The sequence below is a fragment of the Amphiprion ocellaris genome, chromosome 20 (genome assembly GCF_022539595.1).
Source record: "Amphiprion ocellaris isolate individual 3 ecotype Okinawa chromosome 20, ASM2253959v1, whole genome shotgun sequence".
Lineage (NCBI taxonomy): Eukaryota > Metazoa > Chordata > Actinopteri > Pomacentridae > Amphiprion > Amphiprion ocellaris.
Genome location: NC_072785.1, coordinates 30,678,041 through 30,819,874, shown reverse-complemented (window position 1 = coordinate 30,819,874; position 141,834 = coordinate 30,678,041). Strand labels below are relative to the sequence as shown.

At 40.4% G+C, this 141,834-nt stretch overlaps 8 protein-coding genes and 1 long non-coding RNA gene across 22 annotated transcripts in view; 5 read left to right on the top strand and 4 right to left on the bottom strand.

Annotated features, from left to right (window-relative positions):
- rcor1 (REST corepressor 1) overlaps nt 1-1,332 on the top strand; it is an 8,595-nt gene extending 7,263 nt beyond the window's left edge. The window contains exon 13 of the mRNA XM_023282110.3: nt 905-1,332. Coding sequence (XP_023137878.2) covers nt 905-949 — 45 coding nt within the window. The 3' untranslated portion in view covers nt 950-1,332. The remainder of the gene's footprint in view (nt 1-904) is intronic.
- Nucleotides 1,333-3,978: 2,646 nt separating this feature from the next.
- Nucleotides 3,979-24,751, top strand: traf3 (TNF receptor-associated factor 3). The gene is made up of 14 exons (XM_023282125.3): nt 3,979-4,275; nt 12,671-12,833; nt 12,935-13,100; nt 14,743-14,794; nt 14,896-15,000; nt 15,097-15,261; nt 16,539-16,619; nt 16,712-16,786; nt 16,913-17,005; nt 18,232-18,372; nt 20,016-20,193; nt 21,590-21,933; nt 22,218-22,409; nt 23,025-24,751. Exons 2-14 carry the CDS (start codon nt 12,674-12,676, stop codon nt 23,058-23,060), a joined length of 1,788 nt encoding a protein of 595 aa, XP_023137893.1. The 5' UTR covers nt 3,979-4,275; nt 12,671-12,673; the 3' UTR covers nt 23,061-24,751.
- An 11,943-nt stretch (nt 24,752-36,694) lies between these two features.
- LOC111585864 (zinc finger protein 665-like) lies at nt 36,695-55,493 on the bottom strand. 2 transcript variants are annotated; one of them, XM_023295484.3, is made up of 7 exons: nt 55,218-55,493; nt 54,016-54,117; nt 51,374-52,489; nt 47,142-50,562; nt 45,940-46,041; nt 44,351-45,373; nt 36,695-43,492 (listed from the first exon to the last, which is right to left on the bottom strand). In XM_023295484.3, exons 2-4 carry the CDS (start codon nt 54,031-54,033, stop codon nt 50,449-50,451), a joined length of 1,248 nt encoding a protein of 415 aa, XP_023151252.2. In that variant the 5' UTR covers nt 54,034-54,117; nt 55,218-55,493; the 3' UTR covers nt 36,695-43,492; nt 44,351-45,373; nt 45,940-46,041; nt 47,142-50,448. The 2 variants fall into 2 exon arrangements, with proteins under 2 accessions (XP_023151252.2, XP_023151253.2); XM_023295485.3 differs by having other exon boundaries at nt 47,142-50,559.
- Nucleotides 55,494-57,445: 1,952 nt separating this feature from the next.
- On the bottom strand, nt 57,446-64,821 carry LOC111585863 (zinc finger protein OZF-like). 2 transcript variants are annotated; one of them, XM_055006130.1, is made up of 5 exons: nt 64,544-64,821; nt 62,509-62,610; nt 59,456-60,655; nt 58,404-58,646; nt 57,446-58,217 (listed from the first exon to the last, which is right to left on the bottom strand). In XM_055006130.1, exons 2-5 carry the CDS (start codon nt 62,524-62,526, stop codon nt 58,215-58,217), a joined length of 1,464 nt encoding a protein of 487 aa, XP_054862105.1. In that variant the 5' UTR covers nt 62,527-62,610; nt 64,544-64,821; the 3' UTR covers nt 57,446-58,214. The 2 variants fall into 2 exon arrangements, with proteins under 2 accessions (XP_054862105.1, XP_035797507.2); XM_035941614.2 differs by having other exon boundaries at nt 58,472-58,646; nt 64,544-64,820.
- A 410-nt stretch (nt 64,822-65,231) lies between these two features.
- On the bottom strand, nt 65,232-77,220 carry LOC111585871 (gastrula zinc finger protein XlCGF26.1-like). The gene is made up of 4 exons (XM_055006128.1): nt 76,962-77,220; nt 74,436-74,537; nt 70,209-71,906; nt 65,232-69,398 (listed from the first exon to the last, which is right to left on the bottom strand). Exons 2-4 carry the CDS (start codon nt 74,451-74,453, stop codon nt 69,285-69,287), a joined length of 1,830 nt encoding a protein of 609 aa, XP_054862103.1. The 5' UTR covers nt 74,454-74,537; nt 76,962-77,220; the 3' UTR covers nt 65,232-69,284.
- Nucleotides 77,221-78,393: 1,173 nt separating this feature from the next.
- On the top strand, nt 78,394-101,246 carry LOC111585868 (zinc finger protein 665-like). 11 transcript variants are annotated; one of them, XM_055005884.1, is made up of 7 exons: nt 90,903-91,150; nt 93,272-93,373; nt 96,639-96,880; nt 97,044-97,200; nt 97,716-97,793; nt 98,180-99,379; nt 100,193-101,246. In XM_055005884.1, exons 4-7 carry the CDS (start codon nt 97,156-97,158, stop codon nt 100,304-100,306), a joined length of 1,437 nt encoding a protein of 478 aa, XP_054861859.1. In that variant the 5' UTR covers nt 90,903-91,150; nt 93,272-93,373; nt 96,639-96,880; nt 97,044-97,155; the 3' UTR covers nt 100,307-101,246. The 11 variants fall into 11 exon arrangements, with proteins under 11 accessions (XP_054861865.1, XP_035797503.1, XP_035797504.1 ...); XM_055005885.1 differs by having other exon boundaries at nt 90,904-91,150; nt 100,196-101,246; XM_023295496.3 differs by lacking the exons at nt 90,903-91,150; nt 93,272-93,373 and adding an exon at nt 81,554-81,636.
- A 614-nt stretch (nt 101,247-101,860) lies between these two features.
- Nucleotides 101,861-141,220, top strand: LOC111585866 (oocyte zinc finger protein XlCOF6-like). Its single transcript, XM_055005882.1, has 4 exons — nt 101,861-101,962; nt 125,038-126,912; nt 127,662-127,904; nt 139,780-141,220. The coding sequence occupies exons 2-4, from the start codon at nt 125,104-125,106 to the stop codon at nt 139,888-139,890; spliced, it is 2,163 nt and encodes a 720-aa protein (XP_054861857.1). The 5' UTR covers nt 101,861-101,962; nt 125,038-125,103; the 3' UTR covers nt 139,891-141,220.
- Nucleotides 105,030-105,930, bottom strand: LOC129347759 (uncharacterized). The gene is made up of 2 exons (XR_008600011.1): nt 105,723-105,930; nt 105,030-105,472 (listed from the first exon to the last, which is right to left on the bottom strand). It is a non-coding gene; the product is annotated as an uncharacterized LOC129347759 (long non-coding RNA).
- On the top strand, nt 107,654-115,233 carry LOC111585872 (zinc finger protein OZF-like). 2 transcript variants are annotated; one of them, XM_055005891.1, is made up of 4 exons: nt 107,654-107,929; nt 109,050-109,151; nt 109,994-111,106; nt 111,926-115,233. In XM_055005891.1, the coding sequence occupies exons 2-4, from the start codon at nt 109,134-109,136 to the stop codon at nt 112,037-112,039; spliced, it is 1,245 nt and encodes a 414-aa protein (XP_054861866.1). In that variant the 5' UTR covers nt 107,654-107,929; nt 109,050-109,133; the 3' UTR covers nt 112,040-115,233. The 2 variants fall into 2 exon arrangements, with proteins under 2 accessions (XP_054861866.1, XP_035797510.1); XM_035941617.2 differs by having other exon boundaries at nt 107,656-107,929; nt 111,929-115,233.
- Nucleotides 141,221-141,834: the final 614 nt, after the last annotated feature.

Here is a 141,834-nt window from a genome sequence, read left to right as displayed (position 1 = left end):
ATATAAACCTAACTGTAACCATAACTAAACTATATGTACATTAATTGACTGTTTTGACAAACTAACCTGAATAAGCAAACTAAAATAAATAACTACCCAAGCTAGCTAACCACACTAAACTAGCTTAACTTGTTGCTAAATTAACTGACTTACCTAAACTAACTTAGCTTAGCAAACAAACTAAACTAGCTATAAGTACATTTACAAAAGTAGCTAAATGAAGTAAACTAAAGCTAAACTAATCTAACTAAAGCAACTTTACTCGCCAATCTAACCTAATTAAAAGAACTAAGTTACCTTAACCTGACAAACTTACCTGACTTTCCTTTAGTAATAAACCAACCTAAGTGAACTATCTTAACTTGACAAACTGACTTGACTGAACCAAATTACCTGCTAAACTAATCTAACTTGCTTAACCTGTGAATCCAGCTGACTTACTTGAAAAAATAAGTTAACTTTTCTAAATTAACTAACCTGATAAAGCTAACCAAACTTATTAAACCAAATTAACTTGGCAAACTAACCAACCTGACTAAACTATAATAAATTAATTTGCAAAAGTAGCTAAATTAAGTAAACTAAAGCTAAACTAATCAAACTAAAGTAACTTTGCTTTCCAAACTAACCTAATTAAAATAACTAAACTAACTTAACCTGTCAGACTTACTTAACTAACCTAATTAAGCCAAACTAACTAACCTACCTTAACTTTTGTAATGAACCAACCTGAATGAACCAAATCAACTTTCCAAACTGACCTAACTTGCCTAACAAACTAATCATCTAGTTATCTAAATGAACTAATCTGACTAACCTAACCAGACTTATTAAACTAACTGAACTAGCTTAAAGTGGTTAACTAGTTGGACCTGAGCTGGTTTGTTACTGTGTTTTCTTTCAGGACTCGTCCTCACCTGTGGACGCTGAGAAGCCGCTGCCCTCCTGAGACTTCAGACTCCGCCCCCTGATATGTGCCCCGCCCCTGCCTCAAGCCCCGCCCTTCTGGGTTCTATGATGTAATTTGTTTTATTATTATGTGATTTTATTTTATTTCTGTCTATCAGCCGGGCTTCTGTCCATCACCGATCAGGTTTGTGTCATGAACTATCACCTATCGTTGCTGCTCTTCTGGACCAATCAGGAGTCAGACCTGACCTGTCAATCGAAGGGGGAGGAGCCTGTTTTTGCTTTTATTCTTTATTTGTTATGAATTCCTTTTTCTTTGCATCCTGTCTGCGTGTGTGTGTGTGTGTGTGTGTGTGTGTGTGTGTGTGTGTGTGTGTGTGTGTGTGTGTGTGTGTGTGTGTGTGTGTGTGTGTGTGTGTGTGTGTGTGTGTGTGTGTGTGTGTGTAGAACTGAAGCAGCCATGTTGGATGATGTCGCTCAGGTAGGGGCGTGTCCTGTCCTGATGACATCGTTTTTTTCTGAATTTTATGAACTTTTTAGAGGAAAGACAATAAAACCAAAGTTCATCAGCAAAAAAACGTGTCACTCCTGATTCATAAGCATTCGCTGTGAGGTCAGAGGTCAGGTTTCCGTGGTTACAGAAGGGTCAGGTGATCAGCCGACATTTTGAAGTTTTAAAAAACTTAATATTTTGTAAAATCCAGCAAATTTTGCTGGATTTTGGTTGATTTTTTTGTGAATATTCTTAAACATTTTTAACATTTTTTTTCCACCAAAAAGTGTTCAAAGATTTCCCAAAAATGTTGAAAATGTGGACATCCGAAGTGTCACTGTGAAAATATTTTTTCCCCACATTATCAAACTTTAAAATGGGTCAATTTTGACCCACAGGAGGACATGAGGGTTAATAAAACTGACTGACTGAGCACAGGCGTGTTCTGCATGTGTACGTTCTGCATGGATACCAGATCACATGACCTAAATATGTAGCAGGCGGCGGGAGTTCATGGGACTCAGAAACACCCCCACAAATTAATCAGTTGTTCCTCTTATCATTTCTGATGGAAAAATCCTGATAAGTCCTCAGTGGTGGATTTGTAGTACGATCACAATCATGTGATCGTTGACAGGCAGCTGACGTAGTGTTCACTTGTTGTCATGGTTACAGTGAAGCTGTGCCTCTATCTCGCAATGATACAGAAATCTTTAACTAATCCATGGATCCAGACTATAAGCTGCATCACTGCCAAAATCTTATCACTTGGTCCTTGTGTCGTTTCTGTATGTAATGTTGTATTGTTGTAATGTTGTTAAGAGACAGACGGACAAACGTACGCCGATCGTCACATAACTCTGCCGTGTTCCTTGGCAGAGTAATAAGAATTTTTACATTTTCATCCTGAGAACTTCTTTAGTCTGATTTACATTCCTTCCCCCACTATTGTGAGCTATGGAGGGACTAGCGCCTCCTGCTGGTCCTGTCCTGCCCCTGCAGTTTTCTCATAAAATAAATTAAAATGTTCCTTTAATAATACTGCAGTGGTAAATCTGCAGTGGTACAGCAGCAGCAAAGGGGGTAGTGCAGAAAATGCAGGAAACATCAGCAGGGACAGAAGTTGAGAATTAACTGTAGCTAAAAGTCTACATGCAACACATTGGATTCATGAACTGTACTGAAGCTATGTTAATTGCATTGTCCCTATTAAATAAAAACAATTTTTTTAAAAAAATTAAAAACTACAAAAGTAAACAATAAATATACATTGGTACTCAACATACTAAAACACAATATAACTGTAGTAGGGTTGAATGCATTGATGCTACTCATTAGATAATGCACAGTTTGTCTATATTTACAAAAATATTATATATATGGCACAGATTTTCCATGTATATAAAGTATTGATTTATACAGATTCTACTTTTTTCAAAAAAAAGATTGACATTGCAGAAAGTCTTGTGGAAAATCTCGATAGATCACAGGTTAAAATGCACTGATGCTGCACCAGAGTGTGAAACGTAGCAGTTAAAGTGGTTAAACAGCGCCCTCTAGTGGTTCTGTTCTGTCCCCTGCAGTCTCTAGTGAAATATGAGGGATTTTGATGAAAGAAATATATTATTTTGAATCCCACGGAGGGGAGATTTGCAATATTACAGCAGTAAAATTATAAGGAATTTCAGAAAAATTTAAAATAAACAAGATTTTTTCTGAGTGTAGTAAATACTGATATTGCAGAGTTTTATTGTGGAAAATACTGCACAGGTTTAATTGTACTGATGTTGCATCGGAGTATAAACATAAAATATGTCAGTCAAATAAACAGCGCTCCCAGTGGTTATGTTCTGTCTTTGCATTCTCGAGTTAAATTTGATACATTTTGGTGAAAGAAATTATTATTGTTTCAATCCCACAGTGAGGAAATTTTGCAATATGACAAGTAAAAATAAACAGATATATTAATAAATATTTAGTATAATCATAGAAAATATAACGAAGATATTTTGTGTGTGGTAAATATTGATTTTGCAGAGTTTTCTTGTGGAAAATACTCCTAATTTGACTGTACTGATGTAAATACAGCAGTCAAACCAACAGCGCCCCCAGTGGTCATAGTAGGTTCCTGCATTCTCTAGTAAATCTTGATAAATTTTGCTGAAATAAATCCTTATTTTTTTTAATACCACAGTGGGGAAATTTACAATATTTTAACAGCAAAAATATTTGGAACTACTGTAAAAACTGAAAATAAACAAAAATATGAGTAATTGTTTAATTTAATAATACAAAATATAACTAAGATGTTTTTGTGCGTAATAAATATATATTTTGCACATTTTTTTTTGAAATACCACAGTAGGTAAATTTCCAATATTTTGCCAGCAAAAATATCTGGAACTACAGTAAAAACTGAAAATAAACAAAAATATGATTAAATATTTAGTATAATAATGCAATATAATAGATTTTTTGTGTGGTTAGTAAATATTGATTTTGCAGAGTTTTCTTGTGTAAAATCCTCTCCGGTCCCCGCGGCCTCCGGTCAGCAGCGCCCCCCGGTGGTGCGCTTCTCTCTCCGGGCAGCTGGGGGATTTCCTGGGCGGAAGCAGCGGAGGGGGTTTCCAGTGTGATCAGCCCAGTCCTCCCCGCTGGATCTCGGAGTCTGGATCCCACTGAACTTCTCTCTCCGTGGACTGACAGAACCGACGAAACCCGGAGAACCCTGAGCCCGAACCGGACCATGAGGAGTCCGCCTGAGGCCCGGACGCTCCACGGCAGCGGCAGGTCGACGGTTTGAATCCCGGAGAGAGTCCGCCGAGCCGAGGAGCCGCTGAGCCGCCGAGCTGTGGCCTGCGGAGGAGATTCATGTGAGTCCCGCAGCAGAACATGAGCAGAACCTCAGCAGAACCTCAGCAGAACCTCAGTAGCAGCATGTTAGCCGTCTGTTAGCGGTTTGTAGCAGCAAAATACTGGAGATGCTACAGCTAGCAGTGTGTCGTTGTGTGTGTGCGCCTGTCTGTGTGTGTCTGTGTGTGTTCGTTCGTGTGTGTGCGCGTGTGTGAATTAAATCGATCTTTATTGAACAAACAACAGACAAAACGCGAAGCTAACGCAGCTAGCTAGCAGCAGCCGTTAGCATTAGCTGTGTTTACATCCGCTACAACCGGATCGATAAAGCCGAACGATAACCTGATCAGTAACGTGAAAACGGCCGTTAAAGCGGAGACACACAAACGTTTAAAAAAAAAAAAAAAAGACTACAGTCAGACCTGAAGAGTCGAACCCAGAGACGAAAATGAAGCAAGAACAACTGAAACCTGATTCAAATCTAAGGCGAAATAATTCAGTCTGATCCTCAAAACATAAATATTTAAATCGGTTTGACGCTTAGTTTGTTTTTGTTTACCTCATTTGCTGTTTTACTGCCAACACTGATGTTATTATTAGAATCTGTGCTTGATTTACTTACAAAATCAAAGATAACATCAGTGTTTCGGAGTAAAATCCTTGATTCAGGTTCATTTTTGTCTCACAGTCGGAGCAGGAGGATGGACTCGCATCATTTACTACGTTAAAAGTATAAATATGTCACTGTACTGCAAGACTAGTGGAGTAAAAATACTGGATTCAAAGTGTTACTGCAGTAAAAGTACTGTCTTAAGAAGTAAAACTCAAAGTCCTGGACAGTTTAAAGTGAAAGTGTTGCTAATTTAACAATGAGCCATGCTGAGTTTGATTTATTGAACTTCTGGTGAAACGCAGATTCACTAAAGTTGGTTTCTGGATTTTTGCGTCGTTTACAGGTGAAATCCCAAATGACCTCCCTCGGGTAATTTACAGGAAACGGCTGAAGATTTTAGGAAGTGATGAGGCAGGTTTCCAGGAAAATACAGAACAAAGTAACCAGAGAAGCTCCGGTTAGAGTTGATTATATTTAACAGGGAACTAATGTCGTCACCGCTGATTAACGTCGATGTTGAAATGTGGAAAAAAAAGCACGGTAGACGGTTAGTGGACTGACGGAAGATAATCAGCATTCTGGATAAATCTTTAGTTAACCAATCGTCTGGTAGAACGACGTTACCCAGAATCCCCCAGCGGAGGACCAGCGGCTGGAAAAAGATGGAGCCTGGAGGTTGTTTTGTAGAAGATAACAGCAGCTGGAATCATTTTGAATCCGCAGTCTCATGTTTAATCCAGAATCTTTTTGTCATTCGAGCTTCAGTTCAGGATCAAACAATGTTTTAAACTCAAACCTTCTCCGTGTCGTTCTTCCTGACCGGGTTCTTCTGGTTCCAGGAGGTGGTTCAGTCTGGTAAACCCGTCTGAAGTGTTTCTTTGAGGTCTGGTTCTCAACTTCTTGTCTGACCAATTTTCCTACAAGAAGCTGTCACTGACGAACCTCCTGATGAACTTCTCTAGTAAGAGAAGTTCAGTTGATCGTCTCTTTCAAGATATGTCCAGTTGATACCTACTGACGCTCCTACGATCAACTGGACGCTCTTACGATTCCTACCAAAGCTCCTTTGATTACCCTGACCTGGATGACTGAGAGTCTACACAGATCTTGGAGGTGTTCTAATTGAGGTTGTTTTGTCCGTGTTGTCCTTCCTGACCAGGTTCTTCTGGTTCCAGGAGGTGGTTCAGTCTGGTAAACACATCTGAGGAGTTTCTTTGTGGTCTTTGAACTGCTCTGGTTCTGAACTTTCTGTCTGATCAGTTTTCCTACCAGGAGCTGTTACTGAAGAACCTCCACCATCGTAGAAGTCTCAACTGAACTTTTCTAGTAAGAGAAATCCAGTTCATCATAGGAGCTTCAGCAGGAATCGACTGGACTTCTCTTGTAAGAGATGTCCAGCCGATTCCTGAAGTTCCTCTGATTCCTACTGAAGCTCCTATGCTTACCCTGACTTGGATGACTGAGAATGTACACAGACAGCCTCCACCATGTTTGGTTCAGTTTTAGACCCGGGTTGACCCAGAACTCTACAGAGGTCATAAACCCCCTCTGGTCCTGAAATGGCTCTTAAACATCGATGCAGGCGGGATGACCGGAACCAACCTGCTGCCACCAAGTCCAGACGAGATGACAAACAGATGATGGAACAAAATAAGAAAAACATGACTTCATACTTTGGCTGTTTTTTGGTCAACTGCAGCTCTGAACTGTCTCAGCTCTAAATGAAGCTAGACTTTCTTCTTCGCTGCTTATCCGTGGCTTGCTTGAATCTTCTGCACATGCCCAGTAGGAGCAGAGTTACCTGTTGATGACATCAAATAGATTTTTGCCGGTTCTTCGTCTCTTTGCGGCAGAAGAAGACTGAGCAGAGTGGGGCTTCTTTCTGTTTTCACTATGACTACAGAAACTCTTCTGTTTCCGGCGTTATCGTACAACTGGGATGGAGTACTTCGTCATAATGCAAAATAAGCTTCCATTTGTCTGATCTCAGTGGTTCAAACTTGAAAATTGTTCAAAATGCTGTCAGGATATTGGATTAGAATGTGCTGGAAAAACATGAAAAATCCAACGGGATTTAGTTGGACATGCTGATGTCTTTAGTATTAGACATACTACATTAAATCAGTTTCTGGCATACAGTATAGTATGGTAGTGTCAGTACAAGAACAAATGCAGTATTTGTATTTGTTTTACCCACACCGAACAGGTGATCAGGTGTGCCGCTGGTCTCTGAAGGTTCAGGTTAGTTTGTGTTTATTCTGATCGGCTCTGCTGGACAAGCAGAAAGACGTTTTTCAGACACCAGTCAAACTATCGTTTCCTCTTCCTTCAAACACACTGACAGCAGTTTGTCTGCACACTTTGAATTCCTCCGAGAGCGTACGAAAACGTCCTTTTGTTTCGTCTTCAGTCATGTCTGTGAAACCTGAACATACCTTCACATGTTCGATGTCACTTGACCTGCCGAGGCCGAAGTGAAATGGCTTCAGGTGAACTTTCACTCTGACTGAAGAGAAGAGTCAAAGCAGAAGTTCAGAGAATCTGTGGGGTTTTTTTCTGACAGATGGTGGAACAATTCTCATGTCGTCCTCTGGGTGAGACGTTCCAAACATTCTTCAAAAATGTTTTCAGCAAGCATTTAAAAGCCCAGATATCTGACTTTAATGTGTTTCATAGTTTTTTTTAGAGCTTGAAAGTGAAACGGTGACAGAGCTTCATCCCCAGAGTCTCACTGATGGAGAGCTAGCATAGCAAAGATTAGCTGAGCTTAGTGATTATTTGTTATTTGGGACCCAATAATAAGTTCTGTACAAAATTTTGGCTGAATTTTGAATCTTTTGTATGTTTTCAGACGTGTAATTTTTTTTTTTGTAATTTCACTCTCAAAACAACAATTTATGTAGGAAGTCATTTTCAGGGTTCAATATCTCCAGAAATGAAACTTCCACAGCCTTGTAATTTGATCACAATACAGACAGAATAGATTTCAATATATTAAAATAATTTAATGGCTCCAACAGAGTTTAATTTTTTTATTTTTGGTTCTGGAAAATGGAAACAAAGTGCAGAATTTTCAAATGCGGATGATATTGGCGACCTAGCGTAGCTTAGTTTAGTGAATAGACAAAGAATTACTACATTTCTCTGAGTCAGTATGAGCTGATATCATGTTTAATAGCATTTGTTAATAATTAGATTTATTGTTATGTTCCTGTATAAGTCCAGATCTGCCTGATGGGAGGAAATCACTGTAACTTCAGGTGTTGCTATGGCAGCAGTAGTCTTTTTATCACAGCTGTCTCCTTTGCTTCAAGTGTATGAACTCACCTGTTCTGGTTGATGAAGATGAAACAGACCTGTGTTGTCATGATTAGGGATATTAATGATAAACACTTTATCGATTAATTGCTGGTAATATTTTCACTGATTGGAAATATATTAACCGATGCTAGAAAAAAGAAGATGGCCATGCATGTTAGAAACGTGCATAAGTCGACGTAAGTCGATTCTCACCGCAAGTCGGAAGTCACACTCTCCTATGCGTTAGCGAATGTAGCACAATCCAATGTGGCGTACATCCGGTGGATGAAAACACAGTCGTGTTCCTCTTATAGCGCCGCGTGACGACATATTAGTCCACTCCACTCGCCAACTAGTTCCACATCAACCAGTTCTGATGAAACGGCGTAGGTCGAGGACGTCATAAACTGAGGACCCCCTGTATTGACTGTAGTACCTGGGGGAGGAGCTTATCCCTCCTGTTCTCCTCGGGTCGTTCTGACTCCAAATAAAACCTTTTGCTGTCCTATTCTTTTTTGTAAACAAGGCCTGTTTGGCCCTAAATTCCAAAATGAAGGGAAAAATTTATGGTAATGGGTTGGACTGAAGTAAGACTAAAGGTGTAACATAGATCTGATTTACAATTTATACTATATGCTTTAACCCCTTGACACCTATTGTCGCAATTTCATAACATACCACTTTCATTCAGACTGCAGCCTGAATGCATATTCGATACGTACCTCCGAACCTTTTGCAAGCGCTGGTTTCTGGTAGGACTGGTCGGAGTGGGACCTAATTATTATATATCTGTTATTATTTTTATATATCTGTTCTATGTGTAATAGATAAATTAACATCCATCCATCCATTATCTATACACCTCTTAATCCTCACTAGGGTCATGGGGGGGCTGGAGTCTATCCCAGCTGACTCAGGTGAAGGCAGGGGACACCCTAGACAGGTCACCAGTCTGTCACAGGGCTACATACAGAGACAAACAATCACTCTCACATTCACACCTACGGGCAATTTAGAATGATCAATTAACCTCAGCATATTTTTGGACTGTGGGAGGAAGCCGGAGTACCCGGAGAAAACCCACGCATGCACAGAGATAAATTAACAATCTCCACTTATTTTAGCATCAGCTGGAAAGCAAAACGTTTTTTTTTTTTTTTTTATTTAATTAAAATGAATTCAGGCGTCAAGGGGTTAAATAACAGTCAACCAAGGTGGGGTCATTTGTCATTCACCAGTCGAGGAGCACCTGTATTACATGTTTGTTATTAGAACAAGCTGCATCAGTGTAAGGAATAATGCATGCTGTACACAGTTAGTGTTTTGGATTAATCAGTCATCGATTAACAATGCTAGGGATTGTTGCTGAAGTTAACCGATAAAAGTACAAGGTGATCCATGATAGAAAATGTATATTAGCAGTAATACTGGTGGAGGATCTTAAATACTGTAGTAACCAGAGGAGGTGATCATGTAGGCAGAAAGCACTGCAGGAGTTTAACATGACAACAAAGACATCTACATGCCAGAGCTCACCAGTTCAACCTATTATAGCAGCTTATATTAAATGTTTATTATGATACGAAGCTGCATCAGCATGAGGAATAGCACATGCTGTATAGAGAAGATGTTATTGATTAATGATTAACAGTGCTGGGGATTGTTGATTTGAAAAAGCTGCATTCTTAGCTGATCTACCATCAGACTGTAATCATGCTGGTACTCTGTGTCTCCAGCAGTCTGTCGTCTGGCGATCATGTGATTTTTCATGTTTAATGCTGGCAATATTCTGCTGCTAAACTGAAGGATCTTTGACCTCCTGAGCTCTTGAACGCACCGTCAGCGTGTGAGCTGCGAGGCCTTCAGGGTCTGAGCTGTGGCGCCCCCTGCTGGCTGCACCGTTTGGCCTTCAGCAGCTTGTGAGTTGAGGAAAATCCCCTCTGCTGCTGCTGCGAACCGACTCGTTCCAGTTTCTCTTTCTGCAAACTGCCGGTCATGATTTCAGTCGTCTCTGAATCAGCTCCTCTGACCACACCGGAGCCCTCAACGTCTCGTCATGCACAACAGTTCCTCCGTGAGTTCGTGTTCGGCAGGTCTCTTTATCGGTGAGTCCTGATTAATCGGACGTTTTTGCTCTTTCTTAACTGGAAATTGTTTATTGCTTTGTTTTGTTTGTTTTTGTTTTTTTTTTACAGAGGTTTAAATCTTTTCTATCTGACATTCAGTGAGTGATTTGTTGCTTTACAGTTTGTAAATTTCAGTCTTCACACCTGGCTGGTTAGAATTAGGGTCAGCAGAGTTCTCACAAAGATAGAAGTACAGATATGGTTTTGTGCGTGTGTGTGTGTGTGTGTGTGTGTGTGTGTGTGTGTGTGTGTGTGTGTGTGTGTGTGTGTGTGTGTGTGTGTGTGTGTGTGTGTGTGTGTGTGTGTGTGTGTGTGTGTGTGTGTGTGTGTGTTAATGATGCATTGAATGGAAAAGCCCCGAGCATCCCCACAGCTGAGCGCTGACGGGAAGTGACACGTTTCTGTGTTTCTGTGTTTGTGTCGGTGTAGAGGTCACATCTGTGTGTGTTTTAAAGGTCACCTGGGTCAGTTTGTGCCGTTCCAGAGAGCGTTGTTGCTGCACAGTTTACTCCTTTATAGTTTGGGACACAAAATTAAGTTCTGTAGCATGTTTTAGCTGAGTTTTGAGAATTTGATGCGTTTTCATGGGAAAACTTTGTCTTCAGCATCTCCATAAAGAAAACTCCCACAGTCATGATACTTCCCGAGGACACGGTCAGAATAGATTCCAGCAGATCCAAATGAACAGTTGGATCCAGCAGAGGCCAAATTTTTATTTATTGGCCCTTGAAAAAGTGCATGTTTTTCAAAGAAAAGTGGTATTGTGTCCCCAGTAAGTTTCTAAGTGTATATATATGGATGGATCAATATTTCCTTCTGAAAATACAGTCTTTGGTCGTCCAAAAGACGACATATATATCTATCTGTATATATATATATATATATATATATATATATATATATATATATATATATATATATATATATATATATATATATATATATATATGTTTTTATATATATATATATATATGTATATATATATATATATGTGTGTGTGTGTGTGTATACAATGTTTCGTCTAGGATTTTTGTCAGCAGTGGCGACAGGCTCTCCAGGGAGCTGTGACGCATAAACAAATGACACTTGACTGCAGATTTTACAACAACAACCTATTTATTGAATGGCCAGTTAAAAACGGCTTTTTAAAGGCTGAATGAAAAAAAAAACTATTTTAACAAGCTCATCTGAAAATGCAGTCAGCAGTTACATCATGGTGTGTAGATATTAGCTTAATGCTGTCAATAGTTTACTCACTTTAGAAGCACTGAGTTGGTACCAGGCCCAAGTAACTGAAGCTACCGATGCGCTACGTAAGGATAGCTGCCATCGATATTTTGTGAATGTCTATTTAACTTGTAAAATATATCATGAGTTATCTTAAGCTAATAACTTTTCTCCAGTAAGTCGCTGACCTATTTTCCAAGACTTAACTCCTCTGACTCTCTGACCTGCTGCCTGGATGCTTGATGTGACGTCACTTTCAAGGCCGCGCTCTCACGACTAATTAACGTCGTATCAACCTGACCTATAAAAGAGTAGAAACTGAGCAAGATAATTATCTGTAGTTTACCTTAGTACTCGCGAGAACCCGACACAGTGCAGAACTCTGCTGTGAAGGTGGAGACATGCGGCGGTGGAGTATTTATGACATTAAAAAATAAAGAAAGAAATTTGAAGCAGTGGCGGCTAGGATTTAGGAATGGCGGCCCGCCGCTGCTGAATGAATGTAGAGGAAACACTATATATATGGATGATCCATATTTCCTACTAAAAATACAATCTTTGGTTGACATTTCACCAACTTTTGAAGCTCTAACAGTGATTTCAGACATTTTCTTTGCAATTTTTGGACAAATTTTAAGTCAAAATATCTAAAAACTGGAACCTTGTCTTATAATTTTTGCCACACATCAGATTCTACTGATGTTAGAGCCTGAAAAGTTGGCAAAATGTCAACCAGACTACATTTTTAATAGAAATATGGATCCATCCATATATAAACACTTACAGGAACTTACTGGAGACACAAAATCACTCACTTTTTTGCACATCTTACCAATTTCAAGAGCCAATAATTAAAAAAAAGGTCTCTCCTGTATCGATTGACTCATTTGGATCTGATAGAAACTGTTCTGTCTCTGTCTTCACCAAATCTCTTGGCAGTGGAAGTTTTATTTCTGGACATAATAAACCCTGAAAATAGCTTCCCAGGTTACCTTGGAACAAAAATCCCAGGGTCTGAAAACAAATGAAATTCTTGTAATTGACTCTGTCAGTTATAAGCCACGCCCCTCTGCTGGACATCACTGAGCATGTGCAGATGAAAGTCAGACGCTTGAAGAGTCTCTTGTTTGTCTCGTTGCCTGTCCTCAGGTCATGTCAGCGGGGAGGAGTGCTGACGGGAGGGAGGTGCAGATTCCCCTCCAGCAGGTGGCGCCCTCCCTTATCCCGCCCCTCTCAGCAGCCCCTCCCATCACCCCGCCCTCTCACCGCCCAGCCAATCCCTGGCCTCTGATCGAGTCCGCAGCCCAACAAGGTAAACGCCCCAAACACGTGTCAGAGTAAAGAGTCTGTCATCGCGGCGCCGATCCTGCAGGTGTTCAGGTGACTGACCACAGGTGTCCTCGTTCTGCCCAGGTGTGCCTGCAGGTTTCCTGCCTCTGCATGGAGGATTCAGAGATCATTTTGTAGAAACTCCAGAAGCCAAATACTGCTGCGAGGCCTGCAGGCTGGTCCTGTGTCAGCCCCGGCAGACCGAGTGTGGCCACCGCTTCTGTCAGAGCTGCATCAACGACATCCTCAGGTGAGTCGCAGGCACACAGACGACTCAGTGAGCGAGTCTTCTGCTGCACATAAGACGCTTCATCTCTTACTGCTTCCTTGTGATGGGTGGTATTACAGGGTTTCTGCAGGGCATTAAAAAGCATTAATAGTCATTAAATTGATTTTGTGAAAATTAAGGCCTTAAATGGCATTAAAAATCATTAAATTTGATTCTCAGTGGCATTAAAAATTCCTTCTGACATTTTCAAGAAAAATAGTTGATAGTAATAATATGTAATTATAGACTGTGATTCATCAGATATGTGCATCTGTGTAAACATGCCGAAGCATTGCTGTAATTGTTCTGGCCGGTCAGTACCAGCAGGCTGGACCAGGTGCAGGAGAGCTTGGAAATGGGGAAATGCAAATTCCAGCAAAAACGGCTTGAAAACGTGGAATTCAGAGAATGACTGCAGCCTATTGGTGGTCAGGGGTGGTTCTGGATTCAGAAATAGTGAAATGTAGGGACAGTTTTCATATAAAAGTCATATTTACAAAAAAAATCAAACCCGTGTAATTAAAGTTTTTACAGTCTAGCATTAAAATGGCATTAAAAAGCATTAAATTTGACTGGCTGATTTCTGCAGAAAGCCTGTATTAAGCTACTCTCAGACTGAATGAACCTACTGTGAGCCTCACCTGTGTGGGGCAGCTGCCAGCACTTTCTCTCTACAGTTTACCTTTAATAATGGCTATCAGTAATACAGTATTTGATTTTATTTTTTTCATTATAAATCAGGAGATTTTCATTTACCCTCATCCAGAGTGGGAGACAGAGAAATGAAATAAACTCTGCCTTCACCTTCTGCTAACTTATTAAATTTTATTTACATCGCTCCAATTCACACATCAGTCGCCTCAGAGCTCTTCACAGAGCGAAGACACGACCTTACAGTGTTATACTGCAGATGGAAACCCAATGATTCTCTCAGTGAAGTGAAGTGGTTGGCAGAGTATTATTATAGCCGGCGTGGTTTCTCTGCTCTGACCGTATAGCACCTATGTAGCCTTTCTTGAGTGTTGTACAGATTCTGGCCCTGAGACTGTAGTGAAATGTGTCGCTTATGTAATGTTACTGGTACGATGCTACTATCAGATGTTTTTACTGTCGGTTTTTGGTCAAAAAACTGTGACCAAAAGGCTTCATACTGAAGCTCTCCAGCTGCTGCAGTGACTTTTAGGTTGTCGCTGTGATTTTTATCAAATCATATTCACTTATTTAGCACGTTCTAAACAGCTGGAGTTGACCAAAGTGCTGTATTTGTTATTAAACATGCAGCACCAAAATAATGTGCAAAACATCATGGCAGGATAAAACTAGTAAAATCTGAATTTAAAATAACATTTAATAAAATACTAAAACACACAAAACAGGATTGCAGCTGGTGAGATCAATTTCTGAAAGCCAATGAAAACATGTTCGTCTTGAGGTTTTTCTTGAAAATATCAGTGGAAGAGGCATATCTGACTGAAAAAGGAAGGCTGTTTGTAGACTGCTGTGTGTCTAGTACTCCCAGTATGTAAATCAGAAGATGGAGGATGCAGTTCTTCCTCCGAGCAGCAGGTGTCGCCATGTTTATGATCAGCAAAAATCTCTAACTTTATGTTTTCTTCTCCTGCAGCCATCAGAACCCGATGTGTCCAGCTGACAGGGAGCCTCTGTTTAAAGACAAGGTGGGCAGGAAGTGACGTCACAGAGGACATCAATATTGATCATTATTGATTATTGAGCAGTTATCAATGATCTTTCTGTGTTTTTTTTTAATTTGTTTCAGATCTTCAGAGACGTTTGCTGCCATCGGGAGATCATGGCGCTGAAGGTTTACTGTCGCAGCGAAGCAAACGGCTGTCAGGAGCAGATGAGTCTGCAGCAGATACCTGTGAGTGCTGATACACTCTTACCATGGCAACAGAGAGTCCTGCTGTGTAAGTGACATCACTGGAAAACACCACCTGTCTCACCTGTGTCTCTGCAGGACCACCTGAACGTGTGTCCGTTCTTTGAGGTTCCCTGTCCGCTCGGTAAATGTAAGGAGCGAATGATGAGAAAGGAGATTCCCGACCACCTGAGCTGGAAGTGTAAACACAGAGAGACCACCTGCGAGTTCTGCGCTACCAAGATGCCCTTGACTGACCTGCAGGTAACCTTTGACACCACTGCTAACATCACTGCTGACTGACCAACAGGTAGAAAAACACCTGAGTTTACTAGTAGCGGAGGACTAGCATCTGAGTTAACAGGAATGGCCCTTGTGTCAAGGGTAATCGAGCTCCCATCCAGTAAGGACTATTGCCAGAGCTAAAAGGACTTGCATCAGGTAAGACCACTAGCGTTGAGGGTAGGAGGACTAGCATCAGGGATGATAGGACTTGTCTAAGTGGTAACAGGACTAGCATTAGAGGTAAGACAACTACATCCAAACGTCTGAGGACTAGGGACAGAGGTTATAGGACAAGCATCAAGAGTAATGGAATTAACATCAGACGTAAGAAGACTAATGTCATGGTAAAAGGATTAGTTTCAGAGTTTGGACTATTAGCGTCATGGGTAATTGGACTATCATAAGACCTAAGAGGACTAATATCAGAGGTAAGTAGACTAGTTTCAGAGTTTGGAACATTAGCGTTAGAGGTAATAGGACAAGCATCAGAATTATTATGACTACTTTTGGAGGTCTAATTACTTGTGTCAAAGGTAAGCGGACTAGTTTCAGAGTTTGGAAGACTAGCATAATTTGTAAGAGGACTAGTGTCAGAGGTAATAAGACTAGTTTCAAAGGTTAAGGACTCGCATCGGAGGTAATAGGAGTAACACTAGACGTTACACAATTATCATGAGGGCCAAGAGGACTAGTTTCAGAGCTAGTAGGATTAGCATTAGGAAGAAGAGGGGTAGTGTTAGGGATAGGAGGACTGGTGTCAGAATTTGGGAGACTAATGTAAGAGGTAAGACAACTAGTATCAGGGGTAAGAGGACTGGTGTCAAAAGTAACAGGACTATTGTCATGGATAAGAGGACAAAAGTCAGAGGTCTGAGGACTAGCTTTAGAGGTATGAAGGTATAAAGACAAGACTAGTTTCAGAGGTGATTGGACTAGCAACTTGTGACTACCCTAAGAAGTCTGAAGACTGGCGTCAGTGGTTAGAGCACTACTGTCTGGGGTGTGAAGACTAGATGATGTTTGCTGAGCTCTAGATGACCACTAGGACAGATCCTACAGCCTGGTTGAGTTTTGGGGGAGAATGTTTACATCTCGGAGGTCTTTGCTGTTCAGAGACTGAACCATTTCAGAGGACTGACCTGAGAACAGGAAACAGACTTCGACTGATGTTGACGCTGAATTGGAGCTGCTGAGTTTGTGTGTGTCAGTAAAATTTCATTACTGAGTTACGAAGTTTTCCCCCAAATTGTTTTCAGAAACACAAAGAGACAGTTTGTCCAGCGTTTCCAGTGTCGTGTCCCAACCACTGTTCGTTCTCCTCCCTGCCCCGGAGCGAGGTACTGTCCCGAATACTGCTCATGATTCAGTAACATCACACTGTTAGTATTGATTTTATCGCCTTATCAAATTGATTGAGTTGTTGTTTCAGCTGTCGAGCCACCAGCACGACTGTCCCAAAGCTCAGGTCAGCTGTCAGTTCCACCGCTATGGCTGCACATTCAAGGTGACTCCTCACATCCTCTGCTCATTCTCCTCAGTGCACATCTACTAATGTGTACATGCTACGTGTACTGCTTATGCACTGCTGTGTTTATGTCATGCTGCATGTACTTTCTGTGCTGCGTTTTAGGGTTTGAACCAGGACATGAGGCAACATGAGTCCACCTTCGCAGCTGAACACCTGAGAATGATGGCCAATAGGAACTGCTCGTTAGAGAACAAGGTAACCACAGGATCATTCCTCACAACATCACATATTTAGAAGAATTTCTGCTTAAGCATCTCTGATTTTTCAATTCAATTCAATTGTATTTATATAGTGCCAATTACAGTCAAATTGTCTCAAGACGCTTTACAGAACCCATATGCCTGACCCCTAGAGCAAGCCAAATTTGCCTGAAAATTTTCTGGCACAAGATATGGATATTAATAAAGATATTTATTAAATTTTAGCTTGATATATGAAATACTTTCTTAGATACTGATTTTAAAAACTGCCCGTCAACCCACTTTAAACACATTTTTCCTCACATTTAAATTTGAGTGTATTTGAACAACAAAATCTCATGAATTATTAAAGATACAAATTTCCCTTTTATTTCTTATTATGTCATTGATTCAGAATATGTAATAATGACAAGTAATCTCTGATTATAGGTGAGTTGAAATGTGAAGAAAATTTTAAAGTATATTTATGCAAACTGTTGAAAAGTTCACATTTAAGCACCTTTTCCCATAAGTATATGAATTCATGAAGTATTCTGTTGCTTTAGCCTACAAAATGTGGTCAGAAAGCATAAAATGTGTCCATATTATCTCAGAATATTTTGTTTTAATGGTAGAACTTGTCATACTTCGTAAATCAGTTATGAAAATTGAATAAAAATTACTTTTTTAAATTTCATTTTTGTGACCAAGTATTTGATATTTAAAGAAATTCTATGTTTAGTTTTGTATTATTGTGACCTGCAGCTACATGTGGTTCAGAAAATATCATAGCTGACTTCTGCATGATCAGTAGTTTTGTTGATGAGCTCAAAGATGGAACTTTTCATGACTTTTCTTTTTTACCGTATTTCAACTCACTTGTAATCAGAGATTTTTGGATCTACTGCTTCGATGTTGTAGATTGTGAATCAATGATATGATGAGAAATAACAGTGAAATTTTCAGGTTTTTATCCTTAACAGTTCCTCAGATATTGTTGTTCAAACAGCCTCAAATTTCAGTGTGTTAAAAAACCTGCTGAAGTTCCACAGATTACATACTACATTTCAGCAGTTTATGGTGAAAAAGTTTAAAGTTAATCAGAGATGGTGGAGCAGAAGGAACCTGATGGAATAAACCCATAGCAACCAGACGGATTCAAACACAGCATCGTACCAAAGCGATGCGGTTAATGTTTGAAGGTCTGGTGTGAGTTTTCCTGAGTGAAGTTTGTGTTTCCAGATGGAGGATGTGAAAGGTGAGCTGATGGAGAGGTACAAGGTGCTTCCTGCTCTCAGCAGCCGACTGTCCGAACTGGAGAACCAGAACGAGGAGCTGCGAGAAAAGAACCGGCAGATGGAGCAGAAACTGGCCACCATGCAGGTACTGTGGATTAAAGTTACATTAAATGTGGAAAAGAGTTCCACATGCACCATTTAAACAATCGTAAACAGTCTCACAGCCTCTTTGTTCTCCATACATGCAGTACCGTGAACAAGTATTTGCCCCCCCTCCAGAAATCCTCTAATTTTGCATATTTGTCATACTTAAATGTTCCAGAAGATCAAACTAATATTTATATTTGTTGAATATTAGACAGAGATAACCCACAAAACACAAAATGCCATTTTTAAATTGTGGTTTAATGAACAATTGTTGGAAGCCTGTGAAAAAGTAATTGCCCCCCTGAACAACAACTGCAGTTAAAGGTTTGTTCCAGCTTGTGATCATCTTTTCCATCACCATGGATGAATGTCGGTCCACTCTTCTCTGCAGAATAGTTTGAATTCAGTCACATCATCAACTTCCCTCAGGATTAATAAAGTATCCATCCATCCATCCATCCATCCATCCATCCATCCATCCATCCATCCATCCATCCATCCACCCATCCACGGTTTAGGAGAATTAACTGCGATTACTTTTCCACATTATTCAATTCAATTCAATTTTCAATTCAATTTTATTTATATAGCACCAATTACAGTCAAATTGTCTGGAGACGCTTTACAGAACCCATATGCCTGAACCCCAGAGCAGCCAAAAGGTGACAGTGGCAGGAAAACACCCTTTTAACAGGGAAAAAAAACCTGGAGCAGAACCCGGCTCTAATGTGGGGGAACCATCTGCTGCTGGCCGGGCGGGTTGAGAAGGACAGAAGAAGTAGAGAGGTAGAGATAGAGGTATAGATAGAGGGGTAGAGATGGAGGGGAAGAGGGATAGAGGTAGAGGGATAGAGGTAGAGAGGTGGGGGGTTCACATAGGGTGAGATGGGCTGGACAGCATTTTTCCTTCAAAAAATCTTAAATCATTATCTTAAGAACTGCATTTTGTGTTTTCTTAGGTTAACTTTGTCTTGTTTTAAAATTAATTGGATGAGTTGGAACATTTAAACATTGTAAATATGCAGAAGTAGGAGATTTCTGTAGGGGGGCAAATACTTTACAATACTGTGTTTCATTTCTTCCCCTCAGAACACAAGATATCTAAGATCATAAATGGGGACAGTAACAAAAACTGAATTGAACTCAAAATGGATTATGAATTAAAATTGGTCTTCTTAAAGGTGCACTTTTTGTCCCAACTGCCACTCACTGAATCTAGTAAAAGGATAGAACAACTAAAATTGTGACCCAAAACACAACTAATGTGGGAGTTACTAGTTTTGTTAAGGGTTGTTTGAAAAAAGAAAAGGAATGAACCTCTTGTTTCAGACAAACTCAGACTCAGATTCCCAAAGAAAGTCTGCTGATGATGTTGAACCTTCCCCAACTGAGATGACAGTCAAAACCCTTTATATCGTCTCCCAGCCAGGCTGATCCCCAACAGCTGAGTTCTACTATACAGGTGCAGCTGACCTACCTGATGAGCTGTGACCAGGTTCTTGTTCAAGAAGAAAGAAAACAGCTTTTCATATCTGTCCATGACTACTGACTGATCTGACTCTGTATGAAGGTGCTTCTAAACCTTCAGGTCCATCGCTTCCTCCTTCCGTCCCAAACAGTCGTTCTCATCTCTTCCCACAGAAACTAATGAGCTCTCACTCAGAGAAGCTGCTGGAGGTGGAGCTGGAGCTTCGTTCCCTCCGTCTGCTCAGAGACGAGGTGGAGAACCTGCGAGGAACCCTGGAGAACGTCCGGACGAGGCTCAGCGCCCTGGAACAAGGAGGACGCAGCGGAAGTGGATCCACGACACACACTCTGGGTCAGAACTCACAGCTCAGAACTCTTAAATGATAAAACCAACACAGTGAACTCTAAGCTGCTTTCCTATCAGTGCGTTCTAAATAGCAAGTCTTTCTTCACCATGTCAGACACTCGGAGGTTATGTGTCCGCAGGGACGCTTTTCTTGCATTTTTTTTTTACAAAAAAAGTTCAGCGAAAAGTATTTCTGAAAGAATTTGACTTCATTTTAGATGGCTGGTTTATGCGTTTTACCAAAGTTTTGTTAGAGGTCAGACCTCTGCTCCCCGCGCCGAATTTGCATAAAGTAGAAATCAAGACTACTTGATGCAACTGAGCTGTAGTCAACTCAGGGGAGACGCGCCGCAACATCGAAAAACACCACTACCAGCATGAAACACAGTGCTTTTCAAAAAGACAATGAGATGCGGCATCTTGTTAGAAAGATGTGGAATATCATCATTGTTCCATAAGTTGACAAAGCAGCACTTCAGGTTAAAACTCCAAACCCAAGTAGCTATTTCTGGTCCAAGTTGTGTAACATTAGTGGGAGCAGAACCTGAAACTCTGAACACATGGGAGTTATTTCATCCCGGATCGTCAGTGACCTTCTGCTCAAGCGTCCCTGATCTGCTTGAAACATTTTTTAATCATAAACTATAGATATTTAAAACAACATCAGTGAAATTTTAATTTCTCAACCATTTTCAGAGATATTTTTTTAAAATTTCTGCGGTGATCCACTCAGCAGGTTTTTTCTTACATTAAAACTTGAGGCTGTTTGAACAACGATATCTCTGAAACCTTTATCGATTGAAAACCTGATATTTTCTCAGTTATTTCTTATCCTGTCAATTATTCAGAATTTACAATGTTGGACAAGTAGATCGAATAATCTCTGATTATGGGTGAAGTGAAACATGAAGAACATTTTTAGCCATCATGAAAAGTCCTATCTTTGAGCTCATGTTAATGCAGAAGTCAACTAGTGATATTTACCAAACCAAATGTATCTTATTGTCACAATAATACAAAACTAAACAAGTAGAATACTTGGAATCTGAAATACTTGGTCACAAAAATAGGAAAATAATAATTTTGATAAAATTTTTATAATCGATTGAGCAGGTTTGACCAGTTGCAACAACTTTTCCTGAGATTTTGTCATTCAAACAGCCTCAGGTTTAAATGTGCAACAAAAACCTGTTGAAAATTTATCTTCATAAAAATCCACATTTTCTGCCATAAAAATTCAGGCAAATCAGAGATGGTGGAGCAGAAATCTTTTAATAATATGTGACGATATGTAATAAATGAACAATACGTAGAAGAACTGATCACTATCAGATGATCAACAGAAGAGGTGTAGAGATACTGATCAGTAATCAATAACTGATGAATTCCTGCCTCTTTGCAGCCTCCCTGGAGAATCAGCTCAGTCGCCACGACGACATGCTGAGCGTCCACGAGATCCGATTGGCCGACATGGACCTGCGCTTCCAGGTGCTGGAGACGGCGAGCTACAACGGGACTCTAATCTGGAAGATCCGCGACTACAAGAGACGGAAACAGGACGCCGTGGCGGCCAAGACGCTGTCGCTGTACTCGCAGCCGTTTTACACCGGATACTTCGGCTACAAGATGTGCGCTCGAGTTTACCTGAATGGAGACGGGATGGGCAAGGGCACGCACCTGTCGCTGTTCTTTGTGGTGATGAGGGGCGAGTACGACGCCCTGCTGCCCTGGCCCTTCAAACAGAAGGTACTGCTTTACCTTTACCTGCCTGTTGTACTGAGGGCTGCAGCTATCCATTACTTTAGTCATCGAGTGTACATATATAATATAGTGCAGGGGTATTGTGCATATATAGTATAGGGTTAGGGTTAGTACAGTACCGGTTATTACAACTGTATTCATTTAGTCTCCAGAAATTTTAGTAATGGAATTACTGGAGGAATGGTTTCAGCCCTAGTCGTAGGTGAGTTTCCTGCAGAAACACGGAGCTTTGTGATGTTGAGGAGCTGATCTGTCCGTCTGTCTGTCAGGTGACTCTGATGCTGATGGACCAGGGCTCCTCCAGGAAACACCTGGGCGACGCCTTCAAGCCTGATCCCAACAGCAGCAGCTTCAGACGTCCCAGCGCAGAGATGAACATCGCCTCCGGCTGTCCTCTGTTTGTGTCTCAGAGCGTCCTGGAGGCCGGCAGCTACATCAAAGATGACACCATCTTCATCAAGGTGAGGCCGCTTGAGTCAGAACCAGCGGAGCTCCTCACCATCAGCTGATTCATTATAAACAATAACTTTACTATAATTAGTGAAGCAAAGTTCTACTTTCAGACTGTGAATATTTCCAGAGTTCCAGGTCCTTGAAGTCCATAAAGGAGAACATCCCCTGGAGAAAGTTCTAGAGTAGAACTACTGACAACTTGTCAGTAGGTCTACTCTAGAACTTTCTCCAGGGGATGTTCTCCTTTCCTGCTTCCAGTCTTGAAGTTTAGTCTCATTGAGAACAGTCCAGGTCCTTCAAGTCCATATAGGTGGATCCAGATCTATCACTTTTTAATGGACTTTTTCCATCATGTCTGAGCCTCACAACTTCATCAGTCCAGCAGATGGACACATGATATTCAGGAGGAGAAACACATCTAAGTTCCGGTAAAAACTTATCATTAATGAAGTTACTGCAGATGAAGGATCAGCTGACTGTGAGGAGGTTCGGGGGAACTTTTCTCAGCAGTATCTCTTTAAAAAGGTTGATTCTCAGTCTTTGTTTTTTTGAGTCATTCTGGACTCGTGAAGTCATTCTGAAGGCATTTAACCGTTCTTTGTGTTGACTGGTCTGTTTGTCAGGTTACCGTGGATACCTCTGACCTTCCTGACCCGTGATGTCATGATCATGCTGACCTCTGACCTCAGCTGGTCTGAGAATAGCTTGCCAGTCCACGTCCAGCAGAGCAAAGGATGATGGGAAGGATCAGTGATGGTGGAGGCTCGTCTGGCTGAAGCGACGGCGACACAACAGTAGAAGAGCAGACTGACGGGAAGCAGCCAATCAGAGTGAACTTTACCAAGACCGGAGGGTGCATCATCATCCGATTGGCTGGTGGACTACAGAACTCTGTGTGTGTGTGCGTGCATGTGTGAGTGTGTGTGAATGGATCAGTGTTGCTATGATGTCACCATAGTGACATCACTCAGAGCCAACATGGCCGCCACAGTGAGGACGTTGTTGCTGCTCATTACTGATGCTGTGCATCGAGCTTTACTTACTGTTTATTACCCGTTTACCGAGGCATGCTGGGAATTCCACCACAGCCACAGAGGAGCTCAGAAGACCAGTACAGACCATTACAGACCACCAGGACCCAGTAAAAACCAGTAAAGAGCAGTATGACTTAAAACCAGTCAAATCCAGTTGAAACCATTTCTAGAGACAACAAAGTGAACCTGTTAAAGAACCCAGTAGACACCACACAAGACCAGCCTGTTCCAGTATAAACCAGTAGAGACCAGTAAGACACAGAACAAACCACACAAGACCAGCTAGATTCTGTACAAACTACACAATACCAGCTAAACCAGTTTACACCAGTGAAAGCTAGTTAGACACAAGATGAACCAGTAAGGAGCAGTTATACCTACTGTAAACCATTAGAAACCATATAAGAGTGGTACAGATCAGTAACATTCAGCAGAAACAGTTTTCAGAAGAATCAGCTGAAGTAAAGTGACAGTTGATGGGTTATCAGTTCCCACCGATTATTGATTGTGTTTGTGAAGTTTAACGTGACTCTGTTTGTGTCATTTGTCAGGAGAATCTGCTGTTCCAAAGCCAGCCTTCACTGTTTGTGTTAACTCAGTCAACGAGTTCAACTAGTTCCTGTCACACTGACTAGCTTCTGCCAGGTTAACTAGTTTCTGTCAGACTGACTAGTTTCACTCCCAATAACTTGTTTATGTGAGACTAACTAGTTTCTGTCAACCAGATTAACTAGCTTAGTCTGACTAGTTTCTGTCAGGCTAGCTAGTTTATATGAGAGTAACTGGTTTCAAACTGGTTAGTGGTAGTAAACTATAGTTAATAATTTACTAGCAGCTGTAAGTCCTCATGCTAAACTGTTGGGTTAGGTAAGATTAAGTTGGTTGGTTGACTTTTAAACAGGTCAGAAATGACCAGAGTAGTTTAGCACCAGTTTGTGGTGTTAACCTGTTTAACAGCTAGTTAACGTTGACTATTTGAAGTGACAGTTTGACAGTCCATCCTCAGACTGGATCACAGTTGAGCCTGATAAAGGAGTTTTCTGTGTTTAAGTGAAGGACTAGTTAAGGCTTGAAAGGTGACCATTGACCACTGACAGGAAGGCTGCAAGTCTCCCGGTTAACGGACCTGATGTCCTGACGTGAACAAATCCAGACGAAACAGACGTAGAGAGACAGAACCAGCAGCACAGCACAGTCCAGTCCAGCTCCTCTGTGGCCTCGGTGAGTTTTTCAGTGTTGACACAATTTGTCCGACTCGTTCGATTCATTTGCACAGTTTGAATGTTTCAATGTACAAATAAAAAACTGACAGAAAACATTGTTTTAGTTTATTTTCCAAGAACAGAAAGGTTCCCCTTAATTTGCACATGTAAAGTTTTACTGTCAATATTTCCAGAGTTCCAGGTCCTTGAAGTCCATAGAGGTGGGTCCAGATTTATCACTTTTTAATGGACTTTTTCCATCATTTCTGAGCCTCAGAACTTCATCAGTACAGCAGATAGAACCATGACACTTAAGGTAAAAAAAAATGGCACCGGATCAGTTTTACATCCATCCAGATGTCACAGTGTGAACGCTGAATCTGTTTTTTGTTATTTTTTAAACTAACTTTAAGCATCAGTATTATAGGATGTATCAGACTGAACAGTTTAATTTATGTGACACAGAGTCATGGAAACAATCATTGGTACCCTGGATGTGTGTCTGTGGATAATCCACACACATTCGCTGCTCGGATCCGAACTATGACATTTTGGTGATGCTTCGGATGACATACTAAATTATGACATTTTTGCAAGATTTCAGACGACATACTAAACTATGATATTTTAGTGATTTTTTTTGGACGACATACTAAATGTTGCTGCGTGACTCTACATGACCACAATGTACATTGTACAAGTTCAAAATGAATTCAGATGTCTGACAATGCCACCCTGGGAATTTCACCCAGAGAATTATTCTCCTTTAACACTTTGAAGCACACAAGTTCGTTTACTCTTGAGGCTTGAGACGTGGTTCCAAATTAAAACAACTTATTACAACTTTAAAAAAAAAAAACATTAAAACAGATTAACACCAGTCACACTAGGGGCCAAAGGAAAAGAAACAAAAGAAATCTAATCAGTTGCTGGCCGCCAGGTAGATGGGGCCAGTGAAGGTGAAGGAAGTACCCCAAAATAATATAAAAACACCCCAAGCACATGTGACATACACTCTGGATGTGAACCAATTCCCAGGGACCACAGCACACAGGAGGAGGGGGACGCCACCACCCGGACACCAGCACCACCACCACCAGCTGTCAGCAACTGAGAAGGAAACAAAAACAAATTACTGGGGGAAAAGAGCAATTAATCCCATTAATTATACCAATGAAACAAAATATACTAAATGGGAGGGGTTCAAGTTAGACTATATAAATCATACAAAACACTAAATGCTCCAAACAAACAAAATAAACAGAAACAATAAATCAATTAAAAAAAATAATCCAAATCAAACAATATATTTCTCAATCATACAATAAAATGAAACTCGTTGGTGCATGCGGGACATATATGCAGAGCACAACCAATGATTAGAACTCAGTCTGCAGTCGGCAAAGCAGAGGTTCACACAGCAGAGACAAAGCTGCAGGAGACAAAGAAGCCGCCGGAGACAAAGCGGCAGGAGACAAAACAGAAGCGGCCCCAGTTTGGCTGACATCAGCAGAACGCACGAGCACCCAGGCCTGCTGTCAGTTGCGGTAAGTACACACACACACACACACACACACACACACACGAGGAAGGAGGACGAGCGTCCATGCAGCCCGGCACGTTTCCACATGCAGCCAGGAGCGGGTGACGTGCACACACACACGCACACACACACAATCACGAAGTGCTCCAAACGGGGACACCAGTGCCTCTGTCGCGCGGAAGTGACGCAGCTGTGAGCAGAGGAAGAAGAAGGGGAGGGACCGCAGCTGAAATACTCGGTCCCTCTTCAGTGATGGGTCACCAGACACACACATTAATGCTGCCACATAAACTATGACGTTTTGGTGACATTTCGGACGATGTACTAAACTAGGAAATTTTACAAAACTATGATTTTTTTTGCAAGATTTCGGACAACAAACTAAACTATGACGTTTTGGTAACGTTTTGGAAGACATGCTAAAATATGACTTTTTAAAAGATTTTGGATGACATACGAAACTATGACGTTTTTTGTCAATTTTCAGACGACATACTATATACTATGGTGGTTTTTTTGCGCCAAAATTCATGATGATTTTTTTTTCAAAGAAAACCTTTCTGGAGTGTTTTTCACAGCCTCCTTTACATTATTTCATCATATGGCACGTTTTTACAACATGTTTGAAAAATGGCATTTTTTTTCGACATAGTATAGTAAGGCGTTTTTTTTGCGCCAAAATTCATGATGATTTTTTTTTCAAAGAAAACCTTTCTGGAGTGTTTTCACAGCCTCCTTTACACTATTTCATCATATGGCACGTTTTTACAACATGTTGAAAAATGGCATTTTTTTTCGACATAGTATAGTAAGGCGTTTTTTTTGCGCCAAAATTCATGATGATGTTTTTTTTCAAAGAAAACCTTTCTGGAGTGTTTTTCACGGCCTCCTTTACAGTATTTCATCATATGGCACGTTTTTACAACATGTTTGAAAAATGGCTTTTTTTTCGACATAGTATAGTAAGGTGTTTTTTTTTTTTGCGCCAAAATTCATGATGATTTTTTTTTCAAAGAAAACCTTTCTGGAGTGTTTTTCATGGCCTCCTTTACATTATTTCATCATATGGCATGTTTTTACAACATGTTTGAAAAATGGCATTTTTTTCGACATAGTATAGTAAGGCGTTTTTTTTGCGCCAAAATTCATGATGATTTTCTTTTCAAAGAAAACCTTTCTGGAGTGTTTTTCACGGCTTCCTTTACATTATTTCATCATATGGCACGTTTTTACAACATGTTTGAAAAATGGCATTTTTTTTCGACATAGTATAGTAAGGCGTTTTTTTTGCGCCAAAATTCATGATGATTTTTTTTTCAAAGAAAACCTTTCTGGAGTGTTTTCACAGCCTCCTTTACACTATTTCATCATATGGCACGTTTTTACAACATGTTGAAAAATGGCATTTTTTTTTCGACATAGTATAGTAAGGCGTTTTTTTTGCGCCAAAATTCATGATGATGTTTTTTTCAAAGAAAACCTTTCTGGAGTGTTTTTCACGGCCTCCTTTACAGTATTTCATCATATGGCACGTTTTTACAACATGTTTGAAAAATGGCTTTTTTTTCGACATAGTATAGTAAGGTGTTTTTTTTTTTGCGCCAAAATTCATGATGATTTTTTTTTTCAAAGAAAACCTTTCTGGAGTGTTTTTCATGGCCTCCTTTACATTATTTCATCATATGGCATGTTTTTACAACATGTTTGAAAAATGCATTTTTTTCGACATAGTATAGTAAGGCGTTTTTTTTGCGCCAAAATTCATGATGATTTTCTTTTCAAAGAAAACCTTTCTGGAGTGTTTTTCACGGCTTCCTTTACATTATTTCATCATATGGCACGTTTTTACAACATGTTTGAAAAATGGCATTTTTTTCGACATAGTATAGTAAGGCGTTTTTTTTGCGCCAAAATTCATGATGATTTTTTTTTCAAAGAAAACCTTTCTGGAGTGTTTTTCATGGCCTCCTTTACATTATTTCATCATATGGCACGTTTTTACAACATGTTTGAAAAATGGCTTTTTTTTTCGACATAGTATAGTAAGGCGTTTTTTTTGCGCCAAAATTCATGATGATTTTTTTTTCAAAGAAAACCTTTCTGGAGTGTTTTCACAGCCTCCTTTACACTATTTCATCATATGGCACGTTTTTACAACATGTTGAAAAATCGCGGGTTTTTTTCGACATAGTATAGTAAGGCGTTTTTTTTGCGCCAAAATTCATGATGATGTTTTTTTCAAAGAAAACCTTTCTGGAGTGTTTTTCACGGCCTCCTTTACATTATTTCATCATATGGCACGTTTTTACAACATGTTTGAAAAATGGCTTTTTTTTTCAACATAGTATAGTAAGGCCTTTTTTTTTTGCGCCAAAATTCATGATGATTTTTTTTTCACAGAAAACCTTTCTGGAGTGTTTTTCACGGCTTCCTTTACATTATTTCATCATATGGCACGTTTTTACAACATGTTTGAAAAATGGCTTTTTTTTCGACATAGTATAGTAAGGCGTTTTTTTTGCGCCAAAATTCATGATGATTTTTTTTCAAAGAAAACCTTTCTGGAGTGTTTTTCACGGCCTCCTTTACATTATTTCATCATATGGCACGTTTTTACAACATGTTTGAAAAATGGCTTTTTTTTCGACATAGTATAGTAAGGCTTTTTTTTGCGCCAAAATTCATGATGATTTTTTTTTCAAAGAAAACCTTTCTGGAGTGTTTTTCACGAGCCTCCTTTAACTATTTCATCATATGGCACTTTTTACAACATGTTGAAAAATCGCGGGTTTTTTCGACATAGTATAATAAGGCGTTTTTTTTGCGCTAAATTCATGAAGAGTTGTTTTTTTTCAAAGAAAACCTTTCTGGAGTGTTTTTCACGCCCTCCTTTACATTATTTCATCATATGGCACGTTTTTACAACATGTTTTAAAAATGGCTTTTTTTTTCAACATAGTATAGTAAGGCGTTTTTTTTTTTGCGCCAAAATTCATGATGATTTTTTTTTCAAAGAAAACCTTTCTGGAGTGTTTTTCATGGCCTCCTTTACATTATTTCATCATACGGCACGTTTTTACAACATGTTTGAAAAATGGCTTTTTTTTTCAACATAGTATAGTAAGGCCTTTTTTTTTTGCGCCAAAATTCATGATGATTTTTTTTCAAAGAAAACCTTTCTGGAGTGTTTTTCACGGCCTCCTTTACATTATTTCATCATACGGCACGTTTTTACAACATGTTGAAAAATCGCATTTTTTTTCCGACATAGTATACTATGGCGTTTTTTTTGCGCCAAAATTCATGATGATGTTTTTTTCAAAGAAAACCTTTCTGGAGTGTTTTTCATGGCCTCCTTTACATTATTTCATCATATGGCACGTTTTTACAACATGTTTGAAAAATGGCTTTTTTTTTCACATAGTATAGTAAGGCGTTTTTTTTTTTGCGCCAAAATTCATGATGATGTTTTTTTCAAAGAAAACCTTTCTGGAGTGTTTTTCACGGCTTCCTTTACATTATTTCATCATATGGCACGTTTTTACAACATGTTTGAAAAATGGCATTTTTTTCGACATAGTATAGTAAGGCGTTTTTTTTGCGCCAAAATTCATGATGATTTTCTTTTCAAAGAAAACCTTTCTGGAGTGTTTTTCACGGCTTCCTTTACATTATTTCATCATATGGCACGTTTTTACAACATGTTTGAAAAATGGCTTTTTTTTTCAACATAGTATAGTAAGGCCTTTTTTTTTTGCGCCAAAATTCATGATGATGTTTTTTTCAAAGAAAACCTTTCTGGAGTGTTTTTCATGGCCTCCTTTACATTATTTCATCATACGGCACGTTTTTACAACATGTTTGAAAAATGGCTTTTTTTTTTCAACATAGTATAGTAAGGCGTTTTTTTTTTTGCGCCAAAATTCATGATGATGTTTTTTTCAAAGAAAACCTTTCTGGAGTGTTTTTCACGGCTTCCTTTACATTATTTCATCATATGGCACGTTTTTACAACATGTTTGAAAAATGGCATTTTTTTCGACATAGTATAGTAAGGCGTTTTTTTTGCGCCAAAATTCATGATGATTTTCTTTTCAAAGAAAACCTTTCTGGAGTGTTTTTCACGGCTTCCTTTACATTATTTCATCATATGGCACGTTTTTACAACATGTTTGAAAAATGGCTTTTTTTTTCGACATAGTATAGTAAGGCGTTTTTTTTGCGCCAAAATTCATGATGATTTTTTTTCAAAGAAAACCTTTCTGGAGTGTTTTTCACGGCCTCCTTTACATTATTTCATCATATGGCACGTTTTTACAACATGTTTGAAAAATGGCTTTTTTTTTCGACATAGTATAGTAAGGCGTTTTTTTTGCGCCAAAATTCATGATGATTTTTTTTTCAAAGAAAACCTTTCTGGAGTGTTTTCACAGCCTCCTTTACACTATTTCATCATATGGCACGTTTTTACAACATGTTGAAAAATTGCGGGTTTTTTTCGACATAGTATAGTAAGGCGTTTTTTTTGCGCCAAAATTCATGATGATGTTTTTTTCAAAGAAAACCTTTCTGGAGTGTTTTTCATGGCCTCCTTTACATTATTTCATCATACGGCACGTTTTTACAACATGTTTGAAAAATGGCTTTTTTTTTTCAACATAGTATAGTAAGGCGTTTTTTTTTTTGCGCCAAAATTCATGATGATGTTTTTTTCAAAGAAAACCTTTCTGGAGTGTTTTTCACGGCTTCCTTTACATTATTTCATCATATGGCACGTTTTTACAACATGTTTGAAAAATGGCATTTTTTTCGACATAGTATAGTAAGGCGTTTTTTTTGCGCCAAAATTCATGATGATTTTCTTTTCAAAGAAAACCTTTCTGGAGTGTTTTTCACGGCTTCCTTTACATTATTTCATCATATGGCACGTTTTTACAACATGTTTGAAAAATGGCTTTTTTTTTCGACATAGTATAGTAAGGCGTTTTTTTTGCGCCAAAATTCATGATGATTTTTTTTCAAAGAAAACCTTTCTGGAGTGTTTTTCACGGCCTCCTTTACATTATTTCATCATATGGCACGTTTTTACAACATGTTTGAAAAATGGCTTTTTTTTTCGACATAGTATAGTAAGGCGTTTTTTTTGCGCCAAAATTCATGATGATTTTTTTTTCAAAGAAAACCTTTCTGGAGTGTTTTCACAGCCTCCTTTACACTATTTCATCATATGGCACGTTTTTACAACATGTTGAAAAATTGCGGGTTTTTTTCGACATAGTATAGTAAGGCGTTTTTTTTGCGCCAAAATTCATGATGATGTTTTTTTCAAAGAAAACCTTTCTGGAGTGTTTTTCACGGCCTCCTTTACATTATTTCATCATATGGCACGTTTTTACAACATGTTTGAAAAATGGCTTTTTTTTTCAACATAGTATAGTAAGGCCTTTTTTTTTGCGCCAAAATTCATGATGATTTTTTTTTCAAAGAAAACCTTTCTGGAGTGTTTTTCATGGCCTCCTTTACATTATTTCATCATACGGCACGTTTTTACAACATGTTGAAAAATCGCATTTTTTTTCCGACATAGTATACTATGGCGTTTTTTTTGCGCCAAAATTCATGATGATGTTTTTTTCAAAGAAAACCTTTCTGGAGTGTTTTTCATGGCCTCCTTTACATTATTTCATCATACGGCACGTTTTTACAACATGTTGAAAAATCGCATTTTTTTTCCGACATAGTATACTATGGCGTTTTTTTTGCGCCAAAATTCATGATGATTTTCTTTTCAAAGAAAGCCTTTCTGGAGTGTTTTCACAGCCTCCTTTACATTATTTCATCATATGGCACGTTTTTACAACATGTTGAAAAATCTAATTTTTTTCGACATAGTATAGTAAGGCGTTTTTTTTTTGCGCCAAAATTCATGATGTTTTTTTTTCAAAGAAAACCTTTCTGGAGTGTTTTTCATGGCCTCCTTTACATTATTTCATCATATGGCACGTTTTTACAACATGTTTGAAAAATGGCATTTTTTTCGACATAGTATAGTAAGGCGTTTTTTTTGCGCCAAAATTCATGATGATGTTTTTTTTTTAAAGAAAACCTTTCTGGAGTGTTTTTCACGGCCTCCTTTACACTATTTCATCATATGGCACGTTTTTACAACATGTTGAAAAATCACATTTTTTTTCGGAACGTCAATTTTTGGACGACATAGTAAACTATGACGTTTTTGTCAATTTTCGGACGAAAACTAAACTATGTCGTTTTGGTGACATTTCGGACGACATACTAAACAATGACATTTTTGTGATGTTTTGGACAACATACTAAACTATGACGTTTTGGTTATATTTTCGACAACATATTAAACTACGAAGTTTTTACATGATTTTGGACGTCATACTAAACTATGACATTTTTGCAAGATTTCGGACGACATACTAAACTATGACATGTCGTATATTGTAAAAATAAGTCAAAGGAAAGAGACATACATTGTAGAAATGTAGTAATTGTGGGCTGACTGATTTACTGATTATCAGTATTTTTATTTTTTACTGATAATTTTACCGGTAATAAATACATTTAAAAATGGCGCTACTTTGGCTCTGAACCTTTATCTACCTGTGGTCGCTCTGTCTTCTGGAGTGATTTGATTGGTTATATGTCACGAATAAAACTTCTTTAACTTAACATCTGTAAACAAAACAAAAACGTATCAACAAAGTTTTCTGTTAGAGTTTGTGTTCTTCTAAGTTTGACTCCAAGATTTTAAATACTTTCATTTACTGCAAATGAATATCTACTCCAAATGTCTCACTAATAATCATTATCAGCCTTAAAAACCCACAAAACACCCCTTTATACTCGACCACACTTAGTACAGTCCGGTTCCCCCTTCTATAAATCTGCTTGGAATCTTCCACTTCCTGTTTGTCAAAGTGGCCTTCTACCTGGACAGGTTTTGTTGGAGCTCATGCAACAAACATTTTGGGTAACTGCACTTTAATATGGATGGATGACACTGAATTAGAGTCTGTTTTAATGAGACTGAGTTAAGATGTGTAGCTCTGTCATTAAATAGGAAATTATTTCTCAGAATTCACAGAGGAAAGTCTGAAATGTTTGCTAGGTTAGCATCCCACATGTTCTTTGGCTCAGCTAAAGCTAACTCTCTCCAACTTCTGGATCTCTTGAGTTGCTTGTTGTTAAAATATCTTGCTAGAGGTGCTGAAGCTCAGAAAGTCTGAGATGTTTGTTCAAAATAAGCTCATTCTCAAGTCTTATCTGAACTGTCCTCTTTTGTTTGAACTTTCCCTAAACTTAGGAGTTAATGACAGAGCAGCACATCCAGACTCAGTCTCATTTATGTAGAGATTAAACTTCAGTGTCATTCATTGATGTTAAAGTGCAGTTTTTCAAATGTTTGTTGCACATGCTCCCGACCAAACCAGTCCAGGTGGAAGACGATGTGAAGAGAAAGTTCTAGAGGATGAATATCACACATTTACGTTGGAAATAAATGTCCTTTAATTAGACATTGTCATGGAAAAGTTGGATTTCCCTTTAATGATGTTCAAATCTTTGTTGAGTGTTTTGTTGATGTTGGTTTCTAAATGTTTTCTGACACTCGGCCCCAAAGATTAAAACCTTTTACGGCTCACAAGCTGCAACAATTCACACATTATCAACTATCTTTCTGACTAAACTAAGATAAAAAGTGAAAAACTGCCTGATTCCTGCATCATGAATGTAAATCTTTTTGGTTTTTATGACAGTAAACTGAATATTTTATAAACCAAAACAAGAAATGAATTACTGGAGAAAACAATCAACAGATTAATGGACAAAGAAAATGTGTTTTCCAACACATATGGCTGAATTACTCCAATATTACAAGATACATACAATTTTAATTCAATTTTATTGATATAATGCCAATTACAGGTCAAATTGTCTCAAGACTTCATTTTTATATTTTTTTGTCACATTTAAAATATGACAAAGTAAGAAATTTAAACCTCTTGACTAATCCAATTTATTATTTAGTTTTTAAGAGACTAATTGACAATTAAAACTTTCTCCACTAAAACTAATAAACATGAGGTCAAGTCGAAGGAACAGTTTGAAATACTGCAGTCCCACGACGACAAGAATAAAGTTTCTCAACAAAAACTAACTCTGCTGGTGGATTCCATTAAAGTCCTAATAAATGATAATAAAGTGTGATACTAAAGGTTTGTGGTGCTAAAAATGTCAAAGTAAAGATATCAAGTTGAACATCTGGATGGAGGTTGATAAAAGTTGACCTCCCTTCATTTCTCTGGAGCGACTCCATGGATTTTATGGATGGTGGTTAAAGACCTGCTCTTCTAATCGTCTTCTTTCTAGTCGCTGTAAAAAGTCAGTCCATCCTGGCCGACTTCAACACCTCTTCATGACAACTTGTTCTGCCTCCGACCTGGTGGAAACTCCAGAAACTCGGGAAAACCTGTCGAGACTTGAAGAACTCGTGGAGACTCGAAGAACTCGTGGAGGGGGAAGGTGTGGTGGGTGGTGGTGGGAGGTGGGGGAGTAGAGGGGGGAGGCCGCCACCCACCTCCCCGCCTACTCTCCGCCCTGACTCCACCCAGACTCCACCTTGGCTCCACCCATGTGGTCACTTCAGGAACTACGATGCCAAAGGGACGACGAATTTATTTCTTTGTATCTGATCTATAGCTCAGTGAGTTAAGGACTTGCCTATGGAGCTGCAGGTCGCTGGTTCAAGACCAGACACTGCTTAAGTTTTATCAAAATCCTGACAAAGACAAAGAATGAAAACTACCAGTGGCGGGTCTTGAACCTGCGACCCTCCGCTTGGTAGTCCTCTTCTTATCCTCCTGAGCTACTCGCTCAGATACTAATTCTTTCTTTTTTTGCGCATTTATCATCTATGTTTTGTCGTTTTCAAGTGTTTTTTTTTACTCGAGTCTCGACTCGACCATTTTTCTCAGGAGGTTGGGCTTCAGCCTTTGTTCTGGAGGGTGGAACCCTCAGTTCCAAGACTTTCCAAAGCCTCCAGACCTCCCGAGTCCTCAGGACCTGAGCTTTCACACAGTCTGAGGGCTGAAATTTTCTAAGTCCCACAGTAGTTCTCTGTTAGATTGAACTGTCAGACAGCCCAAGGACTGATATCTTCTAAGTTCCTGAGTAGTTCTCTGTTAGTTTGAACCTTCAGACAGTCTGAGGACTGAAATCTTCAAAGTTTCTCAGTACTTCTCTGTTAGTTTGAACCTTCAGACAGTCTGAGGACTGAAGTTTTAAAGGTTTCTCAGTACTTCTCTGTTAGTTTGAACTTTCTGGTTAACAGAAGCCTTAAAACTTGTGACCATGAGTCTTGATTTCACATTTAGATCATCCATCTGAGTTCTTCTCAGACCTTCACCTGTGGGTTTTTTAGAAATCCTCAACAAACTCTGATTTTCTTCACTGAACAGTAAAGTTTGTGGAGATCAGAAGGTAACATTAGTTTGATCAATGCCTTCAACTACTAGTAGACTTTATCTGGAAAGCAGTTTTCTGAAATGAGTTCTTAGTAAATCTGTCCACAATCAAACCAAGAACATAGAAAGAGGAAATGTTTGAAGAAACAACTTGTTTTCATTTCAGACTAGAAAACACTAAGACCTTTATTTGTTTTTGCTCTTTTTGATCCTTTCATTGTCTCTTCTGTTTAATTTGATCTTCTAAAGTCTAACTGGTGTCTTTTCAAATGTTTTGTCTTTAGTTTGATTCTTCTTAAATGTTTAGTTTTGCTCTTTTCTCACCTTTTATTCTTTTCTAATGTCTGATTTGATTTTGAAATGTTTTGTCTATTTAACGTTTAATTGTTGTTTTTTCAAATGTTTTATCGGCTTGCTTGAAAAATGTCCATTTCTTTCCCAATATTTAATTTTTCAATTAAATCTTTAAGGTTTTTCTTTTTTAATGTTTTACCACCTTTCAATGTTTAATTTTCTTTTTAAATGTTTCATTGTATTTTCTGTTTAATTCCTATTTAAAGTTTTATTGTCTTTAAGATTTAATTTTCTAATTAAACATTACATTTTTTTGAATAAATGTTTTGTCTTTTTAAAGGTTTAATAATCTAATTAAATGTTTAATATTCTTCGTGTTTAATTATATTTTTTTAAATGTTTACTCATCTAAAATATTTCATCTTTAATGCTTAATATTTTTCTTTGAAACATTTAGTTTAATTTCATAATTACGTTTTGTATCTTCAGTTTAATTATCTAATTACATATTTTGTCTGTTTAATATCATTTAATTGTATTTGTTTAATTTTCTTTTTAAAAGTTTTATTATATTAAATGTTTTTTTCCTTTGATTTAATTACTTTTTTAAATATACTTTATTTCTTTAATCTTTTTTTCTGTCAAGATTTTAACCCCAACCTTAAAAATGAAATAAACCCTTAAATCACAATGAAAATACTTCTATTGTCACAATCATGAGTTAGTCAGTTATTCAGTTTATCAATTCAACTTTATTTGTTTAGCACCTTTCACACAGATTACAAAACTAAACAAGCAAAGAGAAAAAACTGCTAAAACTATGATTAAAACTCAAAAATATGTTTTAACAAAAGATTTAACATGGTAATAAAATGTGTTGTGTCCAGGGGATGGAGGGAGTTTATTGAGGTCTTCTTGGGCTCACATGGGAAATCATTTAAAATATAAACTTGATATTCAGTCTAAGGAAACTGCAGAGCAACAGAAGAACCAACAATATCTCCTGTTTTCTCCTTTAATGAGTCGACTCTTCTTGTGCTTTCAGACTAAAGAACTACAGACTCTTCACAACCTGCTCAAACTCTTGGTACAGGACCTCACCACACGGGTCAAGAAGGTTTCTGTCTCATTTCTACTCTGAAGCTCACCTTCTCCTGCTCAAACTGCTGACAAATGTTTCTGCTGCTCTAAAGTCTGCTCTCCAGAACTTCCTAAAAACTCTCAAAGTCTCTTCTGCTGCAGGTTGCTTTGTAGAACTGTTCCAGAAAACCTCACTAAACCACATGGAGGAGCCTCAAGATAGTCGTCCAAATGAAACCATACAAAAACCAAACTAGCACAACCCAAACGCTAAAGTCTCCTGCAGCCTACCAGAGAACCTCTGAGAACAGAGAATCAGGACAGGAACTCTTACCTTCTGGACAACCAACGCTGGTTCTCAAACAAGAATACAGAATGTGTCTGACCAAAAACCTCTGAAGACTCACTACAGCCAAGATAAAGACACAACTCAGCTGTATCAAATCCACTAATCACTGCACACATTAGCACCATGTGCTAACTGTGGCTAAAGAACCACATTTACCAAGACAACTATCCAGTACAAAGCCCTAAAACACACCAATAAACACATTAAAGACGATTTTACTGCTGGAAGCTGCAAGCCAACGCCTAAAGAACAAACTGAAGCAATGGAGCCAAACCCAGTTCAGTGGTGAACAGAAGCAGAGGAAATGTTTGTCTGCAGCTAAATAAAGCAGGAAGACACTGAGCTGCTCAGGTGTTCCTGATAACACCAAGCAGCCACCTGGACAGCCAATAGGAACACAGCTTCCTGGAAGTCCAGAGGGCTGGGTTAGTGAAGGAAATTTAGTTTAAAGTTGAAGCAGAAAGTTAACAAAGAAAGTTGAAAACCACCTTCTGATACCTGAAATCTCTGAGTTTTCACACAAAGAACACCTGAACATGTCAAACTGGTTCCATAGTAGAACCATCATTGTAAAAACGTCATAGTATGGTGTGTTGCTCAAAAAACATTAGGACCCGGCTGTCTAGGGTTGCCGAGGAGCAACACAAAAACAGGACAAACGCTGGTTTCCAGGGGGTTAGGAGGCTGTTTATTTGAAAGAGGAAGTTTACAACAACACAACATGTGAGCAGAAAAATCCCAAAGTCTGCCTTTAGTTCAACTGAAAATATTAGTTTTTGTCTTTTTTATTGACCAAACTTTTCAGGAAGTAGATGAAGAATAATTAAAGCTCTCATGTAGAAGTCCAACTTATTTTGGATCCTTGTGGAGAGTTTAATCTTAGAGTTTGTAAAGCTGTTGAGTTTTTAGAGTCACATGGTTTGTTTTGACATTTAATAACCGAGTCCTGAAATAAAATTACAGTTGTGAATTTCTATCATTTCGTCTGGACTAAACAAATAACAGCAGCATAAATCTCAATAATACTTTAATACTTTTTAATACTTAAAAATACTTACTTGGACTATTAAAGAAATTCTGTTCACACTAACCCTAACCCTTGTAGAAAATACTAATACATTCCCAGACATCTGAGAAGACAGGGCACTTTCCACAGATGAGGCTGCACTATTAGTTGTCAGAGTTGTGTCTTTTATGACAATGTGTTTGATTTGTAGATATCTAAAAAACTCACTCTTGTGTAGGCCGTATCGCTGCTGTAACTGCTGAAAGGAGAGCAAAGTCTGGCCAGTAAACAAGTCTCCCAGCTTTGTTAGCCCACAGGTGAGCCAAGTTCTGAATCCTTGGTCTAGGCAGCCTGGCAGGAAGTCCAGGCCACCCAAAACAGGAGCAAGAGGAGATGTTGGGTGGACACGACCCTCTATGATGCCAATGCATCTCCAAGCTTTAACTGTGCTTAAAGTGATGACATTAATACAGAGCTTCTTAATCACATCAGAATTACTCACAAAGAAAAGGTTAAACAGAAGACACTGGGACTGAGAGGATTCTACATCAAGCCAAATGGAGGCTGGATCTTGTTTCACCTGTAGGTGCGCTGCTAGCTGATATAGTCTCACATTAGGAACACCTAAACCACCATCACAACCAGTCATTTGGAGTTGTGTCATCTTGAGTCTGGGTTTCCTTTTGCTCCAGATAAAACCACTTCACCAGCCTTCCAGCACCTTAATAATCCTGTTTGATAAAATAAAAGGGGATCATTTGCAATGGGCACAGCAATCTTGGCAGAATGTTCATTTTAATAAGAGCAATTCTGCCCAGTCAGGAGAGGAGTAAAGGGGCCCAGCAATCCAAATCAGCCTTTATGGCAGGGGTCACTAACTGGCGGACCGCGGTCCTGATCTGGACCCAGACGCCGTCTTCTATGGACCGGACAAGTAATCAGTAAATTGTAACAGGATTTTAAATTTGACCGGTTGCTTCTGTTTGACCGGCACAGCTTTCCCAGTGTTTATGGCATTAGTTAGCAGCTCAGGAAACACACAGACCAATTACGTACGAGTTCAGCCATCCCACGTGACGCTACTGAGCCAATGAAGTCTCTGCATTGCAGCTGCTAAACATCACAGCTCTGCATTCAGAAAACAGTTGAGAGATGAGAGACAGACAAAAAAGGAAAATGAATAAAGCGACACCGAGAGGGAAATAGTCCTGCACATGCTGACCATGTTTGGCTCAACATACAGCTGGAGGCACCTTTCTCAACTATGAACATAACAAACATGACAAAACTGAATATGGTTCCAGACTGACCAATGAGCTCCAAATGTGTTTGAGAACGACCCTGACACCATTCAGACCACAATTCAAAATACACAATTCAAAAAGTAGTGGCAGGGCAACTGCAGCTCAGTTCTCCCATTAAGCAGCAGGGATATAAGGGGAGTAACAAGACAGGGAAAAAAAATGTAAAAGTGTACAATTGTTTACATTTTTTGAGATGTAGGTATTGTTAAAGATGTATATAAGCTGGTTTGGGTTGTTCAGTCATTATTTTTTCAAGTTCTACACTTAATTTTAAGATGTACAGTTATATCAAAAGTCATTTGTTAGTAAATGTTGTCAAAATGTTTTTGAACCGTACTGAATTTATTTGATTTGATGGTCAGCTATTGATTACATGCACAGGCTAATAAAACGTCTAGGTTACATCATCATATATCGCACTAATTGAAGTTAGACTTTATGATGTTCCGGACCTTTGCTTTAATGCATTTTCTCTGACTGGACCACTTTGAATTTTAGTTGAACACCCCCTGGTGTCTAAAAGTGAATGAAAGTTAGATTTATACATCTGCTCATATGTAGGTGTGATATACACTCCCAAGTAGGTGAAACCAGAGGGGGACCAGTGAAAAGGAAAAGGCTCTGCCATAATCAGGACTGGCATCGACATTCCCAGTGGCATAGCCTTGGATTTTCCTAGGTTGAGTTTGTATCCAGAAAAGGCGCCGAATGAGGAGATCAATTTAGTCAGACACAGAATAGATATTTCAGGACGAGACAGGAACATCCAAACGTCATCTGCATATAATGGAATTTTGTGCTCCCTCCCACCAACCAAATCAGCCTGTTTTAGCAAGATTAGCCAGAAATTTGCCAGGTTTATCCCCAAACTCATAGAGCCTTTGTCTAGTGAATTTAAGGGAGAGTCAGAGTCCTGAGTCAAAAGAGTATTCAATGCGGTGCATGTGGCAGTCAGCTCCTTCATTAAATTTGGACTTGGGGTTGAAACATGAAGTTTCTCTAACTCAGCTAGTGTGGACCCACGATGTTTACATTGTTCATTTCTCTGACGCCTTTTGGATGTTGTAAATGAAATGATGAGGCCCCGAGAAAAAGCTTTGCATGTTTCCCAAAGAACAGAGGGCTTATCTGTAGATAGGGAACTCAGAGTAAAAAATCCTGAATTCAGCGGTAAAGTATGAGGTGAATTTTCCATCTTTAAGAAGGGATGTTTGAAACATCCAGCACCTAGACAAAACCCTGTCCTCAGAAAGAGAGTAGACCAAATACAGAGGGGCTTGGTCAGATAGAATGACACTGCCAATAGTACATGACCAAGCCAAGAACATTTTTGATGAGGGGATAAAGAAATAATCAATTCTTGTATCACTTTTGTGGGGGGCAGAAAAAGACATAAATTCTAGATTAGTGGGGTGGAGTTCCCGCCAAACATCGGAATCCCCAATATCATGTCATATGGAATTTAGCACTCTAGCTTGCCTAGAGGGGGGAGATGTACCTGGTGGGAGTAAATCCAGCAAAGGGTTAAAATGACAGTTCCCTCCCACAAAGCAATCATCAGATGACAGTTCAGAAAATGTAGCAAATGCCTTTGTATGAAAGTCGGGGAGTAGCCAGGTGAGGGATCTGAATGCAAGTTTTTTACTGCTCAGAATAACCACATCCCTGCCAGAAGAATAGGAAGCTGCAAAAACCTGTCCTACCCAGCCTCTCTGCAACTTAGTAACATCCTTGTCCTCTAAATGAGTCTCCTGTAGAAAAGCAATAGAAACATCTTCTTTTTTAAGATATGACATGATCGCTAACCTCTTGGCTGGTTTTCGAAGGCCCCGAATGTTCCAGCAGCACAGTATTTAGACTGGACATGTAAACTGTTGTTCATAATGAAGAGATAATCAACCCAGGCCCCAGTCAAAGCTCCCGTCCTGCGTGATGGACATGCCACACCAGCGTACACCTTGAATATTACCTGTACATATCCTGAGCTAAACACGAAAACTAGAAAGAACAAATATAGCAAATGCTGTGTGTGAAATAAAAAACAGACCAAGGGTCTTTCCACAAAGAAACAGGGACTGTTTACCATACAAACAACTTTCAGTACCACAACAGTGAAAAGGCAGAAAACAAACATATCTCAAGCAGCCGCGCCACTCACCAGAGATGTCCACAATGTTCAAATGTTCAAACCGGCATCAAGAGAACTGAGCCAGACTTACTGGCGTGAATGACAGAGAAAAAAAGAGAAAAAGGGAAAAACTGCCACGGTTGTGGTGTGTCAGGGGTGAAGCAACCTGTGTGAAGACCGTGGTGTGATATCATCCAGGTAGGGAGTCTATGTGATCTTGTACTTGCCCTGGGTTGGTGAATCTCTTTCTGGAGTCTCCGTGGGTCACCTGCAGAGTGGTGGGGAATAGAATGGTATAAGGTATCCCACACTCCCGCAGCTGCTGTTTCACTGCATCGTACGCCTTGCATCTCTTCATCACCGCCGAGGAGAAATCACTGAACAATGACAGCCTGGATCTGCTGTAAATTAAGCTGCCATCTTGACTGGGTCTGCACACTGCTGCCATCATCCTCTGTTTGTCTCAATGTGTGGAACTGCAGCAGCAGCGATCTCGGGCATTTGTTCGGTTCTGGTTTAGGTGCGAGGGAGCAGTGAGCTCTTTCGAGCTAAATACGCCCAGCTTTGGTGGTCAGCTTCAGGACATGGGTCAGACACGTCTCAAAGAAATCCGCCGGTTGCCCCTTCTCTGTGCCTCTGTGGGTGAGTGGCCGTCTTGTAAACAGAGGGTTGTTGGTTCGATCCTGGCCTGGAGAACTCATGTCCAAGTGTCCCTGAGCAAGACACCAAACCCCTAACTGCTCCTGATGGGTTGTGGTTAGTGCCTAGCATAGCAGCTTCCGCCATCAGTGTGTGAACGTGTGTGTGAATGGGTGAATGTGATGTATAATGTAAAGTGCTTTGGGTATCGTTTCAGGTATAGTAAAGCACTATATAAATACAGACCATTTACCATCTTCTGCCAGGCCAATGACCTGAATATTTAAGCGTCTGCTGTAGTTCTCCACCGTATCCAACCTCTCTGTCAAAGCACTGACCTGCTTTTTCAGCTCAGCAATCCGGGGCTCGTGTACAGTGGCGGTATTTTTGACAGCTAGCAGCCTAGCCTCTGATTCGTCGAGCCGATTACCAGCAGACTGGAGCTCCGCACCATGTTTGTTAATAGTTACGGCCAGAGGGCGAAGTTTTTCATCAATCATTTTCATGTTAGTTGTCATGAGACTGAGAGCCTTAGCAAGAGCTGGATCCAGTCTGTCGGAGATGTCAGAATCAGCCTGGTCACCATGTTGACGGCCCTCTTCGGGTTTCAGAGAGTGCGTCCTTCTTGTCTTGATCTGCTCAGGTTCTTCCCATATTATCAAAGGACTGTGGCAAAAAGTATTCTAAGGACATAACATGCAACGTTCAAAATAAAAATAACTCCCATGTATGGTTGAAAACAGGATAAATGAGTTTATATAGCCAAGTGGCGCAGAGCTCAGGCCAAAACGCTGTGATCACCTCGCCGCCATCAAGTGACCCTGACTTCATGAACTTTTACTGAAACCGACATGGGGAAACCTTCTTGGCAGGGGTTCAGTTTGTGTCCAGTGTGCATCTGCTGGTGTCATTGTAGGGTTCCTTGTTGGTTGGATGTTGGTCCAGACTGGTCACAACAGCACTGTTCACCGTTGGCAGAGTGCTGACAAGTCTGAGAGTTTTGTCCATCTGTGCTGCTCTGCTTGGAAAACAAACACACAAACACAGAGAAAGTCATGGTTTCCTGCAGCATTGAAGAATGGATGCTTTACCTGAAATAGAGAACACCTCTACTGACATCTGAAGACATTTTTGCCCGTTTTAACGTTCGGTTGTCTGAGCTTCCAGGAAGATTAACACTCAAATAGAAAGAGAAGGGCTACACAGGTTTAAACTGGGGATGTCCCGATAAAGTACTTTTGGCTCATGAGCCAAAGTGAGACATTAAATATTTAGTATCCGCTGATATCATATCCCTCTATAATACAAACATCAGCTATTGTGAATGAGCTGTAGTACCTAGTTGCACCACAAGGTGGAGCTTATTACCAGATCCTCAAGACTGTTCTGGGTTGGAAAGCACAGAGTATTGTTGAACCATATCCAGTCAAGGAGCACCGTGACAGAGACTTATAAGTCTCACTGACATGATGCCAAGCAACTGATGATTTAAGCTGAGTTCATATTGGAGAAACATCCAACATCCCAGCAGAATATTTAACACTGATGTGATGTCTTTTCACCTTTAAGGGTTGAGAAAAAATTTGTGCTGATGCTGATCACATCAGAATTCCTAATCTTACTTACATCAACCGAGATTAACACATTCACAGCCATGGACAATTTAGAATTACCAATTGACCTCAGCATATTTTTGGACTGTGGGAGGAAGCAAGAGCACCTGGAGAAAACCCACGCATGCACAGGGGGAACATCCAAACCAGGGATCTTCTAGCTACAAGGCAAAAGTGCTAACCACCAAGCCACTGTGCAGCCCAATATCCAAAATATCCAATGCAGAATTGTGTGTACGCTGTACCTGACACCTGTCTTTACATACCTCACTGTGACTGAAAGTTCTCTTTCTAGTGTGGATCTGTTGGTGTTGTTTCAGGGAACCCGAAGTTGTAAAAGTCTTATTACACTCATCACATCTGTATGGTCTCTCCCCAGTGTGGACACGTTGGTGAGTTTTTAGGTTGGCAATGTAGTTGAAGCCTGTTCCACACTGGTCACAGTGGTACGGTTTAATCCCAGTGTGGGTAACTTCATGGGCTTTTAACTGTGCGAACTGGACAAATGGTTTGCCACAGTGATCACATATGTACACATTAAGTCCAGTGTGGATGCGTTGGTGAGATTTTAGGCTCTGTTGGTGCTTGAAAGTTTTTTCACAGGAGTCACAGTGGTACAGTTTTCTACCAGAGTGGGGACATTGATGGATCAATAACTGCTCATTTGGAGTAAATGTTTTCACACACTGATCACAGCTGAATGGTTCACCTCCGCTGTGGACGAGTTGATGAGTTTTTAAAGTACTCTTGTAAGTAAAAGTCTTTTCACACTGATTACAGCTGAATGGTCTCACTCCACTGTGGGTGACTTGATGGGCTTTTAAATGATGCACCTGAGTAAAAGTCTTTCCACACTGATCACAACTGAATGGTTTAACTCCACTGTGAATGAGTTGATGGATTTTTAGGGCACTCCTCCGAAAAAAAGTCTTCCCACACTGAACACAGCTGAATGGTCTCACTCCACTGTGGGAGAGTTGATGGTCTTTTAAATGATGCAACCGAGTAAAGGTCTTCCCACACTGATCACAGCTGAATGGTCTAATTCCACTGTGAAGGAGTTTATGTGCTGTTAAATTACTCTTGTCAGTAAAAGTCTTCTCACACTGATCACAACTGAACCGTTTGTCCACAGTGTGAATACGTTTGTGAATTCTTAGATTGGTTTGTGTGATAAAAGTCTTGCCACATTGCTCACAACTGAGTGATTCATCTCTGTTTGTTGTTGTTGGGGAACCGTCGTTATCCTCAGAGTTCTGACGTCTCACTCCATTGCTGTTTTCATGTTTCTGTAGCAAAAGACAAAAATACAAACAGAGGCGGTGAATGAAATGGAATCACAAAAAAATGAAACCTAAAAGTCTCAATTACATGTAGTTGGATGTGAGGTTGAAACAAGATCAGGAATCTGCAGACATGTTAGCAGCTCTGTGATTAGAGACATATAAATGTGACGGCATGCTAACACACTCACAATGTCACCAAAAATTTGCATTGGTTGACAATTTTCAAAGTTCTGCATTTTAGTTATGACATATCAGGACAGTAAAATTTGTCAAATACCATGAAATACAAAGGAGAGCTGGGACTTCACCACCAGGATCTCTTGATCCCCAGACCTTTCATGAAGTTACATTATTGGATCAATGTACAACATGTAAAGCATACAACACTGACGTCCAGAGTCAGGTCATGCTGGCAGTAGGGTCATTCCAGATGTCCCTCTCACCACCAGAACTTTCCAGTATCTCCTGGGAGATCAGATGTTGGTCAACCCATCTGACCAACTGGAGCAACTTTAGACATTTTAAATAATAAATTAATGATAATAATATTACAGTGATATGTTTCTCACTTCTTGTGAAGAATCCATGTTTCCTCCGTTGTTGAACTCAGACAAAAAGTCTGACAACGTTCCTCTGCTCCTCCGTCAGACCCTCCTCCTCCTGCCAATCACCTGTCACATCAAACACATCTTAATTAGGATACCACTCTATACGCAAGTGTCAAAGTGTCCTAGATGTCATCAGCCAACACAGACGACAGATTTCTACTCAATGCAATTTCACCTCAAACTGATACAAATGAACATAAACTGATAAAATAAGGAACATAGACAGAAAACAGGCATGGAAAAAGAGAATAAAGAGAATATAAAGATGCTACTGCAGCTGATTCAAGACAGGAATGCTGGTAGAAAACTGTTCATGCTGGAAGTTAGTGAATGTATTTTACTGCTCAGTGACCCTCAATAAAGCCACTTATTTCTAATGTGACAGCTGTACATCAGAGCTCTGAAACTTGAAACTTCATTTATGTACACCTGATATTCAACAAGAGCATTGAGGTCTGTTACTGTCCCATAATGAAGGAGACGTGGAAATCTATTTTCTTTCTTGGACCAAATAAAAGTGGAATTAATGTTCCTGACTGAATATTCTCTCAGATAAATACCAACAGAATAATCCATTTTCTAATCTGTCTTCTACCAACTGCAGTACCAGCAGTGGAAACAGACTGGGCAGCAAATCAGGAACAAGGATAAAAACATACTGATGCTTTCTCTCAGTCACCAACTGAAAGCATGTAGGTTCCCATGGCAACACAAACCAGACAGTGTGTGATTCTGGAACTGCACGGCTTCATTCAGTGGGATTACTAACGTACAGCTCAACAGGTTGGAAGATAAAATCTCAGCTGAGAATCTGGATCGCTCAGAGAGAATCATCAGGAGAAGAATGAAGGAAAAGGAGACGCTTCTGACAGCCGACTAAAATCTAAACTCTGAACAGAACCTCCTCTGGAGCAGCTTAGCTGTGAAACATCAGTTAGTTTAGGAGAACCACCTCAGTTCACTGAGAAAATGATCATTTTAGATTAAATCTCAAAGAGGCTTTAATGGAAATGAAGCTGATCAGTCTGTGAGCTCAAAGTCTTTAGTTCTGATTGAACTGACCTCAGTTCACACACAAAGAAAAACACCAAACCGTCAATTGCTTGGAAAGATTTCACGAAGCTGTGTCTGAAAATGTAGAAAGGTTGTGAGTGTGAACCTACCAGAAGATGTGTGAGAAGTTCACGTCCCTCCAGATGCCGGAGAAGACCTCGAAGCGGACGGACTGTGTTTGCTGGAAGCGGCTCAGCAGCAGCTCGCAGTCCGTCTTCACCTGTTTCCTGCACAAATCCACGTCGCTGCTGCTCAAACTCAACCTCACAGACTTTAAGCTGCTTCTGTCGACGGACACATGTTCGACTCTTCACCAGGTTCAACAGGAAACGGCTCCCGGAGAGGAAACTAACTGCCCTGGTACGACCGTCGAGGGTTTAGTGCGTCATCAGCCGCCGACGTCTCCATCAACCAATGGGCTCGAAATGAGCCGCACATGCGCAGAAACGATCATTGCACAACAACAAACTGGACTCCAAGAGATAATTTCTGCTCCATCATCTCTGACTGGCCTGAAATCTACGATACAATGAAATATTAATATTTATAAAAATATTTCTAAAATAAAAACACACTGATGTATTGAGACGTTTCTGTGTTTAAAATAATTCAATAAATTTAATAAATACACGGAAACCGAGTGTCTGCAGGTTTTGTCCTTCATTCAAATTTGAGGCTGTTTGAACAACAATAACTCAGGAACTATTAAAGATAAAAACCTGAAACTTTCACTCTTATTTCTCATCACGTCATTGATTCAGAATCTACATTACTGAAGATTAACAAAGAATCTCAAACCTTTTATTTATTCTCGAAAGGACATTGAGGTTTCCCTCATTTCCAATGCTGTCGAGATTACGGACACTTTAAAACCGCAGCACAATAGAACAAGTACAGAATAATCACTGTGAACAATAATCTCATCAGCGATAAGGTAGATAAAATAAAATCAGGTGAAACAGTTGCAATGTGAAAGACAATGGTTAGAAATCAAAGTTCTGACCTCTGAAAGAGAAGGAAGAACATGAATTTTTAGAGTTTTGGAGGATGTTTCATGAGCTTGGAGCATGAGAAGAAAAATTTGTTCTACCAAGTTCAGTACGTGTTCAAGGAAGTAACAGATCAGTAGAGCGAGTTGTATAGCTACCAGCATTCCACTCTAACAAGGTTGAGATGTCAGGTGGTAATTTTCCAACCAGGGCCTTAAAGATATATAAAAGGCAATGTTTGTTGCGCCTCTCTTCCAGAGAAAGCCAACCAGCCTTCTGATACAGAACACAATGATGAGTTCTGTACCCATCACCAGTAATAAAGCTAAGAGCAGAGTGATAAACACCATCCAAAGGCTTTAGAACTGAAGCTGCAGCATGTCTGTAAATCACATCACCATAATCAATGACAGATAACAGCTTCAACAACTCTTCTCCTACAGAATAAAGGAAAGCTGGATTTGTTTCTGTACAAAAAAACGATCTTTTGTCGCATTTTAGTGACAAGGTTGTTTGCGTGGCATTTGAATGTTAAATCCTCATCTATCCATACACCAAGATATTAATATTCAGTGACTCTTCCAATTCTAGAGCCTTCTACAGTAACCAAATTCAAAGTTTCATCGTTAATACTTCTGGCTCTGGAGAACAGCATGTACTTTGTTTTTGTTACGTTTAAAAGAAGTTTATGATTGAAAAGAGATTTTTGAAGCTGATTAAAAGCAAGTTGCACATTGTTGACAGCGAGCTGTACAGAATCTGCAATACAGTAAACAATGGTGTCGTCTGTGTATTTTTGTTCATAACTGACAGAGCAGATATGACAAGTTGTACAATATTGTAGATTCTGAACAAATGTCATGACATCTGAGATGTTGTTCAAACAGCCTCAAAGTTAAATGTACAAAAAAACTGCTGAAAGTGGACCAAAGGACAGTTGTTTTATGTTAAATGTTGAGGAAAGCATTTGATACATTGAGCTAAAACTTTATAGATACCAGTTAAAATATCCAAAGTATATGATAAAAAAGGACCAGTGGAGGTGGATTTAAATGAAACACCAGAAGTAAAATTTAATGAATATTCATTTAAAACAATCAAACAAGACAAAATTTAACAGTATATAAGCCACAATTTCATTTGAAAAAAAAAACAATGCAAGTTCATGGTGATGAAACTCAAACCAGGATTTTCAGTCTGCTCACTACAGCAGCAAAGTATAAAGAGAAAGTCAAACCAAAGAACCTTCTTCAGGTGTCTTCAGAGTCTCCACATGTCTTCTGGTGAACTCTAGTCCTGATTTAATGTGAACTTTTTCCAACAGAGTCTTTCTCTTTGTCTCCATAAAGCTTTGAGTGGTGAAGAACAGACAACAGTTGTTGGATGAACAGTCTCTAACATCTCAGCTGCTGAAGCTGGAACTCCTTCAGAGGAGTCATAGGTGTCTTGGTGGCCTCCCTCATTAGTCTCTTATTTCTTCAATCTCTCAGTTTTTGAGGACGTCCTGCTCTAGTCAGATTTACTCATGTTCATTATTCCTTCCATTTCTTAATGATGGATTTAACTGGACTCCAAGAAAGATTTAGTGAAATGGATTTTTTCTTGTATCCTGACTGATGTTTTTCAGGAACCTTTTCTCAGAGTTTCTTGGAGTGTTCTTTAGTCTCCATGGTGTATTTATATCCAGGAGTATTGATCCACCAGTGACTGAACCTTCCAGACACAGGAGTCTTTATGCTACAACCACTGAGAAACATTCAACGCACTCAGATGATCTTTATTTTACTGTGACTTCTAGCACCACCTGGCTGCTCCTGTGTTGAATTAGCTGAGTCACATCACAGATGGGGATCCATCTGAAGACACTCTTTCATTCTACATCCATCCATCATCTATACACCGCTCAATCCTCATCAGGGTTGCAGGTGGGTTGGAGTCTATCCCAGCTGACTTAAGGTGAAGGCAGGGGACACCTGGACAGGTGACAGTCTGTCACAGGGCTACATAGAGAGACAAACAACCACACTTGCATTCACACTGATGGACAATTTGGAATCACCAATTAAGCTCAACATGTTTTTGGACTGTGAGAAGAAGCCAGAATACCTGGAGAAAACCCCTGCATGCACAGGGACAACATGCAAACTTGATGTGAACCGGCGATCTTCTAGCTGCAAGGCGAAAGTGCAAACCACCAAGCCACTGTGCAGCCCTCATTCCACATGATATGTCTACAAAAACTATATTATTTTGTGGAGATCTGGTTTCACTTTGAAACGAAAGTGTATTCTTTGCAAATTATTTTCAAAACAGCCAGATTACAATCACCATGAATCATGTGGGAGACTTCATGAACTTTCACTGAACCTGGCATGGAGAAATCTTCTTGGCAGAGGTTCAGTTTGTGTCCAGTGTGCATCTGCTGGTGTCATTGTAGGGTTCCTTGTTGGTTGGATGTTGGTCCAGACTGGTCACAACAGCACTGTTCACCATTGGCAGAGTGCTGACAAGTCTGAGAGTTTTGTCCATCTGTGCTGCTCTGCTTGGAAAACAAAACACACAAACATGGAGAAAGTCAAGATTTCCTGCAGCATTGAAGAAGTGATGCCTAACCTGAAATAGAGAACACCTCTACTGACATCTGAAGACACTTTAACCTGTTGTGATTTAACATTCAGCTGTCTGAGCTTCCAGGAAGATAAAAACTCATATAGAAAGAGAAGAGCTGCAGGAGTTTAAACAAGGGATGTCCCTATAAAGTACTTTTGGCTCATGATTCAAGGTGAGTCATTAAATACTTAGTATCTGCTGATATCACATCTCTCTATAATACACACATCAGCTATTGTAGATGAGCTGCAGTACCACGTTGCACCACAAGGTGGAGCTTCTTACTAGATCCTCAAGACTGTTCTGTGTTGGAAAGCACAGAGTATTGTGGAACCTTAGCTTATAAAGGAGCACCATGACAGAGATTTATATGAAGCTCACTGACATGAGACCAGCAAGCAACTGATGATTTAAGCTGGGTTTATATTGAATAAACATCCAACATCCCAGCAGAATATTTAACACTGATGTGATGTCTTTTCACTTTTATGTGTTGAGAACAAGTTTGTGCTGATGCTGATCACATCAGAATTTCTAATCTTACCTACATCCCCAAAATAACCTGGACTAGATTTCTGTTTCAAAACAAGTACAGGTTAGACTGAACGACAGCTGATGATGTGTTTACAGAATTCAACTGACCACAGTTGTTCAAAACAATTTGACACTAAATTTCACAAAATGTCCCAATTATTCAATGCAGAATTGTGTGTACATTGTCACTGAGACCAGTCTTTACATACCTCACTGTGACGTTGATTGAATGTTCTCTTCCTGGTGTGGATCTTTTTTTGATGTTGTTTCAGGGAACTTGAAGTTGTAAAAGTTTTATTACACTCATCACATCTGTATGGTCTCTCCCCAGTGTGGACACGTTGGTGAACTTTTAGGTTGGTAATGTAGTTGAAAGCTTTCCCACACTGGTCACAGTGGTACGGTTTAACCCCAGTGTGGATCACTTCATGGGCTTTTAACTGTGTATAGTGGACAAATGGTTTGCCACAGTGATCACATATGTACACATCATGTCCAGTGTGGATGCGTTGGTGATATTTTAGGCTCCGTTGGTGCTTGAAAGTTTTTTCACAGGAGTCACAGTGGTACAGCTTTCTACCAGAGTGGGGACATTGATGGATCAATAACTGCTCATTTGGAGTAAATGTTTTCACACACTGATCACAGCTGAATGGTTGACCTCTGCTGAGGTTGGGCTGATGGGCTTTTAAATGACTCATCCGAGCAAAAGTCTTCCCACACTGACCACTGATGAATGGTTCAACTCCACTGTGAATGAGTTGATGGTTTGTTAAGCCACCTTTATGAGTAAAACTCTTCCCACACTGATCACAACTGAATGGCTTAAATCCACTGTGAATGAGTTGATGGTTTTTTAAATGATGCACCTGAGTAAATGTCTTCCCACACTGATCACAACTGAATGGTCTAATTCCACTGTGAATGAGTAGATGTTTTGTTAAGCCACCTTTATGAGTAAAAGTCTTCCCACACTGATCACAGCTGAATGGCTTAACACCACTGTGGGAGAGTTGATGGTATTTTAAATGATGCACCTGAGTAAAACTCTTCCCACACTGATCACAGCTGAATGGTTTGACTCCACTGTGAATGAGCTGATGTCTTGTTAAATTACTCTTGTAAGTAAAAGTCTTCCCACACTGGTCACAGCTGAACGGTTTCCCCACAGTGTGACTACGTTGGTGACTTCTCAGCTTCGTTGCTGTGATAAAAGTCTTGCCACATTGCTCACAACTGAGGGACTCATCTCTGTTTGTTGTTGTTGGGGAACCGTTGTCCTCCTCAGAGTTCTGACGTCTGACTCCATTGCTGTTTTTTCGTTTCTGTAGCAACAGACAAAGATACAAACACAGGCAGTGACTGGAATGCAGTGATGAAAAACTGTAACCTAAAAGTCTCAATTACATGCAGCTGGACATGAGGTTGAAACAAGACCAGGAATCTGCAGACATGTTAGCAGCTCTGTGATTACAAACATAGAAATGTGTCGGCATGCTAACACACTCACAATATCAACAAAAAAAATGTCACTGGTCGACAGTTTTCAACTCTCTACACAGTAGTCTAAGAATATTGGGTAGTAACATTTGTCAGTCACCATGAAATGCAAAGTAGAGCTGGGACTGCTGAGACTGTACAATCAGGATCTGTTGATTCTTGTCACGTAAACAGTCCAGTACAATGCCTGCATTACTGCCTCCCCTGTATGTGGCATGAGTTATTTCCCCATCACTCAAGACACTTAAACTCCTTTACTTGAGAATGAAACTCATCCCAATCCAGAGCAAGCATTCTCTTGGTGTTCGGACATCCATGCTGTATCGTGCATATATTGTATATGCATATATTATATATGCACGGTACAGCGCAGATGTCTGTTGGTGTTCCGCACTCCACTGGCACGGCTATTTCTGTTGCACAGGGCACTCACTTCCGCTTTTCATGCCATAATGTGCTCAGACGATTAATTGATTCATCGATAGTTGCAGCCCTAGTGTATTGCAAGTATAATTCATCACGATCAAAGTAGATTCAATTCAATTGTTTTAGTTATATAGCGCCAACTACAAATCAAATTGTCTCGAGACGCTTTACAGAACCCATATGCCTGACCCCCAGAGCAGCCCCAAGGCGACAGTGGTAAGAAAAACACCCTTTTAACAGGGAAAAAAACCTTGACCAGAACCCGGCTCTAATGTGGGGGAACCCATCTGCTGCTGGCAGGTAACAAAAACTGGTGCTGAGCAAGCACAGACTCTTTGCTGAGCCAGAGCTAAGAACCGAGTACATCATGGGCTGGGGGCGGGGTTATCATTACTAGTGATTAATGATGAAGATGCAGAACCGCCATTTGTAAAACAACAGCTGAGCAAGTGATATTAGTCGTGGTTAGTTTTTTTAGGTTTAGGAAACCAAAAACATGGATGCTGAATGCAAGCAGCAGCAGTCTGAGGAGACTCAGTGCTTCCTGGCAATGTGATCTTCAGCTGAAATTCAGGCGAAGTTAGAGTGACTTTCTTGAACCAAGCCAGTGTTTGAGAAGATCCAGTGGGAGATGGCTGCAGCTGGATATGAGTGGAGCATCAATCAACTCCTCAATAAACTGAAAAACCTCAAAAAGGACTACAGGGACCAGAAAAAGGAGCTGGAACACAGCAGCTGTGTTCCCAGATCCCCATTGTGACCATGCTGCATTCTGTTATATCCTCAGTAGAGCTGCTTCTGCAGAGCTACATCTCTCCAGACAACATTATCTGGCTTTGGTCAACCCATCTGACCAACTGGAGCAACTTTAGACATTTTAAATAATAAATTAATGATAATAATATTACAGTGATATGTTTCTCACTTCTTGTGAAGAATCCATGTTTCCTCCGTTGTTGAACTCAGACAAAAAGTCTGACAACGTTCCTCTGCTCCTCCGTCAGACCCTCCTCCTCCTGCCAATCACCTGTCACATCAAACACATCTTAATTAGGATACCACTCTATACGCAAGTGTCAAAGTGTCCTAGATGTCATCAGCCAACACAGACGACAGATTTCTACTCAATGCAATTTCACCTCAAACTGATACAAATGAACATAAACTGATAAAATAAGGAACATAGACAGAAAACAGGCATGGAAAAAGAGAATAAAGAGAATATAAAGATGCTACTGCAGCTGATTCAAGACAGAAATGCTGGTAGAAAACTGTTCATGCTGGAAGTTAGTGAATGTATTTTACTGCTCAGTGACCCTCAATAAAGCCACTTATTTCTAATGTGACAGCTGTACATCAGAGCTCTGAAACTTGAAACTTCATTTATGTACACCTGATATTCAACAAGAGCATTGAGGTCTGTTACTGTCCCATAATGAAGGAGACGTGGAAATCTATTTTCTTTCTTGGACCAAATAAAAGTGGAATTAATGTTCCTGACTGAATATTCTCTCAGATAAATACCAACAGAATAATCCATTTTCTAATCTGTCTTCTACCAACTGCAGTACCAGCAGTGGAAACAGACTGGGCAGCAAATCAGGAACAAGGATAAAAACATACTGATGCTTTCTCTCAGTCACCAACTGAAAGCATGTAGGTTCCCATGGCAACACAAACCAGACAGTGTGTGATTCTGGAACTGCACGGCTTCATTCAGTGGGATTACTAACGTACAGCTCAACAGGTTGGAAGATAAAATCTCAGCTGAGAATCTGGATCGCTCAGAGAGAATCATCAGGAGAAGAATGAAGGAAAAGGAGACGCTTCTGACAGCCGACTAAAATCTAAACTCTGAACAGAACCTCCTCTGGAGCAGCTTAGCTGTGAAACATCAGTTAGTTTAGGAGAACCACCTCAGTTCACTGAGAAAATGATCATTTTAGATTAAATCTCAAAGAGGCTTTAATGGAAATGAAGCTGATCAGTCTGTGAGCTCAAAGTCTTTAGTTCTGATTGAACTGACCTCAGTTCACACACAAAGAAAAACACCAAACCGTCAATTGCTTGGAAAGATTTCACGAAGCTGTGTCTGAAAATGTAGAAAGGTTGTGAGTGTGAACCTACCAGAAGATGTGTGAGAAGTTCACGTCCCTCCAGATGCCGGAGAAGACCTCGAAGCGGACGGACTGTGTTTGCTGGAAGCGGCTCAGCAGCAGCTCGCAGTCCGTCTTCACCTGTTTCCTGCACAAATCCACGTCGCTGCTGCTCAAACTCAACCTCACAGACTTTAAGCTGCTTCTGTCGACGGACACATGTTCGACTCTTCACCAGGTTCAACAGGAAACGGCTCCCGGAGAGGAAACTAACTGCCCTGGTACGACCGTCGAGGGTTTAGTGCGTCATCAGCGGCCGACGTCTCCGTGAACCCGCGCGAAATGAGCCGCACATGCGCAGAAACGATCACTGCACAGCGCCAGTGATTAGAACAGTTTACTTAGAATTCAAACGATTTATTCAAGAAGCATTCCACTTTCATTTTGCCCCAGTACGTTTGTCTTCACAGGCTGCACTTTCAGGACTCCACACAAAGTTCTACTTCATGTACTACCTAAGATATTAAAGGTTTCATTCATCCAAATACTACAAGTGCATAACTTGGTTGCTGAGACTTGCATTTGTACAAATTGTGTAATTATCACGTAAAATAATAATGGGATCACACACTCCTGATCGAAATCTTTAAAAATTTAACAATTGCAAGAAATTGCATTTTGCAGTGTTGGATCTTCAGAAGGTTCTAAGAAGTGCTTCAAAATGCAAAAAGAAGAAATGGGATTGAGAAAGGAAAAAATTGAGTGAGGAATTTATTGAAAACAGCAATTCAACTGAAATAGGCTGTTCATCAGCTGATCAAAAGTTTAAGATCTCAGCTGAAAAAAACAACTGAAAACCCTATCACAACAGAAATAAACGTGTCAAAAAAGGGCTCAGTAATGAGGAGCTCCACCGTTCTTGCTGATCACTTCAATAATTCCTTTAGGCGTGTTTGATGTGAGTGTTTCCAGGAGGCTGGTGGGAACGTTACTCCATGTAGAGAAGATGGCTTCAGGAAGGGCATCCACTGTCTGGAACTGATGTCCATTGTTGTAAATTTCCCTTGCCATCCATCCCCAAATGTTCTCAATTGGATTTAGATCAGGGGAACATGCAGGAACATGCTCCTGAAGTCCATGATGATCTCCTTTGTCTTTGAGGTGTTTAGTGACAGGTTATTTACTGAACACCAGGTTATGAGTTTCTGGACCTCCTCTCTGTAGGCTGTCTCGTCACCTTTTGAGATCAGACCGACCACTGTGGTGTCGTCAGCAAATTTGACGATGATGTTGTTTCTATGAGCCGGTCTGCAGTCATAGGTGTAGAGACAGTACAGGAGGAGGCTCAGCACAAAGCCCTGTGGTGTACCGGTACTCGGTGTGCGGGTGGAGGAAAGGTGGAGACCAAGTCTCACAGACTGGGTTCTGTTGGTTAAGAAGTCCTTAATCCAGCTGCATGTGAGAGACGGGAGGCCCAGGGTGTCCACTTTGTTTATCAGGATGTCTGGTATGATTTAAACTGGAACCAGTTCAGACATCTGCAACTTTATTAACATCATTAAAACTGTACAACTATTAGCATGAAACATTCACACTGAAGGTTGTTGCTGCTTAATGTAGTGACAGACAGAGATCATTTCATGCTTCTATCATCTGATGAAGTATGAATTAATATGCTTGCTGTAGTTTATCATCATCATCTGGAACTGGACTGATAAAAATCTGGCTATGACTGAATTAAACAAATCAGCAAACAGGCTTAGTTGATTTCACAGCAACTGTCACTATAGAAAAGAGGCCGTCTCCACTAATTAAATGAAAACAGTAGAAATGTTTAGAACGTGAAACAAATAAAACTTTTTAAAACAAACATCTATTTGTTTTAGAACATTGAACTAATAAAACGAGTTCTCATGTCTTGATCGTCTTCCATCATAGCGATAAATGCTGCTAATTCTTTTGGAACCAACTCAGCAACAAACACAAACACTGGAACCCGACAGGAAGCAGGCAGCCATGAGAGTTCAGCCTCCAACTCTGCAGACAATAAACTGGACTCCAAGAGATCATTTCTGCTCCATCATCTCTGACTAGCCTGAAATCTACAATTCAATGAATTATTCATATTTCTAAAATAAAAACACACTGATGTATTGAGATGTTTCTGTGTTTAAAATACTTAAATATATTTAATGCAGAAGACAACTAGCGATATTGTCTGAAACACATGTAGCTTCATTTCACAATAATACAAAAGAAACACATAAAATATTTTTAATATTAAAATGAAAAAGAAACTGACAGAGCAGATGTGACAAGTTGTACAATATTGTAGATTCTGAATTAATTTCAAGATAAGAAATAGCAGAAAAAAATTCCAGGTGTTTATCTTTAATGGTTCCTGAGATGTTGTTGTTCAAACAGCTTCAAAGTTAAATGTGCAAAAAACCTGCTGAAAGTGGACCAAAGGACAGTTGTTTTATGTTAAATGCTGAGGAAAGCATTTGATATATTGAGCTAAAACTTTATAGATACCAGTTAAAATATCCAAAGTTTATGGTAAAAAGAACCAGTGAAGGTGGATTTAAATAAAACAGCAGAAGTAAAATGCAATGAATATTCATTTAAAACAATCAAACAAGACAAAATTTAACAGTATATAAGCTACCGATTCATTTAAAAAAAAAAAAAAAAAAAAAAGTTCATGTTGTTGAAGCTCAAACCAGGATTTTCAGTCTGCTCACTACAGCAGCAAAGTATAAAGAGAAAGTCAAACCAAAGAACCTTCTTCAGTTTTCTTCAGAGTCTCCACATGTCTTCTAGTGAACTCTAGTCCTGATTTAATGTGAACTTTTTCCAACAGAGTCTTTCTCTTTGTCTCCATAAAGCTTTGACTGGTGAAGAACAGACAACAGTTGTTGGATGAACAGTCTCTAACATCTCAGCTGCTGAAGCAGGAACTCCTTCAGAGGAGTCATAGGTGTCTTGGTGGCCTCCCTCACTGATTTCTTCTTGGGTCACTCCTGATTTACTGTTTAAAAGCAATAAAAGTTAATAAACCTCTGAGGGGTGAATATTCATTATAGGCACTGTACTGACTGATTTTTTCTTTTTGTATTGTAGGAGAAATTAAGGAAACCTCATCTGGAAACAAAAATAGAGAGATGATGATGGCTAATCAAGTGCAACATTAACAACACTAAACAAGAGATTAGACCTGAATTCTGTGGAGCCTGATCTCAAGGACTTTAAGTTTGTGGGAGACTTCATGAACTTTCACTGAACCTGGCATGGAGAAATCTTCTTGGCAGAGGTTCAGTTTGTGTCCAGTGTGCATCTGCTGGTGTCGTTGTAGGGTTCCTTGTTGGTTGGATGTTGGTCCAGACTGGTCACAACAGCACTGTTCACCATTGGCAGAGTGCTGACAAGTCTGAGAGTTTTGTCCATCTGTGCTGCTCTGCTTGGAAAACAAAACACACAAACACAGAGAAAGTCAAGGTTTCCTGCAGCTTTGAAGAAGTGATGCCTTGCCTGAAATAGAGAACATCTCTAATGGCATCGGAGGACACTTTAACCTGTTGTGATTTAACATTCAGTTGTCTGAGCTTTCAGGAAGATTAACACTCATAGAAAGAGGAGGGCTGCAGGAATCTAAACTAGGGACATCCCAAAAAGCACTGTTGGCTCACGATCCAAGGTGAGTATTTAATATTTAGCATCTGTTGATATCATATCATTCAATCAAACACACATCAGCCATTGTAGATGAGCTGCAGTATCTGGGTTGCACCACAAGGTGGAGCTTCTTACCAGACCCTCAGGACGGTTTTGTGTTGGAAAACACAAAGTATTGTAGAAGCGGTACTAGTCAAGGAGCATCGTGACAGAGATTTATGTGAGGTTCAATGACATGTTGCCAGCAAGCAACTCAGAAGTTAAGCTGGGTTTATATTGGACAAACATCCAACATCCCAGTAGAATATTTAACACTGATGTGATGTCTTTTCACCTTTATGTGTTCAGAACAAGTTTGTGCTGATGCTGATCAAGTCAGAATTCCTAATCTTTCCGACATCCCCAGATTAACCTGGAATAAATTTCTTTGTCAAAACAAGTACAGGTTAGACTGAACAACAGCTGATGATGTGTTAACAGAATTCAACTGACCACAATTGTTCAAAACAGTTTGACATTAAATTTCACAGCAATATCTACAATGTCTAATAAAGAATTGTGTGTACACTGTTGTTGATACCAGCCTTTACATACCTCACTGTGACGTTGATTCAGTGTTCTCTTTCTGGTGTGGATCTGTTGGTGTCGTTTCAGGGAACCCCAAGTTCTAAAAGTCTGATTACACACATCACATCTGTATGGTCTCTCTCCAGTGTGGACACTTTGGTGAGCTTTGAGACTACAAATGTAGTTGAAGCCTGTTCCACACTGGTCACAGTGGTATGGTTTCACCCCAGTGTGGGTAACTTCATGGGCTTTTAACTGTGCGAACTGGACAAATGGTTTGCCACAGTGATCACATATGTACACATTAAGTCCAGTGTGGATGCGTTGGTGAGATTTTAGGTTCTGTTGGTGCTTGAAAGTTTTGTCACAGGAGTCACAGTGGTACAGTTTTCTACCAGAGTGGGGACATTGATGGATCAATAACTGTTCATTTCGATTAAAGGTTTTCACACACTGATCACAGCTGAATGGTTCACCTCCGCTGTGGACAAGTTGATGGACTTTTAAATGATGCATCTGAGTAAAAGTCTTCCCACACTGATCACAGATGAAAGGTTTAACTCCACTATGAATGAGTTGGTGCCTTGTTAATGTGCTCTTGCAAGAAAATGTCTTATCACACTGATCACAACTGAATCGTCTAACTCCACTGTGAATGAGTTGATGGGTTTTTAGGTTGCCTATCTGAGTAAAACTCTTCCCACACTGATCGCAGCGGAAACGTCTAACTCTACTGTGAATAAGTTGGTGTCTTGTTAAACTATTCTTGTAAGTAAAAGTCTTCCCACACTGATCACAACTGAATGGTCTAACTCCACTATGGATGAGTCTATGTCTTGTTAGGTCACCAATCTGAGTAAAAGCCTTCCCACACTGATCACATCTGAATGGTTTAACTCCACTATGAATGAGTTGATGGCATTTTAAATGATGCACCAGAGTAAAAGTCTTCCCACACTGATCACAGCTGAATGGTCTAACTCCACTGTGGATGAGTTGGTGTCTTGTTAACTTACTCTTGTCAGAAAAAGTTTTCTCACACTGATCACAACTGAATGGTTTCTCCATAGCGTGAACACGATTGTGATTTCTTAGCTTTTTTGCTGTGATAAAAGTCTTGTCACATTGCTCACAACTGAGCGATTCATATCTAATTGTTGTCATTGGGAAAGTGTCGTTATGGTCCTCAGAGATCCGAAGTCTGATTCCATTGCCGTTTCCACGTTTCTGTAGTGACAAAGACACAAACAGAGGCAGTGATTGAAATGGGATTGTGAAAAGATGTGACCTAAAAGTCTCAATTACATGTAGTTGGACATGAGGTTGAAACATAATCAAGAATCTGCAGACATGTTAGCAGCTCTGTGATTAGAAACAGAAATGTGACGACATGCCAACACACTCACAATGTCAACAACAAATTTATACTGGTCAATAGTTTTCAAAGTTTTGCATTGCAGTGGTAGAGTATTATGACCGTAACATTTGTCAAACCCCATGAAACACAAAGTAAAGCTGGGACTGATGAGACTGTACTACCAGAATCTACTGGTCCCCAGACATGTTGTTAAGCTCAATTAATGAATACATTTCCAATATCTAAAACATACAACACCAATGACCTGAGTCGGGTCGTGCTGGCAGCAGGGTCATTCCAGATGTCCCTTTCACCACCAACACTTTGCAGTACCTACTGGGGGATCAGATGTTGATACCAGGACAGATGAGATATGAAATTCTGCCACTGAATTCTGAATCTGCCACAGGGTTGACTCCCATCTAGACATGGCAAAAAAAAATAAAAAATTTTGAAAATGGGCCCATAAGGAATCCTGATCAGACACCCAACTGCATGGCCTCCTTTGATACAATGTAGCAACGACCCAAAGGCCAGCTCCTGCCGGATATCCAAGCTCCTCGTCCTGTCTCTGAGGGTGAACTGAGCCTCTCTATAGGCAAAATTCATTTTGGCTGGTTAAATCTGTGATGTCATTTTCTCGGACACTACCCTGACGCCATAACCATAGAAGGTTGCGAAAAAGACGGACGAGGAAATTGAGAGCGTCGCCGTCCAGCTCAGTTTACTGTCATTGAAATAATCCGGTACAATACCTGCATTACTGCATCTCCTCTCTGTCTCATGTGGTGTTTTTTGATCACTCAAGAACAAGCCCTTGAGAGACTTAATCTCCTTCACTTTCAAAGAAAATTCACCCCAATCCAGAGGGAACATTCCACTGGTACTGGGAAGAGAACCATGGCCTCAGGTTCACAGGTGGGAACTTTCATCCTGGCTGCTTCATGCTCGGCTGCTCAACCTCCAGTGCATGTGAGACATTGCATTCTAAAGAAGCCAACAAATCCATGTCATCTGCAAAAAGCAGAGATGTGACTCCAAACCAGACACCCTCTTCACCACATTGATGCATTCAGATTCTGTCTAAGAATATCATAAACATGATGGGAGACGAAGGAAAACTTTGGCAGAGTTCAACACCCACTAGAAAGGAGTTTGATTTAGTTCTGATACCAACACAGCTCTCACTTTGGTTCCATAAAGACTGGATGGCTTGTAGCAAAGACTCAGCTACCCCATGCTCACAGGGTAGACCGAAAAGAGAAATATCAGGAAAACATGGAACGAGACCATCTCCAAGTCCACAAAACACGTCAACTGGATGGTCACAACCTCCGCTGCAGCTCCCAAGCGTAAAAAGCTGGTCCACTGTTCCAAGTCCAGGACAGATTTGGCCTCTTGCATCTGAGGGCTGCAAGAATAGGTTAAAGCCTCCATTCCAGCATCCAGCAAAAAAAATCCTAGGGAGAACCAGCAGTATGTTAGCATAATAAGTGAAGGTCATCCTTTGATCCTCCTCTTTGAAGATGGGAACTACCACCCCGGTGATCCACTCTATAGGGAAAGTCCACGGTCTTCATTCCACACTGAAGAGACATGCCTGTCTTGACAGTCCAAACACTGTCCAGAGCCATCAGCACCAGAGTGCATCTAACCAACTGGAGCAACTTCAGACATTGTAAATAATAAATTATTGATAATATTACAGTGATATGTTTCTCACTTCTTGTGAAGAATCCATGTTTCCTCCGTTGTTGAGCTCAGACAAAAAGTCTGACAACGTTCCTCTGCTCCTCCGTCAGACTCTCCTCCTCCTGCCAATCACCTGTCACATCAAACACATCTTAATTAGGATACCACTCTATACGCAAGTGTCAAAGTGTCCTAGATGTCATCAGCCAACACAGACGACAGATTTCAACTCAATGCAATTTCACCTCAAACTGATACAAATGAACTTAAACTGATAAATTAGGACCATAGACAGAAAACAGGCATGAAAAAGAGAATAAAGAGAATATAAAGATGCTACTGCAGCTGATTCAAGACAGGAATGCTGGTAGAAAACTGTTCATGCTGGAAGTTAGTGAATGTATTTTACTGCTCAGTGACCCTCAATAAAGCCACTTATTTCTAATGTGACAGCTGTACATCAGAGCTCTGAAACTTGAAACTTCATTTATTTACACCTGATATTCAACAAGAGCATTGAGGTCTGTTACTGTCCCATAATGAAGGAGACGTGGAAATCTATTTTCTTTCTTGGACCAAATAAAAGTGGAATTAATGTTCCTGACTGAATATTCTCTCAGATAAATACCAACAGAATAATCCATTTTCTAATCTGTCTTCTACCAACTGCAGTACCAGCAGTGGAAACGGGGGCTTTGTAGACAACACAACAGCCAAACTCCTTCGGGAGGTTGGAGTCAGGGGACGGGCTCACAGAAAAGCCATCAAAGAGCTGGGCAACACCGCCAAGAGGACGAGCCATTGGCTACGGCTGAAGAGGAGTGACATCACCTGGGCTGCTAAGATGAACACACCCAGGCTTGATCACACCGTGGTGGGCCTGCCTCAGCAGAGGGTGTATTGTGATAATTGGTCGAAACACCCCATGATGCTGAGATACATAACTGACGATGTGTCCTGCTGGTAAAGCCTTACAGCAGCCATCAAGAATTCCTGAATTAGAAGTGGTGCAAACACCAGGGATTGCAACATCTAGTCCTTGAAGCAAACCTTGAAGTTTGGAGCGATCCAGTGACTGCTGCCAAAGAGCAGCTGACAATCAGGGAAAACCAGATGACGCCTGGACAGACTGCTGACAGGTGGGAATAGACCCCAACGTGGCTAGTGTGGGTTCGTGAGCCACACAAGCAGGATCCAGTGCTGGATAGTGTTCCTGGATCCACCCATCATTGTAATGAAAACCTCAGGGAAGGAAATACCCCCAGGGTCTGCGAGAACGGGGGCGCAAGATGACCCATCACAAACAGATTTTACTGTGACAGACCATAGAACGGTTGTTGACAATGAACAGAACAAAGAGCACCGCAACAGATGGACCATCAACGCTGACCGGACAAGAGCTGCAGAACTGCATCTGTGGCTGAGCAACTTTGAAAAGTTGTAGGACATGAAGTTAAACATTCGTAGATAATCTGATTCAAGCAGAACAAATACAGAATCCGAGATTATTTGATACACTTGTCTCAAATTGAAGTTTATGATTCAATGACATGATAAGAAATATCTGAAAATTTCAGGCTTTAAATCTTAAATAGTTCCTCAGATTTTCTTGTTCAAACAGCCTCAAATTTAAATGTGAGCAAAAAACCTACTGATTTAAGTGTTAACTTGTTTAAGAATGAGACAATTTGTCCATTTTAATTTCCCTGCAGGATTATTAGAGGAAGATGTGGTGGAAAAATCCATCTACATGTTTTATTCATCTCTTCAATTACTATGGGCATTCATTTATTAGTAGAATGTAGCAGAACTACATGTAGTAGATAAATTGCACTCCTTAGTTTAGGAGAACCACCTCAGTTCACTGAGAAAATGATCATTTTAGATTAAATCTCAAAGAGGCTTTAATGGAAATGAAGCTGATCAGTCTGTGAGCTCAAAGTCTTTAGTTCTGATTGAACTGACCTCAGTTCACACACAAAGAAAAACACCAAACCGTCAATTGCTTGGAAAGATTTCACGAAGCTGTGTCTGAAAATGTAGAAAGGTTGTGAGTGTGAACCTACCAGAAGATGTGTGAGAAGTTCACGTCCCTCCAGATGCCGGAGAAGACCTCGAAGCGGACGGACTGTGTTTGCTGGAAGCGGCTCAGCAGCAGCTCGCAGTCCGTCTTCACCTGTTTCCTGCACAAATCCACGTCGCTGCTGCTCAAACTCAACCTCACAGACTTTAAGCTGCTTCTGTCGACGGACACATGTTCGACTCTTCACCAGGTTCAACAGGAAACGGCTCCCGGAGAGGAAACTAACGGCTCCGGTACAACCGGAGAGGATTCAGTACGTCATCAGCAGTCGACGTCTCTTGCTCGAAATGAGTCGCACATGCGCAGAAACGATCACTGCACAACATCAACAAAGTTGACTGGCCTGAAATCTACGGTACAATGAAATATTAATATTTCTAAAATAAAAACACACTGATGTATTGAGACGTTTCTGTGTTTAAAATAATTCAATAAATTTAATAAATACACGGAAACCGAGTGTCTGCAGGTTTTGTCAATCATGCAAATTTGAGGCTGTTTGAACAACAATATCTCAGGAACTATTAAAGATAAAAACCTGAAACTTTCATTCTTTTTTCTCATCACGTCATTGATTCAGAATCTACATTACTGGACAAGAAGAACTAAGAATCAGACGTTGCTTGTTTCATTTGGGTGCGTTCAAGAATGAAAAAAAATTGAGGCCATCATGAAAACTTCTCCCATTTGCAAAAGCAAATTTTTTTATTACTATAATAGATCATGCAAGAGGAAATGCAAAAGAAATCTGGACAAATATTTAAAAAATTGACAGGACATCATGCAGCAAGTGGAGAAATTAGGGAGTTATCTTAAAATCAATCAATCAAAAAAATAAACTTTACAAACATTATCTAAAAAATCCTAGTAATAGAAACAAGGAAAAATATTCCCATTTCAGGAACAAATTCACACATTTAATGCGGAAAAGAGATCACTACATTGAAAGTCTACAATTAACTCAGGGGGATTCCAAGAAAACATGGCGGATACTGAATGAAGTTCTTGGGTGGGAGCACAAAGGCTCTGTGCTTCCTGACACTAACAGCAAAGACAATAATGACATACTAAAATGAACAAAATATTTTAATGACCAATTTGTTTCACTTGGTGAGAACCTCGCTAGTAAAATCCCCCAACATCAAGGCACTTCTTATAGTCAATATCTACTTGGAAACTATCCCTGCTCATTCTTCCTGAGGCCTACGGATGGAAAGGAGGTCTACAAAATTATCATGAACATGAACAGCTCACGTACGGCTGGTACTGATGGAATCTGCAGCAACATCCTAAAGGCTATTGTGAATGTTATCCTGGAACCACTTGTTTACTGTATACATCTATCCTTAATCACTGGGAGTGAACCAAAAATGACTAAAATTGCTAAAATTCTCCCCATTTATAAATCTGGGCACAAAAATGACATCTACAACTATAGGCTAATTTCCATACTGCCTACGCTCTCCAAGGTACTGGAAAGGATAGTTTACAATAGACTTAAGGGTTACATTAATAAATTGAAGATCCTCACCTCCTCCCAGTATGGCTTCAGGAAACACAGCACTACTTGCATGGCAGTCTTAAGAAATACGAGCGATTAAACCTGGATTAACACTGTAAAATACTTATTCTGTTTTGCTTTACAAAATTTTTCATGGCCAAGCTCACCCTCCACTACAAGAATATGTAAAAAAAAAAATCCAGCAGATCAACCAGAGCAGGCTCTACAGGTAATTGCGTTGTGCATGTTAGGAAAAGTGCCCTTGGGCAGTCAATTTTCTCTTTTCGTGCATCACAAACCTGGAATACTATATCAAATGTTAGTCGTGAACAACCACATCTTAATTCATTTACTAGACATCTCAAAGCATTGCTATTGGAAAATCAGATCTGTGTAAATTTGTTTGCCCGTTGATGGGGCTTGTTCTTGAGGACTCTGTGTAATTTGTTTTAAATGTGTAGATGTGTGCTTCATGCAATATATTCATGTATAACAGTGTTTAAAGTTCATGAGTGATAGTGATAATGGGATATGTGCAATAGTGTTAGAAGGGAAATGTATAGTGTGATTATGTGTAATGTAGACAGCGATGAGTGCAATAGTGATTAAGGGAAATGTGCCATACAATTATATGTAATAGTGTCAGAGGAATATATGTAGTGGAATCTTACGTGATAGTGACAGAGTGATAAGTGTAGTATAGCAATGTGTAATAATGATAGAGGGATAAGTGCAATAACAACAAAGAGATATTTGCAATATAATCATGTGTAAATGTTAATTACTGCTTGGTAGCTGCCTTGGTCCCCCAGTTTTTGTCTGTTATGTGCACTAAACATTATCGCTTGTTTTTCTTTTTTGCATGTCTTTGGTCAGTTATGGTTTTATGCTATTTGCAATTTCCTTATCTTTCATCTGCCAATGGGACTTGAGATGGAAATTAGTTGTATGGTTACAATCTCTCGTATTTACATGGAAATGTACAGTAATACAAACTGTCCCATTTTAAAAAAATACATAAATAAACAAACACAGGTGCTTGCATATACTGTCCTCCAAAATTAATTGATTATGTTGCATTCCCACAAGCAGTGTACACTAGTACCAGCATGAGTACTTAAATTTAATCCAGATGGAGCCCAGCGAAAAGGTTTAACATTCATTGGGTCAATGTTTCTTCCTTTATCCAAGCTCATTTCTGATTTGTCAAAGTTCATTTTATAGCCGGATATTCAGCCAAATTCTGTGAAACACTCAGTTAAAGCCACTAGGGATTCAGTGAGGTAGTTAATGTTACAAGGATATCAGCCACAGATAATAAAACTTTTGTTGTTCCTTTAAATGAGTCATAGGAGTCATGGTGGCCTCCCTCACTTGTTTCTTGTTTGGTCACTCATGATTTACTGCTCAAAAGCAAAAAATGGGGAAAAATCTCTCAGGGGATTGAATATTCTTTATAGGCACTAAACTTGCTGATCCTTGATTTTCACTTTGTCGTAGAAATTAAGGAAACCTCATCAAAAATAGATGATTTATCGAGTGCAACCTTAACGAAGACACCAAACGAGAGATTAGACCTGAATTCTGTGGAGCCTGATCTCAAGGACTTTAAGTTTGTGGGAGACTTCATGAACTTTCACTGAACCCGGCATGGAGAAATCTTCTTGGCAGAGGTTCAGTTTGTGTCCAGTGTGCATCTGCTGGTGTCGTTGTAGGGTTCCTTGTTGGTTGGATGTTGGTCCAGACTGGTCACAACAGCACTGTTCACCATTGGCAGAGTGCTGACAAGTCTGAGAGTTTTGTCCATCTGTGCTGCTCTGCTTGGAAAACAAAACACACAAACACAGAGAAAGTCAAGGTTTCCTGCAGCATTGAAGAACTGATGCCCTGGATGAAATAGAGAACATCTCTAATGACATCTGAAGACACTTTAACCTGTTGTGATTTAACATTCAATTGTCTGAGCTTCCGGGCTGCACAGTGGCGTAGTGGTTAGCACTTTCGCCTTGCAGCTAGAAGATCCCTGGTTCACATCCCGGCTTTCCCGGGATCTTTCTGCATGGAGTTTGCATGTTCTCCCTGTGCATGCGTGGGTTTTCTCCGGGTACTCCGGCTTCCTCCCACAGTCCAAAAATATGCTGAGGTTAATTGATCATTCTAAATTGCCCGTAGGTGTGAATGTGAGAGTGATTGTTTGTCTCTGTATGTAGCCCTGTGACAGACTGGTGACCTGTCTAGGGTGTCCCCTGCCTTCACCTGAGTCAGCTGGGATAGACTCCAGCCCCCCATGACCCTAGTGAGGATTAAGTGGTGTATAGATGATGGATGGATGGATGTCTGAGCTTCCAGGAAGATTAACACTCATATAGAAAGAAAAGAGCTGCAGGAGTTTAAATTAGGGATGCGCCAATAAAGTACTTTGGCTCAAGATCCAAATGAGTCATTAAATATTTAGTCATCTGATATCATATCCTTCCATAATATACACATCAGCTTAATCAGGTTGATTCTGCCACACAATGAAATAGGAAGGATCTCCCATCTTGTAAAAGTTTCTTTAAGATTCCTTATTAAGCCATGAATGAATATTTTCTGCATGTAGTTGACTAATTTTAGGGGTAACCTTAACCCCCAAATAATTTAATCCAGATGGAGCCCAGCGAAAAGGTTTAACATTCATTGGGTCAATGTTTCTTCCTTTATCCAAGCTCATTTCTGATTTGTCAAAGTTCATTTTATAGCCGGATATTCAGCCAAATTCTGTGAAACACTCAGTTAAAGCCACTAGGGATTCAGTGAGGTAGTTAATGTTACAAGGATATCAGCCACAGATAATAAAACTTTTGTTGTTCCTTTAAATGAGTCATAGGAGTCATGGTGGCCTCCCTCACTTGTTTCTTGTTTGGTCACTCATGATTTACTGCTCAAAAGCAAAAAATGGGGAAAAATCTCTCAGGGGATTGAATATTCTTTATAGGCACTAAACTTGCTGATCCTTGATTTTCACTTTGTCGTAGAAATTAAGGAAACCTCATCAAAAATAGATGATTTATCGAGTGCAACCTTAACGAAGACACCAAACGAGAGATTAGACCTGAATTCTGTGGAGCCTGATCTCAAGGACTTTAAGTTTGTGGGAGACTTCATGAACTTTCACTGAACCCGGCATGGAGAAATCTTCTTGGCAGAGGTTCAGTTTGTGTCCAGTGTGCATCTGCTGGTGTCATTGTAGGGTTCCTTGTTGGTTGGATGTTGGTCCAGACTGGTCACAACAGCACTGTTCACCATTGGCAGAGTGCTGACAAGTCTGAGAGTTTTGTCCATCTGTGCTGCTCTGCTTGGAAAACAAACACACAAACACAGAGAAAGTCAAGGTTTCCTGCAGCATTGAAGAACTGATGCCTTGCCTGAAATAGAGAACACCTCTAATGGCATCTGAAGACACTTTAACCTGTTGTGATTTAACATCCAGTTGTCTGAGCTTCCAGGAAGATTAACACTCGTATCGAAAGAGAAGAGCTGCAGGAGTTTAAACTTAGGGTGTCCTGATAAAGTACTTTGGATCATGAGTCAAGGTGAGTCATTGAAATATTTAGTATCTGTTGATATCATATAATTCAATCAAACACACATCAGCCATTGTAGACGAGCTGCAGTATCTGGGTTGCACCACAAGGTGGCGCTTCTTACCAGACCTTCAAGAGTCTTCTGTGTTGCAAAACAAAACATATTGTGGAAGCTTAGCTAGTGAAGAAGCAACGTGACAGAGACTTATATGAGGCTGACTGACATGACACCAGCAAGACCGACCAGTTAAGCTGGGTTTATATTAGATAAACATCCAACATCCCAGCAGAATATTTAACACTGATGTGATGTCTTTTCACCTTTATGTGTTGAGAACAAGTTTGTGTTGATGTTGATCACATCAGAATTCCTAATCTTACCTACATCCACGGATTACCCTGGACCAGATTTCTGTGTGAAAATGAGTACAGTTTAGACTGAACGACAGCTGATCATGTGTTAACATAATTCCACTGACCACAGTTGTTCAAAACAGTCTGACATGAAATTTCACAGCAAGATCCAAAATATCCAATGCAGAATTGTGTGTACACTTTTGCTGACACCAGTCTTTACATACCTCACTGTGACGTTGATTCAGTGTTCTCTTCCTGGTGTGGATCTTTTGGTGTCGTTTCAGGGAACCCCAAGTTGTAAAAGTCTTATTACACACATCACATCTGTATGGTCTCTCCCCAGTGTGGACACTTTGGTGAGTTTTGAGGTTGGCAATGAAGTTGAAGCCTTTCCCACACTGGTCACAGTGGTACGGTTTAATCCCAGTGTGGATCACTTCATGAGCTTTTAACTGTGTATAGTGGACAAATAATTTGCCACAGTGATCACATATGTACACATCATGTCCAGTGTGGATACGTTGGTGATATTTTAGGCTCTGTTGGTGCTTGAAAGTTTTGTCACAGGAGTCACAGTGGTACAGTTTTCTACCAGAGTGGGGACATTGATGGATTGATAACAGTCCATTTCGAGTGAAGGTTTTCACACATTCATCGCAACTGAATGGTTCACCTCCGCCGTGAATGAACTGATGGTTTTTTAATTGAGACACCTGAGTAAAAGTCTTTCCACACTGATCACAGCTGAAAGGTTTTACTCCACTGTGAATGAGTTGATGTGTTGTTAGACTCCTCTTCTCAGCAAATGTCTTCCCACACTGATCACAACTGAATGGTTTAATTCCACTGTGAATGAACTGATGGTTTTTTAATTGATACACCCAAGTAAAAGTCTTCCCACACTGATCACAGCTGAAAGGTTTTACTCCACTGTGAATAAGCTGATGTGTGGTTAGACTCCTCTTCTCAGCAAAAGTCTTCCCACACTGATCACAGCTGAAAGGTTTTACTCCACTGTGAATAAGCTGATGTGTGGTTAGACTCCTCTTCTCAGCAAAAGTCTTCCCACACTGATCACATCTGAAAGGTTTTACTCCACTGTGAATGAGTTGATGTGTTGTCAGCCTCCTCTTCTTAGTAAAAGTCTTCCCACACTGATCACAGCTGAATGGTTTAATTCCACTGTGAATGAACTGATGGTTTTTTAATTGATCCACCCGAGTATAAGTCTTCCCACACTGATCACAGCTGAAAGGTTTTACTCCACTGTGAATGAGTTGATGTGTTTTTAAAGTACTCTTGTAAGTAAAAGTCTTTCCACACTGATCACAGCTGAAAGGTTTTACTCCACTGTGAATGAGTTGATGTGTTGTCAGACTCCTCTTCTTAGTAAAAGTCTTCCCACACTGATCACAGCTGAAAGGTTTTACTCCACTGTGAATGAGTTGATGTGTTTTTAAAGTACTCTTGTAAGTAAAAGTCTTTCCACACTGATCACAGCTGAAAGGTTTTACTCCACTGTGAATGAGTTGATGTGTTGTCAGACTCCTCTTCTTAGTAAAAGTCTTTCCACACTGATCACAGCTGAAAGGTTTTACTCCACTGTGAATGAATTGATGTGTTGTTAAACTCCTCTTGTAAGTAAAAGTCTTGTCACACTTATCACAACTGAATGGTTTAACTCCACTGTGAATCAATTGGTGTCTTATTAACCGACTCTTGACAGGAAAAGTCTTCTCACACTGATCACATCTGAACGGTTTCTCCACAGTGTGAATATGTTGGTGAATTCTTCGCTTAGAGATTGAAGTCTTGCCATATTGTTCACAATTGAGTGATTCATCTCTGTTTGTTGTTGTTGCCGAACCGCAGTTGTCCTCCTCAGAGATCCGACGTGTCACTCTATTGCTGTTTTCAAGTTTCTGTAGCAACAGACAAAGATACAAACTGAGGCAGTGACTGAAATGGAATGGCAAAAAAATGTGACAAAAGTCTCAGTTGTAAGTAGGTTGACCTGAGGTTGAAACGAGATCAAGAAACTGCAGACATGTTAGCAGCTCTGTGAATGGAAACATAGACATGTGTCGGCATGCCAACACACTCACAATGAAACAAAAACTTTTCACTGGTCGCCAGTTTTCAACTTTCTGCACTGTAGTTTTAGAATACTGGGTAGTAATACTTGTCCATCGCCACTGACACATGAAGTAGAGCTGGGACTGATGGGACTGTACCGCCAGGATCTGTTGATCCCCAGACTTTTGTTCAGTTACATTATTGGATCAATGTACAATATGTAAAGCATACAACATCAATGTCCAGAGTCAGCTCGTGGTGGCAGTAGGGTCATTCCAGATGTCCCTTTCAGTATATCCTTGGGGATAAGTTGTTGATACCAGGCCAGATAGCACATGTAATTCTGCCACTGAATTCTGGGTCTGCCCCAGGGTCTCCTCCCAATTAGACATACCACAAAAACCACAAAAAACAAAAAGGGGCCCAAACAGAATCCTGATCACATGCCCAACTACATGGCCCAGTTAGACATTATATAGCACCAATTGTAAGCCCAGCTCCCGCCAGATATCTAAACTCATCACCCTACCTCGAAGGCCGAACCTTTACCCTCTGCAGAGGAAACTCATTTTGGCTCCTCGTATCTGTGATGTCATTTTTTCAGACACTAGTCCAAGGCCATGACCATTGGTGAGGGTTGGGACAAAGACGGAGTAGCAAATCAAAAGCATTGTCAACCGGCTCAGCTTATTGTTACTTAAACAGTCCAGTAGAATGCCTACATTACTGCTCATCCTGTCAATCTCATGCATTATTTTTCCATCATATGTGGACAAGATCTTGAAATACTTAAACTCAGTTGCTTGAGATTGAAATTCACCCCAAAAAAGAGGGAGATTTCGACTGGTGTCTGAAAGAGAACCATTTCCTCAGGCTTGAAAGCGGTTACTTTCGTACCGGCTGCTTCATGCTTGGCTGCTCAGCCCCCAGTGCAGGCTAAAGATCACATTCTAAAGAAGCCAACAAAACCACGTCATCTCCAGAAAGCAGAGATGTGACTCCGAGGGTCCCCCCATGTTTGTTCAGATTCACATCCTGTCCATGAATACCATCAACTTGACTGAAGGCAGACTTCAACACCCACCAGAAAGGAGTTTGATTTTGTGCTGAGAAGACCAACACAGCTCTCACTTTGGTTCCAGAAGGACTGGATGGCTTGTAGCAAAGACTCCACCACCACATACTCACACAGGAGACCCAAACAGGATTATCTGGAAGACATGGTCCTAGGCCATCTCCAAGTTGACAAAACAGGTCGACCAGCTGGTCACAGCCCCCTCAGCAGTAGCCAAGAGTAAAGAGCTGGTCCACTGTTCCAAGTCCAGGACAGACTCGGCCTTACTGTTCCTACATCTGAGGGTCAACAAATGGAAGTGAGCTCAACAATATGTAGCTGGTGCCACTAGATCCCCTGAACTAGCATCAGTTCCGTCTCCGTCAGAGTGGTGACGTTTCAAGTCCTAGTATACAATGCTGTGGGTGAGCATGTCCATGTGTCCGTCCACACCAGCCACCCGGCTGACATAACACCCGACTCCATGCCTCTCACAGCAAGTTGTGAGCCACTGTGACCTGACTCAAAGAGACAGTCAAACACCTCCAACACCATGAGATAGCGATTCCACTGGGTGTATTTAAAACAGCATTTATTCTCAAGCACGGTCAAAAGGCAGTTTATGAACAACAACACTAAAACAGCAGGAAATGAAACTGGGCAGCTGTGTCTCAGGTGGTATGATGGGTTGTCCACTAACTGCAAGGTAGCCGGTCCGATCCCCGACTCCTCCATCATGCAATGCTGCATGGGCAAGACACTCAATATGAATTTGCTCCTGATGGCAGCTCAGTCACTACTGGTGTATGAATGAGTGAATAGAAAACTCTGTAAAGTGCTTTGAGGACCACTAAAGTAGAAAAGCACTGTATAAGTGCAGAACATTTATCATTTACTTTCAGCCCCATATCATACGTTTGGGGTTTCCTTTCCTTCACTGTGTTATAAATGTATTTCATGAACAGGAAAAAGGCCTGCAAACTCACATGTCCAAAAGTATTATTCTCTACCAAATAAAACACTGCTCCTTACCTTCCTGAACACCTGGATTGAAAACAAGACTTTTCTTTGGTGACTGATCTACATCACTATGTAACACATTTTTATAATGTTTGACAAGCAGCTAGTTTGGCCTGAAACAAAAAATAAGCATCTTCCTAGCAGTCCACCATTATATCCTCAGTAGAGCTGCTTCTGCAGAGCTACATCTCTCCAGACAACATTACCTGGCTTTGGTCAACCCATCTGACCAACTGGAGCAACTTTAGACATTTTAAATAATAAATTAATGATAATAATATTACAGTGATATGTTTCTCACTTCTTGTGAAGAATCCATGTTTCCTCCGTTGTTGAACTCAGACAAAAAGTCTGACAACGTTCCTCTGCTCCTCCGTCAGACCCTCCTCCTCCTGCCAATCACCTGTCACATCAAACACATCTTAATTAGGATACCACTCTATACGCAAGTGTCAAAGTGTCCTAGATGTCCATCAGCCAACACAGACGACAGATTTCAACTCAATGCAATTTCACCTCAAACTGATACAAATGAACTTAAACTGATAAAATAAGGAACATAGACAGAAAACAGGCATGGAAAAAGAGAATAAAGGGAATATAAAGATGCTACTGCAGCTGATTCAAGACAGGAATGCTGGTAGAAAACTGTTCATGCTGGAAGTTAGTGAATGTATTTTACTGCTCAGTGACCCTCAATAAAGCCACTTATTTCTAATGTGACAGCTGTACATCAGAGCTCTGAAACTTGAAACTTCATTTATTTCTAAACTCTGAACAGAACCTCCTCTGGAGCAGCTTAGCTGTGAAACATCAGTTAGTTTAGGAGAACCACCTCAGTTCACTGAGAAAATGATCATTTTAGATTAAATCTCAAAGAGGCTTTAATGGAAATGAAGCTGATCAGTCTGTGAGCTCAAAGTCTTTAGTTCTGATTGAACTGACCTCAGTTCTGTGGGATCATGTGTTCGTTATTTGAGACAGAAGACAAACTACTTCTTTCTAATTAAGCTGTTTATTTTCTAATATCAGTGTCTCAAAAAATTTTGTACAAGGACGTCTTCTGTTTGGAACAGCCTCCCAGAAAAGGATGAAGTTTGATATGAACACAACATTTTATTCTACATGGTGCAATGTGATTGGCTATAGGACATATACATATAATTCAAATGATGAAATGTGATTGGCTGGTTGGTGCACAAATATGTTCATGTCTCTTGGCACATGATTCATCCAATCCCCAGCTGCTGCAGCCTGTGAAAAGAACCCTCCTTTCTAACATTTCCCCTGCTCTACTGGTCATGTTCTCACCTTTGTTAGCTGTCATGTGATGCAGCTACTGGTGGTATCCCGTGTGTGTGTGTGTGTGTGTGTGTGTGTGTGTGTGTGTGTGTGTGTGTGTGTGTGTGTCTGTGTGTGTGTGTGTAAACAGCTAGGGTTAATGCCTGAATCCATATCTCTCACTTGAAAGATCAAGCACAACCCATGCATTAGTTGCACAATCAGTGGTTATTAATGTCAATATTGTAATACCCATATGCAGAGGTGGGTAGGAATGAATTACATTTAGTCCATTACATTTACTTGAGTAAGTTTCTGCAATATCTGCAATCTTTGCACCGTGGTTTTTTTTCTTATTTATTCTTGCACTGCCTTTATACTTTTATACTTTTGCTTTGGAGCTGCTGTAATGGTGAACTTTCCCCACTGTGGGATCAATAAACTTGATCCTTATCCGTATCCTTTTTGAAAAAAAACATACTTCTGAGAGCAGTTTTACTCTGCCATATATTTTACTTGAGTAGATTTGTGAAGAAGAAACGCTACTCTTACTCCGTTACACTGGGCTACACTAGACTCGTTACTTTTTTACTCACTACATGAGATCTGCTTTATTTTGCTGGAGAGATGCCCCCAAAGGATCCACCACAGGAATGTTTCACCAGATGTTGCCCTGCGGTCACGTGACCTCATACAAACTGTGGGGGCGTAGAGGCACAAACTCTTCACATGTAGCAGACAAGGAATGAAAGAAACGGGGGCATTTTCACAAAGTTTTACCTTGCTCTGGAGTCTGACTTCATTAGCATAGCACTAGCATGGCATTATCATGGATATCTCCGTCTTTTGTCTTCTGTTTACTAACGCGGCCGAAGAGAAGCGTGACGTCAGTGTTAATAGGTCCTCGTGCACAGCCGAGGGGCAGAGAGGTTTGGGGGGGGGGGGGGGGTGATATATATGCAGCATGCAGTATATATTGTGACTGGAAGTAATTTGCATTGTTCAAACCTTACCTTACTACAGGATTTTGTTTCAAAAGCTTTATGTTGTGAAAAACTGAGATTTGTCTTTCTGTTGCCTTAACTTGTTATTTTGTAAAGATGCTATTTATTTTTGCTATTTTTTTAATGTTATTATTTGGAAATACCAGAATTTGCACATTATTTTACGTTTTTGTCTGTCTGATCACATCATTTCTAAAAAATAAATCGGAAATTATAATCAAACAGTTACTCAGTACTTGAGTAGTCTTTTCACCAAATACTTTTTTACTCTTACTTGAGTAATTTTTTGGATGACTACGTTTTACTTCTACTTGAGTGATATTATTTTGAAGTAACGTTACTCTTACTTGAGTACAATTTTTGGCTACTCTACCCACCTCTGCTCATATGTGACATCAATTTCAGTGTTAGGTTAGCAATGTCTTTAAAATATAATAAATCCTAACAGTTCACACAAAGAAAAACACCAAACCGTCAATTGCTTGGAAAGATTTCACGAAGCTGTGTCTGAAAATGTAGAAAGGTTGTGAGTGTGAACCTACCAGAAGATGTGTGAGAAGTTCACGTCCCTCCAGATGCCGGAGAAGACCTCGAAGCGGACGGACTGTGTTTGCTGGAAGCGGCTCAGCAGCAGCTCGCAGTCCGTCTTCACCTGTTTCCTGCACAAATCCACGTCGCTGCTGCTCAAACTCAACCTCACAGACTTTAAGCTGCTTCTGTCGACGGACACATGTTCGACTCTTCACCAGGTTCAACAGGAAACGGCTCCCGGAGAGGAAACTAACTGCCCTGGTACGACCGTCGAGGGTTTAGTGCGTCTCAGTGACCGACGTCTCCGTCAACCAATGGGCTCGAAATGAGCCGCACATGCGCAGAACAACAAACTGGACTCCAAGAGATGATTTCTGCTCCATCATCTCTGACTGGCCTGAAATCTACGATACAATGAAACACTGGACAAGAAGAGCAAAGAATCTGAGATAGTTTGTTCCACTTGGCTGAGTTCAAGAATGAAAAAAATTGAGATCGTCATGAAAACTCAGCAAGTACAGTGTCAATAAAGAGTATTCACCTCCCTTCAAAGTTTTTCCCTTGTTATTTTTTTGAACAGTAAATCAGGAGTGACCAAGGAACAAATCAGAGAGGGAGGCCACCAAGACACCTATGACTCCTCTGAAGGAGTTCCAGCTTCAGCAGCTGAGATGTTAGAGACTGTTCATCCAACAACTGTTGTCTGTTCTTCACCAGTCAAAGCTTTATGGAGACACAGAGAAAGACTCTGTTGGAAAAAGCACAATGCACATTTAATTTGGAGGCTGTTTGAGAAACAACATCTCAGGAACTTAAACAGCTGGAATTCTTTCTGTTATTTCTTATCATTACAATAATTCAGAATCTACAGTGTTGTACAAATTGTCATATCTGCTCAGTCAGTTATAAACAAATATAACTTTAGTTTTCATTTCAATATTAAAAGTATTTCACGTTTCTTTTCTATTATTGTGACCTGAAGCTACATGTGGTTCAGACAATATCTCTAGTTGACTTCTGCATGATCAGTTTTTATATTAATATGAGCTCAAAGATGGAAGTTTTCATGATGGCCTCAATGTTTTTCATTCTTGAACTCAACCAAGTGGAACAAACTATCTCTGATTCTTTGTTCTTCTTGTCCAGTAGTGTAGATTCTGAATCAATGACGTGATGAGAAATAAGAGTGAAAGTTTCAGGTTTTTATCTTTAATAGTTCCTGAGATATTGTTGTTCAAACAGCCTGAAATTTGAATGAATGACAAAACCTGCAGGCACTCGGTTTCCGTGTATTTATTAAATTTATTGAATTATTTTAAACACAGAAACGTCTCAATACATCAGTGTGTTTTTATTTTAGAAATATTTTTTATAAATATTAATGTTTCATTGTATCGTAGATTTCAGGCCAGTCAGAGATGATGGAGCAGAAATTATCTCTTGGAGTCCAGTTTGTTGTTGTGCAGTGATCGTTTCTGCGCATGTGCGGCTCATTTCGAGCCCATTGGTTGACGGAGACGTCGGCGGCTGATGACGCACTAAATCCTCGACGATCTTACCGGAACCGTTAGTTTTCTCTCCGGGAGCCGTTAGTTTTCTCTCCGAGAGCCGTTTCCTGTTGAACCTGGTGAAGAGTCGAACATGTGTCCGTCGACAGAAGCAGCTTAAAGTCTGTGAGGTTGAGTTTGAGCAGCAGCGACGTGGATTTGTGCAGGAAACAGGTGAAGACGGACTGCGAGCTGCTGCTGAGCCGCTTCCAGCAAACACAGTCCGTCCGCTTCGAGGTCTTCTCCGGCATCTGGAGGGACGTGAACTTCTCACACATCTTCTGGTAGGTTCACACTCACAACCTTTCTACATTTTCAGACACAGCTTCGTGAAATCTTTCCAAGCAATTGACGGTTTGGTGTTATTCTTTGTGTGTGAACTGAGGTCAGTTCAATCAGAACTAAAGACTTTGAGCTCACAGACTGATCAGCTTCATTTCCATTAAAGCCTCTTTGAGATTTAATCTAAAATGATCATTTTCTCAGTGAACTGAGATGATGCTTAAGAATTAATGAGTGTAATTTACCTACAGTCTGTAGTTCCGCTCCATTATTGTCATTGGTGCAGCCATGCGAGGCTTGTCTACATCCACGTTGTCCAACTGTAGGATTAGAAAAGCTACCATTGACTTTTATTCTGTCTTGGGGAAAGTGTAAAATACTTGAGTACATGAAATCCTTAATAGATCCAAATTTGGACATAACTGAAAATTAGAAATCCCACCCAACCGAGTTGAAAGTGTGTTCAGCATCTAAACTGAGCATAATCAAATTCATTTTTCTTTTTTTTAATTTGATGAATAATGCGGAGTGCTCTCCTGATGTTATCATGGGTCTGCCTGTCTTTTATCAAACCTTTCTGGTCCTCATCAACTAATTGTGGCATCACTACTTCTAATCTTTCAGATAGAGCTTACAGTCAGCGTTCAGTACACCGACAGGCCTGTATCCTGAGCAATCAGTCTTATCTCTACCCTCCTTTGGGTTAACTGATATAAATAACTCTCTCCAGGATGGAGCGCAGTGCCCTCTTTTCAAGTGTAGTTAAAGCAGGTGTCGAGAAGGGAAACTGATTTGCTCTTCAGAGATTTATACCACTTGGGTGGGAGTCCATCAGTTCCAGGTGTCATGTTAAGATTTGAAGTTGCCTGGGCTGCACAGTGGCTTGGTGGTTAGCACTTTGGCCTTGCAACTAGAAGATCCCCGGTTTGTGTCCCGGCTTTCCTGGGATCTTTCTGCATGGAGTTTGCATGTTCTCCCTGTGCATGTGTGGATTTTCTCCAGGTACTCCGGCTTCCTTCCACAGTCCATAAACATGTTGTGGTTAATTGAATGTTCTAAATTGCCTGTGAGTGTGAATACGAGTGTGAATGTTTGTCTCTATATGTAGCCCTGCGACAGACTGGCGACCTGTCCAGGTGTCTCTGCCTTCACCCCGAGTCAGCTGGGATAGAGTCCAGCCCCCCTGCAACCCTAATGAGGATTATGATGTGAATAGATAATGGATGGATGAAATTGCCTTGTCAGTCTCTTCCCCTGTAATTTTGGATGGAAGTATCTGGTTTTGTGCCTATTGAGATTAGATCTAATGAATTTAGAATGTTTTCAATTGTGATTCTATTGGTGTTATCTGCTCTTGTAGACAGAGATTTTTAAAATTTTTTTCAAGTCTCCCTGGATAACCTCGGGGGTATTAGGTAATTTTTTGGTAATGAGGTCTTTGATTTTAAAAATGGTTCTCTCGGCCTGTTGTTTCTGAAGTCTCCAGGCTAATAATTTAGGAGCCTTTGAGCCTGCTTCATAGTACCTCTGCTTCATATATATTATGTTCTTCTCTACTTCTTCACTGAGTATTTTGTCAATACCTTGTCTAATTGGTTTCATCCTTTGAAGAATTTCTGGACCCTTACTTCTACTATGTCTCTGGTCCAGATCTCTGATCTGTTCTTGTAGTTGAAAGAGTTTCTTGTTTTTAAGTTTCTCAAGAAATGATGTCTTTGCTATAATGGATCCTCTGAGGACCGCCTTGGCTGCGTCTCAGCCGGGTTTACGTCACCACCGTCATTTTGCTCTAGATACAAATCTAATGGTGGAGCCGTGTCCATTTGTAACTTTTGGTTACTCAGCATCCCTCTGTTCAATCTCCATGAGGCATTTTTCAGCTTATTCTGTAGTTGTATTTTTACGTACACTCCAGAGTGATCTGAGACAACATGCTGTTCTATTCTACAGCCCCGAACTTTGTGATTGTCTCTATTCTATATAAAAAAAGTAACTGAGCAAACACTATTTCTGTTAGAATGGAAGGTGTAATCCAGGCCATTTCTACGTTTGTCTCACCATATATCGAGAATTTCACGGTCCTGGGCTATTTTCAAGACCTGTTTCTCAGTCCAGCTTTTCTTCCTTTTCTGGTTGTTTTGTAAAGTCTAGGGTTCAGAAACATATTAAAATCCCCTGTATTACACTGCTGGTACTGCAGTTGGTAGAAGACAGATTAGAAAATGGATTATTCTGTTGGTATTTATCTGAGAGAATATTCAGTCAGGAACATTAATTCCACTTTTATTTGGTCCAAGAAAGAAAAGAGATTTCCACGTCTCCTTCATTATGGGACAGTAACAGACCTCAATGCTCTTGTTGAATATCAGGTGTAAATAAATGAAGTTTCAAGTTTCAGAGCTCTGATGTACAGCTGTCACATTAGAAATAAGTGGCTTTATTGAGGGTCACTGAGCAGTAAAATACATTCACTAACTTCCAGCATGAACAGTTTTCTACCAGCATTCCTGTCTTGAATCAGCTGCAGTAGCATCTTTATATTCTCTTTATTCTCTTTTTCCATGCCTGTTTTCTGTCTATGTTCCTTATTTTATCAGTTTAAGTTCATTTGTATCAGTTTTAGGTGAAATTGAAAAGAGCTGAAAGTCAATCATTGAGTAGAAATCTGTCGTCTGTGTTGGCTGATGGACATCTAGGACACTTTGACACTTGCGTATAGAGTGGTATCCTAATTAAGATGTGTTTGATGTGACAGGTGATTGGCAGGAGGAGGAGAGTCTGACGGAGGAGCAGAGGAACGTTGTCAGACTTTTTATCTGAGTTCAACAACGGAGGAAACATGGATTCTTCACAAGAAGTGAGAAACATATCACTGTAATATTATTATCATTAATTTATTATTTAAAATGTCTAAAGTTGCTCCAGTTGGTCAGATGGGTTGACCAAAGCCAGGTAACGTTGTCTGGAGAGATGTAGCTCTGCAGAAGCAGCTCTACTGAGGATATAATGGTGGACTGCTAGGAAGATGCTTATTTTGTTCAAGGACACAGTAGCTGCTTATCAAACATTATGCAAATGTGTTACATGGTGTCATAGGTAGGAACGGAAGAAAAGTCTTGTTTTTCAGGCCAGATGTTCAGGAAGGTAAGGAGCAGTGTTTTCTTTGGTAGAGTAACACTTTTGAGCATTGTGAGTTTGCAGACCTTTTTCCTGCAAACGAAACACAATGAAGGAATGGAAACCCCAAACATATGATATGGACCTTCAAGTCAATGGTAAATATTCTGCGCTTATATAGCTCCTGGCTACCTCAATGGTCCTCAAAGCACTTCACAGAGTTTCCATTCACTCATTCACACATCAGTAATGACTGATCTGTCATCAGGAGCAACCTCAGGTTCAGTGTCTTGCCCATGCAGCATTGCATGATGGAGGAGTCAGTGATCGGACAGCCAAACTTGCAGTTAGTGGACAACCCGTCATACCACCTGAGGCACAGACACCCAGTCACATTTCCTACTGTTTTAGTGTTGTTGTTCATAGACTGCATTTTGGCCATGCTTGAGAATAAATGCTGTTTTAAATACCTCCTGCAAAATCATTATCTTATGGAGTTGGAGGTGTTTGACTGCCTCTGTGATCCTAGATGCTAAGAATCAACAATTGGCTCACATCTTGCTATGAGAGGCGTAGTCCAGTGCTATGTAAGCTGGGTGGCTGGTGTGGACGGACACCTGGACATGCTCACCCACAGCATTCTATTCTGGTTGTTGGGTGGTTGAATGTCACCACTCTGGTGGAGAAGAAACTGAAGCTAGTACAGGGGTTCTAGTGGTACGAGCTAAATACAGCTGAGCTCACTTCTTTGCACAGCAAAGGTTCTGGAACCAAAATCTTGGAGATGGGGTGGACTCTTTTGGACAGAGGCACTGGGAGGGTGAGGGAAGCTCGCAAGACCCCAGCTGAGCTCCACCGTGCAGGAGTCTCGTCGGTGAACGAGAGGGTCGCATCTCTTCTCCTCAGTGTTTCCGATGGGAAAACTGTGACTGTTGTTTTTGCTGATGTAGCATGCAGCATCACTGAGTACTTTCTTTCTTGGAGTCTCTGTTCAAGGAGGCTATGGACAAAGATTTTTTTCTTTGCCTCAGGATAGTTTTGGAAAACCATTCCACACCTCATAAAGGGAGGGCCTACCTCAGGTTGTGTTCAGCTGAGGGAAGGAGACCTGCTACCTCATACTTGGGATATTATCTTGTGGTGGAATTAGCATTTTCAGGAGCTCCTAAACCTGACCAAAATGTGGTGTGTGGATGTGACAGTCCAAAAATTTGGGGGAAGCCACACCCATATTTGTGTCAGAAGTCACTGTGGAAGTAAAGAGACTCATCAGTGGCAGGAAGCCAGGTTTGGAGGAGATGTGCCCTGAGATGCTGATGGTTCTGGACACTGTTTGGACTGTCAGGACAGGCCCATCTCTTCAGCATGGAATGGAGGCTGTGGACAGTCCCTGTGGGATGGTAGACCAGAGTGTTAATTCCCATTTTTAAAATGGGTGATCAGACGATGTGCTTCAGTTATCATGGTAACACACTACTGATTCTCCTGGGGAATTTTTTTTTCCCTGGATGCTGGAATGGAGGCTTCAACTGATTCTTGCTCCCTTCAGATGTACGAAAAATAAGGCCAAGTCTGGAATGGACTTGGAACAGTGGACCAGCTCTTATACTTAGGAGCTGCTGAGGGTTGTTGTGACCAGCCAGTCAACGTGTTTTGTGGACTTGGAGAAGTCCAGGACCATGTCTTCTGGATATTCCTGTTTGGGTCTACTGTGTGACTATGGGGTAGTATAGCCTTTGTTACAAGCCACCCAGTCCTTACAGAAACAAAATGAGAGCTGTGTTGGTATCCTCAGCACAAAATCAAACTACTTTCCGGTGGGTGTTGAACTCTGCCAAAGTTTTCCCTTGTTTTCCATCATTTTCTGGTATGCATCGACAGGATCTGAATGGACAGTTGTGAGGAGGGTGTCCAGTTTTGGAACCTCAGAGTTGCATCTCTACTTCTTGCAGATGATGTGATTTTGTTGAATTATATATAACGTGATCTTTGGCACACAGTGGGGGCTGGGCAGCCGAAGATTAAAGTCACTACCTGCGAGCCTGAGGCCATGGTACTCTTCCGGACACTTGGGGTGAGTTTTCTTCTCAAGCGAAGGAGTTTAATTCTCTCAAGATCTTGTTCTTGAATGATGGAGAAATAACACGAGACAGACAGGAGGAGTAGAAATACAGGCATTGTACCGGCCCGTTTTGGTGACAAGAAGCTGAGCGAGATGATGTCGCTCTTGATTGACTTGTTGGTCTTTTTTCCAACCATCACCTCTGGTCATGGCTTTGGGGTCATGTCCAAAAGAATGAGATCACAGATATAAGCAGCCAAAATTAATTTCCCTTGTAGATGGGCTAAGTTTAGCCTTAGAAACAGAGTGAGGAGCTTGGATATCTGGCAGGAGCTGGGAGGGCAGTCAGTTTTACACTGCACCAAGGGCAGGAGTCATGTGTGGTAGTTTGGGCATCTGATCAGGAATCCTTCTGGGCCCATGTTTTTGGTTATTTTTTTTTTGGTATCTCTAACTTGGAGGGCACCCGGGGACAGATCCAGAATTAAGTGGCAGAATTTCATATCTCATCAGGCCTGGTATCAACATCTGATCCCCCAGGAGATACTGGAAAGTGTTGGTGATAAAAGGGACATGTGAAATGACCCTGCTGCCAGCACGCTCCGACTCTGGACATCTGTGTTGTATGCTTGGCATATTGTACATTGATCCAATAATGTAACGTCTTAATGAAAAGTCTGGGGGTCAGCAGATCTTGGTGGTGAAGTCCCAGCTCTCCTTTGTATTTCATGGCATTTGACAAATGTTACTGTCCTAATATGCTGTAACTACAATGCAGAACTTTGAAAAGTGTCAACCAGTCAAAATGTTTTGTTAACATTGTGTGCATGATAGCATACCATCACATCTCCATGTTTCCAATCACAGAGCTGCTAACATGTCTGCAGATTCCTGATCTTGTTTCAACCTCACGTCCAACTACATGTAATTGAGACTTTTAGGTTTAATTTTTTCACATTTACTTTTCCCTCACGTCTCTGTTTGTATCTTTGTCTGTCACTACAGAAACATGAAACCAACAATGGAGTGAGACGTTGGACCTCTGATGAGGACAACTATGGTTCTCCAATGACAACAAACCGAGATGAATTGCTCAGTACCGAGCAATGTGGCAAGACTTCCATCACAGCAACAAAGCTAAGGATTCACCAACGCATTCACACTGTGGAGAAACTGTTCAGGTGTGATCTGTGTGGAAAGACTTTTACTGACAAGGGTAACTTAAGAAGACACCAACTCATCCACAGTGGAGTAAGACCATTCGGCTGTGATCAGTGTGGGAAGACTTTTACTTGGCTGCATCAGTTAAAATCCCATTATCTCCTTCACAGTGGAGTTAAACCATTCAGTTGCGATCAGTGTGGGAAGAGTTTTACTTGCAAGAGTACGTTAACAATACATCAACTCATTCACAGTGAAGTTCGACCATTCAGTTGTGATCAGTGTGGGAAGACTTTTAGACGGGAGCATCATTTAAAAGACCATCAACTCATTCACAGTGGAGTTAAACCATTCAGTTGTGATCAGTGTGGGAAGACATTTGCTCAGATGGGAAACCTAAGAGCCCATCAACTTATTCACAGTGGAGTAAAACCATTCAGCTGTGATCAGTGTGGGACAAATTTTACTTGCAAGAGTAGGTTAACAAAACATCAACTCATTCACAGTGAAGGTCGACCATTCAGTTGTGATCAGTGTGGGAAGACTTTTAGACGGGTGCAACATTTAAAAGACCATCAACTCATTCACAGTGGAGTTAAACCATTCAGTTGTGATCAGTGTGGGAAGGCTTTTGCTCAGATGAGCAACCTAAGAACCCATCAACTCATTCACAGTGGAGTGAAACCATTCAGTTGTGATCAGTGCGGGAAGACTTTTGCTCAGATGGGCAACCTAAGAACCCACCAACTCATTCACAATGGAGGTGAACCATTCAACTGTGATCAGTGTGTGAAAACCTTTACCCAAAATGAACAGTTATTGATCCATCAATGCCCCCACTCGGGCAGAAAGCTATACCAGTGTGACCACTGTGAAAAAACTTTTACGTGCCAGCAGAGCCTAAAATCTCACCAACGCATCCACACTGGAAATGATGTGTACGCATGCGATTACTGTGGCAAACCATTTTTACGGTACGCACATTTAAAAGCTCATGAAGTGACCCACACCGGAGTTAAACCGTACCACTGTGACCAATGTGGGAAAGGCTACAACTACATTGCCACCCTAAAAGCTCACCAACGTGACCACACTGGGGAGAGACCATACAGATGTGATGAGTGTAATAAAACTTTTACAACTTCAGGTTCCCTGAAACAACATCAAAAGATCCACACCAGGAAGAAAACGTTCAATCAATGTCACAGTGAGGTATGTAAAGACTGGTCTCAATAACGGTGTCTACACAATTCTGCATTGGATGTTGCTCTGAAATGGAATATCAAATTGTTTTGAACAACTGTGGTCAGTCAAATTATGTTAATACATTATCAGCTGTTCTTCAGTCTAACCTGTACTCGTTTTGACACATAAACCTGGTTCAGGTTAATCTGGGGATGTAGGTAAGATTTGAAATTCTGATGTGATCAGCATCAGCACAAACTTGTTCTGAACACATAAAGGTGAAAAGACATCACATCAGTGTTAAATATTCTACTGGGATGTTGGATGTTTCTCCAATATAAACCCAGCTTAACTTCTGAGTTGCTTGCTGGCCTCATGTCATTGTGCCTCATGTAAGTCTCTGTCATGGTGCTCCTTGACTAGTTAAGGTTCCACAAAGCTTTGTGCTTTCCAGCACAGAACAGTCTTGAGGGTCTCAAAAGCAGCTCCACCTTGTGGTGCAACTTGGTGCTACAGCTCATCCACAATAGGTGATGTGCGTATTATCAAGGGATATGATATCAGCAGATACTAAATATTTATTGAGTCACCTTGGATCACGAACCACCAGTACTTTTTGGGACATCTCTAGTTTAAACCCCTGCAGCTCTTCTCTTTCTATATGAGTGTTAATCTCCCTGGAAGCTCAGACAACTGAATATTAAATCACAAAAGGTCAAATTGTCCTCAGATGTTGGCAGTAGTGTTCTCTTTTTCAGGTAAAGCATCCATTCTTCAGTGCAGCAGGAAACCTTGATGTTCTCTGTGTTTGTGTGTTTTGTTTTCCAAGCAGAGCAGCACAGATGGACAAAACTCTCAGACTTGTCAGCACTCTGCCAATGGTGAACAGTGCTGTTGTGACCAGTCTGGACCAACATCCAACCAACAAGGAACCCTACAATGACACCAGCAGATGCACACTGGACACAAACTGAACCTCTGCCAAGAAGATTTCTCCATGCCGGGTTCAGTGAAAGTTCATGAAGTCTCCCACAAACTTAAAGCCCTTGAGATCAGGCTCCACAGAATTCAAGTTTAATCTCTTGTTTGGTGTCTTGATTAAGGTTGCACTTGATTCGTCATCTTTTAATCATCTCTCTATTTCTGTTTTCTGATGAGGTTCCCTTAGTTACTCTAAGTTAAAACAAAGGATCAGCAAGTACAGTGCCTGTAACGGGTATTCAGCACCTGCTGTTTTTCACCTATTATTGTTTTTAAACGTGATTCATGGTCATTGTAATTTGGCTTTTTTTGAAAAGAACTTGGTAACCCTGACCTCTGTTTTGTTCCCGTAAAGTTAACAGCTCGGGTAAATATGGTGAAGCAAGACCATTAAGAGCTTTTAAAAGAAACAAAGTTTAAAAACAATTCTTGACTGGACTGGAAGCCAGCAGAGAGTGTAAAGGACAAGGGTGATGTGCTCACATCTAGGAATGTTTGTTAAAAGACGTGCTGCCGCATTTTTCAGAAGTTGTAGGGGGCTGATGGAAGAGTGGGAGATGCCAATTTCTAGTGCATTGCAGTAGTCCAGTCTTGAGCTGATAAAAGCATGAATAGCTTTTTCAAGGTCGGTACGCTTAAGAAAAGGCTTGACTTGGTTACAAGACATCGATGAATGAAACTTGCTCTGACTACTGTGTCAATTTGTTAAATTTCAAGTGTTTGTCAAATATCACCCCAAGATTTTAGACCATTGGTCTGAAAGTCATTGTTCATTGAATGTTTCTCAGTGATTGTAGAATAAAGACTCCTGTGTCTGGAAGGTTCAGTCACTGGTGGATCAGTACTCCTGGATATAAATACACCATGGAGACTAAAGAACACTCCAAGAAACTCTGAGAAAAGGTTCCTGAAAAACAGACTGATAGAAGAAAAAATCCATTTCACTAAATATTTCTTGGGAGTCCAGTTAAATCCATGATTCAGAAATGGAAGGAATAATGAACATGAGTAAATCTGACTAGAGCAGGACGTCCTCAAAAACTGAGAGACCGAGTAAGAAAGAGACTAGAGAGGGAGGCCACCAAGACACCCATGATTCCTCTGAAGGAGTTCCTGCTTCAGCAGCTGAGATGTTAGAGACTGTTCATCCAACAACTGTTGTCTGTTCTTCACCACTCAAAGCTTTATGGAGACAAAGAGAAAGACTCTGTTGGAAAAAGTTCACATTAAATCTGGACTAGAGTTCACCAGAAGACATGTGGAGAATCTGAAGTCACCTGAAGAAGGTTCTTTGGTTTGACTTTCTCTTTATACTTTGCTGCTGTAGTGAGAAGACTGAAAATCCTGGTTTGAGTTTCAATGTAAGTTCATGGTGAAAAATGAAATTGTTGGTTTTGTGCTGTTAAGTTTTGTCTTGTTTCATTGTTTTACATGATTGATCATTAAGTTTTACTTCTGGTGTTTCATTTGAATCCACCTCCACTGGTTCTTTTGCATCATAAACTGTGGATATTGTAACTGGTATCTAAAGTTTTAGCTCAATATATATTTAATGTGAAACAACTGTCCTTTGGTTCACTTTAAGCTTTTTTGCACATTTACCTTTGAGGCTGTTTGAACAACAACATCTCAGGAACTATTCAAGATAAAGACCTGGAATTTTTTCTGATATTTCTTTTGACGTTTATTCAAAATCTGCAATATTCAACTTGTCATATCTGCTCTATCAGTTATAAACAAAATAACTTTGTTTTTCATTTCAATATTAAAATGATTCTATGTGTTTTTCTATTATTGTGACATGAAGCTACATGTGGTTCAGACAATATCTCTAGTTGACTTCTGCATGATCAGTTTTTATATTAATATGAGCTCAAAGATGGAAGTTTTCATGATGGCCTCAATTTTTTTCATTCTTGAACTTTAGAATTTTCAATTTCATTTAGCAGATGCTTGTTTCCCAAAGTGACATAAATCTTAGAGTACATACAACAGCCAAACTACTCACCTAAGAAGAACAAATAATCTCTGATTCTTTGTTTTTCTTGTTCAGTAACATAGATTTTAAATCAATGAAATGATGAGAAATGAGAGTGAAAGTTTCAGGTTTTTATCTTCAATAGTTCCTGAGATATTGTTGTTCAAATAACCTCAAATATGAATGAAGGACAAAACCTGCAGACACTTGGTTTCTAGGTATTTAATACATTTATTGAATTATTTTAAAAACAGAAACGTTTCAATACTTCAATGTATTTTTATTTTAGAAATATTTTAGTAGGGCTGAGACTTCCGTGCATTAATTTTTATTAATTAATTACAGAAAAAAATGATGCATTTAATCTCACCTTTCTCAGCTCCGTTTTCTGGCAAACTGATAACATCGATGCACACTCCAGCCCAGTAGGTGGCGGTAATGAACCTAAAGTCTGTCAGCTGCAAAGAAAATACACAGGACTCAAGTGATGTCAGTGCACAAGAAAGTTTGGTGAACAGTGAAGATAGACAGATAGACGGATAGATGGATAGATAGACAGATATTTTATTAATCCTTAAGGAAATTTAAGTGTTCAGCAAATTACATACAACAGCATAAATAACAAAAGGACAGGACAGGCAGGTTAGTAACATTAACATTAAAGGTTAGTATATACTCTAAAAATCTTGCTGTACAATACTATAAAAAGCCTGGTTGTTTTCTGATCACCTCAATGTAAAACATGTTGCTGTTAGCAGCAGAGCTAACGTTAGCTATGACAGTCTGGTACCAACGGTGCAGCCATCCCATAATAGACCACTTTTCAACACACTGAAATGCTTGAGTTCACATAAAGTCTTAAAATGTTGGATATAATCGCTATAATTGCAGTTTGAGTTTGCAGTAATCTGTGAATGTAGCAGACAGATGAAAAATGCAGATAAATTTCAACGAAACGTGAACATTTTTGTTCTTTAAGTTTTTACTCCGTCAAGGAAATGGAGCCTCGGTGCAGTTATGTGATGATTGGTGTTTGTTTTTTTCTGTCTGTAACTTAATTATAAACTTATAGTTTATCTAAATGTTTACATGTTATAAATAAAATGTATATTCTTAAAAAAAAGAACCATCAAAATTACACCATTTATCAGAGCCAGAAACTATGAAAACAGAATGAATGTGTGGATTTTCAACTTTCTGAAGAGCCTTGAACTACTGTTTCTGTTATGTACCAAACACTGGGAAACCCGAAACTAAATCCAGGTTTTAAACCATCAAAATCACGTTTTTCTTTTTTAAATGTTTCATTTAAATTTTAAATTATAAACACGTATATGTCTATTCATTGATTCATCTGTCAACCAAAATTTATTTGAATTGAAAAACTTTTGTCAAATGTTGCTATTTGACAAAAATGATAATAATAATTACAAAACCTGTAATTAATTAGATTAATTTTCTTAATTGAGTCTCACCACTCTTTTTTTATAAACATTAATGTTTCATTGTATCGTAGATTTCAGGCCAGTCAGAGATGATGGAGCAGAAATTATCTCTTGGAGTCCAGTTTGTTGTTGTGCAGTGATCGTTTCTGCGCATGTGCGGATCATTTCGAGTGATTGGTTGACGGAGAGGTCGGCCGCTGATGACGCAATAAATCCTCGACGTTTCCTGTTGAACCTGGTGAAGAGTCGAACATGTGTCCGTCGACAGAAGCAGCTTAAAGTCTGTGAGGTTGAGTTTGAGCAGCAGCGACGTGGATTTGTGCAGGAAACAGGTGAAGACGGACTGCGAGCTGCTGCTGAGCCGCTTCCAGCAAACACAGTCCGTCCGCTTCGAGGTCTTCTCCGGCATCTGGAGGGACGTGAACTTCTCACACATCTTCTGGTAGGTTCACACTCACAACCTTTCTACATTTTCAGACACAGCTTCGTGAAATCTTCGTGTCCGTGTTTTGACGGTGACAGAACGACAGAAACATGAAGTTATCTGGCAGAAATCCTCCTTATCGGACCTCTTCATTGTTCTGCATTAAGTCTCCTTTTCCAGCTGAAATTGCATCAAAGGGCTTCAACTCATATCAGGCAGATCTGCGGCTCCTGCATTCTAACTCATTGGTCATTAATGCATCACAATTGTGATTTTAAAAAAAAGATTTGGACTATATTGTAATAGTTTATTTGTTTTGTATCTACAACCATCCATAAATCATGTTGACCACAGTCTAAACAACGATATTCACCTAAACATCACCAACAAAACTAGAACATTGCCTTTAATTTTAGTTGTGGGGTGTTTATGTTGCAGAGGTTTCTGGGAGATTAGCGCCTCATTGTTAGGTGACTTTATTTCTGACATTCAGGGAGAGGTTCATTCATTTGGTTCAGAGTCTCTCCATGGTGTCTGTATTTGATCCTGGCTGATTGATTGGTGGTCAGTTTCTCTCTCTCTGTTTTCCTGACTGTCTGTGTTTGTGGCTGCATCTTGATGTGAATTTGTCTGTTTAAGATCGGTTTAACTTCCAGAGGACAGATTGTGTGTCTTGGCTGTTGATTGGGAGGATCCTGCTCTGGCTTTTGTGTGCTTCTTTGTCTCTGAGTCTTCCTACACTGGGTTGATGTGACCCTAAGGGGACTTTGGGAGGGCTGCTCACTCTCTGATGGCCAGTTTATTCTGGAAGTTCCTGTTGAATTTAAGAGGTGTAGCCAGGGGTGGTGCTCCATTTCAAGCACCAGTAAGTGGTGAGGGAGCTCCCCCTCTGTTTTCTCCTTGTAGGACAGAGAGAAGGAGAAAATAGTAGAAGATTTAAGGTGTTATCAGAGGGAAACAGACTAACATATTTACTCTTTACATTCATAAAGTGACAATACATTGTGTGGATAAATTGAAGTGTGATTAATATAGAATGCATGAGAAGTGAGGAATCTGTCTGAGCTTGTAGTTGTTGCTTTTAAAGAGAAACTCTGGTGGAAAGACACCCGTTGTGGTCGATTAAAATGATCCAAATGCTGGCAGATAATGTGTGCAGGTTTTACAGAACTGGTTATTGTATTGTTTATGAGGACTTAGAGCAGGAGGGTGAAAGTCATTTTAGTTCAGGGGCCACATGGAGCGCAGTTTGATCTGTTTCTCAGCCGTAGAGTTTATTTTATCCAGGGGTGGGAGAAGGGCATCAGTGATCTTTGATATGGTCCTAGTGATCTGCTGCAGGATCCTCCTCTCCTCAGAGATGCAGCTGGAGAACCACAACGTTCATCCATAGCTCAGGACATCTTATGGTGCAGATTTTCTTCAGGTCCACAGGAAGAAGAGTCTCTGCTGGGCTTTCTTCACCACTTCCCTGTTTTCGCTCCCCACTGCAGATCCTCTGAGAGATGAACACCCAGATACTTGAAACTTCACAACTTGTTGCTGTTAGCAGCAGAGCTAACGTTAGCTACGACAGTTCTAGTACTGACAAACAGTGTAGCCATCCCATAATAGACCATTTTAGAAGACATTCAAAGTGCTTGAGTTTTCTGCAAAAAATTAAATAAATTGCCATATAGTTTTGTTTATGATATACTTTTTGTATCACATTTGATACATTGGGCAGTTTTAGTAACTTTGCTCACAGCAATGTTGGTTTTAGAAATAGAAACTATTTTTGTCTCATTTTTTAAACTATTTTTCAGTGTGATGACATGGTCGTCTCGGAAACTCATGTATCAAATGTGATACAAATGGTAGTATAGTTCACGTGTATATCTTTGATTCAGTCAATAACCAAAATTTGTTCAAGCTGAAAAACTTTGCTTATTGTGTCAAATATTGCTATTTGGCAAAAATGCGATTGATTAATTTCAAAGTGTCTAATTAATTAGATACATTTTTTATCGCTTCCCAGCCCGAGTTAAACGTCAATCATTGAGTAGAAATCTGTCGTCTGTGTTGGCTGATGGACATCTAGGACACTTTGACACTTGCGTATAGAGTGGTATCCTAATTAAGATGTGTTTGATGTGACAGGTGATTGGCAGGAGGAGGAGAGTCTGACGGAGGAGCAGAGGAACGTTGTCAGACTTTTTATCCGAGTTCAACAACGGAGGAAACATGGATTCTTCACAAGAAGTGAGAAACATATCACTGTAATATTATTATCATTAATTTATTATTTAAAATGTCTAAGGTTCTCCAGTTGGTCAGATGGTCCGACCAAAGCCAGGTAACGTTGTCTGGAGAGATGTAGCTCTGCAGAAGCAGCTCTACTGAGGATATAATGGTGGACTGCTAGGAAGATGCTTATTTTGTTCAAGGACACAGTAGCTGCTTATCAAACATTATGCAAATGTGTTACATAGTGATGTAGATCAGTAATGAAAGAAAAGCCTTGTTTTTCAATCCAGGCATTCAGGAAGGTAAGGAGCAGCATTTTATTTGGTAGAGAATAATACTTTTGGGCATTGTCAGTTTGCAGGCCTTTTTCCTGTTTATGAAATACATTTATAACACAGTGAAGGAAAGAGAACCCCAAACGTATAATATGGACCTGAAAGTAAAAATTAAATGTTCTGCACTTATATCATCCTTTTCCACTGTAGTGGTCCTCAAAGTACTTTACAGAGTTTTCCATTCACTCATTCACACCCCAGTAGTGACTGAACTGCCATCAGGAGCAATTTCGGGTTTAGTGTCTTGCCCATGCAGCATTGTATGATGGAGGAGTTGGGGATCGGACCAGTAACCCTACAAGTGGACAGCCCGTCCTACCACAGCTGCCCAGTTGCATTTCCTACTGTTTTAGTGTTGTTGTTCATGTGCTGCATCTTGGCATTCTTGAGAATAAATGCTATTTTAAATACCCCCAGTGGAATTGCTCTCTTATGGCAATGGAGGGGTTTGACTGTCTCTGTGATCCTAGATGCTATGAATCAACAGTGGGTCCACAACTTGCTGCGAGAGGCATTGAGTCGGGTGCTGTGCAAGCCAGACAGCTGGTGTGGGCAGACACCTGGATATTCTCACCCACAGCATTCTATTCTGGTTGTTGGGACGTGGAACATCACCACTCTGGCGGAGAAGGAACTGAAGCTAGTACAGGGGCTCTAGTGGTACCAGCTGAATATAGCTGAGCTCACTTCTTGGCACAGCCACGGTTCCGGAACCAAACTCTTGGAGAGGGGGTCGACACGTTTGGACGGAGGCACCAGGAAATTGGCACTGACAAGCCCCTGGCTGAGCTCCACCTTGTAGTTCGCTTTCCTGCTACTGCATGTTCCCGATGGGAAAACTCTGATGATTTCCTTATGCACCAAATAGCATCACTGAATACTCCACTTTCTTTGAGTCTCTATTCAAGCAGGCTATGGAAAAAGACTTTTGCTTCACCTCAGGAAAGTTTTGGAAAACCACTCCATGCCCCAGAAAGGGAAGGCCTACCTTCTTACCCATGCTTGGGATATTGCCAGGCAATGGAAGGAGAACTTCAGGAGCTCCTAAACATGGCCAAAATGTGGTGTGTGGATGTGGCAGAGTCTAAAAACTCGAAACCTCACCAATATCTGTGGCAGAGGTAACTGTGGGAGTGAAGAGACTCATCAGTGGCAGGATGCCAGGGGTGGAGGAGATATGCCCTGAGATGCTGATGGTTCTGGACACTGTTTGGACTGTCAGGACAGGTCCATCTATTCAGCGTGGAATGGACATTGTGGACAGTGCCTGTGGAGTGGTAGACCGTAGTGGTCATTCCAATTTTCAGAAAGGGGGATCAGAGGATGTGCTTCAGTTGTCATGGTCACATGCTGCTTGTCCTCCCAAAGAATGTTTTTTTTTCCTGGATGCTGAAATGGGGGCTTCAACCAATTTTCAACCCTTGACTTGAAAATTGGTTGCTGTAGGAAAAAGTAAGGCTGAGTCTGTCTTGGAGTTGGAACAGTGGACCAGCTGTTCACCCTTGGAACTACTGAGGCAGTTGTGACCAGCCAGTTGACTGTTCTGTGGGCTTGGAGATGGCCCGGACTGCGTCCTCCAGATAATCCTGTGTAGTATTTATTATTTGTTTAATTTTTCTTTTTAATATTTCTCCACCAAATGTAACTATAGGATTATTAAATGATTTTTCTCCACTAAATTATAAAATGTAGGGTAAATGTTTTCTCCAATGGGGTTAAGATTGCTTTCTGCAGAATTATTAAGTAGTCTCACTGATATTCAACCAAAATGTGAACAACAAAACAATTGAGACACTGAGCTTATATTTATGTACATTTATTCAGCTACACAACAACAACAACTATGACACAACAATAACATACATTAAGTCAAAACAGCAACACAAAACAAACAAGTTGGTGAAATGTGAATGACAGGGAAGGAAGAGAACACAATATTATGCTGCACGTTGGGAAAATATTATGTTGTCATCTGGTGCTCCAGGAGGAAGGATTTAGGAAACAACACCTGAAAGCAGCTGTAAATTTAATAGTGAGCTAATTTGTTAACCTGTAAATTGTGTCTTTGACAAGAAAATTTGGGAAAGTTGCACCAAGTTTCAGGGACTGAAAGTTACTTGCACTGATGCTGCGACGTGATGATGATGCCTTGGTGGATGGTCAGGTCAGCCTGTTGATGTGGGTCAGAACAACTTGATGGTAAAGGAAGGTTCAGAGAAAGAATCTCTGGGATTCCTCAAGGATGGCTCTGGGAAAGAAGGACAAAACATGGTACTTTGAGGTGTGGTCTTTTAAAGTGGACTTCTGCATATCATGAACTCAGTACGGGTCTCGTACATCCTCCATAAGGGAGGGCTGATGTCTAGATGTCCCTCATAGAGTTACATTTTCAGATAACTTTTAACAATTTATGGTTTTCACTCAGTCTAATATTGTGACACATCATTTTTATATTTTTACTCCTGGTAGATAGACGGTCACAGCATGGCTAAACACATATATGACATGAGACATTTAGGGTGTCAAATGAACTTAAACATACAACAACAGATTTAAACAGAGATCATGGTGTGATGATGATCATGATGAGGTTCTTGAAGTCAATGTTCAATGGTTCCTTTAAATAAGTACACATAAAGAATGATTAAATCCAGGGTTGTGGAGAAATTGTCTTCCTTTATTGTAATGTGAGTTCAGAGTTTGTACCAGTGTCAGTGGAGTGGAATGTCTTTGAAGTCCTTATCAAAATTTTGACCCCTTCTTCCTGCAGGGTTGGTAGTTGGTCAGACTCAGAGTGTGTATTGGGGCTATTTGGTCCCTTGAAGGCCCCAGTACAGATTTTTTTTTTTATTGCTCTTGTCTGGAGGTCTGTTTTTGGGAAGTCTTTTAAAATCTGCTCTCGTGGTCTCCTTCTGCTGATTTAATACTTTTCACCATCCTGCCAGATCTGAAAGGTGTCTTGGTGTCTCGGCTCCACTGATCACAGGGAGCTTCATCTCCAACCTGTGGCTGTGAAGGTGTGAAGAATCTAGAGCTACAAGAGAGGGATAAACAAAATCTGCCCTTGTTCTGTTTCGCCGTTGTTCATGGCTGGTGGATCCTACGCCTGTTTGGGTCTCCTGTACAAGAATGTGTTCGCGGAGTCCTTGCCACAAGCCATGCTGTCGTTCTGGAACCAACGTGAGAGGTGTGTTGGTTTCCTCAGCACAAATTCAAACTGCTTTCTGCTGGATGTTGAACTCTGCCTTCCATCATGTTTATGGTGTTCATGGACAGGATGTGAATCTGTACAAGCGTGGCGAGGAGCGTGTCTTTTTTGGGAACCTCAGAGTTCTCTCTGCTTTTTGCAGATGACGTGGTTTTGTTGGCCTCTTTAGAACGTGACCTGTAGCACACACTGAGGGCTGAGCAGCCGAGCATGAAGCAACCGGGACAAAAGTCACCACCTGTGAGCCCGGGGTCATGGTTCTCTTCCACACAACAGTGGAATGCTCCCTCTGGATTAGGGTGAGTTTCCTTCTCAAGTGAAGGAGTTTAAGGATCTCAAGATCTTGTTCACGAATGATGGGAAAGTAGTGCATGAGACAGAAAGGTGGAGCAGTAATGCAGGCATTGTATGGGACTGTTTAGGTGACAAGAAGCTGACATGGAAGGCAACACTGCCAATTTACTTGTCCATCTTTGTCCCAATGTTTACCTGTGGTTAGGGCCTTGTGATAGTGTTCAAAAGAATGACATGACAGATATAAGGAGCCTTAATGAGTTTCCCATCTCGGGGGGCTGAGTTTAGCCTTAAAGATTGTGTGAGGAGCTTGGATATCCGGCAGGAGCCGAGCGTGAAGGTGGTGCTACATTGCAAAAGGGGCCATGTCGAGGGCATATGATCAGGATTCCTTCTGGGCCCATTTTTGAATAGGGTTTTCTAGGCACATCGTCATTGGTGAAAACCCTGGGGCAGAAATAGAGTTAACTAGCAGAATTGCATATCTTATCTGGCTGTGTATTGACCTCTGATCCCCCAGGAGATACTGGACAGTTCTGGTGGTGAAAGGGACATCTGGAATGACCCTGCTGCCAACACGACCCGACTCTGGACATTGGTGTTGTATGCTTTACATGTTGTACATTTATCCAGTAATGTACCTTGACAAAAAGTCTGGGGATCAACAGATCCTGGTGGTACAATCCCATCAGTTCCAGCTCTATTTTGCGTTTCATGGTGATGGACAAATTTTACTACCCAATATTCTAAAAGTACAATGCAAAAAGTTGAAAACTATTGACCAGTGAAATTTTTTTTGTTGACATTGTGTGTGTTAGCATTCCGTCACATTTCTATGTTTCCAATAAGAGTTGCTAACGTGTCTGTAGATTCCTGATCTTGTTTCAACCTCACGTCCAACTACATGTAATTGAGACTTTTAGGTGACATTTTTTTGTGATTACATTTCACTCACTGCCTCTGCTTGTATCTGTGTTGCTACAGAAACGTGAAAACAGCAATGGAATGAGATGTATGACATCTAAGGAGGATAATGACGGTTCCCCAACAGCAACAGAGAGAGATGAAGGACCAAGTTGTGAGCAATGTGGCAAGACTTTTACTCGGGTGCATCATTTAAAAGTCCATCAACTCACCCACACTGGAGTTAAACCATTCAGCTGTGATCAGTGTGGGAAGAGTTTTACTTCCAAGAGTACTTTAACAACACACCATCTGATTCACAGTGGAGTGAGACCATTCAGCTGTGATCAGTGTGGGAAGGCGTTTTTTCGGAGGAATGCCCTAAAAGTCCATCAACTCATTCACAGTGGAATTAAGCCGTTCAGTTGTGATCAGTGTGCGAAGACTTTTACTCAGGTGCAACATTTGAAAATCCATCAACTCATTCACAGTGGAGTTAAACCATTCCGTTGTAATCAGTGTGGGAAGACTTTTACTTACAAGAGTAAGTTAACAACACATCAAGTCACCCACAGTGGGGTTAAACCATTCAGCTGTGATCAGTGTGGGAAGACTTTTACTTACAAGAGTACTTTAAAAACACACCAACTCATTCACAGTGGAGTTAGGCCATTCAGCTGTGATCACTGTGAGAAGACTTTTACTCAGATGGGCACCCTGAGAAGCCATCAATTCATTCACAGTGGAGTTAGGCCATTCAGCTGTGATCAATGTGAGAAGACTTTTACTCAGATGGGCACCCTGAGAAGCCATCAACTCATTCACAGTGGAATTAGACCATTCAGCTGTGATCAGTGTGTGAAAACCTTTACTCAACATGAACAGTTGTTGATCCATCAATGTCCCCACTCTGGTAGAAAACTGTACCACTGTGACTCCTGTGAAAAAACTTTCAAGCACCAACAGAGCCTAAAACTTCACCAACGCATCCACACTGGACATGATGTGTACATATGTGATCACTGTGGCAAACCATTTGTCCAGTTCGCACAGTTAAAAGCCCATGAAGTTACCCACACTGGGATTAAACCGTACCACTGTGACCAGTGTGGGAAAGGCTTCAGCTACATTTGTAGTCTCAAAACTCACCGACGTGTCCACACTGGAGAGAGACCATACAGATGTGACGAGTGCAAGAAGACTTTTAGAACTTCGGATTCACTGAAAAGACACCAACAGATCCACACCAGGAAGAGAACATTCAATCAACGTCACAGTGAGGTATGTAAAGACTGGTGTCAGCAACAGTGTCCACACAATTCTGCATTGGATATTTTGGATCTTGCTCTGAAATTTCATGTCAGACTATTTTGAACAACTGTGGTCAGTGGAATTATGTTAACACGGTATCAACTACTGTTCAGTCCAACCTGTACTCATTTTCACACAGAAATCTGGTCCAGATTAATCTGGGGATGTAGGTAAGATTAGGAATTCTGACGTGATCAGCGTCAACACAAACTTATTCTCAACACATAAAGGTGAAAAGACATCACATCAGTGTTAAATAGTCTGCTGGGATGTTGGATCATTATCCAGTATAAACACAGTTTAACTCATCAGTTGCTTGCTGGCCTCATGTCAGTGAGCCTCATACAAGTCTCTGTCATCGTGCTCCTTTCCTAGCTAAGGTTCCAGAATGCTCTGTGTTTTCCAACACAGAACAGTTCTTGAAGATCTAGTAAGAATCTCCACTTTGTAATGCAACTACGTACTGCAGCTCATCTACAATAGCTGATGTGTGTATTATTGAGGTACATGATATCAGCAGATACTAAGTATTTAATGACTGACATTGGATCATGGGCCAACAGTACTTTATTGGGACATCCCTTATTGAAACTCCTGCAGCCATTCTCTTTTGATACGAGTGTTAATCTTCCTGGAAACTCAGACAACTGAATGTTAAATTACAACAGGTTAAAGTGTCTTCAGATGTCAGTAGAGGTGTTCTCTATTTCAGGCAGGGCATCAGTTCTTCAGTGCTGCAGGAAACCTTGACTTTCTCTGTGTTTGTGTGTTTTGTTTTTCAAGCAGAGCAGCACAGATGGACAAAACTCTCAGACTTGTCAGCACTCTGCCAATGGTGAACAGTGCTGTTGTGACCAGTCTGGACCAACATCCAACCAACAAGGAACCCTACAATGACACCAGCAGATGCACACTGGACACAAACTGAACCTCTGCCAAGAAGATTTCTCCATGCCGGGTTCAGTGAAAGTTCATGAAGTCTCCCACAAACTTAAAGTCCTTGAGATCAGGCTCCACAGAATTCAGGTCTAATCTCTTGTTTAGTGTCTTAGTTAATGTTGCACTCGATTAGTCATATTTTAATCATCTCTCTATGTTTCTTAATTCTACTACAAAGTAAAAATAAAGGAGCAGCACGTACAGTGTCTATAAAGAGTATTCACCCCCCTTCGAAGTTTTTCCCTTGTTACTACTTTTGAACAGAAAATCATGAGTGACCAAGGAAGAAAAAGTGAGGGAGGCCACCAAGACAACCATGATTCCTCTGAAGGAGAGATGTTAGAGACTGTTCATCTAACAACTGTTGTCTGTTCTTCACCATTCAAAGCTTTGTGGAGACACAGAGAAAGACTCTGTTGAGAAAAATTCATATTAAATCAGGACTAGAGTTCACCAGAAGACATGTGGAGACTCTGAAGTCACCTGAAGAAGGTTCTTTGGTTTGACTTTCTCTTTATACTTTGCTGCTGTAGTGAGCAGACTGAAAATCCTGGTTTGAGCTTCATCACCATGAACTTCCTTTGTCTTTTTTTTTTAAGTTATTTTTTTGGCCTTTATTAGATAGGCGCAGTGAGAGAGACAGACAGACAGACAGACAGGGGAGAGGAGTCGGGGGAAGACATGCAGCAAAGGGCCGCGAGCGGGAATCGAACCCGGGCTGGCTGCGTCAGGGACCAGCCCCTGTACATGGGTCACCTGCTCAACACGTTGAGCTATACGGGCACCCAACTTACTTTGTCTTTAAAATGAAAGAGTAGCTTATACACTGTTCAGTTTTGTCTTGTTTCATTGTTTTACATGATTGATCATTAAATTTTACTTCTAGTGTTCCATTTAACTCCACCTCCACTGGTTCTTTTTCATCATAAACTTATATTTTAACTGGTATCTGTAAAGTTTTAGCTCAATATATCAAATGCTTTCCTTAGCATTTAACGTAAAACAACTGTCTTTTGGTCCACTTTCAGGAGAGTTTTTGCACATTTAACTTTATGGCTGTTTGAACAACAACATGTCAAGAACTTTTAAAGATGAACACCTGGAATTTTTTCTGCTATTTCTTTTGACAATAATTAAGAATCTGAGTGATTGTACAACTTGTCATATCTGCTCTGTCAGTTATGAACAAAAATAACTTTTTTTCATTTTAATATTAAAACTATTCTCTGTGATTCTTTTGTATTATTGTGACATGAAGCTACACGTGGTTCAGACAATATCTCTAGTTGACTTCTGCATTATCAGTTTTTATGTTAATATAGATTCCTTTGTCATTGCTCATATATTTAGAAAAATATACAGGCTCAAACGAAATGCAGTTTCTAATGAGAACTTGATAGTACAACCAATGTCATATAAAACCTTTAAAGTGAGCTTTTAAAAGATTAATAAATAAATAAAACAGGGACTCTAGTTTACAGAATGTAAAACCATTCATATGGGAGCCGTTTCCTGTTGAACCTGGTCAAGAGTCGAACATGTGTCCGTCGACAGAAGCCGCTTCGAGGTCTTCTCCGGCATCTGGAGGGACGTGAACTTCTCACACATCTTCTGGTAGGTTCACACTCACAACCTTTCTACATTTTCAGACACAGCTTCGTGAAATCTTTTCAAGCAATTGACGGTTTGGTGTTTTGCTTTGTTCATACATAAGGAGCAGCAGTCCTCTCGAAAGCCGCGATTCCACAAGCACCTACTCGGCGCGGTGCGGCTCGGCTCGTCTTTGTTTGCGAGCGTTTCCATATGGATTAGTGCATGGTATCAGACACGATTTTCCGTACCTTCTCGGCTGAGGTTCCAAGCGAGATGAAGCGAGCCGAGATGTGACGTCTACATAGTGCAGGCCACTGATTGGACAGGAGTGCAGGCCACTGATTGGACAGGAGTGCAGGCCACTGATTGGACAGGAGTGCAGGCCACTGATTGGACAGGGAGTGACGACACACGAGAGCGACTCCAGCACGAAAACAAAACCGGCATTTAAAAAAAACTAAACAGCGACGGTGTGCATTGCTCTTCACAGACCTCTCTGTTCTTCATAATTTTAATATGACAGCCAGACCTGTACTGTGGGTGGATGAAGAGGTCGAGACTTTTCTGTCTTTGGTGGTGGACCAAAGAATACAGAGGGAGCTGGACGGAGAAAGTTTATCAGGAGGTCTCTGAGCGGATGGCCGCTCACATATACAGTAGACTGTATATAAAGAGGACAATGAAGCAGTGTAGGGAGAAGCTGAAAAAGCTCAAAAATGACTATTGGTTCACCAAGGACCACAACGGCCGGCGTGGGTCAACCAGGAGGTGTTGGAAGAGGTTTAATGGAAGCTATTTACTGGCACCGCACCAGCCAGCAACAGGAGGAAGACTCAGCTGCTGCATTATTGGAGACGTTCGAGGACGGTGAGTGTTTTGTGACTTCAAGAAACTTTTACATCATTTATCCCATTGGTGGCAAGCTTCTTTTAAGCAAACAAGTATATTTAGAAAGTAACGTTGTTGTCTCCTGTAGCAGACAATAAGCTAGCTAGTTAGCCATCAGCGCTAGCTAGTTAGCCATCAGCGCTAACTCCGTGCTCTGCTTGTATTTCGTGCTGCTGTTTCTAACGTTTAGCTCTCAGAAGCTAATACATCAGTCAACATGACGAACTAAGCTAGTGGCCGTACAGGTTTATTTTTTTCACAAGTTACAATGTCGTATTTTTCGTGTACTTAGGGTGAATGTTTATTTCTGTTCAACAATCCCTTTCAACGTGCGAAGCCTCCTCCACCTCCGTCATGGAGCCCCCAGCTCCCCTGCCTCCTCTCCACCACCAGCTTCAGGACCAGTACCAGCTCGGACACTGACACTGTCAACATCAACCTCCAGCACGTCACAGCAACTTCTTATCACTGGTAAGACACGGTAAACAGAGACCATGGTTGATTTTCGCATCATTATTATTATTACTACAGGTGTAAATGCCTGCAAGCATGATCAGAACAGTGAGACCAATGACCAAGAATTCAGGCAGGTGTAAATGCAAACTGTGCAGCTGCCAGCTCAGGAACTCCTGATGAAAGCTACATGTAGCTACAGTGACACATAAACAGAACACATGCAGCTGCATTTTTTTCTCCATCGATTTAACAAGCAAGTCACTCTAATGAATTTACTTTCTGGTGCAGTGTAGTATTGCAACCATTCTTCTTATAGTCACTAGGTAGCTGTGAAACTGAATGAAAATATACATAGAAATAAGAAAACACAGCTGTTCTTAGCAACTCCAAAATGTGCACAAGATGAAATGAAGTTCACACCACGTTGTTTTTAGTTGTGGTGGAGGAGGTACTGCTTGTGCTTCAGTTAAAATGAAGAGTGCCAAAAATGTATTAAAGTAAAACTATCAAAGACATGATCATGATTGAAAATCAATGGATAGGTGGCTAAACACATCACATCATAGATAGCTGTGGAGTCCTTCAAGCTCCTGGGGACTACAATCTCTCAGGACCTGCAGTGGGAGACGAACATCCACTCCATCCTGAAAAAGGCTCAGCAGAGGATGTATTTCCTACGACAGCTGAGGATTGATCCAGTTCTACACTGCAGTCATCTGATCTGTCCTGTGCACCTCTGGATCAGCCACACAGCAGGACAGAAACAGACTACAGCCTGTAGTATGGACTGCAGAAAACATCATCAGAGACTCCACTCACCCTGGACATTAAACTGTCTCCCCCCTCCCCTCTGGCAGGCGCTACAGATCCCTGTACACAGAAACCTCCAGACACAAAAACAGTTTCTTCCCCACTGCCATCACTGTAATAAACAGCTGAGTCATTCCTACACACCTGTACAATAGTCACTATTCCAATGGACATGTACAGTATTTTTTTCACCATGAACAGCATTCTCTGCTTTTGCACTGCTGTGTTTATAGCAATTATCGTTTTGTTAATGTGTTTATTCCAGTCTAGCTGTAAATTTCTGTTTATATTGTTTTATTTAATTTTGCTACTATTTTTTCCTCTTTCTATAGTTTATTTTTTATTATTCTCTTCCATATTCCTAGTGTGACACCAACAGCCAAAACCAAATTCCTTGCATGTTGTGTACTTACTAAAGCTGATTCTGATCACTTTTCTGTCTTTGGTCTAGGCAAGAGGAAAAGGTGCAACAGAAAATTGGACCTTCCAAGCGTCCTTGTGGAGATGCAGGCTGAGGAGGAGTGGAGTCATTCCCAGCATGATGAGAACATCTGGTTGCTCCTCAGCGAGGCAAGAGAGAATGAAGCAGCCTTGCAGTGGAGGAGATGGTCCAGAATGCTGCCTTCAACCAGTCATTGCTGGGTGTACTGGGGCAGCTGGGTATGTAGTGCTGGGTGTACTGGGGCAGCTGGTGCAGGCAGTGGGCAGCCAGAGTCCACCTCCCAGAGACTTGAGATTTAGTTGTATATAGTTTTACTTTTAGTCCTCCACTGTAGGAGAGGCCCACCACAGTTTGTACTTTGCACATTGTAAATAGTTTTGATTTTGCTGCTGACTAATAAACTATTTTGTGACTTATGTGATTCCATCATAACTTTTCATTTTGTCTGTTAAGACACTGGTAGGAAAAGAGTCAACAGTCTGAACCAAACAATTCTGTATTCCCTAATAATGCATTTATGTTTAATGGGATTTAACATGTTTTAACACAAACTCCTGCATGGTTCATAATTCCGTTGACTGAATTACACCAAAGCAATACTGATTTATCAAACTGGAATATTCTTAAAACAGCTGTTTTAATGTTTTGGTGTTTAATTTGTCATGTGATCTTGCTAACCTTCACAAATAAAACAATAGCATAGACACATCTGCAAAAGGTACAAAAGTTTGTCAGAATTGCATTAAAGAAGACAATAGCGGTCCGGGGACAGAAAAACAGAAGTATAACAAGAAGAATAACTTTTAACTTCTGCATGAGACGTAGTGCATCAGTGCATCCTGTACATCTCTGTCCTCCTCCTCTACACCTTGTACCACTGCAGGCTCATGTGCTGCTGCTTCAGGTAAATCCCATGAAGTCTCATCAGAGAGCATCTGAAACACATACACAGCATACATATTTTAATATCTGAAACACATACACAGCATACGTATTTTAATATCTGAAACACATACACAGCATACATATTTTAATATCTGAAACACATACACAGCATACATGTTTGAATATCTGAAACACATACACAGCATACATATTTTAATACCTAATAGCAATAAACTGCAGCCATTACAGGGTCGTTCACAGGACTGATACACGATAGCTAGCGAACTAGCATTAGCTTACCCTCATATGTCGTCTCGTTCATATCCTCTTGTCTTCAGCTTGATACTGCTGCATCGCCTCCTAAACTCTCCTGTGTGTCTCCTGAGTGTTTCGACTCGCTGCTCTCAGTTTTCTCAGACTCTTCTATTACTTTGAATCTGACAGAAAGCCACAGACCGAGCAGCAGGTGAACCATCGTCTCCGTTATGTTGCGTTTGTGTCGCACGCAAATGACGTTAAGGGACTTCCGGCTCGCTGCGCTATGAGACTCCACCCACGATGAGGCTATATGGAAAAACAACTAAACCGAGACGAGCCGAGTCAGATACAATAGTGGCGAACCGTACCGCGCCGAGTAGATGCTTGTGGAATCGTGGCTATCGAGAAGGCTGAATGTGGACGTGTGCTGGGATGGGGAGGGGTCACAGTCCGTTGAGAGTCTCACAGCATGTGGGTATGTGTGTGGATAAGAAGGGGGCACAGTCCATTTAACAGTCTTAGAACTTGTGCAAAGAAGCTGTTCTGCATCCTGCTCGTTCTGCAGCTGATGCTCTTGTACCTCTTGTCAGATGGTAGGAGAGAAACAGGCCCTCAGAGGAGTGTTGGGGGTCTTTAATGATAGAGGTTGCTATGCCTATGCAGTGCTGTTGGCAGATCTCCAGGAATGGAAGAGGGGCACCAATCATTTTGCTGGCAGCCTTTACAATCCTGTTGAGCTGTCGTTTGTCCTGGGCCCTGCAACTGCCATGCCAAGATGTGAAGCTGTGAGTCAAAATGTTTTCAGTGGTGCCCCTGTGTTACGGCTGTGGCCGTATTTTGGTAATGTTGTGTTTGTAGTTTTGAAACGTTTTATTGTCTAGGAGTGGGTGTTCTGTGTTTGTTTGTAGATCTTTGTTTCGTCCTGTTGGTTGGTAGTGGGTGTTCTGTCTTTGTGGATCTTTGTGTGCAGGAGCTGATTGGTGGCAAGGCGGACCCAGCGCTGATTGGCTGTAAACCATTTTAAATCGTGGCGGCCGGCAGTGATGAGGGGAGCCTCTCTGACAGCAGCACCCTTTGTTTTTTCCCAGACTCCAGACTTTTGCCTTGATACCTGTGTTTTTTGGTTAGATTAAGATAGTGTGTTTTTTGTTTGTTAGACTTGGGTTTATTTTTGTAGAAGTTGTGGTTTTGTTGGATAGGATCTTTTGTTTGAGTGCTATAATGCCTCTTTAGTTTGTATCCAATTATTTTTTTATTTTATTTTTTTTGCTTGAATGAATAGCCCATGTGGTGGCCTCTTTTATTTGTAAATAGTGTAAATAAACCTTTTGTAATTTTTCTACAAACTGTTCATCATTTTTTGGGGACTGGGAAAATATTCCACCTTATTTTTTTTAAAAACAAACATTATGCTACGCACCTTCCCCCTAGACGGGTGCGTAACACCCTGTAAATTAGAGTGAGCCTCCTGGCAACAATATCTCTAGTTGACTTCTGCATGATCAGTTTTTATGTTAATATGAGCTCAGAGATGGAAGTTTTCATGATGGTCTCAATTTTTTTCATTCTTGAACGCACCCAAATGAAACAAACAACCTCTGATTCTTTGTTCTTCTTGTCCAGTAATGTAGATTCTGAATGAATGACGTGATGAGAAATAAGAGTGAAAATTTCAGGTTTTTATCTTTAATAGTTCCTGAGATATTGTTGTTCAAACAGCCTCAAATTTGCATGATTGACAAAACCTGCAGACACTCGGTTTCCAGGTATTTATTAAATTTATTGGATTATTTAAAACACAGAAACATCTCAATACATCAGTGTGTTTTTATTTTAGAAATATTAATATTTCATTGTATCGTAGATTTTAGGCCAGTCCAGTTTGTTGTTGTGATCGTTTCTGCGCATGTGCGACTCATTTCGAGCAAGCCAGAGACGTCGGCCGCTGATGACGCACTAAACCCTCGACGGTGGCACCAGAGCAGTTAGTTTCCTCTCCGGGAGCCGTTAGTTTCTTCTCCGGGAGCCGTTTCCTGTTGAACCTGGTGAAGAGTCGAACATGTGTCCGTCGACAGAAGCAGCTTAAAGTCTGTGAGGTTGAGTTTGAGCAGCAGCGACGTGGATTTGTGCAGGAAACAGGTGAAGACGGACTGCGAGCTGCTGCTGAGCCGCTTCCAGCAAACACAGTCCGTCCGCTTCGAGGTCTTCTCCGGCATCTGGAGGGACGTGAACTTCTCACACATCTTCTGGTAGGTTCACACTCACAACCTTTCTACATTTTCAGACACAGCTTCGTGAAATCTTTCCAAGCAACTGACGGTTTGGTGTTTTTCTTTGCGTGTGAACTGAGGTCAGTTCAATCAGAACTAAAGACTTTGAGCTCACAGACTGATCAGCTTCATTTCCATTAAAGCCTCTTTGAGATTTAATCTAAAATGATCATTTTCTCAGTGAACTGAGGTGGTTCTCCTAAACTAACTGATGTTTCACAGCTAAGCTGCTCCAGAGGAGGTTCTGTTCAGAGTTTAGATTTTAGTCGGCTGTCAGAAGCGTCTCCTTTTCCTTCATTCTTCTCCTGATGATTCTCTCTGAGCGATCCAGATTCTCAGCTGAGATTTTATCTTCCAACCTGTTGAGCTGTACGTTAGTAATCCCACTGAATGAAGCCGTGCAGTTCCAGAATCACACACTGTCTGGTTTGTGTTGCCATGGGAACCTACATGCTTTCAGTTGGTGACTGAGAGAAAGCATCAGTATGTTTTTATCCTTGTTCCTGATTTGCTGCCCAGTCTGTTTCCACTGCTGGTACTGCAGTTGGTAGAAGACAGATTAGAAAATGGATTATTCTGTTGGTATTTATCTGAGAGAATATTCAGTCAGGAACATTAATTCCACTTTTATTTGGCCCAAGAAAGAAAAGAGATTTCCACGTCTCCTTCATTATGGGACAGTAACAGACCTCAATGCTCTTGTTGAATATCAGGTGTAAATAAATTAAGTTTCAAGTTTCAGAGCTCTGATGTACAGCTGTCACATTAGAAATAAGTGGCTTTATTGAGGGTCACTGAGCAGTAAAATACATTCACTAACTTCCAGCATGAACAGTTTTCTACCAGCATTTCTGTCTTGAATCAGCTGCAGTAGCATCTTTATATTCTCTTTATTCTCTTTTTCCATGCCTGTTTTCTGTCTATGTTCCTTATTTTATCAGTTTAAGTTCATTTGTATCAGTTTTAGGTGAAATTGAAAAGAGCTGAAAGTCAAGCATTGAGTTGAAATCTGTCGTCTGTGTTGGCTGATGGACATCTAGGACACTTTGACACTTGCGTATAGAGTGGTATCCTAATTAAGATGTGTTTGATGTGACAGGTGATTGGCAGGAGGAGGAGAGTCTGACGGAGGAGCAGAGGAACGTTGTCAGACTTTTTGTCTGAGTTCAACAACGGAGGAAACATGGATTCTTCACAAGAAGTGAGAACAATTGTTTTATGGCACATTAACACAGTTTTCTTTTTTATCATTATTATTGTGAGAGTCCGTTGCTTACTGGCTCTGAATCCACAGACAGACTAACCATGGGTCACAGGAGGGCTGGATGTTGATCAGTACTTTAGATGGACGTCATCACATCTCTAAACTAACAGTGGAGGGAGGCTTCAGACTGGTTGGATGCAGCATACGGGAGAAATAGAGATAAACTAAAGCAAGGCAAGCTAAGAAATGCAACAGTGAAGTAGTTAGGTATAGACTGCATTCTGATTAGTATTGTAGAAGATGTTGGTCTGAGGAACGTCCTTAGGATAGCAGTGAATGATGGCACGTATGAGCCTCAACGTGTGTCTGAGATTCTCCACAAGAGGTACAAGCATTTATTTATGTATTTATTTGATATGGGCAGTGCACATCAATGAACGTCTATGTAGACAGCAATAGACATAAATATGCTGGAATATAGCAGCAATGTTAATTTACATCTGCATTTCCTCGGCAGGTAACAATAAACACAGCAGTGTGAGAACAGGTGTTCGTTATTTGTGATAGAAGACAAACTTAGACTTAGACTTAGATTTAGACCGACTTTATTAGTCTCCAGAGGGGAAATTCTGTAAAATGGAGACATCAGACAGTGAAGAGGCAGATAGGAAGGTAGGAAAAAGCGTGGGGGTGACGACATGCAGCAAAGGGCCGCAAGCGGGAATCGAACCCAGGCGGCTGTGTCAGGGACCAGCCCGGAATTGATACTTTTAAGTTACATTTTTTCACCATTACATTTCACTCATTGTCTCTGTTTGTATCTTTGTCTGTCGCTACAGAAACATGACAACAGCAATGGAGTGAGACGTCAGAACTCTGAGGATAACGACGGTTCCCCAACAACAACAAACAGAGATGAATCACTCAGTTGTGAGCAATGTGGCAAGACTTTTATCACACAAACCAATCTAAGAATTCACCATTGTTTTCACACTGTGGACGGACCTTTCAGTTGTGATCAGTGCGAGAAGACTTTTACTGACAAGTGTAATTTAACAAGACACCAACTCATTCACAGTGGAATTAGACCATTCAGCTGTGGTCAGTGTGGGAAGACTTTTACTCGGGTACAACATTTAAAAGACCATCAAGTCATTCACAGTGGCCGCAAGCTGTTCAGCTGTGATCAGTGTGAGAAGACATTTACTCTAATTGGTAATTTAAAATCCCATCAAGTCATCCACAGTGGAGTTAGACCATTCAGATGCGATCAGTGTGGAAAGAAATTTACTTTCAAGAGTACGTTAAGAAACCATCAACTCATTCACACTGGAGTTAAACCATTCAGCTGTGATCAGTGTGGGAAGGCTTTTACTCGGGTGCATCATTTAAAAGACCATCAACTCACCCACAGTGGACGTAATCTGTTCAGTTGTGATCAGTGTGGGAAAACTTTTACTCGGTTGAATAATTTAAAAGACCATCAACTCACCCACATTGAAGTTAGACCATTCAGCTGTGGTCAGTGTGTGAAAACCTTTACTCCAAATGAGCAGTTATTGATCCATCAATGCCCCCACTCTGGTAGAAAACTGTACCACTGTGACTCCTGTGAAAAAACTTTCAAGCACCAACGGAGCCTAAAATCTCACCAACGCATCCACACTGGACATGATGTGTACATATGTGATCACTGTGGCAAACCATTTTTACGGTACGCACAGTTAAAAGCCCATGAAGTGACCCACACTGGGGTGAAACCGTACCACTGTGACAAGTGTGGGAAAGGCTTTAACTACATTGCCACCTTCAAAACTCACCAACGTGTCCACACTGGGGAGAGACCATACAGATGTGATGTGTGTAATAAGACTTTTACAACTTCAGGTTCCCTGAAACAACACCAACAGATCCACACCAGGAAGAAAACATCCAATCAATGTCACAGTGAGGTATGTAAAGGCTGATTTCAACAACAGAATACACACAGTTCTGCATTGGATATTTTGGATATTGCTGTGAAATTTCCTTTAAAACTGTACTGAGCAACTGTGGTCAGCCGAATTTATCTTAACACATCATCAGCTGTCCTTTGGTCTAACTTGTACTCGTTTTGACAGAGAAATCTGGTCTTGGTTAATCTGGGGATGTAGGTAAGATTAGGAATTCTGACATGATCAGCATTAGCACAAACTTGTTCACAACATTTTTCTTAACTCACGTAGGTGAGAAGACATCACATGAGTGTTAAATATTCTGCTGGGATGTTGGATGTTTATCCAATATATACCAAGCTTAACTCATCAGTTGCTTGCTGGCCTCATGTCAGTGAGCTTCATATAAATCTCTGTCATGGTGCTCCTTTATTCGCTAAGGTTCCACAATACTCTGTGCTTTCCAGCACAGAACAGTCTGATGGACTGGCAAGAAGTGCCACTTTGTGGTGCAACTAGGTACTGCAGCTCATCTACAATAGCTGATGTGTGTATTATCGAGGGATGTGATATCAGCAGATACTAAGTATTTAATGACAACTTGAATCATGAGCCAAAAGTACTTTTTTGGGACGTCCCTAGTTTAAACTCCAGCAGCCATTCTCTTTCTATATGAGTGTTTTTATTGCTGGAAGCGGACAACAGAATGTTCAATTACAACAAGAAAAAGTGTCTTCAGATGTCAGTAGAGGTGTTCTCTATTTCAGGTTAGGCATCAGTTCTTCAGTGCTGCAGGAAATCTTGACTTTCTCCATGTTTGTGTGTTTGTTTTCCAAGCAGAGCAGCACAGATGGACAAAACTCTCAGACTTGTCAGCACTCTGCCAATGGTGAACAGTGCTGTTGTGACCAGTCTGGACCAACATCCAACCAACAAGGAACCCTACAATGACACCAGCAGATGCTCACTGGACACAAACTGAACCTCTGCCAAGAAGATTTCTCCATGCCAGGTCCAGTGAAAGTTCATGAAGTCCTTGAGATCAGGCTTCAGCAAATTCCAGTTCAATCTCATATTGAGTGTTTTTGTTAAGGTTGCACTTGATTAGTCATATTTTAATAATTTCTTTTTTCTGTTTTCTGATGGGGTTTCCTTAATTTCGACTTGTAAAAAAAAAAAAAAAAATAAATAAATAATAAAAATAGATCAGCACTTACATTGTCTATAAAGACTATTCACCCCCCTTAGAAGTTTTCCCCTTGTCATTGCTTTTGAACAGTAAATCATGAGAGGCCACCAAGACACCTATGACTCCTCTGAAGGAGTTCCAGCTTCAGCAGCTGAGATGTTAGAGACTGTTTATACAACAACTGTTGTCTGTTCTTCACCAGTCAAAGCTTTATGGAGACAAAGAGAAAGACTCTGTTGGAAAAAGAGAAGGGGTGGGGGCTTTTGAGTATCCCCACACCTGCCCAGCACATCTCACCCTGGGCAAGTCTGGAAAAGGAGAGTCCAACCCCTCTCCAGGACTTTGGTTTTGGAACCCTTGCTGTGCGTGGAGGTGAGCCCAATTTTATCTAGCCGGTTCCGCTCCACCTCCCACACCAGCTCAGGTTCCTTCCCCACCATTGAGGTGTTGTTCCACATCCCCAGAGCTAGTCTACGCCACCTGGGGTGGTGCGCCAAGGTGCCCATTCCTCCCTACTGCCCCGTGGGCATAGCACCTCACCCCGATTTCCGGCCTGGCAAGTGGTGGGACTACTGGGTGGCGGCCGCATGTTACTTCTTCGGGCTGTGCCCAACCAAGCCCCACGGGACCCCAAGGCTCGGCCACCAGATACGCTCTGACGAGCGCTCCCTGAGGCTTGGCTCCAGGGAAAGGCCCTGGTATCCCTAACCCGGGCAAGGTAGCGGCTTCACCTTTTTGTGCTTTTATTGGGTTAACCACTGCCCCGACACCAGTCTCGCCACGTCATTCCAACTGAAGGCACCTGAGCAGTGCACCGCAGCTGAGGTTCAGGAGCATTTGGATTGTCACATGAGAAATGTGAGGAGGACCGCAACCCAATGGGTTCAGATTGTACAGTGGGGTTTTCTGCTTACAGTCAGTTCCCTGTGAGTGATTCCCTTTTCCATTTCAGTCCTGGCATGTCCCAGGCTGTCTCAGCAGCATGCCATCCACAGCCTCCGCCTACCTCTCTGCCTCCTTTTGCCTTGGCCTGCCTAGGTCGGATGAGATGATGGTGAGCCCTCACAAGCCTGCTGCCTTGACTCTGCCCCCTGTTGCTGTCCCTGAACTGACTCCTGCTGCTGTTGTCCAACCAAGCTCCGAGCCTGGTGTTCAACAGGTTGTTGCTATGTTTGACAAAGTGTTGTCCTTGTGCAGTGCTTCCCTGGCAACCAGCCAAAGGGCAGGCGACCATTGTCCAGTCACCTGCCAACCGACCCATTGTCAGCCTGGCCGTTCCCATAACCAGCAGCACCCTGAGCCCTTCACATGCAGAGCTTGTGGTTCCACTGACAACTCAACCCATGCACACTGCAGACTGTACAGACTGTGTCTCAACTGCTTAGGCCCTGGTCACATTAGACAAGTTTGCCCACAGATCCTCTGTTTCACACTGTGATGTGAATGTGTGTGACTATGATGCCTATGTGCAGTCCCTTTTGGAAGATCTGCACTGTGCCATGGCGCTGGCCCAGAAGAATTGCACAGCTGAGCAGAGACGGTGTGATCAGTCCACCAGACGTGTCAAAGGTTAACTTCTGTCTGTCGGTGATCAGGTGCTGCTGGCGAACAAGTGCATCAGAGGGAAACATAAGCTTCCTGATAAATGGGAGCCCACTGTCTACACTGTAGTGGCTGCAAAATCCACCTTGCATACCTACCAGATCAGCGATGGCGATGGATATGAACGGATCGTTCACCTAAAGCTGCTGCTCCAGGTCAACTTCTTGCCTCTGACTGGAACATTGGTTGATGATGTTGTTCCTGCATCTGTGCCTGCTTCTGGTGTGACTGATGCCCCTCCTCTGTCTGCTTGGTGTGAACTGAGATGTCTGAGTTGGATACTGCAGCCGCGACAGTTGTAAGCTGAGCTGACTCCCTCTCATGTGTTAGTGACTGAGATGATGGCCGTACTGCCTCGTGGGTTTGTGAGCAGTCCTCCCCTGAAGGGTCCCTTGGTCTGGGCAGTCCACCAATTCCCTGTGTTGTGGCCTCCCCTGTTTCGGATGTTACTGCCTCTGTTGTGCAATCTGCTCCTCCACTCTATTCATCACCTTCATTCCTTAAATCCATCACATCCATTCCTTAAACCAGTGTGTCGGTTGAATGAAACCATGACCCAACTTGAGTCCATTTTAAGGGTTGAGCAAACATCGCAGCCTGTCATCGATGTGTGAAACATACACGTCAATGATTTTTTTTTTTTTTTAAGTATTTTCCTCTTCTGTGTCATGTTCTTTACCCTCTCTTTATGCTGTTCTGGTAATGCACTGTTGCATGGAAACCATTCATGTGTAATGTATAAGGCACCTCATTTTGTCTCAGGAGTGTTATGATTTTTGTTTGGTGCCAGGCAGAACTCTACTCCTCTTATCATTTGATAGGACGTCTGTATTGTTGGTTAATTCTGTTTTGTTGTGTATTTCTGTTATGGCCAGTGGTTGTAAATGTGGACTGTTACTCTACATACCTATAATATTGTCTTAGTAATATATAATATACCATATATATTTTATTTTATTATTTTGTTGTTGTGATTATGTTTCCTGTTATAATTACACAAAGTTTAGTCTGCCTCTCAGTTGTTGTGTGGAACCTTCGCTGGGGGTCCCTGTACCCCTACGTACACTTTTGGCCACCACACCCTGTCTGATAACTGAGTTTTTCCTTCCTTACATCTTCTGTTTTGTTTATGTGTTCTGTGAGAGAGGTAAGTGAGATTGTGATGTTGTAATTTGTGCGTTTTAATGTGATGTAATTCTACCTTTAAGTTCGCTTTCCCAGTCTAATGTGGTTTTGTGTTATTTAATTTCTGAAGGAGTACAAGTCTTGCAAATTGACAGAAGATCTCATGTGTTTTTTATTGGCTCTCAAGGCTGTCAAGGCTGTAATAAATGGAGATCGCCTCCAAAAAAGATCTATGTTTTGGCTGATTTAACACAAAGCAGAGAAGAGAAACCATCGGTTACATCTGCAACATTGTACAACTTGTCATAACTGCTCTATCAGTTATGAGCAAAATAACTTGTTTTCTTTTTAATATTGAAAGTATCCTATGTTTTTCTTTTCTATTATTGTGACATGAAGCTACATGTGGTTCAGACAATATCTCTAGTTGACTTCTGCATGATCAGTTTTTATATTAATATGAGCTCAAAGATGGAAGTTTTCATGATGGCCTCAATTTTTTTCATTCTTGAACTCACCCAAGTGGAAAAAACTATCTCAGATTCTTAGTTCTTCTTGTCCAGTAATGTAGATTCTGAATCAATGACGTGATGAGAAATAAGAGTGAAAATTTCAGGTTTTTATCTTTAATAGTTCCTGAGATATTGTTGTTCAAACAGCCTCAAATTTGAATGAAGGACAAAACCTGCAGACACTCGGTTTCTGACAAATTTAGAAACACCATTGGATCTCTTTATGATAATGCAAATAGGTCAATTTCATTACCAGGAGGTATTTCACCAAGGTTTGATATCAAACATGGAATAAAACAGGGCTGCTGAATTTCTCCATTTCTTTTTATTATGGCTATTTTTATCAGGAACTCAAACATTGCTCACTTAGATGTGTGGGGCAAACCCATTGTCATAAGCCAGCTAGCGGACGATACCACTGTTTTCATGAAACAGCTAACTGAAGTCCCCAAGATAATACGAACCATTAGAATTTTTTCCAAGGCCTCAAGGCTTAAGCTCAACCTAAACAAATGTGAACTGATGCCAATCCCTCATTGTGAATTAACAACTGCATACAACGTTCCTATAAGGTTGGTTGTCAAATATTTAGGTGTACATATTTCTAAGGGTTTTACTGAAAGAGAAACCAAGAATATTTGGAAGGTATTTGATAAATGCCAGGCTAAACTTAACTCCTGGTTAGTGAGAAATATCACTTTACTAGGTCGGGTTTTTCTGACTAAGATGGAAGGCATTTCGAGGTGTAACTATCCTGTGCAGTTTTTAGTTATTCCTAACAGAGTGATCAAGAAGATTAACCAGATTATTTTTGCTTATATTTGGAAAAGGAAAACCCACTATATTTAAAAAGCTGAAATGACTAAAGAATATGAAAATGGAGGTTTACAAGCCATAGACTTTGATATCATGAGAGAAATTTTCAAGAAGTTAGGAGGTATCGATTTATTATTAAGAGGTGACTTCACCATTCAAAGACGACCTGGTAAACTATCCCTTTTTCACCAACAAGTTCTCTTATATTAGAAGATATTGTCATAATTTCACCCCACACAACACACCAATATGGAACAACACATATATTGTGATCAAAAACAAATCATTGTACAATAAGGAATTGATGGATAAAAAATATCTGGTCTGTAATTCATTTTGTTGATGGAGAAGGATGTATGATGTCCCATGAAAACTTTAGTTTGAAATATAATTTAAATATTAGTCATAAATCCTTTTCTTCTATAACAAAATCAATTCCTGCCTCCATTTTAGGTCTAATCAGAAGCATCCTTTCAAATTCCACAGATTTCACTCCCTGTCTTCCACGTTTTCTTGTCTGTGACTTTATATCCACCAAAATTCTTAACAAAACAATTAGGAAAATGTATGATAGAATTTCATATCCTATGCTGTCATTCCGAACCTCCATTGCTCATGTTTTCTCGGCGACATCATACATTCTTTGTGTTCAAACTATCTAAAATACCCGATCAATCCCAAAGCTAAAGAATTGTGTTTTAGAATTTTTAATGGTGTGTATCCCTCGAATTAATTTTTACACCAACGATTCGGATTTGATGTGAATAATTGTGTATTTTGTCGCGGTATGGAAACTACACATCATCTGTTCTTTCAATGTATGTTCACAGAAGCACTTTGGGCTGATATATATGACTGATTTTACACCAATATTCTACTTGAACCCTTTCTTCAGAAAGATATTATTTATGGTTTGTATCAGAAAACGAAGATTATGACTTTTTGATTAACGATATCCTCATCCTCGGGAAAGTTGAAATACACAAATGAAAATACATGATGGTAAATCCTAGGTTTTATGTTTCATAAGGAGTTTCTATCCTTCACTAAAGCCCTTAAAAAATGAAGACTAAACATGCAATAAAACAGTTTTAATTTGACTGAGAATTACGATCTACAAAGAAAGCCCTAGCTCTGTTTTCTTCTGTTTTGTTTTTTTCTTTCTTTTTTCCTTTTTGCTTTGATTCTGTTTCATTTTCTGATTGCACTTCATATATTTTTTAAGAACTGCCTCTTCTAATAGATATATATTATATTTTACTGCACTGTAAGCACCTGTTCATTACAAAAATGCCTTTGCAAAGATCGTATTCCACAATGTTTTGTTAAATGAATTTGTCAATAAAGGAGAAAAAAAGACACTCGGTTTCCGGGTATTTATTAAATTTATTGAATTATTTCAAACACAGAAACGTTTCAATACATCAGTGTGTTTTTATTCTACAAATATTTTTATAAATATTAATATTTCATTGTATCGTAGTTTTCGGGCCAGTCAGAGATGATGGAGCAGAAATTGTTCAGTTGAATTTTTTCTGCGCATGTGCGGCTTTTTTCGAGCGAGGCCATTGTCTGAGACGTCGGCCGCTGATGACGCACTAAACCCTCGACGGTCCTACCGGAGCCGTTACTTTTCTCTCCGGGAAGCTTTTTTCTGTTCTGAATCCGACGAAGACACGAACGTGTGTCCGTCGACAGAAGCCGCTTCGAGGTCTTCTCCGGCATCTGGAGGGACGTGAACTTCTCACTCATCTTCTGGTAGGTTCACACTCACAACCTTTCTACATTTTCAGACACTGGAACGGAACTCAAAGGCAGATACCCTTCAGATTACATGTTGTGTGGAGGTGATTGGAATGTAACTCCTGATGAGTGGCTTGATAGGTGGCCACCTAGAGTTGGGAGATCCCAGGTTAATGATTTAATTAATACCTTTATGATTGACAACAACTTAACAGATATTTGGAGGAACATTAACCCAGGAGTTAAAGAATATTCATGGTTTAAACCAAATGGTAGTTGTAAATCCAGAATTGATTACTGGTTGGGTACTGATAATATAATGACTCATACTAAAAAAATTACAATGTCTAAAGCACCTTTATCAGATCATTGTTTCATAGAAATAGAATTAGAATCTACAAATCAAAAAATACATCGAAAAGGTTACTGGAAACTCAATGCGAAACTTTTACAAAATGAAGAATATTGTAATAAAATTAAAGAAGTAATTAATGAGGTCAAAAATGATAAAGAAATTAATGGTCATATTAATAAATGGGAATTTCTCAAATTTAGAATTAGGGAAACCAGTGTGAAATTTAGTAAAATTCTCGCCCAAAAAAATAAAGAAGCTGAAATTAGGTTGTTGCAAGAAATACATTTTTGCTGTAATAACACTGACCAATCATCTGAAGATAAAGACAGACTTATGGAATTACAAAATCAACTAGATGCACATTATCTTAACAAAGCACAGGGAGCTTTTGTGAGATCACGAGCAAGGTGGATTGAATCAGGAGAGAAAAATTTGTCGTATTTTTTCAATCTAGAGAAAAGCAGACAACAAAAAAATTGCATTTCTAGTCTTATAATTGATGAAAGGGAATACAAAGACCCAAACATTTTAGAAAAAGAAGTATATAGATTTTACTCAGAATTATATTCATCTAAATTTTCAAAAAATGACAGTAATAATCTTTTTCATAATATTAATTATTTAATACAAAAAATTGACTCCTCTTACAAACAGATCTGTGATTCCGAACTAAAAATTGAGGAACTAGATGCTGCTCTGAAGACAATGGCCTTAAATAAATCACCGGGTTCAGACGGTCTCACAGTTAATTTCTATAAATATTTTTGGGATGATTTACGATTATTATTATTTGAAGCTCTAAAACAATGTATAGACAGGAACGAACTGATGACAAGCATGAAACAGGGAGTAATTACTTTGATTCCAAAACCAGGGAAAGACAAAAGACTCTTAGATAATTTAAGAACTGTTACATTGTTAAATACAGACTATAAAATTTTCTCAGGAACAATTGCAACCAGACTTAAAAAAGGAATAGCAGATATAATTAGTGAGACTCAGTCGGGCTTTATTAAAGGAAGAGTCATTCATAATAATATTAGGCTTGTTATGGATATATTAGATTATAGCGATTTAATTGATGACAATGCTTATATACTCTTCCTTGATTTTTATAAGGCCTTTGATTCTGTTGAACATGAATTTATTTTAGAAACACTTCATAATTTTGGATTTGGTAAAAATTTTAAAAATATCATTTGTATGCTTTATTCCAATATAAATAGTTGTGTGATAATGGGTCATCATGGGACTTGTAAAAGATTCAATATTGAAAGAGGTATAAGACAAGGATGTGGGAGCTCTCCTTTGTTGTTCATAATGGTTGCAGAAATTCTGTCTATCTTAATTAAGAATAGTGTGATTGAAGGACGGAATATATTGGGCAAAGAAATAATAATAAGTCAGCTGGCTGACGATACAACCCCGTTTCTTAAAAATGACTCTCAAATCCCAGTAGCTCTGCAGGTTATCAATATTTTCTCAAAAGCTTCTGGTCTTCAGTTGAATTTGAATAAATGTGAGCTATTAGCATTAAAAGACCAACCTCAACAATCATTATATAACATCAAGGTTAAAAAAGAAGTTAAATACTTAGGTATTATAGTGACCAAAGACAAAATAATTTCTGAAAAATCAAACATCAAAGACAATATGGATAATTGCACATTATTTTTGAACAGATGGCTGCAAAGAGATTTGTCGATTTTTGGCAGAATATTATTAACAAAAATGGACAGCCTATCAAGATTAATATATCCAGCCTATTCTCTTCCAATTTCGCAACGTTTAATCAAGACTATTAATTCACTAAACTTTAACTTCATTTGGAGAAATAAATACCATTATATAGCAAAACAGGACTTAATCAGATCTTATGAGGATGGAGGTGCAAATGCAATTGATTTTGATTTCATGAATGGAATGTTAAAAATTAAATGGTTAAAATACTGTCTCCAAAACTCACAATCTTTATGGTATTACATACCCAACCAAATTTTTACTAAAGTAGGTGGATTTGACTTCCTCTTAAGATGTGATTTTGACCTTAAAAAAACTTCCTCTGAAGCTTTCAGACTTTTATCAACAAGCCCTTCTGTATTGGAAACTTCTGTTCAAACATAACTTTACACCACACAATACCCCAGTCTGGAATAACCCATACATATTGGTAAATAGAAAATCGCTGTTTATTGAAGAATGGTATTCAAGAGGTGTATGGGCAATTAGCCATTTTCTAGACAATGAAGGTAATATTTTAAATCATACTGATTTCTGTAACAGGTTTAACATTCAATGTACTCAGAAAAGGTTCAAACAAATTGTGAAAGCTCTCCCTGTTTCTCTCCTAGCAATAATCAAACAGGACATAATTTATGCAAAGGTTACACCTTCATTAAGGCAACTTAAGATCAATGGTATTAATTTCCTAGACTTTAAATGTAACAACAAATTCATCAGGAGCTGTTTTCTAAATAGTTGTCTTAATAACTCCCTTAAAAGAGATTATATTTTTAGAAATTTTGAAATAGAAGAAACAAAAAACATTAGATGTAAATACTTAACTTCCCCAATCCCGCCAAAAACAAAAGAACTCCAATTTAAAATTATTAATAACATTTATCCAACAAATGAATTTTTAAAACAAAGATTTAAAATGGATGTAGGCAATTGCAGTTTTTGTGAGAATGAGTGTGAAGACTTGGATCATCTATTCTTCTTATGTGAAACAGTACAAAGATTTTGGCTTGACTTTCAAGAGCGGGTTAATTCTAAAGGATTACAATTAGCAAATCTGACAGTCACAAACATTAAATATGGAATCTTTGATAATAATCATATTAACTTTGGCTTAAATAACCTTATTTTGTTTGGCAAACAATATATACACAAATGTCGCTTTTTTAAGACAAAACCCAATATTTCCCACTGGAAAAATGATCTGAAACTTTGGCCAAAATCTTTACATTTGATTAACACAAAACATGCTTCCAAATTAGCTTCCTTTATTGACAATATGTTTGTATAATAGCCCATTTTCTTTTTGATTAAGATTTTGTTTAAAGCACAAGCCCTCTGTTCTATATTATTATTTTCTTTTTTGTTTTTGTTTTCTTGAATATAAAAAGACTGTTTTTTGTACCTATTTTGTTTGTCTTTGGCACGAATAATTTTTTAAAAAAAAGAAAAAAGAAAAAAAAAAACATTTTCAGACACAGCTTCGTGAAATCTTTCCAAGCAATTGACGGTTTGGTGTTTTTCTTTGTGTGTGAACTGAGGTCAGTTCAATCAGAACTAAAGACTTTGAGCTCACAGACTGATCAGCTTCATTTCCATTAAAGCCTCTTTGAGATTTAATCTAAAATGATCATTTTCTCAGTGAACCGAGGTGGTTCTCCTAAACTAAAGAGTGTAATTTATCTACTACATGTAGTTCTGCTACATTCTACTAATAAATGAATGCCCATAGTAATTGAAGAGATGAATAAAACATGTAGATGGATTTTTCCACCACATTTCCCTCTAATAATACTGCAAGGAAAATAAAATGGACAAATTGTCTATTTCTAAAACTAATTAGTTCGTAAATCAGCAGATTTTTTTCTCACATTTAAATTTGAAGCTGTTTGAACGAGAAAATCTCAGAAACTATTTAAGATTTAAAGCCTGAAATTTGCAGTTATTTCTCATCATGTCACTGAATCAGAAACTTCAATTTGACACAATTGGATCAAATAATTTCTGATTGTTTATTTGTTCTGCTTGGATCAGATTTTCTGCTTATATTCATCTTAATCTAGTACAACATGTCAAAGCTGCTCAGTCAGTTATTAAATAGAAATAACTTGTTTTTCATGTGTGTGTCCAAGTATTGCATATTAAAATGCATCCTTACTTGTTTGTTTTATTCATGCAGCTGCATATAGTTGAGAAAATATGAGTTTTTTGTTGTTAATATGTTCACAGATGGGACTTGTCATTTTTAAAATCTATTTGAACTTCAACATTATCCTCCCACTGAATGAAGCAGTGGGATTACTAACGTACAGCTCAACAGCGCAGGGCGAGTCTCAGAACTGAGGCTCTTCCTGTGCTTCCATGCAATGTTCCCTGCTGCAGAAAACAGCTGCTCTGATGGTGTAGATGTTGCCAGGATACACAGGAAGGACTTTGCTAGCTTTGACAGTGTTGGATAGTGCGCTGTATTCTCTTTCCACCATGACAGCGGATTCTCCTTGGATAGAGGATGCTCTCCAATACATCAAGACCTCCTTCTGGACAGTTTGGCTCAACTGCTGCTCCTCATCCTCTTCATCACTGGTGCTTGAGTCTGATGATCCCAGTATCTTTTCAAGCAATGATTTAGCATCCCTCTGATATGTTGCTGGCTTGTCTTGTGCTGTGCTGGGAGACCCAGTTTCACTTGCATTATTCTGCCTTGCATCCTTTTTGGCAGCAAGTGCCGTGGTTTGTACTGTGCTTTGGACCTTGAAAACTTCGTCAGGAGGCAGGAACTTAAGTTTTCTAAACCTGGGATCTAAAGCAGCAGAAAGTAAGACATGGTTTGATTCAGGTTGAAACACAGATAGTCCTTGCCATCTTGTTGTAATCTGTTCTGTCACCTCAGTCTGGTATGACTTTACTGGTGGAGTCTCAAAGACTGGAGCCTGTATGGACTTCTTAAGGCTTTGCACGAGCTGTGGAAGTGCAGAGAGGGTAACACATTCTTGCCCACTCAGAAACACAGTTGCTCCTTCAAATGGCTCAAGGGCCTGGTTCAGCTCCTCAATCACATTCCACTGTTCAGGCTTGAGATCAAGGTGTTGTTTTCCTCTTGGTGTCACTGCTGGGTCAGATAATGCAGCAGTTACTGGCCATCTGTGTTCCAGCAGCCTGAACAGCATGTGGAAAGTACTGTTCCAGCAAGTACTTACATCTTGCACCAGCATGTATAACGGTGTGCCCATTTGCTGCTGCTTATCCTTTAGTGTAGTCCGTGCTAGCTCGCTCTTCTTAAAGTGTTCGACAAGGCATCTTGCAGCAGCTACACACTAGGTGATACTCTGAAAACTCTGACTGTTGTCTTTGCTTATGCACCAAACCGCAGAACTGACTGAGTACTCTGCCTTCTTGGAGTCTCTGTTCAAGGGGGCTATGGAGAAAGACTTTTCCTCAGCCTCAGGAAAGGTTTGGCAAACTATTCCATGTCCCAGAAAGGGAAAGTGGGGCCCACCTCAGGGTGTGTTCAGCTAAGGGAAGGTAGACCTGCTAACCCATACTTGGGATTTTCTGGTGGTGGAAAGAGCACTTTCAGGAGCTCCTTGTTCTTGACAAAATGTGGTGTGTGGATGTGGCAGAGTCTGAAAACTTAGGGGAAGTGTCACCTATGTCTGTGGCAGAGGTCACTGTGGTAGTGAAGAGACTCGTCAGTGGCAGGATGCCAGATGTGGAGGAGATGCGCCCTGGGATGCTGATGGCTCTGGACACTGTTTGGACTGTGAGGAAAGACACATCTCGTCAAAGTGTCATGGAGCCTGTGGAAAGCGCCTGTGAAATGGTAAACCGTGGTGGTTGTTCCCATATTTAACCCTTTGATGCACAACCTGGGTCAAAAGTGACCCAAATCCAATGGAAAATGGGTATCTCCTGATGTGGTCTGCGCATCAAAGGGTTAAAAAGTCAGTTTCCTTCACAGTCGAAGCAATTTAAGGATCTTGAGATCTTGTTCACGAATTATGGGAAAATAAGACAGACGACAGGAGCTGTAATGCAGGCATTTTACCTGACTGTTCAGGTGACATGAAGCTGAAGTGGTTGGCAATGTTTGTCCCAACCATCACCAAAGATTATGGCCTTGTGGTAATGTCTGAAAGAATAAAATCACAGAAAAAGAAGCCAAAATGACTTTTCCTTGTATATCGGCTAAGTTCAGCCTTAGAGATGGGGTGAGGAGCTTGGATATCCGACAGTACTTGGGAATGAAGTCGGTAGTACATTGCGTCAAAAAGGGCCATGTCGATGGGCATCTGATCAGGATTCCTTCTGGACCCCTATTTTTGGGGGTTTTCTGGGCACATTGACATGGGAGGAAACCCCAGGACATATCCTGATTTCAGTGGCAGAGTTTGATATTTTATCTGGTATCAACCTCTGATCTTCCAGAAGATACTGGAAAGTGTTGGTGCTGAAAGGGACGTGAAATGACCCTGCTACCAGCACATCCCGACTGTGGATGTCGGTGTTGTATGCTTTTAAATATTGTACATTGATCCAGTAATGTAACTTAATGAAAAGTCTTGGGCTCAACAGATCCTGGTGGTACAGTCCCAGCTGTACTTTGCCTTTCATGTTGATTGAAAAATGTCTTTGTCTTTACATTCTCAAACAAAGTTGAAAACTATCAACCAGTGAAAAGATTTTGTTGGCATTGTGAGCATGTTTGCATGTCATCACATTTTTATTTTCCTCATCACACAGTTGCTAACATGTATACAGATTCTTGATCTTGTTTCAGCCTCATGTCCAACTGCATGTAATTGAGACTTTTAGTTTTTTTTTCACTATTGCACTTCAATCCTTGCCTCTGTTTGTATTTTTTTCACTGCAGAAAAGTAAAATCAGTAATGGAGTGATATCTCGGACCTCTGAGGATGATAGCAACGATAGTTCCCCAATGGCAACAAACAGAGAAGAATCGCTGAGTTGTGAGCAATGTGGCAAGACTTCTATCACAGCAACAAAGCTAAGAATTCACCAATGTATTCACACTGTGGAGAAACCGTTCAGTTGTGATCAATGTGAGAAGACTTTTACTCGCAAGAATAAGTTAACAAGACACCAACTCATTCACAGTGGAGTTAGACCATTCAGCTGTGATCAGTGTGGGAAGACTTTTTCTTCCAAGAGTAATTTAACAACACACCAACTCATTCACAGTGGAGTTAGACCATTCAGCTGTGATCAGTGTGGGAAGACTTTTACTGACAAGAGTAAGTTGAGACGACACCAACTCATTCACAATGGAGCCAGAACATTCAGCTGTGATCAGTGTGGGAAAACCTTTTCTTACGAGAGTACATTGAGACGACACCAACTCATTCACAGTGGCATTAGACCATTCAGCTGTGACCAATGTGAGAAGACTTTTACTTCCAAGAGTACTTTAACAACACACCAACTTATTCACAGTGGAGTTCGACCATTCAGCTGTGATCAGTGTGGGAAGACTTTTACTGACAAGAGTAAGTTGCGACGACACCAACTGATTCACAGTGAAGTTAGACCATTCAGCTGTGATCTGTGTGGAAAGACATTTACCTCCAAGAGTTCTTTAGCAACACACCAACTTATTCACAGTGGAGTTAGACCATTCAGCTGTGATCAGTGTGGGAAAATTTTTACTGAGAAGAGTAAATTGAGACGACACCAATTCAGTCACAGTGGAGTTCGACTGTTCAACTGTGATCAGTGTGAGAAGACTTTTTCTGACAAGAGTACGTTGAAACGACACCAACTCATTCACAGTGGAGTTCGACTGTTCGACTGTGATCAGTGTGAGAAGACTTTTTCTGACAAGAGTACGTTGAAACGACACCAACTCATTCACAGTGGAGTTAAACCATTCGGCTGTGATCAGTGTGGGAAGACTTTTACTTGCAAGAGAACTTTAACATTACACCAACTTATTCACAGTGGAGTTAAACCATTCAGCTGTGATCAGTGTGGGAAGACTTTCACTTACAAGAGTAATTTAACAGCACATCAACTCATTCACAGTGGAGTTAGACCATTCAGTTGTGATCAGTGTGAGAAGGCTTTTGCTGACAAGAGTACGTTGAGACGACACCAACTCATTCACAGTGGAGTTAGACCATTCAGCTGTGATCATTGTGTCAAGACTTTTCCTGACAAGAGTAAGTTGAAACGACACAAGCTCATTCACAGTGGAGTGAAACCATTCAGCTGTGATCAATGTGTCAAGACTTTTCCTGAGAGGAGTAAGTTGAAACGACACAAGCTCATTCACAGTGGAGTGAAACCATTCAGCTGTTCTCAGTGTGTGAAAACCTGTACTCAACATGAACAGTTATTGATCCATCAATGTCCCCACTCTGGTAGAAAGCTGTACCACTGTGACTACTGTGAAAAAACTTTCAAGCGCCAAGGGAGCCTAAAATGTCACCAACGCATCCACACTGGGCATGATGTGTACATATGTGATCACTGTGGCAAACCATTTGTACGGTACTCACATTTAAAAGCCCATGAAGTGATCCACACCGGAGTTAAACCGTACCACTGTGACCTGTGTGGGAAGGACTTCAAATACGTTTTTAGTCTCAAAGTTCACCAATGTGTCCACGCAGGGGAGAGACCATACAGATGTGACAAGTGTAATAAGACTTTTACAAGTTCGGGTTCTTTGAAAAAACACCAACAGTTCCACACCAGGAAGAGAACATTCAATCAACGTCACAGTGAGGTATGTAAAGACTGGTCTCAGTAACAGTGTCCACACAATTCTGCATTGGATATTTTGGATATTGTTGTGAAATTTAGTGTCAAACTGTTTTGAACAACTTTGGTCAGCCGAATTCTGTTGACACATTATCAGCTGTCGTTCAGTCTAACCTGTACTCGTTTTGACGCAGAAATCTGGTCCAGGTTATTTTGGGGATGTAGGTAAGATTAGAAATTCTGACGTGATCAGCATCAACACAAACTTGTTCTCAACACATAAAGGTTATCCAATATAAACCCAGCTAAACTCATCAGTTGCTTGCTGGCCTCATGTCAGTGGGTCCCATATAAGTCTCTGTCATGGTGCTTCTTTACTAGCTAAGGTTCCACAATACTCTGTGCTTTCCAACACAGAACAGTCTTGAGGGAATGGCAAGAAGCGAGCAACTAGGTACTGCAGCTCATCTACAATAGCTGATGTGTGTATTATCAAGGGATAAATCAGCAGATGCTAAATATTTAATGACTCATCATGGATCGTGAGCCAAAAGTACTTTGTTGGGACGTCCCTACTTTAAACCCTTGCAGCCCTTCTCTTTCTATTTGACTGTTAATTTTCCTTTAAGCTCAGACAACTGAAGGTTAAATTACAACAGATTAAAGTGTCTTCAGATGCCATTAGAGGTGTTCTCTATTTCAGGTTAGGCATCACTTCTTCAATGCTGCAGGAAACCTTGACTTTCTCTGTGTTTGTGTGTTTTGTTTTCCAAGCAGAGCAGCACAGATGGACAAAACTCTCAGACTTGTCAGCACTCTGCCAATGGTGAACAGTGCTGTTGTGACCAGTCTGGACCAACATCCAACCAACAAGGAACCCTACAACGACACCAGCAGATGCACACTGGACACAAACTGAACCTCTGCCAAGAAGATTTCTCCATGCCGGGTTCAGTGAAAGTTCATGAAGTCTCCCACAAACTTAAAGTCCTTGAGATCAGGCTCCACAGAATTCAGGTGTAATCCCTTGTTTGGTGTCTTCGTTAAGGTTGGACTTGATGAGACATCTTTTAGTCATCTTTCAATTTCTGTTTTCTGGTGAGGTTTTCTGAATTTCTCCTACAAAGTAAAAATAAATGATCAGCAAATACAGTGCCAAAAGAGAGTATTCACCCCCCTCAGAAGTTTTTCCGCTCTTGTTGCTTTTAAACAATAAATCACAAAGGAATGACCAAGAAACAAACAAGTGAAGGAGGCCACCAAGACTCCTATGACTCCTCTGAAGGAGTTCCAGCTTCAGCAGCTGAGATGTTAGAGACTGTTCATCCAACAACTGTTGTCTGTTCTTCACCAGTCAAAGCTTTATGGAGACAAAGAGAAAGACTCTGTTGGAAAAAGTTCACATTAAATCAGGACTAGAGTTCAGCAGAAGACATGTGGAGACTCTGAAGTCACCTGAAGAAGGTTCTTTGGTTTGTCTTTCTCTTTATACTTTGCTGCTGTTGTGAGCAGACTGAAAATCCTATTTTGAGCTTCAACACCATGAACTTACTTTCTTTTTTCAAAAAAATTAAATTGTAGCTTATGTGCCATTAAGGGTTGTCTTGTTCAAGTGTTTAAATACTTAATGATTAAAGTTTATTTCTGGTATTTCATTGAAACCCAACTCTACAGTTGTTTGTTTTTTAAATCATAAACTTTGGATATTTTAACTGGCATCTAAAGATTTAGCTCAATATATCAAATGCTGTCTTCAACATTGAATGTGAAACAGCTGTTCTCTGACCCATGTTCAGCAGATTTTTTTTACACATTTAACTTTGAGGCTGTTTGAACAACAACATCTGAGGAACTATTAAAGATAAACACCTGCAATTTTTTTCTGCTATTATGACAGTAATTTAGAATCTACATTGTACAACTTGTCATATCTGCTCTCAGTTATGAACAAAAATAACTTTCTTTTCTTTGAAAATATTAAAAGTATTTTACATGTTTCTTTTCTATTATTGTGACCTGAAGCTACATGTGGTTCAGACAATATCTCTAGTTGACCTCTGCATGATCAATTTTTATGTTAATATGAGCTCAAAGATGGAAGTTTTCATGACGGCTGTGATTAGCTTTAATGTGAATTAGGGATGCTATCTGAGTTTGCTGTTTAGCTGTAGCCTGATTCAAGTTAATGTAGCATTAAGCTAGCGATGTTTGTGTTTTGTGTCATGTAAACAGCTGAAGTGTGTTGTGTTACTGTAATGTGGTACATTTAGTTAATGAAACTGTTCATGGAGATGCTGGTTCACATTAATGTAACGTTTAGAAAACCTAAATGTGATTAAAACAGTGAGGTTAAGGTTCTGTGTTGTCAGTAGTCCTGAATATCTGCTGAGTCTGAAGTTAAACTGGAGAAAACAGTAAATCTGCTCTCTAGTCGTTAATGTTGTTTAATGACTGATTCACATGTTTTAGTACTTATTCCTGCAGTGTAGATTGGAAAAATAAACTCCCAGAATATGATCAAAGTAATGATGAACACTACACTTATTACATTTAAATTACAGCACAGATAAGCTGGATAATAAAATCCTTTCCTCTAAAGCTAAAGTGACTGCAGGCCTTTCTGTCTTTCAGTGCTTATATAAAACTATATGAAATAGGAAATCTTTCCAGGGTCACTTTAAAATGAACCTCTGCTGTTGATGCTGATACTGTGACGTCTGTCTTCATCTCAGGTGTCTCATGTTCACTGTGAGGATCTTCTGAGTGAAGCCAACAGAAGGAAAACCTCATCTATGTGAAGAAGGAGACTGAATGGACGACATCCTCAGTCAACCACTTCCTGTTTAACTTTCATTTACAGAAGGTCAGACTAACTGTTTAAGCAGTTTATTATTCTCTGTTCTTAGTATTCAGGGGTTCTATTTATCACCTTTTACTGCATCTCTGCTGTTGGAGCAGAAATACAATCTAAAAAGTCCATGTTATTTATTGCAGATATGCAGCATTAAAACATCAACACATTCAGGTCAAGAGCTTCATTATTACCTTTATTACACATTTAAAAACTACACTATTTAACTATTGTGAACTGGAAAGACGTTTAAACACATATAATAAATGGATGAAATACATAATGTGTTGCTGACAGTGAAGTGTAAAAACTGAACAGTCACAAGACAAGTTGTATTCTGAAGAGAGGAGCTGAATCTGCAGCATTATTGTTATTACTGGAAGGATGAGGAGGACATCAGTGCTGCTCTTCCTCACAGTGATGAAGGAGAAAAGACTCTTCAGACAACCACAGCTGGATGTTCATGTTCTCTGTAACTCTCAGTCCATCAGACTGGAGACCTGCATCAGACCAGTTTAATCACTGATGTTGTGCAGTGATTGTTTCTGCGCATGTGCGGCTCATTTCGAGCGAGTCCATTGGTTGGCAGAGACGTCGACTTATGTCGACTGATGACGTACTAAATCCTCGACAGTCGTACCCGAGCAGTTATTTTCCTCTCCGGGAGCCGTTAGTTTCCTCTCCGGGAGCCGTTTCCTGTTGAACCTGGTGAAGAGTCGAACATGTGTCCGTCGACAGAAGCAGCTTAAAGTCTGTGAGGTTGAGTTTGAGCAGCAGCGACGTGGATTTGTGCAGGAAACAGGTGAAGACGGACTGCGAGCTGCTGCTGAGCCGCTTCCAGCAAACACAGTCCGTCCGCTTCGAGGTCTTCTCCGGCATCTGGAGGGACGTGAACTTCTCACACATCTTCTGGTAGGTTCACACTCACAACCTTTCTACATTTTCAGACACAGCTTCGTGAAATCTTTCCAAGCAACTGACGGTTTGGTGTTTTTCTTTGCGTGTGAACTGAGGTCAGTTCAATCAGAACAAGAGAAGCACTCAGAGAGCAGTACTCCGCCAAGGCCACTCAGTCTTTGTATCATTTCCTGCGGATGAAATCTTCATTACAGGCATGTGTACGTTATGTTATGGACACCGAATCGTGTTCAAATTACTCTCATAAGGGTCTGTCTATCAGTTCATCACTTTTTGCAAGCCTTGTTTTGCCGTTCCCACCATGCTTTGTTTTGAAGGCGTATTTTTAATGTTACGGGCTTTTATTTTGGCACCATTCCAGTGGTATAGGAAGTGTTTATCTCAGACGCGCTGTCTTGACATGAGGATGACGCTTCCGAAAAGTTCCCAAATTCACGAAAAGATGGTAAGAAAAAAGTTACCTGCTGTTGCTGTCTAATGCATAGGATGTATAGAAATTTCAAAGCACCGAGCTGGAATGGAGACAAGCTCTTGCCATGTTTCCTGAAGAAAGGAGTGAAGGACAGAAATGTGAATGTTTTCAAAATAAGGCTGATGGCTGAACGTAAATAAAGGCTTTGTGAATAAAAAATTAAGTTTCAAGTTTCAGAGCTCTGATGTACAGCTGTCACATTAGAAATAAGTGGCTTTATTGAGGGTCACTGAGCAGTAAAATACATTCACTAACTTCCAGCATGAACAGTTTTCTACCAGCATTCCTGTCTTGAATCAGCTGCAGTAGCATCTTTATATTCTCTTTATTCTCTTTTTCCATGCCTGTTTTCTGTCTATGTTCCTTATTTTATCAGTTTATGTTCATTTTTATCAGTTTTAGGTGAAATTGAAAAGAGCTGAAAGTCAAGCATTGAGTTGAAATCTGTCGTCTGTGTTGGCTGATGGACATCTAGGACACTTTGACACTTGCGTATAGAGTGGTATCCTAATTAAGATGTGTTTGATGTGACAGGTGATTGGCAGGAGGAGGAGAGTCTGACGGAGGAGCAGAGGAACGTTGTCAGACTTTTTATCTGAGTTCAACAACGGAGGAAACATGGATTCTTCACAAGAAGTGAGAAACATATCACTGTAATATTATTATCATTAATTTATTATTTAAAATGTCTAAAGTTGCTCCAGTTGGTCAGATGGATTGACCAAAGCCAGATAACGTTGTCTGGAGAGATGTAGCTCTGCAGAAGCAGCTCTACTGAGGATATAATGGTGGACTGCTAGGAAGATGCTTATTTTTTGTTTCAGGCCAAACTAGCTGCTTGTCAAACATTATAAAAATGTGTTACATAGTGATGTAGATCAGTCACCAAAGAAAAGTCTTGTTTTCAATCCAGGTGTTCAGGAAGGTAAGGAGCAGCGTTTTATTTGGTAGAGAATAACACTTTTGGGCATTGTGAGTTTGCAGGCCTTTTTCCTGCTCATGAAATACATTTATAACACAGAGAAAGAAAAGAAATCCCCAAAGGTATGATATGGGGCTGAAAGTAAATGGTAAATGTTCTGCACTTATACAGTGCTTTTCTCCCTGAGTGGTACTCAAAGCTGATTGTAGAGTTTTCCATTCACTCATTCATACACCAGTAGTGACTGAGCTGCCATCAGGAGCAAATTCATATTGAGTGTCTTGCCCATGCAGCATTGCATGATGGAGGAGTCGGGGATCGAACCGGCTACCTTGCAGTTAGTGGACAACCCATCATACCACCTGAGACACAGCTTCCCAGTTGCATTTCCTGCTGTTTTAGTGTTGTTGTTGATAAACTGCATTTTGGCATTTTTGAGAATAAATGCTATTTTAAATACCCCCAGTGGAATCGGTATCTTATGACGTTGTAGAGGTTTGACTGTCTCTGGGATTCTGTCATCCGAGATGCTATGAATCAGCAGTGAGTCAGGTCACAGTGGGTCCACAGCTTGCTTCGGGAGGCATAGAGTCGGGTGGCTGGTGTGGGTGGACACCTGGACATGCTCATCCACAGTAGTGTTTACTGGTTGTTGGGACATGGAATGTCATCACTCTGAAGTAGACGGAACTGAAGCTTGTACAGGGGCTCCAATGTTACAGCTACATATTGTTGAGCTCATTTCTTGGCACAGCAAAGGTTCTGCAACCAACCATTTAGAGATGGGGTGGACTCTTTTGGATGGAAGCACCGGGAGAGTGAGGGATACTTCCAAGCATTCAGTTGAGCTCCGTCGTGTCGGCGTCTTCTCTGTGAACAAGACGGTCGCCTTGACAACTCTGACTGTTGTCTTTGCTTATACGCCCAACAGCAAGACTGAGTAATCCACCTTCTTGGAGTCTCTGTTTCAGGAGGCCATGGAGAAAAACTTATGCTCTGTGTAGGGTTTTGGTGGTGATACACCTCTACAAACTGGATGAACCAAACGGCATTGAAAGGCAAAGCATGATGGCACAACAAAAAGCATCCGAACAGCAATATCTGTGGTGGAGGTCACTGTGGTAGTGACGAGACTCATCAGTGGCAGGATGCCAGGTTTGGAGGAAATGTGCCCTGAGATGCTGATGGCTCTGGACACTGTTTGGACTGTCAGGTCATTCACATCTCTTCAGTGTGGCATGGAGACTGTGGACGGTGCCTGTGGCGTGGTAGACCGTGGTGGTAGTTCTCATTTTTGTAAAGGGGGATCAGAGCATGTGCTTCAATTATCGTGATAACACACTGCTTGTCCTCTGGAGGCATGGTTTCATCCTGGATGCTGTCATGGAGGCTTCAACTGATTCTCGACCCTCAGATGTAGGACAAGTAAGGCCGAGTCTGTCCTGGACTTGGAACAGTGGACCAGCTCTTTACTCTTGGGAACTGTTGAGGAGGTTGTGACCAGACAGTCGACATGTGTTTTGTGGACTTGTGAGATGGACTTGAACCGTGTTTTCCAGATAGTCCTGTTTGAGTCTCCTGTGCCAGTATGTGGAGTCTTTGCTACAAGCCATTCAGTTCTTGTGGAACCAAAGTGAGAGCTGTGTTGGTCTCCTCAGCACAAAATCAAACTCCTTTCTGGTGGGTGTTGAAGTCTGCCAAAGTTTACCCATTTTCCATCATGTTTATGGTATGCATGGGAAGGATGTGAATCTGCTCAAACGTGGTGAGGAGGGTTTCCATTTTGGGACCCTCTGAGCTGCATCTCTGCTTTTTGCAGATGACATGGTTTTGTTGGCTTCTATAGAATGTGATCTTTAGCCTGCAATGGGGGATTAGCAGCCAAGCATGAAGCATCCAGGACGAAAGTCACCACCTGCGAGCCTGAGGCCATGGCTCCCTTCCAGACACCAGTGGACATCTCCCTCTGGTTTGGGGTTAATTTCCTTCTCAAACAACAGAGTTTGAGTATCTTGAGATTTTGTTCATGCATGATGGATAAATAATGCATGTGACAGACAGGATGAGCAGTAATGTAGGCATTGTACTGGACTGCTTGAGTGACAAGAAGCTATGCTGGTTATCAATGCTGTCGATTTACTAGTCTTTCTTTGTGTCAGCCCTCACCTATGGTCGTGGCCTTGCTGTAGTATCTGAAAGAATGACATCACAGACAAAAGCAGCCAAAATGAGTTTCCCCTGTAGAGGGACTAAGTTCATAGAGATAGGGTGAGGACCTTGGACATCTGGCAGGAGCTGGGCGTAGAGGTGGTGCTACATTGCATCAAAAGGAGCCAGGTAGTTGGGCATCTGATCAGGATTTCTTTTGGATCCCCTTTTTTTGATTTTTTTTTTTAGTCACGTCAATGTGAATGTAGACCCCAGGGCAGACCCAGAATTCAGTGGCCGAATGAAACATCTCATCTGGCCTGGTATCATCATCTGATCCCAAGGAGACATTGGAAAGTGTTGGCAGTGAAAGGGACATGTGGAATGACCCTGCTGCTAGCATGACCCAACTCTGGACATTGGCGTTGTATGTTTTAGATATTGTATATTATCCAATGAGGTAACTTCACGAAAAATCTGGGGATCAACAGATCCTGGTGGTACAGTCCCAGCTGTACTTTGTGTCTTGGTGATTGACAAATATTACTACCCAAGATTCTAAAACTACAAAGCAGAAAGTTGAAAACTGTCGACCAGTGAAAATTTTGTTGTTGATATTGTGAGTGTGTTAGCGTGCCGTCACATTTCTATGTTTCTAGTCACAGAGCTGCTAACATGTCTGCAGTTTCTTGATGTTGTTTCAACCTCACGTCCAACTGCATGTAATTGAAACATTTGAGTGACATTTTTTTGCAACTCCATTTCACTCATGGCCTCTGTATCTTTTTCTATTGCTACAGAAACGTAAAAACAGCAATGGAGTCAGACATTGGACCTCTAAGGAGGACAACAACGGTTCCCCAACGACACCAAACATTAATGAGTCACTCAATTGTGAGCAATGTGGCAAGACTTTTATCACAACAACAAAGCTAAGAATTCATCAACGTATTCACAGGGTGGAGAAACCGTTCAGTTGTGGTCAGTGTGGGCTAACTTTCACTTACAAGTGTAGGCTAACAGCACATCAACTCATTCATAGTGGAGTTAAAGCATTCAGCTGCGATCAGTGTGGGAAGACATTTACTCGGATGGGTGATGTAAAAACCCATCAACTCATTCACAGTGGAGTTCGACCATTCAGCTGTAATCAGTGTGAGAAGACTTTTATTAGCAAGAGTAAGTTAACAAGACACCAACTCATTCACAGTGGAGTTCGACCATTCAAATGTGATCAGTGTGAGAAGACTTTTACTTCGAAGAGTTATTTAACAGCACACCAACTCATTCACAGTGGCGTTAGACCATTCAGCTGTGATCAGTGTGGGAAGAAATTTACTTACAAGAGTAAGTTAACAAAACATCAACTCATTCACAGTGGAGTTAAACCATTCAGATGTGATCAGTGTGGGAAGACTTTTACTCAGAGTGGTGAATTAACAAGACACACACTCATCCACAGTGGAGTTAGACCATTCAGTTGTGATCAGTGTGGGAAGACTTTTACTCGGGTGCAAAAGTTCAAAGCCCATCAACTCGCCCACAGTGGAGTTAGACCATTCAGCTGTGATCAGTGTGGGAAGACTTTTACTCGAGTGGATCATTTAACAAAACATAGACTCACCCACAGTGGAGTTAAACCATTCAGTTGTGATCAGTGTGGGAAGACTTTTACTCGAGTGGATTATTTAAAAAAACATCAACTCACCCACAGTGAAGTTAGACCATTCAGCTGTGATCAGTGTGGGAAGACTTTTACTCGAGTGGATCAGTTAAAAAACCATCAACTTACCCACAGTGGAGGTGAACCATTCAGCTGTGATCAGTGTGGGAAGACTTTTACTCAAAATGAACAGTTATTGATCCATCAATGCCCCCACTTTGGTAGAAAGCTGTACCAGTGTGACTCCTGTGAAAAAACTTTCAAGCACCAACGGAACCTAAAATCTCACCAACGCATCCACACTGGACATAAATTGTACACATGTGATCAATGTGGCAAATCATTTGTAAAGTATGCACAGTTAAAATCCCATGAAGTGACCCACACTGGGGTTAAACCACACCACTGTGACCAGTGTGGGAAAGGCTTCAACTACATTACCAGCCTAAAAGTTCACCAACGTGTCCATACTGGGGAGAGACCATACAGATGTGAACAATGTCGCAAGACTTTTGTCACAGCAACAAAGCTAAAAATTCATCAACGTATTCACACTGTGAAGAAACCATTCAGTTGTGATCAGTGTGGGAGGACATTTACTCGAGTGGATCATTTAAAAAATCATAAACTCACCCACAGTGAAGTTAAACCTTTCAGCTGTGATCAGTGTGGGAAGACTTTTACTCGAGTGGATCATTTAAAAAAGCATCAACTCACCCACAGTGAAGTTAAACCATTCAGCTGTGATCAGTGTGGGAAGACTTTTACTCGAGTAGATCATTTAAAAAAACATCAGCTCATCCACAATAAAGTTAGGCCATTCAGCTGTGATCAGTGTGGGAAGACTTTTACTCGAGTGGATCAGTTAAATAACCATCAACTCACCCACAGTGAAGTTAAACCATTCAGCTGTGATCAGTGTGGGAAGACTTTTACTCAGAAAGAACAGTTATCGATCCATCAATGCCCCCACTCTGGTAGAAAGCTGTACCACTGTGACTCCTGTGACAAAACTTTCAAGCACCAACGGAACCTAAAATCTCACCAACGCATCCACACTGGGCATAATTTGTACATATGTGATCACTGTGGCAAACCATTTTTAAAGTATGCACAGTTAAAATCCCATGAAGTGATCCACACTGGGGTGAAACCGTACCACTGTGACCAGTGTGGGAAAGGCTTCAACTACATTACCAGCCTAAAAGTTCACCAACGTGTCCACACTGGGGAGAAACCATACAGGTGTGAACAATGTCGCAAGACTTTTACCACAGCAACAAAGCTAAGAATTCACCAATGTATTCACACTGTGAAGAAACCGTTCAGTAGTGATCGGTGTGGGAAGACTTGCACTGGAGTGGATCAATTTAATCAACATCAACTCACCCACAGTGAAGTTAAACCATTCATCTGTGATCAGTGTGGGAAGACTTGCACTGGAGTGGATCAGTTAAATCAACATCAACTCACCCACAGTGAAGTTAAACCATTCATCTGTGATCAGTGTGGGAAGACTTGCACTGGAGTGGATCAATTTAATCAACATCAACTCACCCACAGTGAAGTTAAACCATTCATGTGTCATCAGTGTGGGATGACTTTTACTGGAGTGGATCAGTTAAATAACCATCAACTCACCCACAGTGAAGTTAAACCATTCAGCTGTGATCAGTGTGGGAAGATTTTTACTGAAGCTGATCAGTTAAAAAACCATCAACTCACCCACAGTGGAGGTGAACCATTCAGCTGTGATCAGTGTGGGAAGACTTTTACTCAAAATGAACAGTTATTGAACCACCAATGCCCACAGTCTGGGAGAAAGCGGTATCACTGTGACTCCTGTGAAAAAACTTTCAAGCACCAACGGTACCTAAAATGCCACCAACGCATCCACACTGGACATAAATTGTACACATGTGATCACTGCGGCAAAACATTTTTACGGTACGCGCAGTTAAAATCCCATGAAGTGACCCACACTGGGATTAAACCACACCCCTGTGACCAGTGTGAAAAAGGCTTCAACTACATTACCAGCCTAAAAGTTCACCAACGTGTCCATACTGGAGAGAAACCATACAGGTGTGAACAATGTCGCAAGACTTTTATGACTACATCACAGCTAAGAATTCACCAATATATTCACACTTTGAAGAAACCGTTCAGTTGTGATCAGTGTGGGAGGACATTTACTTTAAAGAGTACATTAACAAGGCACAAACTCATTCACAGTGGAGTTAAACCATTCAGATGTGATCAATGTGAGAAGACCTTTACTGTCAAGAGTACTTTGACAAAACATCAACTCATTCACAGTGGAGTTAAACCATTCAGCTGTGATCAGTGTGGGAAGAGTTTTACTGACAAGAGTAAATTAACAAGTCACCAATTCATTCACACTGGAGTTAAACCTTTCAGCTGTGATCAGTGTGGGAAGACCTTTACTCGGTTGCATCAATTAAAAGACCATCAACACACCCACAGTGAAGTTAAACCATTCAAATGTGATCAGTGTGGGAAGACTTACACTCGGTTGAATAATTTAAGAAACCATCAACTCACCCACAGTGAAGGTGAACCATTGAACTGTGATCAGTGTGTGAAAACCTTTACTGGAAATGGACAGTTATTGATCGATCAATGTCCCCACTCTGGTAGAAAGCGGTATCACTGTGATTCCTGTGAAAAAAGTTTCAGGCACCAACGGAACCTAAAATCTCACCAACGCATCCACACTGGACATGATGTATACGCATGTGATCACTGTGGCAAACCATTTGTACGGTATGCACAGTTAAAAGCCCATGAATTTACCCACACCGGGGTTAAACCGTACAACTGTGACCAGTGTGGGAAAGGCTTCAGCTACATTGCCCATCTCAAAACTCACCAACGTGTCCACACTGGGGAGAGACCATACAGATGCGACAAGTGTAACAAGACTTTTACAACTTTAGAGTATCTGAAAAAACACCAACAGAAACACACCAGTGAGAGACCATACAGATGTGACGAGTGTAACAAGACTTTTACAACTTTGGAGTATCTGAAAAAACACCAACAGATCCACACCAGGAAGAGAACATTCAATCAACATCACAGTGAGGTATGTAAAGACTGGTCTGAGTACCATTGTACCCACAGTTCTGCATTGGAAATTTTGGATATTGCTATGACATTTTGTCAGACTGTTTTGAACAACTGTGGTCAGTCATATTATGTTAGCACATTATCATCTGTCATTCAGTCTATCCTGTGCTCATTTTGACACAGAAATCTGGTCCAGGTTATTTTGGGGATGTAGGTAAGATTAGGAATTCTGACGTGATCAGCAACAACACAAACTTGTTCTCAACACATAAAGGTGAAAAGACATCACATCAGCATTAAATATTCTGCTGGGATGTTGGATGTTTATTCAATATAAACCCAGCTTAAATCATCAGTTGCTTGCTGGTCTCATGTAACTGAGCTTCATATAAGTCTTTGTCATGGTGTTCCTTTTCTGACCAAGATTCCACAATACTCTTGTGTTTTCCAATACAAAACAGTCTTGAGAGTGTGGTAAGAAGCTCAACTTTGTGGTGCAACTACATACGACAGTTCACCTACAATAGATGATGTGTGTATTATAGAGGGATGTGATATCAGCAGATACTAAATATTTTATGACTCACCTTGGATCATGAGCCAAAAATATTTTATTGGGACATCACCAGTTTAAACTCTGCAGCCCTTCTATTTCTATGTGTTTATCATCCTGGAAGCTCAGACAATTGAATGTTAAATTACAACAGATTAAAGTGTCTTCAGATGCCATTAGAGGTGTTCTCTATTTCAGGCAAGGCATCACTTCTTCAATGCTGCAGGAAACCTTGACTTTCTCTGTGTTTGTGTGTTTTGTTTTCCAAGCAGAGCAGCACAGATGGACAAAACTCTCAGACTTGTCAGCACTCTGCCAATGGTGAACAGTGCTGTTGTGACCAGTCTGGACCAACATCCAACCAACAAGGAACCCTACAATGACACCAGCAGATACACACTGGACACAAACTGAACCCCTGCCAAGAAGATTTCTCCATGCCGGGTTCAGTGAAAGTTCATGAAGTCTCCCACAAACTTAAAGTCCTTGAGATCAGGCTCCACAGAATTCACATTTAATCTTTGTTTAGTGTCTTAGTTAATGTTGCACTTGATGAGTCATCATTTAATCATCTCTCTGTTTGTGTTTTCTGAAAGATTTCCTTAATTTCTTCTACAAAATAAAAATAAATGATCAGCAAGTACAGTGCCTATAAAGAGTCTGTCACCCTGCTTAGAAATGTTTTCACATGTTATTGCTTTTAAACTTTACATCAATGACCACGGAAGAAACAAAGGAGGAAGGCCACCAAGACGACTATGACTCTTATGAAGGAGTTCCACTTTGAGCAGCTGAGATGGGAGAGACTGTTCATCCATCCATCCATTATCTATACACCGCTTAATCCTCACTAGGGTCATGGGGGGCTGGAGTCTATCCCAGCTGACTCAGGTGAAGGCAGGGGACACCCTAGACAGGTCACCAGTCTGTCACAGGGCTACATACAGAGACAAACAATCACTCTCACATTCACACCTACGGGCAATTTAGAATGATCAATTAACCTCAGCATATTTTTGGACTGTGGGAGGAAGCCGGAGTACCCGGAGAAAACCCATGCATGCACAGGGAGAACATGCAAACTCCATGCAAAAAGATCCCGGGAAAGCCGGGATGCGAACCGGGGATTATCTAGCTGCAAGGTGAAAGTGCTAACCACTACACCACTGTTCATTCAAAAAAGTGAAAAAAAAAAAGATATCAGCAAGTACAGTGTCTATAAAGAGTATTCACCCCCTTTAGAAAATTTTCCCTTGTCATTGCTTTTGAACAGTAAATCATGAGTGACCAAGAATAAGACTAGTGAGGGAGGCCACCAAGACTCCTATGATTCCTCTGAAGGAGTTCCAGCTTCAGCAGCTGAGATGTTAGAGACTGTTCATCCAACAACTGTTGTCTGTTCTTCACCAGTCAAAGCTTTATGGAGACAAAGAGAAAGACTCTGTTGGAAAAAGTTCACATTAAATCTGGACTAGAGTTCAGCAGAAGACATGTGGAGACTCTGAAGACACCTGAAGAAGGTTCTTTGGTTTGACTTTCTCTTTATACTTTGCTGCTGTAGTGAGCAGACTGAAAATCCTGGTTTGAGCTTCATCACCATGAACTTACTTTGTCTTTAAAATGAAAGAGTAGCTTATACACTGTTCAGTTTTGTCTTGTTTCATTGTTTTACATGATTGATCATTAAATTTTACTTCTGGTGTTTCATTTAAATCCACCTCCACTGGTTCTTTTTCATCATAAACTGTGGATATTTTAACTGGTATCTGTAAAGTTTTAGCTCAATATATCAAATGCTTTCCTCAACATTTAACATAAAACAACTGTCCTTTGGTTCACTTTCAGGAGAATTTTTTTGCACATTTAACTTTGAGGCTGTTTGAACAACAGCATCTCAGGAACTAATAAAGATAAACACCTGAAATTCTTTCTGCTATTTCTTATAACTACAATAATTCAGAATCTACAATGTTGTACAAATTGTCATAACTGCTCTGTCTTTCTTTTTCATTTTAATATTAAAAATATTCTGTGTTTCTTTTCTATTATTGTGACATGAAGCTACATGTGGTTCAGACAATATCTCTAGTTGACTTCTGCATGATCAGTTTTTATATTAATATGAGCTCAAAGATGGAAGTTTTCATGATGGCCTCAATGTTTTTCATTCTTGAACTCAACCAAGTGGAACAAACAATCTCTGATTCTTAGTTCTTCTTGTCCAGTAATGTAGATTCTGAATCAATGACGTGATGAGAAATAAGAGTGAAAGTTTCAGGTTTTTATCTTTAATAGTTCCTGAGATATTGTTGTTCAAACAGCCTCAA

Excerpts from the sequence above, each read along its gene's own strand:
- LOC111585863 (XM_055006130.1), bottom strand. Across the intron at positions 58,647-59,455 it reads TGAATCAACGTCACAGTGAG|CAGAGCAGCACAGATGGACA; the intron begins GTATGTAAAGGC and ends TTGTTTTCCAAG.
- LOC111585868 (XM_035941610.2), top strand. Across the intron at positions 83,971-84,963 it reads TACTCTTCCGGACACTTGGG|AAACATGAAACCAACAATGG; the intron begins GTGAGTTTTCTT and ends CTGTCACTACAG. Across the intron at positions 86,332-87,136 it reads TCAATCAATGTCACAGTGAG|AGCAGCACAGATGGACAAAA; the intron begins GTATGTAAAGAC and ends TTTTCCAAGCAG.
- LOC111585871 (XM_055006128.1), bottom strand. Across the intron at positions 69,399-70,208 it reads TGAATCAACGTCACAGTGAG|CAGAGCAGCACAGATGGACA; the intron begins GTATGTAAAGAC and ends TTGTTTTCCAAG.
- LOC111585866 (XM_055005882.1), top strand. The coding sequence starts at position 125,104 with ATGGCAACAAACAGAGAAGAATCGCTGAGTTGTGAGCAATGTGGCAAG. Across the intron at positions 126,913-127,661 it reads TCAATCAACGTCACAGTGAG|CAGAGCAGCACAGATGGACA; the intron begins GTATGTAAAGAC and ends TTGTTTTCCAAG. Across the intron at positions 127,905-139,779 it reads TCAGGCTCCACAGAATTCAG|AGCAGCACAGATGGACAAAA; the intron begins GTGTAATCCCTT and ends TTTTCCAAGCAG.
- LOC111585872 (XM_055005891.1), top strand. Across the intron at positions 111,107-111,925 it reads CCAATCAATGTCACAGTGAG|CAGAGCAGCACAGATGGACA; the intron begins GTATGTAAAGGC and ends TTGTTTTCCAAG.
- traf3 (XM_023282125.3), top strand. The coding sequence starts at position 12,674 with ATGTCAGCGGGGAGGAGTGCTGACGGGAGGGAGGTGCAGATTCCCCTC. Across the intron at positions 13,101-14,742 it reads TGCATCAACGACATCCTCAG|CCATCAGAACCCGATGTGTC; the intron begins GTGAGTCGCAGG and ends CTTCTCCTGCAG. Across the intron at positions 22,410-23,024 it reads ATGACACCATCTTCATCAAG|GTTACCGTGGATACCTCTGA; the intron begins GTGAGGCCGCTT and ends TCTGTTTGTCAG.
- LOC111585864 (XM_023295484.3), bottom strand. Across the intron at positions 50,563-51,373 it reads TCAATCAACGTCACAGTGAG|CAGAGCAGCACAGATGGACA; the intron begins GTATGTAAAGAC and ends TTGTTTTCCAAG.